This window comes from Amblyomma americanum, chromosome 2, assembly GCF_052857255.1.
Source record: "Amblyomma americanum isolate KBUSLIRL-KWMA chromosome 2, ASM5285725v1, whole genome shotgun sequence".
NCBI lineage: Eukaryota > Metazoa > Arthropoda > Arachnida > Ixodida > Ixodidae > Amblyomma > Amblyomma americanum.
In genome coordinates, this window is record NC_135498.1 from 81,198,944 (window position 1) to 81,343,122 (window position 144,179).

The window sequence follows — 144,179 nt, forward strand, 5'->3', positions numbered from 1 at the left end:
AGTGGCGCAATTTTCGTCTCTTCACTGTAGGTGGCGTAGTTTGGAGCAAGAAGTTGTGTTTGTATCAAAATGGCGCAATTGGAGCAAGAGTCCCACACCTGTCCTTGTGAAACATGCCTGGATAATGTCTTGCAGTGGAATTGCATGCAGAACCACTTTGCAGAGCTCATGCCGAAGACCAAATTCACAACACACTGCAATCCAAAATATGAAGACCAGTGAGTCACATAGGTCCAAGATGTTTATTCAAACTTTTTTGCTACAAGTCGATGGTGTGCATTCTTCATTTAAGCAATGGAGGCCACGAACTTAGGATTTCTTAAACTTCTTCAAAAGATTGCTCTGTTCAATGGCTGCCCTCCTCTTGCGCTGCAAAGCACAGACAAAAAATGTGTCAGGAGGCTTTCTGCTTGGTTAAGATTACTCCATTTTCCAGCCTTTAAATCACAGACTTATATAAGCTACACCTCCTCCTGTGTATAGCTTTTATTTTGGCAACTGCATCTAGGCTGTCATTGGAAATAGCAACTGGACGTAGCCTTGAAAAGTGGCTCGATTCTCCTCGAAGCGCAGGTCCCCTCTACCTCAAGAAAATTCCAAAACATGAAAAGATCATGCGCTGTGAGGTCAGAGGCAGCACAAATATGCTGTGCCAGCACAGACAAAATGCAGATGAAAGCTTTTTGCTGCCTGTCAGCAACCATTACAATTAGTACATTTTAATACTGTAATTGTGCCACACTAAACCCCACCAAAAGCTGCTCTAGTTGCATGGCCCAACCACAGCCTCCATTTACGGAAGACTATTCACAGCAAAAGTTTACAGGATGTGGAAGCTGTGAAAAAAAAAAAAAAGCAGTAAATCTCCTAGCAGCCTCTGCTGCAGCTACTGCAGTGTAGTACTTTAAATGCCACGCTGTTCACTCAAGCAACAAGAAAATTTTATCTGGATATGGCTTTTGAGTTCCGCAAACTTTGGCTACCAGCTGTCCTATTGGAAGTCTACAAATTGATGAGCAGGCTTTGTTCAATTCAACGCTAGAGTCAGCAGTGAATCAGCTTTGATGGCACTCACATTGGGAGTTCCAGGCGTCGCACCAACGTCGAGGATCTCCGAGATTCCTCGTGCTGGTATGTCTGCTGTGGAGCCTGGCTCCACTGTGCTGGCACCCAGAGTGCTGGCTATGCCCGCTCCGGTGCTGCCACTGCTGCCGCCGCCGGCCACCGTGCCCCCACCGGGCGGTGGGACACCAGCAGCTGCGGCAGTGGCAGCAGCTCGGTCGGGAGCCAGCACCTCGAACTGGTGCCGCAGGGTCTGCAGCTCATACTCGCAGGTGGCCAGGGCCAGCTTCAGCTCATACAGAAGCACCATGTCACTGCGCAGCTCGTTGAAATGCTGGCATATTTCATCACTTGGCGTTGGATTCAGCTCTGCATGCGCAGATAAGACAAGGAATGAGAGGGACAGCACTTGTGGCAGCTGCTTTGGCCGAGTTAGCTTAACTGAAGCAAGCATTCTCAAACTGGGTTCCACGGAACTCTTGGGTTCCTTGGGTGCTTTCTGGGTCCCCAGAGCACCTGAACACATGCACAGCTCAAACCACATCTTTCTTTCACCTGCCTTATTTTGGGATTGACCATACCCTAATAGCTTTTAGCAGACTGTTTTACGATACAGCCAGTGATTATAAATTGAATTATGACATTTTTGCTTTTTTTTTGCATGCATGCTAGGATGGCAGGAATGGAATTCAGGACATGCAGCGTTCTTTGGCAGCTTCTGCAACCCACTGGGTTTCCCCGAGGCTGCAAAAATTGAGAACCCCAGTTGAGAAGAGGCTTACATTAGCTTTAAAACAGAAGTCTATAAGTCTACGCACCAACTAGTTTAAAAAATGGGAGGCCTGGAGCCTGGTGTGTCACTTGCGGTACTAAAACAGACCAACCAGAACAGCTGAAAAGTCATGGCAGGCTCTTTCTTAAATCTACTCCTGAAACTAGAATGAGGCATGTGCTGCAACAAGCAGAACAAGGCAATGACACAGCTTCCTGCACTCAATGTGCACGTGCGCAACTCTCCCTGTTTCATCACTATGTCTAGGCGTGTGGCAGTCTTGTAGGTACATGCAGCCAATGTGGATTTAGTTTTTTTGGCATCACAGCATAGTAGCAAATATGCAAAAGAGACATCTACAAAGGCGGCCAAGCAGACAGAAAACACTGCACACATTTCTTCTCTATTGAGCCGAACCTCGCTACCAGCTGCTAATCGTGGAGTACAAATGTTTGGCAATTAGCCACTTAGCCTTTTACCCCATGCCAGCAAAAGAAGCCACAATTATGAACGAGAATGCGACACTCACCAACACCCAGTTCCTGGAGCAGCTGTTCAATGGCCTTTGTCTTCTTCTGGCCCACTGACGCTGGCAGCTTCATCTGGTAGGATTGAGAATGACGGAAAAGGTTATTTCACAAAGGTGCAATAAGCAGCTCTTCCAGCAAAAGCATGGAAAAGCCAGTTGTATGTACACAACACTCTTTGTAGTAATTCAGCGTGTAAAACAAAAAATCAAAAGAAAAACAGTCCACAGTACTCTGCAGTTTCCAGAAAGTTACACAGCACCATCACAAGCATCGCCACATTTTACCAACACCAAGAAGCACGAGACATGACATGACAAACAGATAAATGATTATTCTGAACTCACCCTGTGACTTCGTAGGGATACCCCACAGGCCTTGAAGTCTGGGAACCGAATGCCTGCCGATTCCACTGCCTGCCAGCAAAAGGAGCAAGGTAAAAAAAAAAAAAAAGAAGGCATGTAAGAGACCATTATTGTGAATTCTAAGTCATGCACAAGCAAATCATCACCGCCATCATCAGCCAGATTCCATCCATCGCACAACAAATGCCTCTCCAAATGATCTCCAATTAGGCCTACCCAGTTATTAGGAATGTAATGGGCAATGCATGCATAAAAAGCAGAGAGATAGGAAGGGATGAAACCACCATTTTTTTTTCCCGCAGAATCGAACGAGTATACAATAGCAGCGAAAAGAGTACAGCAACACTGTGAAAACAACGGCACTGGCCCGCACAATTGCATGTGTTCAGACAACTTTCACACACTCCACTATACCTTAGTACCAAGTGACCAAGCTCAGCATTTCTTGAAAGCTTCGAATGTCTTAAACCTGTGGATCAAAACCTCCTTTCACTCGGCTCCCTCAGAGCAGCTACAACATGCAGGCCACCTGACAATTCGCTCCATTGTCACCAAACATGCGTCGCCCCTCTCTGCCCTCTTCAAATATAGCTTGTTAAAAAGTGCACATGCCATATGTAAAGAAGCAGAGAAAGGGGACAACACCTGCTGCGCACTTCTTATACTGTGCTACCACACCTCCAAACAAATGCCAGCAAGGAAGGTTACCCAAAAACAGCACTACAACTAAACCCCAAAAGGCAAGGCATGAGTTCCATATAAGCCTTGTGACCCATGAAATGACACCAGTATTTAGCCAAGCACAGATGTTTCACCGCTTTGCACTGCTCCATCTCATGCATATGTGGGCCATCAGTTCTGGTGAACATCTCTTTCAATAACGCTAAATATGGGCAGCATACCTATAAGCAAGAGCAGTCATGCGCCATTGTGCAGTATACCAGAAATCGCATGCGAAACTCTTCTTCTAAAACTTATTCTAACACAAGCCCTGTCAAACAAAACACTTTGCTTTAACGCAAAGTGCTTTGCCAAACTAAAAGCAGATCAAGCGCTGCAATATGGTTTGTTAAAGGTGCACTAAACTCTGACATGCTTCACATTAGCTGCAATCGAGGGTCCTGAGCACAACTGAAGGCTCCTCATAGGCGGCAAATGAGTAGAGGGAGGGAGAACCCACCCCCGGCTCGATGCGGCTACTCTTCTGCACATTGAGCTTCTTCTTGGGGCCCTTGCGCTCAACGCGCCGTGCCTCTGCACTGTTGTCCGCCGCTGTGATCAGCTTCTGCAAATCCTGTGTCTTCTTCTCGCGCTCCTTCTTCCGCAGTTCAATTTTGCGCAGCTCACCCAGGAGTGTCTGCTCTTCTTCCACCTGCATGAGTTCAGACAGGCTTATTAGTTGCTGAGCATGTTTCCTTCACTACTTCTTGGATAATCCCCACGTAAAAATAGGCAAACAAAAACATGAACATTTCATAATTAGCGCACTCATGACTCAAAACTGTGCTGTGGCCCAGAAGAAATGACGGAGCAAAAGATTCCAGCTTGACTTTCCCCCCTCAGGACACTTTTTAGCGTCAAGCGCAATTTTACTTCGTATTTTTTGTATTGTTTCATCCACATTGATCTGCAGATGCAATGGCTGTCACTGAATACTGAATCTCCTGACACAAGCCTAGCAACAGGACACCTTGTCCATGAAACCTGCTGTCAGCGAGTAAAGAAAGAAAATATTCAGAGTTTGCATACCAAATGCGACAAGCACTAACGGCCGTCCCAAAGTAAATCCTGCTCCGGTACACCAAACACGCAACCCAGAGAGAAATGCAAAACCACGGTGTCTTAGAGCCTTAGAGTTGGTGCTGTCACAGACCGGATGTCACTATAGCATAGAATTATGTGTCGTTAACTTTGGCTTCTTCACCCCACTCTCCCATTTTTCCCTCCATCTATCTCTTTCATAAAAAGCCGATGTAACATTTCTGCAAGAAGCACTTGCCAGTCCAAGTCTGCAACAATTTTTTTTTCAATTAAGGACCACAGCATACGAACAAACAACACAGACCCTGCCTCCAGTACACATGCCATGACGATGCTGCAGATGAAAATGTTGCACAAGTTCACTAGCAAAATGAAACAAACAATGGCAACCTATTGTTTCTCGACGCGCTCTGCGAAGGGAGGATTCTAGTTGTACCGCAGAGTTGATTGTGGCTGGAAGTAATTTTGCAAGTTATACCGACTTACATGGGAGAAATGTACCATGAAAATATCTCTGCACGCTCAACAAGTGTTCTCCAGTAATCACCTATGTTTTATGCTGCAAAATGGTTTTGTGTAAAGCCTTCGTTAGCCTCACATATGGTGCTGCCATTGTTTGTCTGAGCATCTGAATGTTGCTGACAGTAGCAGCCTGGGGTTGCAACAAAAGCGAAAAAAACATTCTAAAGCATGAGAGATACAGATCTGACCTCTAACAGTTTGTTACCAGAGCATGCGTAGCATGGCTCAATCACGCACGGTGTGGTTAGCTAAGTACAGCGTAGGCATAGCAAAACCATCACGTGGGTATCCCAAAAGTTGCTCTTCCACTTGATTGGCTGCATGTTACGATATTTGAGTCAATGTGGAAAAGCTCTCCTGGTAGCTTTTAAAACACACCAAGAGGCTCTATCCTCAAGGCTTTCATTTGGGCTAGCTGGTTGTAGCTGTGAAACATATTGACCAGTGCAACCACAGACAGGGACCAGCTAGCGTGTGTACTGTCTCTTACTCTTACTTTGGTCCCTGTCTGTGTATGCGCTAGTCAATATGTTTCAAATCTATCCTCAAGCAACTTTATGATAACCTATAGACAGCACATGCCGGCCTATCTTTGTGCTAGGAAAAATATGAAAAACTGAAATCAGACTGACTGAAGTACAGCCCAGTCAGAGTCACGCTGTCAGTCCAATAGGTACATATACATGTGTGTATCACTGCAGTGTATGTGCCGAGGCATGGGACATGCAAAGTAAACAGTAACACAGCAACTATGGGCCAGTCAAACCCACCTGTTCTGTGGTGCGATCGTACAGCTTCAGCAGCTGCTCCTTGCGACGACGCTCATGGTCAGCATCGAAAGCGCGCCCCTTGGGTTCCTGTCCAGGGGGAGCCCTGACGCGAGCCAAGGTCTTCATTTGCAGGAAAAAAAGAAAAAGTAGGGGGAACCACGCCCAATCAAACAGGAAAACTCGCACAACCATAACGGCAAAAAGTGCTTTGGACACCAAAATGGTGCATTTACAAGTGGAATTCTGAAAGGCACACTCTCCAGGCATCTGGCAGCAGGCATGAGAAGTCTTATGCCCCTCACAATTGGCAGACACACCCATAGCTTCTACATTGAGTCATATGATCAAAACTTTGCTTAAGAGGTACTTATCATATTTACTTGCATAATTTTTGCGCCCCTAATTTATTACCTGGGTTTATAAAAAGAAGACTTTTACTCGTATATTTTATGCTCCCTGCTGAGCCAGACCACCAGCATGCACGCGGGTGTGCCCAAGGCAGGCTTGGGAAGATCGGTGCAGCTGTGTTGAAGTGTGCGGCTGTGAAAGGTGAGAGTGTTGAGGGGAGAATGAACTGCGCACCGCTTATCCGGCTCGCTTGCACTGGTGGTTCTTTCCTGGATAAGCAGTCACGTGAGCAAACTTCTGCTAACCTCCGGCTCATGATGAAATCCGAAACTACCGAACCGATTGCTGTTCGGTTTGCCACTAGTCAGCCGGGCCGCACGCGAGGGTGCTGTTTGATTGCCTTTTATCTTCATTTGCCTCTGACTGCTCGCTTTGCGATTCTATTGTTGTGCATTTATTGCTATAAGCTCCGCATGCGCCATCATGCCATCCCACAGGAAACTACATAACGTTGGATGAGGCAGGAGGGGGTACACGTGTCTTATATTTGGAGTCAACCTTTTTTTTTTTTGCCAGCAAGGGATGCGAGTTCAGGTGGAGGGGCTGGCATATAGGAGGAAATATAGTGTACATTGCGTGTTATGACCTTTGTAGAGTTTTTTAGGACGCGTCTGCAAAACTTTCGCGTAATGTGAGCACCCCTTTCTTGTAGCTGCAATTTTAAAAAAGTGTGCAAATGACACCAAGTAATTATGGTATTTTAAATTACATGAGCATGCTGAAATGAAAATCATCAAGAGCACAGTTTCTTTTGACGACTGTTAATGCCTTCTTCTTGTACTGGCTTTACAAAAACAGCACTGCTTTGTCCTTTATGAGGTCTCAGAAGCCTGATAAATCTGGAAATAAAATTTTTGCAGTAGCTTATTGGGTTAAAAAGGATAATAGAAACAAGAGCAGGATATGTTCACACGAAGCAGATGCAGACTTCGACTCCCCGTCAGCCTAACTTCGAACCTTAGCGCAGGAGCTAGACAGCTCAATAAAAAGAAAACTGCAGAGCTTTCCCTGTCACAAGGAAGCCAGCTGAACATTTAATACTCTTTAAATTTAATACTCTTTAAATTTAATACTCTTTACTCTTAATATCTTCAACGCCATTTATGCCACAAATCAATATGAATGGAATAGAACTGCTCTACTTAGAACAATGCGCAAACCAGTTTACCTGGCAGATGCCGTAGTACCGCTCCTTGAGGTCTTCCAAGGAGCGTCCCGTGGGGAAGCGTGCGGTGTCCCAGCGATCCCGGACGACAAGGAAGCGCTGGTCAAAACGCCGGCAGAGCTCGAGCAGGTGGTCCGTTTCAGCCCGGCTCCACTGGGAGCTTGCCAGGTGCTGCTGGTACTCCGCTTCCGTGTAGGTTGGCACAGGCACCTGCTGCTCGGTCAGATTTATTTTCACCATGTGAGGATAAGGTGCCATTTTGTGGACGGAGGTGCATGACAAATGTGTGCAAGCATCAGAAACAAACAGTACTGAGACAGACAAAAACCAAAGGCACAAGAACGAAAACAAAATCACCAAACAGTAACTTGGTACACTTAGGACTCAGTACTAGGAACAGTTAAACATTGTGATAACAAAGATGAAGGGACACCAAAACCATTTTGTTACAACCAGTTTTGTTATATCCACAGAGATTTACAGCATGTCATTTATTTAAATTACCTTTGCACAATAATGTGAATCTTTAATAACCCAAGGAGGGGGCAAATTGTGCAATGAGCAAAACAGCAGGACAAAATTATTTGTGTTGCAAAAAAGGAAGAATGCAGCATAATGCGTAGACAGAATTACACTCCATTATGATTTCAACAAATGGTGACAAGTGCTGAGCCTTTCACACCACAGGCAGTGATAGATATGATAGGATCAAAGGATGGTTATGTAGTGAGGAAAGAAGTTCAAGTCTGAGTTTCTCCTTGCTTCTAGCAGGTAAATTTCATTACCTTTGATCAGGTCGATCAGATGACGACTGTTTAAAATAAATAAATCTTACTGCCTTTCTCTGGATTTGTTCAAGACAGTTACTATGATCTTAGTACCCGAACCCAGTCCAACCCAGTACATAATCAAGGTTCAGTTTCAGCTAGTAGCTTAACATTGCTTGCCATTTTTTATAACTTTATGCCTGTGTTATCTGTTATACCCAACACGGACTCATACGGACTCATTTATTACACTGCAGTTCAACTGTGACTGCTACACATTGCACTGGGAACAATTACTGTACACCAAGCTGCAAAAGAACACAGCATATGAGGGCATGAAAAATAAATCTCCCTACAGCTTCCTTATAAAGATATGAAATCTAACAAAGCACTGCACCACTAACAAGTGCAGCCTGCACTGTTCATTTCCTATACACATGCAATGTCCGAGAGGAAATTCAGGTGGTTGTGACTCTGCAGTTTCCGCTTTCGTGGCTAATCAAACAAAAGCGGAAAGTGTGCACATCTCGTAGCTCAATAACACAGAATCCACAAGAACCGATTGCTGGGCCTTTTCAACAGTCAGTTCCAAAATCAACACACACAGCTTGCCTCCCTAACTTCATTTTATTTTCATTTTATTTTTCTGATCACAGAACTGAGGACTGTCTGAAATGAATTTGCTTCCTCTTGCTAGTGGCCCCCCCTTGCAGTGATGATTAGCAGAGACATTTTTCTCACACGCAGCAAGACGGCAAACAACAAGTGTTGAAAGGTCTCACAAATGTAAGTTTACCTCAATCGCATCCATATTACCGGTAAGAAAAAGTTACCACAAATAAGGCGACAACTGGGGCTAGCTGGTTACACGTACTGAAGGTTTCAATGCACTACCAGTGAGAAACTGCACCCTGAAAACAAACGAAGAACACAAGACTGTGTTCATCTGTGTCCTGTGAGCAGCTTCCCAGTGGTAGAGCATTAAAACCTTCATTACCGCAAATGTTTTTGCCAATTCTGCCAGAGCTCAGACTCGCAATGCGAAGTTGCATAGCAGCTTGCTAGCTTGATGTCTAGCAAAACACTAACACAAAAGAGATGAAAATCATTGGACAGCTGAGAAGTCAAAAGGAAGAAAAAGACAATAGTTATAGCAACGCTACTTACCTTGTTGAACTTGGCAAAGGGGTATTCTTTGCCTTCGTCAGCCAATCTTCGCCAGTGGCACAGCATGACTCCATCCTGCACAAAAAGATATGGTTGAAGGTAGAAGCTAACCTTCAGCCATAGTGGAAACAGACCGGGGCAAGAAATCTTGATAAAGCTGACCCATGCAACCTTTCATGCGCAAGGACTAACCACTCCGCTCGAAAAAGGAAATCCTGTTACAGCTGACTATCAATAATTCGAACTTGATGAAGCCTAAAAATTTGTTTGAATTATGCACAACTCAAATTAAGGCAAGCCTTTTAAGTTTGATTTAAGTGAGTCTTGATTAACGAGGTTTCACTGTACAGTGCTTTTAGAGATAACAGCACTTTCTATGTAAAGAAGTTCGAACTTCTCCCTGCACAAGACCAGCATGCACAGCCCAACTAATCTCTGGTAATTTCTTTAGCACTTTATAGTCAGCACTGTAATGATATTGCAGCTTGCTCACGTATAGGATCCTGTTCACAGCTCTTCCTTTTAGCACCTTACCAAACTTGGCTTATGGTCATGCTGTCAGGTTGACTATGGACCAAATAAGTGACAAATAACTAATAGCATGGTCCGGTCCAGTATTGCAACTACAGCATTCCCGATTTTGTCTGAGCACAGGTCTTTGTCACAGTGCTACATCCTGCTAACAATGCTGGCTATATATATGATAATGGACAACCATGAAACATCATCTTCAGAGTGTACATTCAAGGCATCTATGTCTTGTGGCAAGTCACCTCTGAAATTAAAAAGAAAAAAAAGAGCAAAGCAACAAGCCCTAGAACTGAAAAGTTGCAAGCCTAGGGACAGACCACACCATATTAATTACAGTCTGGTACAACTCAAGTTCTGCAGTGCAGCTTCGCCCATATTCATGACTGCCACACAGAATTCCTCCGCGACAAAAAGTAGTCCATTGTTAAAACTTTTTCTTGTAACCCAAACAAGAAGCAAATCACAAGACTAAATTATAACCAAGAATTTTGATGCCTCTTGCTTGTCTGGCATAATCAAACATTAAAAGGCCGGTTTCATTTACCGCTCTGGTTGGTCAGCGGAGTAGTACAGGACATGGCAAGCCGTGGCTCATTGTTACCAAATGCTGTTCAAGTTGTACATTCCTCCACAGTGAGCCTTCCTAAGCAACTTGCAGGCCTCACAAATGAATTCTACGCTGGAGCATGAATGGGTGTGCGCTGGCATGTTTCAGGGCTGGTTGGTGCCCTTCGATTTGGGCAGGCAAGCAGACAGGAGAGCATTGTGCCCTGCCTGCTTCTTTACGTCGTCTGTGTTCTATCGTTCAAGCTGGCCGACACAAATGTGCGCAGAACTTCCAACTCTTTTGTGACTGGATGCATGCCCTCATAAACACTGTCAGCCACAAAATCAAAATAATAATAAAAATACAATGACAGTCCATTGTTACGGCTATGCTTTATGAGGCAGACACTCCTTTGCAAAACCAACATGCTTGCTATAAAAAAAAAAAAGAAGTTTGACAATCATAAAGAGGAACCTGAAGCTTTAAAGGTCTGCACGGATGCTGACTATGCGCAGTCCAGCTACAAATGAAGATGGAAGAAAAAAAGAAAAAGCGAGAAACAGCGGCATGGGTGGACAGGTCAAACAAGGACAGAACAAATATTAGAGGCATATAATACAGTAGAATTTTGTTAATTAGATATAAAAGATATGTGGGGGAAAAGCATATCATCCAAGCACCCAAGATTTTGAGAAGTTTAACTGATGAATGAGGCACAAAGGCATTTATTGACTTTCACTTCATAAATATGTCAATTCGGATATCTTGGCACATCTGAACAGCTCCTTTTCTAGTGCTCGCGTAATTCAGTACGTATCCTCATCACGAAAGAAACTTTGCATCACATCCGGTCTGTCGATGGCAATGTCGAAAATAGCTGGGATCTCTCGTATTTTTTCTTTTTGATGCGTCAACCAAACATCAACGCACCGTGGGGAAGCTGCCACGGCGGCTGAGTGCCATAGCATTTTTGCTCTTCATGCCGCATTGCCTAAGCCCGGCCCACTCATATGTAAGCATGTTGTAGTTTCTGGATGCCTTGCTCCCTTGATCTTAGGCGCTGCAAAGATAGCATCATAGTTTTTTCTCTTCCTGTGGCACACTTGCTTGAGGTTAGAGTGCAGTTTCATTTCTTTTTTTTTTCATGCTTCACGCCATTATGCCTAAGCAACGCAGAGAAGCCATTGCAGTGGGTGACTGCATTCCAGCTCTTCATATTGTGTGCCCCTATGTGGGGCTCGCTTATAAACTGGCACATTTGATGCTGGTTGTTAAAAGTATTATATGACCAGAATTTGCCAAGATTTTGAATGTAGTTGCCAGGAAATCATGCAATGTAGAAATAATGAAAGAACGACAGGGACTTTTTTATTGCTCATGATTTTAAGCCTATATTACCCGGAACATATCAACGAGGTTCTGTTGTATTAACAAGCGATGAACAAAGAATGTGCAAAGATTTGCTAATGAGAGAACAAAGTGCTAATTTCCCAGAATTACACTAAACTCATCAAGCCCTTTGAAAGTGAGCATTATAATGTCTGAAGCAGAAAGATGGAACAGGAATGGCAAGAGAGGGGCATCTGCTCTCTTCTAATAAAATGTCATTTCAACTCGTGTTCCTGGGAACATTCGTTAGTGCTTTTCACAATGTGGTGAAGCAAAATTAACAAATGATTTCTTCTCAATTCCTCGTTATTGACTTTGCAAAAAGTAGGAACCATTTCTCAGTAGAAAGAGTGTGCCTCGTGAGCTGGGCTGGAAAGCGGCATCAACAGCCACAGTCATATGTGGTTCCCTAAACTCTCAGAAAACCAGAGCAAAATAAATGCATGGTCCCCCCCTCTCTTTTTTTTTTTTCCCCCTGCCATCTGCCTAACAAAAACTGCAATGCGCCCCTCATGAAAAGCAAGCAACGTGCCTTGCGGGCTGGATTGGTGAATGGCATCCAGCGCCATGGCCGCACACGTCTGATGCCAAGTTTGGCCTTGTTGCGCTTGTAGCCCTGGCTGCTGTCAGTCGGCAACAGTGGTGGATTGTCGCTGCGCACAGAACCGGCAATAAGCACAACACACGGTTAGACTGCACAAGACACGCAGTTTGTGACAGAGGCATCTTTATCTTGGCTTTCTATAAGCACAAACACTGACGTGAAAACCAGTCAGAGCAATAGCACAGCTGATGCAGCAGCGGAACAGAAAATAAGCTTCGTGTGGCAGCTCGTGTAGAGAGGCTGTTCTAGGCATTCCTCTCATGAATTGAGACAAAATTTGTCTGACGTCCTTCAGTTCCCTCTATGCCGTTCAGACACTACGAACACAAAGCTCATGTGGACAATATTTGGCTCCCTATATTCAGCATATTAAGCACCAGACTATGCACCTGCACAGGAATATACCTGTCAGTAAGCCTGCCATAAGCATATCAGCCATCAGTTTGTTTATAAAGAGGAGGCACCAATGTTTATGAAGAGAAACAATCACACTGGCATTGCACTGACACAGTGACAGTACAAAAGCGGTTCCTGCACCGATTCGTACAAAGAACAGTTGCTTCTAAAATGGATGAAAAATGAAGGAACAATCACTATGTATTACGCTTCTCGCCTAGATTTCTGGTGGTACGCTATGTCTCATGAGCGCTATCTTTTCTCTCACAATATGTCCAGACTAGTCAAAATCCCCGTAAAAACAATGGCACATCCGTACCGAGCATCCGAGAACAGCAAGGCGTAGAGCTCCCGGTGCATCCCCTCAGGTCGCTTGAAGGTGGCCTCTATGAGCTTCCGCTTCTGCATCAGCTTGTTCTGTGAAGACAATGCAAGAGAAGCATTTTTAACACAGACATTCATTATAACGAAAGCTTTCCAGTCAAAGTAAGCATGTATTAAGACCAAACCATTAAGAAAGAATTCAATCATCAACAGCCGAGCTACCTCCACAGCAAATCAAAAGCCTCTCCCACTGATTTCTAATTAATACTGTCTTGCCTTCTATACCGACAAACTTTCTAATCTCGTCTGCCCAAATGACTTTCTGCTGGCCCCTGCTTTGCTTGCATTCTATTGGAAGCACTCCTTTACCCTAAGAAACTACCGGTTACATTTGCCTTCACATTACATGCCCTACCCATGATGAATTCCTCTTCTTGATTTTGACTTAGATATCATGAAATCATGCTTGTTTCCTAACCCACTCTGCTCTCTCCCCGTCTCTTATCATTTTTTTTTTCCATAGCTGACTGCTTTGTTTGCAATTGCTCGTTTGATTTTTTGGCCTCTTTCAAGTCCTTACCAACACCACCATCAAAAAAAAAAAAAAAAGACCACTCCAATGGGTTTCAGAGGATTCCCCAGGTGGAGTAAATTTGTAACAAAGGCATAATTGCTAATTAGCATCCACCCAAGTGCAGCCTTACGGCTACAAAGGAAAGCTATACAGTTTTCGCAGAAGCTTCTCAGTCGAAGAAAAATTCTTCTGGTTAAGGATTTGAACCAGGGACCACTGCTTACACAGGGCAGTTGCTTTACCAACTAAGCTAACTAGGAAGGCTACCAGATGGCAGGGCAAATTCTTCAACAGCAAAGCTTCTGTCAAAGCTGTATAGCTTTCCTCTATATGGCTGTGCATGGGTGAAAACTAATAAATAATTGCTCCCTTATCACAACTGTCCATTGTCTGAAGTAAGAAACCATGAGTCGCACTTACTTTCCGAGCATCTGTGCCCAGGATGGTCTCCTTGCTGACCTCAGGGGTGCTGGGACGTTCCACGTCCAGTATGTCCAGGACGTCACTCATCTTGAAGCCTGGGAAGATGAAATCAGTCACACAAGTTTACGGAGTTACAACACAGGGGATGGGGTCTTGGAATACAAAGAACTATGATACAGGGTAGAAGTTAAAAAACATACAGGTATCACAATTGGAAATTTTGATACTGCCCATTGGTTAACTTCATTCGTGCTGCTTGCCTTTTATCCTTCATATGAGCTCACTTTTTACGCAATGGGCAACATTAAATGTCCTGAACAGAAACAGAAATTCCTCAGCTGAAATGGTAATTCCCGTGTTTTAAGCGCCGTAAATAATACCATTTACGAACATGTCCAGCTTTCACTGAGTCTGGTATTCCTTGGAGCACATAACGACATAACATGTAATCAGAGGGCATGATAACTATTTTTTTAATACTTCCTTTCTAATTGACCCTCTGGTCTCACTCGTGTTTTACAGCGAATATGCAACGGCAAAATCAATAGCTGAAGGCGGGTAGCCTACATAGAATGAGCAGAAAAAGAAAAAAAAATGACCTGATTATAACTTTTTATAACAATGCATGTTCTGAAAAATCAAACGTCTTTTCAAAGTGAGTCCATGGGCGAGACTGGCACAGCCGGTTCGCTGGCGTTGATGTTCGCGATCCCTTTGACAGTTTGCCGTACGCACACAACTCTGCAGCAAGGAAAACATAGTTCCTTTCAAGAATGTGCTACGTTGCAAGGCGAGAAACGAAAACCAACAGAAGAAGTTACATGCGCACTTATTTCTTCGCACTTGGCCTTCCGGCACGGCAAGGCACACAACGTTACCCACGTTCCGATCGCTCGCACCTGTGCGCAATGCGCGACTTCTTGAGTTGTGATGCTCCTGTGCTTTCAGATATGTGCCCATCGTCTACTGCAGAGTAGCCTCCGGGCTACAAACAGGATTAATGCCTTTTTCTTTTCCCAAATTTCAAAATGTGCTTCTGGCACTCGGGCAGTCTCAAGGCAAACAAACAACTCTTAAAGCTTACCCTTCGGTAGTTTACCAGGCGATGTTACGGAAGTAGGGGAGGGGGAGATGGCATTAGGTTGGAGCCACGGTTTTACAGCCACCAAAAATGTAAGAACATATTTCCATAAAAACTAAACCGCACAATTGCAGTCATCCCAGTCCAAAACACTTTTGTCTCTTCCTCCTCCTCCTCTACAGATGAGATGTGTGGCTACTGGCTACGGATGTGGATATTGCACCTGCACCTGAAGCAAAATATCTAACTTCTAAAAATAAAATAATACTCTGATTACTGTTACTTTCTATATATATTTCTCAAATTACGATTGAACTTGGTAGCATATCTAAACCAATGCCTCCTGAAGAACCATGTCTGAAACGTCAGGGGTTTTTCTGCTTGCGGTAGAGCGCGCGTCCGCCGTACGGCGGCGCTGTCAGATGACCCACTTTGGAATTGGGGCATTCATTCATAAAAGTATGAATTTTCAAAGGGTTAGACTGGGATGCAGGGAACATTTATGGCTAAAAGGAACAGTGGCAGGCAAGCTAACACTCCTTGGCTTTGTATACCTGTGGACAGGGGTCAATGCCAGAGAGGAAAACAGGAAAATGTTAGAATGTATTGCAAGCGACATTGATGAGCTAGGAGGACAGGGCGAGATAATTATATTAGGTGACATGAATGCACACATAGAAGACCTGGATGGGTACACGGATTCGACAGGAAGCATGCTGCAGGACATGTGTGACAGGCATGATTTAGTTGTATGCAACAGCACCGAGAAGTGTGAAGGGCTCATAACATGGGAGGCGGGGAGTCTGCACTCGACGATAGATTATGCACTAATGTCACAGAGGATGTATAACAGATTAGGGGTAATGAGCATAGATGAAGATGGTTCCAGAAGTCTAGGTAGTGACCACAAGCGTATCAAGTTGAGCTTCAGAGGAAAAAGCAATGTAGGACTGAAGCAAGATGAACAATCAGGGGGAAATTTTTACTCAGAAAAGCAATTGGAAGTAGCAGCCAAAAGAATCGAGAAAGTAATTTTTGAGGATAGTGAAACAGAATGGACTTATACCAAATTAACTCGATTACTGGAGCTAGAGCTAGCTAAGGTGCGAGTAAAGTTAAAAGGGAAAAGACGCAAACCCAAGAGTTGGTGGGATGAGGAGGTCAAGAGGGCAATAGAAAAGCGCAAGGAAGCATCCAGAGAACACAGATATTCCAAGAAGAGGGGGGAACCAAAACCCGAAGTAGACAGAAAATGGGATACCTTCATAAAGTGTAGAAGGGACGCATCCTATTTGATTAATGAGAAAATTAGAAGAAAGGGTGCCCAATGGATGTCAAAAGTAAATAAAAAGGATAGAAAAGCAGCCCAAAAATTCTGGAAACATCTAAATGCAATGAGTAATAAAACTAGGCTAGAACAAAGGTTTATTGTTACAGATGAGGGTATTCGACTAGAAGGGGATGAAGCAATAAAACACATAGGAACAAGGATGACGGAAAAATTTTCAGCAAAGCACGTGGTACATAGTTTATCGAAGGAGGATAGACCGGTTACAGCAATAGCTTCACTTGAGCAAGGAGAGTGGGAAAGGGCAGAGAAGAAGGTTCCTAGTGGCACATCAACAGGACCAGATGGGATCCCGATTATGTTGATAAAGAAGTTAGGACCAAAATCCAAGCAAACATTAATACAGGTTGTGAACAAAATGATAGTGGATGAGAAAGTCCCCGATGAATGGCGATTAAGTAGAATGAACATGATATATAAGGGAAAGGGGGACAAAGCAGACGTAAGTAACTATCGCCCCATAACAGTGACATCTGTGGTTTACAGGGTGGTGATGCAAATTATAAAGGATAGACTGCAGGCTTGGGTGGAGAACGAGGGGGTGTTAGGGGAACTACAGAATGGGTTCCGGAAACAAAGGAGGTTGGAGGACAATCTATTTTCATTGACACAGTGTATAGAAATTGCGGAAAAGGAACATAGGCCCTTATTGCTAGCATTTCTGGATATTAGGGGAGCCTATGACAACGTTACTCAGGAGCATTTGTGGGACATATTGGGCACATTGGATGTGGAAAATGGAGTAATTAATCTTTTAAAAGATATATATAGAGGTAACAGAGTGCTCATAAAATGGGAAAAAAATGTATCAGGGCCTGTAGAGATACAGCGGGGGCTTAGACAAGGATGTCCTCTGTCCCCTTTGTTGTTCATGTTGTACCTGCAAGGTTTGGAAGCCAAGCTAGAGGGGAGTGGACTAGGCTTCAACCTATCTTTTTTCAAGCAAGGGGAATTGATTAAACAGACATTACCGGGACTAATATACGCGGACGATATAGTGATAATGGCTGACAACAAGGAAGACCTGCAGAAGTTGTTAGACATATGCAGTACAGAGGGAGATAGATTAGGCTTCAAGTATAGTAAGGAAAAATCTGCAGTCATGATATTTAATGAAGAGGGCGGCGAGCATAGAATACAGGAGTTCGTGCTAAAAGTAGTGAATGAGTACAAGTATCTTGGGGTGTGGATAAATAACAGTGCTGAGTATCTGACAGAGCATGAAAAATATGTAATGAATAAAGCTAGTAGGAATGCAGCTGTCATGAAAAATAGGGCACTGTGGAATTACAATAGGTATGAGGTGGTAAGAGGGATCTGGAAAGGGGTGATGGTCCCTAGCCTGACCTTCGGGAATGCGGTCCTGTGTATGAGGCCAGATGTTCAAGCAAGGCTGGAAATTAGGCAACGGGGAGTAGGGAGGTTAGCTTTGGGAGCACATGGCAATACACCAAATCAGGGGGTACAGGGGGATATGGGATGGGCGTCTTTCGAGAGCAGAGAGGCTAGCAGTAAGATAGCATTTGAGGTTCGATTGAGAAGGATGGAGGAAAAGCGGTGGGCTAGGAAAGTTTTCAGATACCTGTATATAAAGAATGTTGACACGAAATGGAGAAAGCGAACTAGAAAATTGACAAGCAAATATCTGGACAGCAGTAAGGGGGCAAATCAGCAATTATCGGTTAAGAAAAAGGTTAAAGGAACAGAGAGAGCGTTGTGGAAAACAGGGATGCTGACGAAATCGGCACTGGAAACATACCGGACCTTTAAACAGGAAATTGTCAAGGAAAATATCTATGATAATTGTAGGGGAAGTTCTTTGCTGTTTGAGGCCAGGACTGGAGTTTTGCGGACTAAGACGTATAGAGTCAGGTACCAGGAGATAGACACTTTGTGCATTGCGTGCGGAGAGGAGGAGGAAACGGCTGAACACTTGATACTTTTCTGTAAAGGGCTTCACCCTACAGTAGAAGGCAGCGGGGCTGACTTACCCAAGGCATTGGGGTTTAGGGATAGTGAGGGGAAAGTGGATTTTAAGAGGTTAGAAGTAACCAAGCGAAGGTTATCTGATTGGTGGCTAAAAGCAAGACAGGAGTAAAATTTCACAAGACATGGCTAGGTGGCTTGAGCCACCGCCCGATGTAAAGGGTTCAGCCGTATCCATCCATCCATCCATCCATCCTAAGTAGAATGAACATGATGACCCACTAAGTAGAATGAACATGATATATAAGGGAAAGGGGGACAAAGCAGACGTAAGTAACTATCGCCCCATAACAGTGACGTCTGTGGTTTACAGGGTGGTGATGCAAATTATAAAGGATAGACTGCAGGCTTGGGTGGAGAACGAGGGGGTGCTAGGGGAACTACAGAATGGGTTCCGGAAACAAAGGAGGTTGGAGGACAATCTATTTTCATTGACACAGTGTATAGAAATTGCGGAAAAGGAACATAGGCCCTTATTGCTAGCATTTCTGGATATTAGGGGAGCCTATGACAACGTTACTCAGGAGCATTTGTGGGACATATTGGGCACATTGGATGTGGAAAATGGAGTAATTAATCTTTTAAAAGATATATATAGAGGTAACAGAGTGCTCATAAAATGGGGAAAAAATGTATCAAGGCCTGTAGAGATACAGCGGGGGCTTAGACAAGGATGTCCTCTGTCCCCTTTGTTGTTCATGTTGTACCTGCAAGGTTTGGAGGCCAAGCTAGAGGGGAGCGGACTAGGTTTCAACCTATCTTTTTTCAAGCAAGGGGAATTGATTAAACAGACATTACCGGGACTAATATATGCGGACGATATAGTGATAATGGCTGACAACAAGGAAGACCTGCAGAAGTTGTTAGACATATGCAGTACAGAGGGAGATAGATTAGGCTTCAAGTATAGTAAGGAAAAATCTGCAGTCATGACATTTAATGAAGAGGGCGGCGAGCATAGAATACAGGAGTTCGTGCTAAAGGTAGTGAATGAGTACAAGTATCTTGGGGTGTGGATAAATAACAGTGTTGAGTATCTGACAGAGCATGAAAAATATGTAATGAATAAAGCTAGTAGGAATGCAGCTGTCATGAAAAATAGGGCACTGTGGAATTACAATAGGTATGAGGTGGTAAGAGGGATCTGGAAAGGGGTGATGGTCCCTAGTCTGACCTTCGGGAATGCGGTCCTGTGTATGAGGCCAGATGTTCAAGCAAGGCTGGAAATTAGGCAACGGGGAGTAGGGGGGTTAGCTTTGGGAGCACATGGCAATACACCAAATCAGGGGGTACAGGGTGATATGGGATGGGCGTCTTTCGAGAGCAGAGAGGCTAGCAGTAAGATAGCATTTGAGGAACGATTGAGAAGGATGGAGGAAAAGCGGTGGGCTAGGAAAGTTTTCAGATACCTGTATATAAAGAATGTTGACACGAAATGGAGAAAGCGAACTAGAAAATTGACAAGCAAATATCTGGACAGCAGTAAGGGGGCAAATCAGCAATTATCGGTTAAGAAAAAGGTTAAAGGAACAGAGAGAGCTTTGTGGAAAACAGGGATGCTGACGAAATCGGCACTAGAAACATACCGGACCTTTAAACAGGAAATTGTCAAAGAAAATATCTATGATAATTGTAGGGGAAGTTCTTTGTTGTTTGAGGCCAGGACTGGAGTTTTGCGGACTAAGAAGTATAGAGTCAGGTACCAGGAGATAGACACTTTGTGCATTGCGTGCGGAGAGGAGGAGGAAACGGCTGAACACTTGATACTTTTCTGTAAAGGGCTTCACCCTACAGTGGAAGGCAGCGGGGCTGACTTACCCAAGGCATTGGGGTTTAGGGATAGTGAAGGGAAAGTGGATTTTAAGAGGTTAGAAGTAACCAAGCGAAGGTTATCTGATTGGTGGCTAAAAGCAAGACAGGAGTAAAATTTCACAAGACATGGCTAGGTGGCTTGAGCCACCGCCCGATGTAAAGGGTTCAGCCGTATCCATCCATCCATCCATCCATCCATCCATCCATCCATCCATCCATCCATCCATCCATCCATCCATCCATCCATCCATCCATCCATCCATCCATCCATCCATCCATCCATCCATCCATCCATCCATCCATCCATCCATCCATCCATCCATCCATCCATCCTAGCAGACGACACGCAGGCAGCACAGAATTTTATTGTGATTGCCATTGCAACAAAAAGTATGCCTTCTGGTGCGCTGTTTCATATATTATTTGTGTGGTGTGTTTAGTGTTACCGTTTGACAAGTAACGCGTCGATGACTGCAGTTGCTGGAGGCAGTAGCGAGCGAAAATGCGTTGCTGTTGCGTTCCGGTTTGCATGTTCAGTCAGCGAAGCAAGAAGCCCGGCGTTTCGTTCCATGAAATTCCTGCTGACTTAGAACTCCGGGAAAGACGGCTCAAGATAATTAGAGGAAAAGACTGGCAGCCAAGCACAACATCAAATTATTCTGCAGTTTGTAGCTTGCAGTTCCAGCCAAGGAAATGCTACGGCATGTAGACTGACTGCCCACCAAGACAGCGGTGGAGCCTTTTACCCGATGTCAGAGCTCCGAAGAGTGTTACATGCCCTCAAGAAGTTCCTCGATATCATGCTCAAAGACCGAACGCATCTTCAAAGGCCACTGGGCGCATGCTTGCTCTACAACTAGTGTGAATAAAATCGCGGCCGGGTTTGCCTGTCCTGACCTGAGGAGACGAGGATAGCGTCCGCAGGGAAGCACTACTGCATATTATATGCAAGAAGTTCATCAAACCGTTGCTAACAAACCATGCACTCGACATAACAGACAAGAACGCAGTTGCGAAGATGTACAAGAAACCTCTTACCCAAAAATTCTTGAAACTGCAGTATAAGAAATGATTTCCGCTGCCTTCATCGCACCGACGCATGTCATTTTTCCTTGTAAGTGCGCTCGTGTATGTGCTCTCAAGCGCAGTTTTTTTTTTAATATTCACAAGTCGCTCGCCATTTGTGATACTCCCCTTGTTCCAGTTGTCATTTCATCAACGCACGTGCTTGTCATTTGGATAAATCCGGTCAGTCAGGCCTGCTGTACGTGTTACTCCCGACGTCACTGTGCGCGTGTGCATCACACAGGAACCTATAGTGAGCTGTGTTTCTAGCCAAAAGTATAGAGAAGAAGGGCATGGGTTTATTTGAAATTTAATTGTCAACGTTATTCAAGGAGGTACGTACCGTTCGGCGAAAGCTCGTCGGAAAAATGCATGACTAGAAACAGCGCAGCTAGGCTGCAAGATCTGCTTCACCCGATCGAAACATCTCTCGCAATGTTCCGCAGCAAGATTATAACAAACGCGCGCTTCGCAAAATTCTAAGAACATTAGATATGAGGGATGTGCGCCCTGCGGGCCTGCGACTCCCCAGGCAGGTTACCGCGATGTCTCCGGCTTTCATTCATTGAGCGCCATATGCAGTCCTCCTTTGCCACGGGTCACCTGGCTACAGTTGAGAGCTCAGGTAATTCCGGACTTCCTCTTGTCCTTATTCTATCTCATGGATTATTTTCCCTTTTTGCTTGTCCGAAGTAGTTTATTTCTTTCTAGTGGCAACAGTACAATATATGCAACCATGCATCATGCAGTGTAAATACTTATTTTGCGGTATTTCTTGCCACTTCAAGCACTTGCTGCAATATGGGTGTTTCGAACATGCTCCTTTTGTTGTAAACCGTCGAAAAGTTACTGGTCATGCAGCAGACAAACGGTCCTAACGGCATGTTAGAACGGGGTGCACAGCACGCTCTTAGATTTTGAAATCGAAACTGATGATCATCTTTCAGTAATATGTGGAAGTCAGCTAGACTTTTTAAGCATTTGCTGCACTTCGAGACATCCAAAACATGTTTTTTGTCGTTAGCGAGCTAAAAGTTGTTGCTCAAAGCCCGAAAAAAGAATGAAACAGAATAATCGGGCGCCGCGCATCACAGTCTCCCAGCCATTGAAAACGAAATTGGATGGATGGATGGATGGATGGATACGGCTGAACCCTTTACATCGGGCGGTGGCTCAAGCCACCTAGCCATGTCTTGTGAAATTTTACTCCTGTCTTGCTTTTAGCCACCAATCAGATAACCTTCGCTTGGTTACTTCTAACCTCTTAAAATCCACTTTCCCTTCACTATCCCTAAACCCCAATGCCTTGGGTAAGTCAGCCCCGCTGCCTTCCACTGTAGGGTGAAGCCCTTTACAGAAAAGTATCAAGTGTTCAGCCGTTTCCTCCTCCTCTCCGCACGCAATGCACAAAGTGTCTATCTCCTGGTACCTGACTCTATACGTCTTAGTCCGCAAAACTCCAGTCCTGGCCTCAAACAACAAAGAACTTCCCCTACAATTATCATAGATATTTTCTTTGACAATTTCCTGTTTAAAGGTCCGGTATGTTTCTAGTGCCGATTTCGTCAGCATCCCTGTTTTCCACAAAGCTCTCTCTGTTCCTTTAACCTTTTTCTTAACCGATAATTGCTGATTTGCCCCCTTACTGCTGTCCAGATATTTGCTTGTCAATTTTCTAGTTCGCTTTCTCCATTTCGTGTCAACATTCTTTATATACAGGTATCTGAAAACTTTCCTAGCCCACCGCTTTTCCTCCATCCTTCTCAATCGTTCCTCAAATGCTATCTTACTGCTAGCCTCTCTGCTCTCGAAAGACGCCCATCCCATATCACCCTGTACCCCCTGATTTGGTGTATTGCCATGTGCTCCCAAAGCTAACCTCCCTACTCCCCGTTGCCTAATTTCCAGCCTTGCTTGAACATCTGGCCTCATACACAGGACCGCATTCCCGAAGGTCAGGCTAGGGACCATCACCCCTTTCCAGATCCCTCTTACCACCTCATACCTATTGTAATTCCACAGTGCCCTATTTTTCATGACAGCTGCATTCCTACTAGCTTTATTCATTACATATTTTTCATGCTCTGTCAGATACTCAACACTGTTATTTATCCACACCCCAAGATACTTGTACTCATTCACTACCTTTAGCACGAACTCCTGTATTCTATGCTCGCCGCCCTCTTCATTAAATGTCATGACTGCAGATTTTTCCTTACTATACTTGAAGCCTAATCTATCTCCCTCTGTACTGCATATGTCTAACAACTTCTGCAGGTCTTCCTTGTTGTCAGCCATTATCACTATATCGTCCGCATATATTAGTCCCGGTAATGTCTGTTTAATCAATTCCCCTTGCTTGAAAAAAGATAGGTTGAAACCTAGTCCGCTCCCCTCTAGCTTGGCCTCCAAACCTTGCAGGTACATCATGAACAACAAAGGGGACAGAGGACATCCTTGTCTAAGCCCCCGCTGTATCTCTACAGGCCCTGATACATTTTTTTCCCATTTTATGAGCACTCTGTTACCTCTATATATATCTTTTAAAAGATTAATTACTCCATTTTCCACATCCAATGTGCCCAATATGTCCCACAAATGCTCCTGAGTAACGTTGTCATAGGCTCCCCTAATATCCAGAAATGCTAGCAATAAGGGCCTATGTTCCTTTTCCGCAATTTCTATACACTGTGTCAATGAAAATAGATTGTCCTCCAACCTCCTTTGTTTCCGGAACCCATTCTGTAGTTCCCCTAGCACCCCCTCGTTCTCCACCCAAGCCTGCAGTCTATCCTTTATAATTTGCATCACCACCCTGTAAACCACAGACGTCACTGTTATGGGGCGATAGTTACTTACGTCTGCTTTGTCCCCCTTTCCCTTATATATCATGTTCATTCTACTTAATCGCCATTCATCGGGGACTTTCTCATCCACTATCATTTTGTTCACTACCTGTATTAATGTTTGCTTGGATTTTGGTCCTAACTTCTTTATCAACATAATCGGGATACCATCTGGTCCTGTTGATGTGCCACTAGGAACCTTCTTCTCTGCCCTTTCCCACTCTCCTTGCTCAAGTGAAGCTATTGCTGTAACCGGTCTATCCTCCTTCGATAAATTATGTACCACGTGCTTTGCTGAAAATTTTTCCGTCATCCTTGTTCCTATGTGTTTTATTGCTTCATCCCCTTCTAGTCGAATACCCTCATCTGTAACAATAAACCTTTGTTCTAGCCTAGTTTTATTACTCATTGCATTTAGATGTTTCCAGAATTTTTGGGCTGCTTTTCTATCCTTTTTATTTACTTTTGACATCCATTGGGCACCCTTTCTTCTAATTTTCTCATTAATCAAATAGGATGCGTCCCTTCTACACTTTATGAAGGTATCCCATTTTCTGTCTACTTCGGGTTTTGGTTCCCCCCTCTTCTTGGAATATCTGTGTTCCCTGGATGCTTCCTTGCGCTTTTCTATTGCCCTCTTGACCTCCTCATCCCACCAACTCTTGGGTTTGCATCTTTTCCCTTTTAGCTTTACTCCCACCTTAGCTAGCTCTAGCTCCAGTAATCGAGTTAATTTGGTATAAGTCCATTCTGTTTCACTATCCTCAAAAATTACTTTCTCGATTTGTTTGGCTGCTACTTCCAATTGCTTTTCTGAGTAAAAATTTCCCCCTGATTGTTTATCTAGATTCAGTCCTACATTGCTTTTTCTTCTGAAGCTCAACTTGATACGCTTGTGGTCACTACCTAGACTTCTGGAACCATTTTCATCTATGCTCATTACCCCTAATCTGTTATACATCTTCTGTGACATTAGTGCATAATCTATCGTCGAGTGCAGACTCCCCGCCTCCCATGTTATGAGCCCTTCACACTTCTCGGTGCTGTTGCATACAACTAAATCATGCCTGTCACACATGTCCTGCAGCATGCTTCCTGTCGAATCCGTGTACCCATCCAGGTCTTCTATGTGTGCATTCATTTCGCCTAATATAATTATCTCGCCCTGTCCTCCTAGCTCATCAATGTCGCTTGCAATACATTCTAACATTTTCCTGTTTTCCTCTTTGGCATTAACCCCTGTCCACAGGTATACAAAGCCAAGGAGTGTTTGCTTGCCTGCCACTGTTCCTTTTAGCCATAAATGTTCCCTGCATCCCAGTCTAACCCTTTGAAAATTCATACTTTTATGAATGAATGCCCCAATTCCACCTCCCTTTCTGCTGCCCTCTGTTCTATTGCAATATTCCCATGCGTAGTCTGGGTTACAGGGTGGTTGCTCCATGTCTCTAAGATGTGTTTCCGCTAAACCATATACCATTAATTCCTCCTGTCTTAACTGTTCTTCTATTTCCTCCCATTTCAGTCTATTCCTGCCACCTTGCATGTTAATGAAACCTATATCTGAATTAACTTGGCCCTGGCGCTTGCGTCTCTTTCTTCCCCTATGGTTCCATTGTCCGTTTGATCTTAATTCTTCCTTCTCTACACTGGTTCCTTCAGAGCTCTGGGTCCCCCCAAAAAAGCTGTTGCCTGGCGACCTATCCTACTACCCACCTTCTTGCCAGTGGCACCACCGTAGTGGATGCCATCCTGTGCAAAAGGGTGGGGCCTAACCTCGTACACTTCCCTGTTGACCTCCATCACCTCGTATCTTAGTCGTCGACTCAATAGCCTAATTACCCGATTAGTCTCCACGACCCTCCTTTCCGTTTCGCGAGCCTGCCTCTGGACCTCTGGGATTGTGCATATGGTCACATGCACACTCTCAGAGGCCTCTCTAAGCCTACGCATCCCCACCTCCAACTGCGTCTCAAGATTCTGGCTCCTCCCCTGCAGTACATCATTGAGGCCAGCATGGATGACCACAAGGTGTTCGCCATCCATGCTACCCACCACCACCTCCCGGGCTCTGGCCATTGCATCCACCATGCACTTTCCCGACTGAGCCTCCACCTGCACCCGCCTGTCTGCCTTCACTGCCGTCAGAACGCCTCCCTCAACCCTCGCTACATTCGAGTCCCCGACCACCAGAACTCTCCTGTGCCCCAAACGTTCGCTTCCTAATTCCATCTGTTGGCCTCCGGATCGCTCTAGCTGACTCTCCTGCCGCTGTACGCTATTGTCGCGAGTTTCCATGCCCGCTTTAACCTTTTTCATTTCGTTCGCATTTTTCTCACTCAATGCTCGCTGCACTACAGCACTGTACGATCGACGAGCCTCGTCCTCCACCTGACACTTCTCCGAACTGGGGTGCCCAGCCGGCCGCGACCTGAGCGCTTCAACCTGTTTTTCTAGCTGGGTCCGCTTTTCCCGCTCTTCTTTAATCTCGCCCACCATTCGCTTCAACAGGGCGGCATTATTCTCCTTTTTAATCAAATCGGCGACCTGAGCTTCCAGCTTAATCCGATCCTCTCGTTCGACCTGCCGGTCCGCATTAAGTGCATTAAACCCAGCTTCCCATTCCCCTTTTAACGCATGAACGGCGTCCCCAAACCGCTTGCACATCTTAAAGGGTCATCTTTTAACGCCGTCTGGCGGCCAGTCTGCGCAATGTCGAGGCGATCTCGAGGCCCATTGAAATCGAGGAGACGCTTCAGGCATGCTCTTCAGGAGAGCAGTGCGACCGACAGCGAGGTGAACGAACAAGAAGCCATTTCCAAGGCCTGGGCTGTACCAGGGCGGTCGAAAAATAAAATACCGCGTTGAAAATTGGAATAGGCTCAAACGTAGGTGGTAGAGTCATTTTATTTAGTGACTCTAGTAGGTGGTGGTGGCGACACGGCGGGACAGACTCCGCCCTAGCGTCTCAAAGTTGGCTAGGCTATAAAGGGATAAGCTCCAAATCCAATCCAATCCAAGCCCGGCAGTTGCAACTTTTTGTCTCGACGCTTTAGTGGTAAACAATGCATGCTGAGTCTGAGGCTCATTTGTTTCGTTCCGTGGAATTTTGAGTGACAGCCTGTCCAAACGGTTAGACTTCTTCTTGAGCCGCCATTATGAGGTACGCTCAGCTTGTGATGGGTCCCGCGGGAAGTGGGAAGAGCACCTACTGCAGCACCATAGCGAAGCACTGCGAAGCCATCGGCCGCGTGGTTCACATTGTGAATTTAGATCCGGCCGCAGAGTACTTCGACTACAACGTTTCGTTCGACATCCGGACTCTCATCAGCGTCGACGACGTCATGCAAGACGAGGAACTTCGGTTCGGGCCTAACGGAGCGCTTGTTTTCTGCTTCGAATATCTGGCCGACAACGCCGAGTGGCTGCAAGAGCAAGTCGGCGAGGACGTCGATGACTACTACTTGTTTGACTGCCCGGGGCAGATCGAACTTTACACCCACCTCGATGTAATGAAGCGGCTTGTCCAGACGCTGGAGTCCTGGGACTTCCGAATCTGTGGTGTGTTTCTCATCGACTCGCAGTTTCTGGTAGACACGTCCAAGTTTTTCTCAGGCGTCTTGTCCGCGCTGGCTACTATGGTGAACTTCGAAATTCCGCACGTCAACGTCATTACCAAGATGGACCTGCTGAATAAGGCAGGCCGCAGAAAAATAAGTCGCTTCCTCGAACCCGACGCCAGCTTGTTGCTTGAAGACTCCAGGCTGGACGAAAGGCACGCGAGGCTGTCAGAAGCCATCGCCAGGGTCGTCGAAGAGTTCAGCTTAGTCAAGTTCATGCCTTTGAACATCAAGGTGGAAGAAAGTATTGGCGACCTGCTCCTCGTCATAGACAACGCTATCCAATACGGGGAAGATTTAGACGTCAAAACGCACGATTTCGATGTGGACCGAGATGTAGATGAAGATGTGCGCTACGGTCTGGACGATTAACGCGCAGCCCTACAAGGTGTGGAAGTAAAATTTTTAACTGGAGCCTAAAAACAGGGTGATGGTTCGGGCTAGTGGGTATGCGTTATGATCATAGCGCAGCAACAAAACAGGGGACAAACACAAGCGCTAACTTCCACTACAGCTTTATTTGGTGCACACAGAATTTATACAAGAAGTAAAGAATGATACCAGTCAGATTAGACAAGATACTTTGTGAACAAAGCTTAAAAACAGAGGTGACGAAACTTAACCCTGAAATGTACAAAGGATAAGTAGAAAGGCGAGGCTCTGAAGATCAGTCAACCCCGAACGTTGCGCAAACATGGATATGAATGTTCATTTTCTAGGCAGAGGCAGAAGTTTGTTTATTAAGTAGAAAATATTTCCTCGCATATGTATTTTCCGAGACTATTCAAATGATGAACATAAGCAGTACTTTATGCATTCTTTAATTGCCAACTTGCATACAGACTATTCAAATGATGAACATAAGCAGTACTTTATGCATTCTTTAATTGCCAACTTGCAATGGCACTTGCATTCATTTTACATAGTTTTAAAAACCAGAGCGTAATTTTGCTCTTCAGGTTGATGCCCAAGTTAGCTTGGAAATTCATTTTTAGGTCATTATACTGAATGGACGTTCAGTTCACAGTGAGTGTTTTATCACAATGCTTGACGCAGCAGTCTGAAAGGTGAAGTTACAATGGCGTTTGTGAAATTCCATTGTGTGTGTGTGCATGTGCTGTTTGTGAAGTTACATCAACAAAATTTCATGACTTCAACATCGTGTGTGTGTGCATATACTGTTGATGAAATTACATCAATGTGGTGACATCGTGTGTGTGCATGTGTTGTTTGCGAAGTCACACCAACAAAACTTCGTGAAATCAGCATCATTCCGTATATGGATTTGATGCTTCCCATTGCCTGTGCTTGTGATAGCAAATAAAAGCGCACATTGCTTTGCTTTAATGCTGGATTTATTTTGACTCTGAAAGGACACTGAAGGCAATGACTCGAGCATGTTTTCCAGGAAACATCGGCCCATGCACATGCTTACCGCTGAAATTCACATTCTTAGCCAAGTGAGTAAGGGATGCACATGTGGCTTCAGTGCACTGCCGAAACAAGAATGAAACAGCGTACAGCTACTTTCTTCCTTCATCTCCTGTGCCATACACAAAGTTGGACACAGTCATCACAGATGCTGTAACATGAACAGGAAAGCCGCTAAAGCAGGTGACCATCACTAATACGTTACAAAACTGAACTTACAAAAGTGGTCAACCTTGGGAAGCCATTACGCAACTTCTTCCAGCATGTAGGCAACACTTGCGACTAGATTAGCATGAACAATGCTCTAAAATGCAGCACCCAAAATATTCAGTTCACACGGCTTTTTGTGCGGTTCGAGTGATAAGCAGTGGCAAAGTGCATAATGCCACATCTTCACTTGCACATGCTTTCAATTATGTACATAAACAATGCTTCGGCCGGAGAAGACGCTGTTGTCACATGGCAAAAAGGCGACGTAGCTCTACGCCAGCGCCATCAATTTCTCATAGCAAGTTCAAGCACGGTACATCCAACAAACGCCCTACACGATTTCAGCAGTCTAATTACTGAGGCTGTTGTGGGTTCACCATGTTGCAGCTTTCAGCACTTGTAATAGACAAAAATAGAAGGCTGAGGCCGCATCTGTCTTGGTACTGCTGAAATTTCGTTCACTGGGCTAGTTCTTTATATTTTTTTTTGCGTCAGGTTATACTTTCACCTTGGTAATGTTGAAATTTCACTCACCGGGCCAGTTTATTATTTTTTTGCTGGGAAAATGTTGAGAATCAGGCTTTGTGAGCCTCTGCACTTTTCCTTATTTTAATTAAGGCAGCTTTTAAGCACTGTGCTTATGATCTGGGAAAGGCTTGTAGCACTTGACAACCAATTTTTTTTCTGAATATATTCCTTCAACTTTGTTTCTGTCAACTCTGTGCTGCTTGCGATGCTAGAATATTGAATTCGGTTTATGGTTACTGGCATGCTCCTGAGAAACTGGGCTTCCTGTAACCCATTAAAAAAAGAATCAACACCTTACTATAAACCCGAGCACTGTTTGCAAATGAGCTTGTCACTTTCGGTGATATGGTTTGAACACGCCTTTTCTCTCTTCTCTGTAGAAACGAAAGAAAGTTGTGAAACAATAAAAAATAGTTTTCTAACAATAGCGCAAGAAGACTGAATTTTTCCTTCTTAGGCCTCCCAAATATGACTATTAAACGTGCAATATACACTGTACAGAGTGCACCACCAAGTAAAATAAACACAGAAGATTCCAACACTGATACACACAATACATTTTTTTTTTCCAGCATGTGTATGTACAAAATATGTTACATGAAGTGCACAATGCTCCTGCAAGCCATAAGGAAAGGGATCATCAGTGAGGTGTATTTCCTATATGCATTTTGCTGCATTGCTCGGGCATTTTCTTTTTAATGCGATGTTGAAAACAATGGCTAGCATGTCTTTTACACAATGCCAAAATCTTACAAAAATACCGGGAACCCTGAATGTGGTTTCCCCTGTCAAATTCGTGACAAAGGCTTCAAATCATGAGCAATGACACAGCAGGCGGGTGTCGCAAAAACTGGAAAGGCTCTTGTGCTGCGGGAGCAAGGTGACAGCAAGAAAAGCACACACTGTATTGCATGCCTGCTACCATATGCAAGCTGCCACCACAGCGAACACTCAGTTACATGCGCATGTCTCTAGACACAAGCAGTCGATACAGAAAACCAAGGAATGTCAGCTAATAAGGCTGCTTAGTCACATAAAATTTTTTTTTTCTCTTTACGTGGGCTCTGCGGGGAAAATCAGCAGCTTTTAAACCTTTAGCTTGCATTCCACAATGAAATATATTTGCACAAACTATGGAGACAATTGAAATCTTCAAATGAGCCATTGCATTATGCATACAAAACTAGCCACAAGGGAATGAAATAGAAATAAACTGCTCCACGGCAAGTCTAAATGCATCACTACTCAAAGCACAGAGACTTTATAGGTTTGGGTCTTGTAGCTCAATAACGTATGCACGGGTTTGAATCCTCTAGTCTACAAAGAATCGGTCATGCTTCCCAGATACTGACACAGCAGGCTCACTGCACATTACAGGAAAGTGCATTAGTCTACCAGGACGGTCTGATTTGCTCAAATGAAGTGTTACTCCAACACAATTTTCATGAGCTTATACAACCATTATTTCTGGCTTGGTGCTGTTTTAACACACTATCTGGATCTCAACTTTAGCACTCATTCAATCAGAGCTCCCTTGCCTGCCGGTGCTACACACTGCAAATTCACCGGTCACTTGCGCTTCTGGTCGGAACTAGCACCAACCATAAGAAGCGCAGTTCATTCTGAGTCATGGTATGCCAGGGATCAGGAATCACAAGGGAAAGGACAAGAAACTGCTTCTCACAAGTGGACAAGAAAGACCGGCACGTGCTATGACAAAACAGGAGAGGTTCACATTTCTAGTGCACATTCTGACAACAATTAGCAATTACATGAAGCGAGTAATGAAACTTGAACAAAAACCAGCACTTGGTGCCAATACATTTACACTGTCGCGGTTCAACGGCAAAGATGCAGCATTCACACAGGGGCCCTTCACGTTCAAAATAGAATTCAGAATGAGCTGATTCTGTAACCTTCAAATTGTTTCAAAGACACACATACGTTTAGTGTACAACCGAGCTAATGTCGTACGCATGCTGCCTGGGACATTACACATATCACATTGGTAATAGCAGCAACCCCCTGTATGTCACTCGTCTTGCTAAGACGACACACTTTGTATAGCGCATTACAACTTCTTCCGCGAACAAGACAAGTGAGCCGTCTTGTGACGTCAAGGTGCTTAACAACGCACAGTTCAAAGCTTCTGGTTTTCCTGGACAGCCTTCTTTGGTTACACACAAGCACCGCTTAGGCAAGTGGACTTGTTGAACATCAAAAGTCTAAGCCAACTACTAAAGATGCCAGGCTTTAACACAGGCACCTTGGACAGCATCAAGGTTTAAGAACCCGCCGACATGGATATCACTTTTTCCGTATGCACAATAACTTGGAGGACACCATATTAGCATTAGCTATGACAGTGCGATAGCATAAGAACCTCACTGTGAGCTGCCACGCATGACTACATATACCATATAAGAGGAGAGGAGGATTCCCCTTTCCATTTTGTCACCTGTGAACCGTGGCAAGTGTGGCACTGCTGTCTTTTCATCCCAATAAAAGGGCTCTTATAAGAACTAAAAGGACACAGCTGTACTGCTCTTTAAAAGAAGCCCTGAATCACTTGTTATCAGCACATTTCGATGCCTGTTTCGACTCCTCGCCATCGTTAATGGCTTCTGTTTTGTGAAGACAGCTTTTGTGGCAGCACTACAAAAAAAATTTCACCGTTAGCCACTTTCTTGATATAGACGGAGTGCACACCGGTCCACAAGTAAACTGTTCTGTCTATGCCAGTTTGTGGTCACTTAGCTTATTAAACTGCTATCCTAAAGGTTGCATTGGGACATTGCCAAAATCTAATGGGTTGTTCCACGGACTTGACGAGAACAAGCAAGCGAGCAAAAATAACAGCGATAAGATGAGACAAAGATAGTGTTTATGACAGAGTAGGCAGACTAGAGCTGGAAAAACAAAAACAGAAAGTGCTTTGTTAATTTTTCCTTTCACCTTTCGGAAGTCTGTCAGACATTCTTTGAAACTGCCCCATCTAGATCTCTTCAATGAGTTTTGGAATATGGATGCTGCAGGGTGTGACAAATGACAATATGTGATAATTTTTTTTTCCGTCTCTTCCTAATTATCTCCAGCCCTAAAATCTTCAAAAGGACGGTGCCACGGCAGTCAAAAATACATTTTTCTTATCTGTTCACACGAAAAGCAATGAGCCATGCTATGAGCTATCACAATCACTGCCCAAGAACTGTTTAAATTAAAAAAATGATTTTGGGACAACCATGATATCTACGGCATATGTCATGCCACACGTAAACTCGTCTTATGCAAGAAATGAAGTTCGCTAATGAGGACACCGAGGTCTCTCTTTTGAAGCTAAGGCTTCTGCGATAAAGTACAGAGTTGCCGAAATGCTTTCAGCAGAAAATAAAGTGTACCAGTCGGAAAAGTGTCTAGGTGCTGGTAGTCAAAGGAACACATTTGGCAACTATGATAACAGCACAAGAACAAGAATGTTTTTGGCCGTGTGCCACACACTTCTTGAACTGCGTACACTGCAGCTTGGGTTTCAGTGTGACGGCATCAACATAAGAACACTTTTCTATCACAACAGGGGAACATGACATCACTAGGTACGACACTGACAAGCCCTATTTGAGGGATGCTATACTACACAAACCGAACAAGTGGCACAGCCACACGAGGAAAGTCCGAGAGAAAAACAAAAGGTTGCAACAACAATGCCTGCTACATGGACAGCAAAAACAACAAGAGCTCTCTGCCTGTAGTACACCGAGCGACTCAATGCTTATGTACACATCATGAAGTTAGCACAGAAAAACACAAACAAGGTGCAATACAGGAGCAAGGCGTTATTAAATGTTCATCGATGCCAGTGACGATGACAGCAGTGCGGGGTGCAGATGAAAACTACTCAACGACAATTGCACAATAGCCCGAAATGCTCTGCGGTGCAGCCGTAGGCAGGATGGGGAGGCAGCAGCAATTGATGCTTATGCTCCGTCTCACTAAGGTTGTGCGTAGTTGCTGAAGCTAGAGCTGGTGTCGCTTAACCAAGGGCCCATTTCGCAAGGCTGTTTGACAGTAAGAATGATTTGCGAGTGGCTGGCACCTTGAGCACTGCCTTGCAGGGGCGACCGCCACTAGCCACTGAGGTATACCCGCAAATAGGAGTAACACTGCAAGGATTTAGTGAGACGGAGCATGCCAAAAAATAACGAGAAACGGCTAGCGTTAAAAAAGAAAGAGACACCGATAAACAAGCCAGAGTTCCTAGAGTGGCAGTCTATCAGGAAGGCGGGAACTCGAGGCGGACGAGTAACGCATGCAGGATGGTGGCCCCCCTCTCCTTAGTCCTCCACTCCAGCTCCGAGGCACCCAGAAATGCCTCCATTGGATCTCTCGCCACGGCACCACCGCCGCCGCTGCTGCTGCCGGTTGGGCTTGTGGCACCCACGCATCCCGGGTGCGTAGTGTAAGAACCCGGCTGGACCAACACTTGAAAGGCAGCCCTCGCCCACAGCTGACGGCCACTCTTTGGGTCCACAAATCTGTTGGAAATTGCCAGGGCTCAGACTGATGCACGCACGTGGTGACTAGCTTTAAAGCTGACCGGCCATGCTCAATGCCGCCTTTCGGTGGCACTGAACACCGGTCTTTCTAACCTGTAACTTGCACTAGCTTTCTTGCGACCTGTCTAGACTTCCAGCAACTTAATGGCTCTAGAAAGAGATAACTTTTTCTTCCCTTATGCAAGTGATGTACTGAATAAGAGAAGCTGTACGAATTTCAATAATTCCTCGAAAGTTACCTCAGTCCCTATTCTCAAGGGCTCTACTGGTCATGAGCTTCTTTTTTGCTACACAGTTATTTTGCAAATTATTTTTCAACTGTTAGCTTATACTTGCATAACGATGATGCCAAGTGTCATATTGCATTATCCACTGTACAACAAGACCATTTCCAGTTGTTCTATCATGATGACTGCCCCACCTCTTCTTCCCATGCAATAAGTTACTAATGGCCCTCTTTAAGAGAACAGGATAGGCAATTTTGCGACAAATCTACTTGTACCAGGAAGCCCAGAGGCTGAAGGTAGCCAAGCCAAGACAAACAGGCACAAAAAGTGCACCACTGTAACCTTAGTGCAACTTAAATCTTACACTTAAACCTGAGCCTAGTTCCACAGTAGTGGCTGAAACAGACTATACTCGGTACTCACTCGTGCTTTGGACACAAGGCACTACAGCCAGCATAGCGCAGTGTTGGAGACAGGCAGACCGAGTGGCTTTCAAAGTTCTCCGATTTGCTTCTTTGGCCAGACTTGGGAATTTGACAGAGTGACACCTTGTCTGTACAGGAAGAGCAAAGTCAGAAATCAGAGGATGGCAGTACTCACTTATGCTTGACTTCACATGCGTAACATTATGTACAACAGCCTCCGAGGGATGGCAACGCTGCAAAAGCGAACTGCCGTTGCCCAGAATGCCATTCAATGAGTCCGGGCTGTACGCGAACAGCAGGTACAGAAGACAAGCGAATATGTACAGGTGCACAGAGCAGTTTTTGGAATAATACACAAAAAAGTTGATTCTCCTTGCCACTGTAAGAGAGCAGAAAGCACCATTCATATCGTGGATTCATTCTTACACTGACATGCTATTAAAGTATTTCATGATTTGGACATTCTGAAAAACTTTTTCAGGCACCTGTCAATACAAGTATATACATCAGGTTTGGGCGTCGCAAGGTAATACCAAGCATACAACACTATTTGAATATGCATTAAAACGAACACGTTTGAGATCACCACTTTGTTGGCTTGATTACTCAGGGCAAACTGAACAGTAGGATTTCAGGTAACTGCAACGTGTCCCATTATCCGTCAGCACTAAACTGCAGGCTTGAGCTGCAGCCGCTGGTCACAAGCATGATTACGCCTAACCAGTGTATCCCTTCGCAGCGTGCCCCTCCACAGCAGAGCATTCTCAACCACCAAAACCAATTACCCTGGTTAATAAAGACACCGATATTGTGTGCGTATAAGTGGCCCAGTAACGAAAAGCCAAGAGAGTTCCAAATCCAAACTACTTTCCTTGCGCACAGATTTGAATGCCTGAAGATGTCTCGTAGCTCCCGCTCTAGTACCAGCAAGTTGACAGATAGAGTATTGGAGTGGTGTAAGCACTAGAGTGGACTTTCAGTAATTTGAATTTGGAGGGGACCAGAGGTTTCAATAAGGCAAAGTTCAAATTGAGAGTAGCTTTTATGATTATACACTTGACACTGACAGCACAAAGGTGCCAGTTCGAATAAACTAGATGTTCGAATTTCGCGAGTTAAAATTATACCAGGAGTCCACTGCATACGCATGCGACAGGAGTACACCTGCCTGGTGACAGCAGTTGTCCGTGGTCCAAGGTCTTTCTCACAGCAGCGACAGGCACTCCGTGGTACGCCACATGCCACTTCTGCTGAACTGCATTGCTGTCGGGCCTTGGTGGCAACCTGCCAGCAGCAGTCATTAATCAGACACCTCACAATTTACTACACCAGACACTAGCTAGGTATGTGACTTCTGGCACAGGCTGTGCTTATCTGTCCCACCTCCAATATTTTCATCGGAGGACGGGAAATGCACAGCACCACACAAGCCACAAGCGAACTCACATTGGCCTTGCGAACAAAGCGAAAAGAATGACCACCGCACCATACCACACCAGTCACATGCCCAAGCAGCATCGACATGACAGCCAAAATGGCCAAAACATTGGTGACAGCTAGCGGAAGTCGCTTGTTTTGGCTACGCCAGCGGAGTCGGCCAACTGGCATGCAGAAACCGGGTGCCTGGGGCCAACACGGTTTCCCTCTTCCCTCTTCCCAGCCCCTTAATTATTTATTTATTTATTTATTTATTTATTAGTACCTCAAAGGCACCATTGAAGGGGTATTACATCAAGGGTTGGAATATTTAGCAGGACATTTCTTCGATGGACGATTTGAATGACGATGAGTCGATCTAATCCACGATGGCGTTTGGCAGGTCATTCCAGTCCCTTGCTGTATGAATGAAAAATGATGACAGGTGCACAGAAGTGTGTGCGGGGGAAGGGTAGACGGCCTTCCCGTCGTTTGTGCGATTGGAGATGCGATGTGCTGGGCTGATAATGGAGTTAAGAAATCGATGATAATAGAACTTATGGAACAAACACACCCCTATGGACGTTCCCATTTCCCTTCACACACCACAAAATTCTCATCACGCAACTCTTGTGCAGCTCCGCACGAAGGTGTCCAAGGCCAGCGCCGTACGAGATGAGATTTCAGGAAGATCGTGAACTCCATTAGGAGAAGCTTATTTGCAGGGGTGCGCAGTGATGGGATAAACCCGCTTCCAGGGTAGGTAGTACTGGGAGAAGCGCGCTTGCGGGGGCGCGGCATGGCACAGAGTTCGATATATCAAATATGGTGTGCACGGGCGGTTGATAAACACAAACAAATTTTAAATACTTTTGCATGCATGGGATTCACAAGGGGTTTTACAACTGTTCGATATAGGCAATAATTCGATATATCCGGGATTGACTGTATATTTTATGTCATGACCTTTGTAGAGATTTTTTTTAGGATGTGCTTGCGAAATCTGCACGTAATTTGCACAGATTACGTGAGTAAATACAGTATTCACCTGTGCGTGGCCTACCACAGTGTCCGCACACCTCAACCTCTATGTAACTTACCCAAAGGCATAAATTATTTACGGTTTTTTGAGAAAAACAATGTTCATGTATGGTAAGGCTTACTCAACAGTGCAAGTTATAGACCAGAAAATAGGATAACTGTTCCGAAATCTAAGGTTCAAAAGGCAGCACCCTATTTTCACGACTAACGCAGTGTTGGAAACACTGAAATGCAGTTAACAAACATGCAAAACAAGTGCAGATGCATTATTAAAGAAGGCTGGAGCATGCCATTCACCTGAGAGGGAAACGGCACCAGCCAAAGGGCACAGCATAATCCCGAGGCGGTTCACCAACTTTGAGGTAGGGCTCGTCACCACGAATCTTATGGCAGGTCTCACAGTAGCAGACGTTCATGTCAGGGATGAAGTAGCTTTCTGCATGCAGACAGGCGAACACAACGCAAAGTTACGACTCAAGGTACAACTCGGTGGCAGCCAAGCACCAAACAAACTCCCAGATGAGCCCAAAAGGAATTAGAAAATTCCTGTTCTTTGCGTTGTCCCTTTTGTGTTTGTGCTGCAGAAACATTACGGACAATCAAATAGCACATAGCCAAACCTGAGAAAATAACTGCCATTCGTGTAAGCACATGTTGCATTGCTTTTTTCCCTAACAGCGCAAGGTGCCAATGCAGGCTGGCACTCTGCTGCATCTGCGAACACAGTGTGGAGAGGTGGCTTGCCCCTTAGCCACAGAGAATACACATTCCTTTCCTCCCCTCGTAAGGGGAGACACTGACTGGTCTTTGGGAGCAAAAAACGACCCAAAAATCAATTTTTTTAAAATGACATTTTTGGAGCCTATAGCTATTATTCTTCAACTCTACCAGTTTTCTCCTCGAGGAAATCGGTATTTTGACCATAATATTAAATTTAGATCACTGTGTGGGCTCAATTTGTTCAGGAGCAGGCGATTTAACACCGTGAAAATTTTGGACACCTGGTTGTCTTAGTATATCAATATCTCAACGTCTAGGAGAGACAGACATGTCATATCGTTTGCTAAGGGAAGCTGAAGGCACAGTGCATGCAATAATCGAAGCACAACTGTTCAATCGTGCTTCAAGAATTTATAATTTTTCAAAGCTTATCAATGCACGATATTTACACTTTGAATGCTGCTATTCTAAGTGCTGTAAAATTACTGATGAGGGTAAAATGAAAAAGCTGCTTTGAATATTGCACTCTTTACTCACCATACTAGGTAGCCATGGGTTAAAAATTATTTTGTATTGAGCCATTTTTTTTTGTACCGAGGTACTAATAAATTACTAATTAACATTAATTATCTTAGGAACTGGTGGATTAATTAAGAAACAGTTTCATATTTAATATAAAAAACTGAGCAAGGTGATACAGTTTAATTAGGATTGGACTAAAAATAAGGAAAATAGACCAGTGTCCCCCCTTAAGCCCCACACCAAATATCCCGGTTCCTTGCTAGCTGCGCCCACTTTATTTTAGCAAACTTCCTGATACCATCCGTCCACCTATCTTTTGTCTGTCGCTTGCTGTTCTTTCTTTTACTTGGAGCCCACCTTTTCAACCTAACAGAGCATCAGCTGGACACCCAGCATTTCCCACCAATGTCCATTTTTTGTCCCTCGAGACTGCCACTAGCATTTTCCTTTGCGCTTTGTCCACTGGACTATTTAGCTGCGGATAACAGGAAATGGGACGTGAAACAACGACGAGCACTTGCCAGGGATTCCCAGCATAGCCTTGAACCTCAGGCACAGGTTTTGGTACTCGCAGTTCTTGATGGCATGGATGTCATTGTGCAGGTTTTTCACCTTCTTCTCTTTCACACCTGGAAGCGCAGGAACAGTCAATGGCAACAAACAACAAGAACCAGAAGCCTCGCCTCAATTTGCGACAGCCACTCATCAGGAAACAGTTCACATAGCAATTATACAAAGGGGTCTCTGAAATAAACATGATTTTAAAAAAATAATCTGTCTCCTTCAAAATGATTTTCTGATTGCCTACAGCATTAATCCTGCACTTTGCAATCTCTGACATCTTGTGGATTGATACTTTGGCAATAATATAAAGATGTTCTATCTAAGTAAGCCAGTTTTTTCTCTCGAATTCCAGACTTTTTAAAATTTGTGGGAATGATATCTGCTCTTCAGATCATACAATGCCACAGTTTTTGTTTTCAAGCACACGCTAAAGGCTTAAAAAACAAATGTTAGGAGCAGACACATAAAATCACCCTTTAAATAGTTTTCATTTTGCTTTAAATAATGTCATAAGATGGCTGCATTGTGAATAGGTAACTTAAAGGAATAAGAACAAAAAAACTATTCTGTGAAGAGAATGTTCCTAATGTGCTCTTTACGCCTTATACCAGTGGTGCCCAGTGGGAGGCCTTGGACCCTTTGGTGTCTTTGATGGCATTTTTGACTTCATTGGAGGCCTTGCTCTCCGATGAAACCTCCACATTGCTTAACTCGAAGACAACACCCATGAAAACAATGTGCACTTATTCAAATAAATTACATTTATTAAGGGACCTGTACACGCCAAGAGCTAATGTTTGGAAGTCCAATGTTGCAATACTACATCTATACACTGCACGGATAAACTAGCAAAACAAACAGGTATAATTCCAATTTTGGACTGTTGTTACATCAACATGCATACAACAAAACCCGAAGCCATGGTCACAATTAGTAGCATAGACTATCCTCTGTCGCATAGTGATTTTAGCGCTGCCCTCTTCAGTTATTTGTTATCTTTTCTAAGCCTCGACAGCTTCCTTGCACATTATTGGCCAAAGAACAATTACAACAAAAGGTGATGTATCCATGGTGGCATACAGAAAGGGAGTGAAATGACAAGCTTGAAGACACTGACTTGGAAAAGTGACACAAGTTACAACAATGCATGCCTGACCTATATTTTAGCACGGTCAAGCCACAGCACTGGTGATGTCAAACTGTCCCAAATTGACTGCAGGCCAATACCACATACCGTTGTCAATGTCTGCCTTTTCCCTTGAATCCACCTCCGGTTCACTGTCCTGGTCATGAGACTCCACTATGGTCACCTGGTTGAGATTAAAATTAAGAATTAAAACTTGTGCCATCACAAAAGACAGGTTTGTTGCGGTTGAAAATATGTTCTCATGCACGCCTCCTAGCCACAGAAGTGCTTATACGGGATGCTCACTGTATGCACTATTGGCAGCAAAAGTTTGTGGGATGAGAATGCAAAAAAAAATTATTTCGGCACAGTCACGCGATTCAGTCTGCTGAAATGCGTCAAGGTATGAGGGAGACGGGCATTCTCTATCCATTGGCATTAATACCACGCAACTGGGTCAGAAGGCAGAGCTACAATAAATTTATGGTGCATGCATTATGACTTGCTGCTAGTCTAGTTAACACAACTCATCGTTGAAAGTTCCTACTGTCAAAGAAGCACACGCATGAACGAGCTACACCACAATGCAAATTCTGCAGGGCAGTCAACATCATGTCTTCCCATGCATGTGCTTTTTTTTCTGTGAGTGCTGTGTTTGCACATTTCATGCCTGTAAACAGTGTCTGCGTTCTGAAAGCAACTTTTAGTGACATTTCCACTTCTGTTTACATCAACGTCACGCAAGTGGTCCAGATCTCCAGTTCTCAGCGCCGCATATCATTGTAGATGCGAACAAAGGACTTCAGAAAACAGTGGTAGAAGTGGGGCTCACATGACACATGAAGTTTATGTTTTGAACAGGTTGGGCGAGTGGCACTACCTGCTCACACTGGCCGTACAGGTCGACCAGGGCATAGCAGACAGGCGGCAAATCTCGGGCCGCCACGCCTTGGTCCATCCCGTTGACGTAGAGATGCAGGCCGCCCTCCAGGTCCACCATCACGCCCACCGTGTGGCCCTGCTGCAGGTGGTCCAGGTTGGGGCCGTAGCCAAGCTTCACCTGCGCACATCACCATTCAGTGGGGAAAAAAATACCAAAAACAAAAGTGCCAGGGAGCTTTATATTGTCTCCCGATAAGAGTGTTCACAAACTTTGTTAGTTCTTTCACTTGTGAGGAAACTGGAATGAAAAAAAAAAAACAGAAAGAGGGTAAGAGAGGCACAAAATAAGGTGCCAAAAGTTCAGTAATAAGGGGCAAAAAAAAAATTTTAACACATGCCTTGTTTGCTGAACCTTTTCAAAGTGTGCATAGAAGTGCAAAATAAAGTAAAAAATATCATTGCAATTTTTTAAATATGCAGCAAGAGATAGATTAAAAATGAAAATAAAATGCTGCAAGTACTATATTTACTCCCACAATGAACACTTTTTTCTCAGAAAATCTTTGAAAATTTGTGGGGTGCATACATTATGCGGGGTCAAATCGTCACAAAAAATTTGGGTAAAAGAGGAACAAAGAGTAGGCTGGTGAAATAAATACTCCATCTGGTACGACTTACCTTCAATACAAAATGAAATGAGCTCTTAAACATGATTTCTGGGCTCGAGAGCACAAACTACAGTTCACTTCAGCATAACTCGCAGCATTCAGAATGAAGCACATCCACAACAAGTTGCTACAGTCATTATTATTGCAGATAAAACAAAGAAACCCTTTTAGACCAGGCGTGGTTTTTACTGCTTCTCGGATTCTGCGTGGAACATTCTAAATGGCTGCTGGTTGCCTAGGAAGCAGCGCAGCAGTCCTGATATTCGACAGATAGGGCTTTATAGCATTGCATAGCTGTTCTGAAGTTCAAAAAAATGTGCCTTCAAAAATTCCCTATCATTATCAGCAGACTTCACGCCAAAATAAAGGGGTTAGTCTATTACGTGAGAGGGAAAAAATTGTACTTTTTGGCAGAAAAAGTAGGAGGTGTGTTCATTATGCGAGTTAATACGATATGTATCACATACGGCTAACCAGAAATGATAAATGAATGTACTGCTGTTAACCCAAGCCTTAAAGCATTCAAACATACAGCAGCGATGACCTGCAAGTTGATCAAGGCCAGCCTGAGGTCCTTGAACAGTCACCAAAATTCCTCAAGCTCAAATTTTCTGTTGAGCCCAATTGAAACAAACGAAACTGATAAGTGGTGCACAGAACTGGCAGAGTTGCAAGATGCACGAGAGGTGCAAGTTATGCAATCTATTGGTAGTGCTTGCCTTGGTTCCGTTGTGGTAGACTGAGTCACCGGAGATCACCCAGGCTAGCCTCCGCAGGCCGAGGGCACTCAGTGGGAACTGAAGTTTCTCGGGGTTTTCCCCGACAACGCCCACTTGCAGAGAGGAACACCACTTGCTGTTCAGTCGGTCGATCCGAACCTGAGAACGAGAAGTAAGTGCATACAGCACCACACAAAAGAAATGCCTTTCCCAGTTTCCCTTGCTTCCAGGTTGGGTTACAGTGCACAAAGCCGACTTGAATTTTCCTTATTTATCAGTGTGACGGACGATGGACTACTGCTACTACTTCTAAGCAAAGTAGTTCTCTCTTCACTAGCTCAACACAGGTATGAGACATGATTTCTGCAAAACCAGCATTGATTTTCACATTAAAATTGAAGAACAAACTTTCCAGCTGAAATGTCCTGCATTCACTGTGGCAGAGTAGGCATTACGCAGTAATGTTAGCCAAATCTGGTACAAAAGGGGCAGAGAAACACAGGGAAGTAAGGAATTGTTCTTTGTCTATGAAATCGGATTCTCGAGTCTGATCTGACAATTCTGCACCACATGGTATCTTAAGCACAAGGATAAAAAAGAAAAAGCATGGCCACTATAAAAACGTCGAAGTAAAGGGCAATGGGGTGACAACTGCATGGCACTCAGGCTCCAAGCATGCCCACCTGGAAGAGCTGACACCGTGGAAGAGGCTTCGTGGAGAGAAGCAGGCCGTGGCCGTAGCCGGTCGTGCGGCAAGCACCCAAACTGCCCGCACGCAGACGCACGTTGCGACCATGTTGCTCGTGGAACTCCTGTCCCACCCTCTCTTTGCTCGGCGTGCCCTGGCTCGGCTGCCATGTGCAATTGCAACAAGAAACAAACTAATGAGAGGAAACCAGTAGAGAAACAGCAACAAGCAGCAAGCTAGGATGCAACTCAACAGCTCAGTTAAAGGAATGACTGTACCGAGCACTGTGAACTCTACTGAATTTAAGTGCATCCAGCATAGGATGAAAAGATGAAAAGAACAAACTGCTGAATGTGCCGCTGTCAACCGATCCATTCCATCAATGAGCTTGGCCTTCTCAGCCTGTTCTGCGACACTGGAATGTGCAGCTAAAGCCTAATTCACTACCCACACATAAAATTTCACATTAAAAAGCCGTCACAATATTTCTATCCTGCATGAATCTGTTGGAACAAGCTTCTGCAAATATGTTTAACATAGCATTCTAACTTGAACTAAAACGTGCTGGTATTTATTGAAAACAGTTTTTTTTTTTAAACACACACTACAAGAGATACTGGTTCCTGTGCCAAATGAGAAGCATTTTGCCCACAGTTGGCCACATGTTATTATACAGGAAAGCATGTGTGAGCAACTTCTGCACATATCACACTGCATGAAGCATATACTTCTGCTTACACGAAATGATGAATGCAAAAAGGATAAACTTCCAGCGGAGCAAGCGTGTCACACTGCTCGGAGCAGAAATTCCTGGCATTGCTGTCATTAGGGGACCTTACTGGCTCTGGAGATGTGCCGAAGAACCTTCATGTCCTTATATCCAGGATACGCATGCAATGAAATCATGTCTGCATGCACAAACATTTCACAGGTTACCCCACACATATTCTGCTAAATGGTTAAACGAGGTCTGTTGCACAAATAAAACTGTAAATAGCACATCTATGAATATTATCACGAAGATTCATAATGCAAAAATGTTATAGCATTGCAGTGGTGAAGAAAATACATGGTGGAAAGAGAGAGAGAGAGAAAGCTGCATGGATTGAACCTGGATACTTGCAAGTACCAAAAATGGAACTTGTGACATACTAGGATTTAACAGAACCCAGTCTGTGTTGTCTTTGTTCTGACCCTTGCGCCCGTCACAATGTTTTGTTAAGTTCAAGCACTGTTCAATATCCCACCTCGGCACAGTCGAAGTAGTTGGTGGCCGCCGAGTGCGTGGCGGGGACTATGCTGCTACTGCAGAGGGACACAGACTCCAGCATCCCGTACAGGTCAAGTACAGCATACAGCACCTGTTAGTAACACAATGGGTGCAGCAAGGAACTGTGAAACCAAGTTAACAGGAAGCATTTAGCGCTGATGGTCAAGTTAAGTGCATCAACAAGACACAAACGCTTTTTCCTCCCTCCAAGTGCAAAGATAGTGAGGAAAGTAAGCCACATGTGTTTGCTTCCCACAAACTTAACCTTTGTGACAGGCAACACAGCTATCATTTGTAACAAGACAGCACTGGGGTGCTGCTATCACCAGTGCACTATCAAGAGAGCACAATGGTGTTATCTTAACTGCTAGCCAGATAGCACATATGAGTTCAACTACTTCAACTTTTTGCTTTAAACAAGTTCTGACAGTGCTGGGGAGAACATCATTGCAGCATAAAAAGATAATGTAAGCAGCGGGGGGGGGGGGGGGGGTGGGGGGGGGGGGGGGGGGAGGCAACTGATAGCACAGCGGAGGGCTGCCTGCATCAATTAGAAATACAACTCAATATTATATTACATGCGAGATATGTGCTGTGTTTATTGCGCTGTACTAAGGAGTGAAACAATATAGACCTTTGGCAAATTGGAGGCCGCCGGACCAAGGTCTTCTCCATTGAGATGAACACGGAGGGTGCCATCGAAGCAGTGCTGCACTCCAATTCGCTCGCCAGCCTTGAAGACGGAAAGAATACTATTAGTGGCCATGCTTACAGAATGAGCAAAACTTAACATCCTCTATGAATATACCTGCATGCCACAGCAATATACGGAGAAAGTTAGAAAACACCATGTTTACGCCAGTTACACATCTTGGCGCACAGCCTATTCATGCAGAAGTCGGAAGCAAATCGGGTGAGGAAAGGAACCTCAAGCTCAAATGCATACAGTGAGGCACATTTGATTTCTGCTAAGTGATCAGGTTTTACATTCAGCTAAATTAAAATGCAGTAAATGAGCGCAAGCACAATGGCATGCGCACCTGCAAGCAAAAACAAACATGACCTGCCATCCTGGCAGGTCCCAATTCTGTACGTCTACGTATTCACAGCAACTGAAAGCCACAAACAAAGCGATCTTGTGACTGTGTCACAACACAGCAAGGTTTCCATTTTCGCTATATGCCATCTCAAAAGACTATGACAGTGATGTAAAAGCTTTGCCTGTCTCTGACCAAAGGGAAACAAGTGGGCTGGCTGAAATGCGCTTGTTTGAACCTCGTCATTTGCTTATGCACTGCTCATGCCATCTGTGGACAGACTGATAGGTGGTGATTATGCCTGAGACATATCGTTGTTAATGTTAAGTGAAAAAAATCTTGATGGTACGGACCCTAAGGATCGCGAAAACTATATGTCATCCTAAAATTCGTATCATCCAAAGTCAACAAAATCAGACCGCAGAAGCACAGGAAATGCATTCACGCAGATCTGTTTGCAGCTGACGGCATTTATTTATGGCCTTCTTGCTGCTCATTACATACAGCACGACTGGTGATAGCCCAGGAATTTTATGAATTTGCATCATCCTGAAATTTGTGTCAACCATGATAACATCACTGAGATTAAACTGCAGAAGAAAAACAACACTTCTTATCAATAGCAATTCACAGATAGATGCATCTGGAGGGTATGATACTTCGCTGCACTACCACAGTGGTGGCCTAGTGGTCTGAGCATCCGCCTCGCATGCGGGAGGTGCGGGGTTCGATTCCCAGTGCCGCCGGGTGCCCACCGGTGATACAATGGGTACATGCTTTCCCCTGGTCTGGTGCTCGGCTTATTTAGGGTGAAATGCTTGGGAAATGGGTCTCTGACCCCACCTTGAGAAAATGCAAAATACCTTGTGTCATGGCGCTCTTTGGCCTCAGATGCCCTCGTGCCATAAAAATCCATCGTCATCACCCTGCACTGTGACACAGCTAAGCCTCATATCTGTCGGAGCTGCGACGTATGCGGTGTGTGTTGTGTGTGCGCATATGTGTGCAGTAAGAATTAACGGTATGCGTTACAGGTCAAGTGCAAGTGCACAGTCAAAAACGCAGCATCATGTTCAGCTGCCATTACTTTTCTCCATGATGGAACATGGTGCAGTAGCAGCGCAGTTCGACAGGTCAGAGCTCACCGAAAGCCGATGTAGGGACGGCCCGTAGTTGTCTTTGAGGAGGATCCCATTGTGGAAGACACGTGAGCCGACCACTAGCCACGACTGGTGGCCTGGAAGACGAAGTGCCGTTGGAGGCAGCGGTACACCGGGCTCGGGCGCAAATGTCGTCAGGCCTAGGACCAGTGCTCCTGCCCAGACTGAGCTCACTTGCTCCACTTGTACCTAGTAAAAGACAGAAAATGCGGGGCTAAAATTAGCAGCAAAGGTAAAATACGCTGCAATGGCTAGCTCAAAGTCACCTGGAATTGAACAGAGAAATCCAGCTGTTTTATGTCTGAAATTATTAACATACTCTTACTGTAACACCTGTAACTGCATTTTTCTGTGGTATAACAGCCTTCCATGTCGAGTTTCTAGTCCACAAGTAACATGTTCAACTTTGCTACTTCTAACCTTCCTCAGTGCCGCTCTAACAGCTTTGATGATAAAAAGATCTACAGTTTGGACATTTTTGTACCACGACGTCCTGCTCCTTATCAGTTGAGAAGTGCATCCTCTAAACCCCTCTCGCTTAAAAGGAGCACTAGAAGCTTGGTAATTTGAAATTTTTTTTTAGTCATCAACTATAATTTACTAGAGGTGAACTTTGTTGCACACCTCAAAGAGTTCCTCCAGTTCCAACGGGGCAGCGCTGAACACAAGCGCATGATTGAAGCCAGCAGAGCGGCAGGCCACCTTGTTGTTATTCCGAAGAAGCACATTCTTCCCACAGCATGCGTTGAACTGGTGGTTTACAGCTGCGATAAAAAGAGAAAAGGGGCAGGCATATGAAAATTACTGTAAATCAATACAAGCACTGTCAATGGCACAAATATTTTGCAAAAAAACTTGTGTTGCAAAAAAAGCACACGTGCAAATGTGCCAAATGTGCCTCAGACTGATTAGTGGCATTGCGTTTCTACGTGATCAAAATCAGTGCAAATTTTAGGTTTCGTTTTTAAATGGCAGACTGGCACACTGTATAACAAAGGTGAAGAATTCATGCCACAGGTTATGAGGACAAAAAAGATTTAGTAACTGTACCACACTCAGTAGCCACAAAAGCTGCATCATTAGAGAAGGGATGGAATGAAGATGGCCTGTTCATTACTCCATGCAATACATATGTGTCTTTCACAAAATTTGTGTCTTTCATATTATAGGAGGTATTCACCCAAGCCATAGCAGTCGCGATTTTGGGGTCCATGCAGCACGGCGAAAGACTGTGTCTAATTGGGCTTATCCACCCCTCCGGCCTACACTGCTGAAGCTGGTCGTTGAACATCAAAATGGCCCTCACAACCATGGAGGTTAGGCGCGCGTTTTTTTTTTTTCGCAAGGTTAAAAAACACACAGGATGGTGACGAGTGTGTAATGCATAATGCGAATGTTTAAACCTTAGCTTACAGCACACAACGTCTTGGCGCTCTGCCAATTTCGCCTTACCCCTCTGGCAGGAGCTGTCCTCAAAATATAAACAAACAAGTGGTGATCTTATAAGTAGTGGGGGGGGGGCAGCATCTTGGGGCACTGCCATGGCCTGCACTGTAAATGGTGAAAACTGAGGAACCCGCTACAAATAGATAAAGGCTGAAAAAAGAAAAAGTAAATTCTGGAGGACAAAAGTGGGGGGCGGGTTCATTACGCCAGCATATACGGTACCTCCTAGATTGTGTTATTTTGTTGTGCAGCAACAATTTTGCATTGTTCAGAAGTCCTGCTTGAACCACCTTGCAAGGGTTGCCTGGGCCTCGTCAAGCTGTTTGATTTCAGCTTTTAGCCCCGATAACCAGCCAGAATGTCTGGTAAATAAAGTTCAATGTCAAAGAAAGAAGAGAGAAAGACTTGCGATAGTGTAAGACTTTGAATTTTGAACCCCTGGAATTAAACAAGCACTGACATTGCAGAGCAAGTGGCCATCTTTTGTGCTCACATCCATCACAATAACATCCATGATAGCAGCAGCATCATTCACAAGAATTCTTAGTTGGGTGCACAAAAAGTAAAAAATTATGGGAGCACTTAATCATCATTATGTGATGACAATGCATTAGCATTGCGTCTTCATCTTGCTTGAAGAGCTAAGGTTGGCAGCTTAGCACAATAATCAGTGAAAGCTGATAGGCAGTGGCTGATTGGCTCTCCTCCTTCCACAGAAGATGCCTGGCAGGTTGTTTCCGTGGCGACCACCCTCAGGTTGTGCATTCCTCTGCTTGTGTCAGAACCTTCTCCATCCACAGTAGCCACCCTATTGGGTTCTTCCTGTGTACCTTTCAGCCTCTCCCCCTTTCTGCTACAGTGGAGAGAGGGTTTTCTCTCCTTCCACCTTGCCACCTGCCAGCCGTAGCCAATGGTTGGCAGGTGGTGTACCCAACAATACAATGTCGGACGCCGCTTCTTCTTCAGGGTGTGGCTTCTAAGGGCAATGCTTTTAAAAAAGAATGCTCAGGAAGTTTGTCCGAACTATCTCCCTTCTTGTTGCGCTACACAAAGGGTCACAAGAAGCAGCCAAGCAATCCAGGTACGTACAGACACTGTGGGCAGGTGTGATGCTTGCTCTGGTGGCCTCTGGACTGGCGACCTTGGCAGGCAGGGCTGCCGGTGGCGAGATTCGCTGCTGTGGAACAATGGAGACCTGGGCGCACTGGCCGTACAGGTCTACCACAGCCCACACGCCTAGAATTCAGTCACACAGGTCAACCAGAGGCATGCAAAAGCACTGCATGCCCTGTCTATGTACAGCTCTACCACTTCCCTCAAAGTATCTGCACCCTTTTTCTACGCTCTCCTACAACATAAAACGTGCAATTTTCAGCTCTTATACTACTTCCGATTTACTACGATGAGTACTTTAATAAGACCTCGCCAAACTACCATTTACGCACTTGTAAAGCAATTGCATGTCTTCAAAACATATGAAACAGTGCTTCTTGGGTTCCTCAAGTTTAACCAGGGATGAGTAAGTAAGAACATTTCTTTTCTTTGCAATGTATTTTTTTCTGGCATCCAACACAAACTACATATCAAGACAGTAAGCATCCAAAAGAGCAGCTCACGTGATGGAATGTTTCTGCATGCAATTCCCTGGTCCTCGCCGTTGACAAAGTAGTGCAGGCAGCCATCAGAGTCGCGCATCATCCCCACACGACTTCCGACACCCAGCTGGTCCAGGTCACACTTGTAGCCATTTCGGACGGTGTTGCCATTGCGCATAATGGCCGAACCACTGCACAAATTGCACAATTCACATAACATCAGTGGCAGGCTTTGTTTCTAAAACGTGAAGTGGAACTCTGCACAAGGCATTAGTAGCCGTCATACCATCATACAGAAATGGAGAAAAGACAATACACAGTAGCCGAACAATTTTTTTTGGAGTCCGGTAATTCAGACTTGCATTATATTGGACTTTACTGAAGAACCGTCATGCGCTTCACTGGAACATGTACATATTCAAGATCACTATTTCGGACTCTACAGACTTAAAAGTTCAATTTTTTGGACTGAAATAGATGCCAGTAATACCCTTCAGGGTCCAAAGGTTACAGATTTCTTATCTGACATAGGTGCGAGTGAACAGTGTTGCCATAAAGAGCAGAGTCTGTCACCATCATCATTGCCATGGAAGGCATTATCCTTGATTCACATGGATTCAATCCCATATATGTTAATGGCAGACTCTTCGTTCCTATTGAGGTGGTTTACAAAGAAGATGAGCAATACTGGGTGTGCAATCACGTCGATAACAAAACAGTGGTCATGTCTGCGTGACTGAGATGACGCTGCCACCTCTGGTGTTGGGATGTGGTGTTAGGTAAGTGGGGCCAGACGCTCGCTTCCTCCCACGAGTTACTTTTCAGCATGCGCAATTGTTGCTGCACCGAAAACAGACTCTGCCCTTGCCCAGCGCATTGAGGAGCGTATGTTGCGGTGCGCTAGCGTGGAATTGGTTCGTGGCATGATATGCGACTGCGCCACGCAGTTTGCTATTACTGACATAAGATATGCTGCAGATAAGCACAGTGTGAACCTGGAAAAACCATGGCTCTGACTCAGATACGGGATAATATCGCAAGCACTGACATTGGAAATGGCAAAATTCTCATATAAAGTGAATTTAAGGGGGGACACTGCTCTTTGGGATGAAAAAAATTGTGAAAAAAAATAGATTGAAAATTACATTTTCGAAATCTACAGCTAATATTCCTTAAATTCACCAGGTTTCCAGTGCTGTGGTTCAGTATTTTCGGCACTGGATAAATTTATAACATCCCTGCGAGCTCAATTCCACGCGAAAACAACGCTTTCTGTCGCGGCGCACAGCTCTTCTTCCATGCGTGCGATCGCAGCCATCTTGATGTCGTTGGAAAGAGCGGCTTTTCTTCTTCAATTTCCCACCACAAATGCCTCCGCCGGTTTACTGGTGATATCTAAATCCCTGCACAAAGAAAAGTCCCAACGCGCGGCCCTATTCGTCGAGTAAGCACACATGACCAAAAAGTGCGCTGTTATTGGCTGTGCAAGTCTCTCGTCGTCTACTCCACTCTGCAAGCAACGCAACAACGCATCTCTTAGTTCTTTGTGACAAGTGTGCGACAATGTCCGATCCAACAGGGAAGTTCGCCATGAGGCACAAGTTCAGCAAAAGAAAGAAGCGATTTGTTTATAACTTCTAGAAGCGCGCCATCCCTTCGGAGGGCATCGAGAACAGTCCGCCGCCAATGACAAGCGATGCCGAAGCTGCCAACAGTGCTGGAGTAGGCCTAGCCAGCTTGACAAGTCAAAAGGTCTCTTCGATTTGGCTGCACTTTCTGCACTAGTTCAAGAAGTGCAGCATTTTCGCATTCGTTTTGCCAGTGCAGCATGCGCCCGCTGCAATTCTGTCTTTGTTTTGCAAAAGAGCCACACTAGTGCAGCACGAGTTCTTGGCTGGCTTGCACTCTCCCAAGTGGAAGTGCAGCTATAGTGCAGCAATATGGCGGCGCCCATGTGTAGATCGGTGAAGCGAAGAAGATATGACAGTATTCTCTAAATGAAATAATGACAGTTCTCTAAGTTCTCTCCTGAGAGGAGGAGGTGAGGAACTGTTCATGGCGTCTTAATTGTAAATCGAAGCGGTAAAGTCCAACGTCATGGGCAGCATTTCAGCGCATATTCGTAACTTGTCTGCATGTTACAGGCAACGACTGTTTTTCCTTCTTGGAACGACTATTTCTTGGGGCTGGTTCACGGCAACACTTCCTTGGGATTTCCTGCTTGAAAAATTCTTAACGTGATTGGGGATTTTGGCGCCCATTGATATCGGCGGCATGCAGTTGGCTGTAATTTGGTAGAGTCGCCAAGGCTAGCAGACGACCAGGCCTGCACTCGACCATTATTTTTTGGAAGCAGCCACTGCCAAGCTGCACTTGAACTGATGCTGCACACTGGCGGCACCACGGAACTCCACGGAACTACTGCAGTGAGTGCAGCCAAATCGAAGAGACCTTTCGACTCGTCAATGAGCTGGCTAGGCCTACTTCAGCACTGTCGGCAGCTTCCGCATCACTTGCTGTTGGCGGCAGACTGTTCTCGATGCCCTCCGAAGGAATGGCACGATTCTGGAAGTTATAAACAAATCGCTTCTTTCTTTTGCTGAACTAAAGTGTTGCGAACAGCGGCCGCGTTCAACATGACACTGCAATGTTGCAGAGTGCGGATTTGGTGGAGAGGGAAGTTTAAACTCAAGAAAAACTTCAAGTTCTTACTTCAACTCCTGCAACAACGTGAAAGCTGGATTTTCTCACTAGCACTGACGACGATGCGGCCGCGCCAGCCGACATCGAGATGAGCTTCGTTGTCATAAACTTGGGCTCCGTGAACGCGATGATGTCGTGCGTGAAGTCCAAAGTGTGCGGCGGTAGCGTCACCATAGGCAGAGGTGAACGAGAATATGGCCTCACCATAAAGATTGTTACCAGGTGCGTCACCTGCGGTGATGTGGCGTTGGCGTCGAGATCGTCCCGCGTGAACGGCTACCAGAAGGCCAAACCATTTGCTGTGAGCAATCTTGCTGCGCGTGCGATGCAAGCCACTGGGAATTGGCAAACGGCGCTAAATGATGTTTTTGCCACGATTAACATTTCCTTCCGCGACCTTCACACCAAAATATAGCAGAGGTACATGAAGACGAAGTTTGCGCTCTTGGTGGCTCTTGCTGCCGAGAAGCAGATGACTCTGTGAGCGCAATTGGTTCGGGAACCTATAACGACTTGAAGCTTGGGAAAGCATCATTTGAGTGGCCATAGTCAGACTGGCTACATTGCTGGTGTGGCTTTTAGCTACATAGGATGCAAAGTATGGCACTATTTTTTCTGCATTTTTGATTAAAAGTAGGTTTATTTCTTTTTCTCATTTTCTCAAAACACATATTTCTGACTTGCTCATTTGCAGAAGCGATATCTCGGCCTTCAAGGCAGGTAGGACCATAATTTTTGTTGTGGCATGTAGCTAGGAGTGCAAAACACACAATGTTAGGAACAGATTTTGCAATTTAGGTTTTAAAAATTAGCAGCTCTGCTCTAGGCCAGACAACAGAGTACCACATTTGGAACAGTGAACTTCGGATTGCTGCAGCATCGCCAAGGACCCCGGAACGGGGAGGGCAAAGGGCGGTTGCCCCCCTAACATTTTTCCAGGGGGGCAGCGCCCCCTCGTTAGTGGGCGCGAGTCAGCCGCTTAAACAGTTTCTTTTGGAAGCCTTCTCATTGTCTTCCTGACTGCTGGAGTGTCGTCACCACAACATGACAGTTTGCATCAACCTTTGAACATTGCAAAACACACACACACGCGCGTACACGCACACACACACACACACAATTTATTATGTAAATAAGCGTTAAATAAATAAATAACAAAACAGCTCGAAGTCGCCCCCCCCCCCACTCAAAAGAAAGTTCTGGAGTGCCTGAGCATCGCTAATACTTGTTACATCAAAAAAGTACTGCTAACATTGTATTCCTTATGGTTTCTATAGTACCTAACCCAATGTTAATAACAATTTCTGTAGTGCAGTTATTTTTAGATTGTTTCTGCAAATTACGAACCAGTAATGTCATTTATCTTCGTAACTAAATTGGTCGATTGAAAAAAAATCTAGATATTTGAAACCGGTGCAAGAAACTGAATAAGAATAGTGAATTTCATCAAATTTGGTCAGAAAATGAAAAAAATAGCCTTAAGACCGCCTTAAGCAAAGTGGTTCTTTTTAAGTGCACAGATTCGTCAGACTATTAGATTATTCAGAACATTTTTCAGCAGCCACCAAGTCTGAAAAATTGGTCACTGAGTGTACATATCTTAAGTGTACATATCCTGCAGTGATGTTAGTGTGCTTACCTCAACATCCATGTATCATGAGTGATGTCAGTCATTGTGCTGGGGAATTCGAGTTCCTCAGGTCTAATGGATGTAACACCTGCACAGTTATGAACAAGCAAGAGTTAAATAAAAGTGAAATTATACTGCCACTTCAATGTTTTCACAAATGTGCTAAAGGTGAAAGAGTTTTGTCTGAGCAGTCAAGAAGGGGCTGTTAGACTAGAGCCAGATGACAGACAGCAAAAGGTCATTGCAGCACAACTAATGTAAGCCTGTACAATGTTTACTCTATTTTAAAGTGCTGCTACCGAAAAAAAGCATTGTTTATGAATATTTGCCCATAAGGCAATGAGTGTCACATGAAAAGAATTGCAAACTCACGAAGTAATAATAATAAGCATTTATAAACACTCTCCATACACTTTTTGCCGTAGCGATACACATCAGTCTAGTTAGCAGTCCATCGCATCTACATTCACTGATGGCCGCTGAGGTGGAAAAAATGCGGCTCCAAAGATGATCCAATGTTTCTGGTTAGACTTGTACATACAAGCAGTTTTTATTGCATGCTTTATCAGATGCAATAGCTGTTTGGATACGCATTCTACGACCAAAGGAGGCAGACTAAACATTTCAGATATAAAACTTCGAAAATTTACAGTGCTCATCATGACGTGCTCAAAGTGAAATGTCTTACAATATATACAGTGCTTTGAAACCTGAAAGGGGTCCTAGAAACTGTGGATATCCATTTCTTTCAAGTGGGTTCACAGAACCTGCTCTAACGTTATCCACCGCATTCAACTCACCAGCTTCGATGGATCCTGACCAGCGGTCGACCATCTGGTCAATGACCACCTCAAAGAGCTGGTTGTCGGTGAGGGGCTGGTTGCTGACCACAATGGCAAAGTTGAACTCGCCGTGGGCGTTTGGCCGCACCGCCGTAAGACCATTGTTGAGGACACGCGCATTGCGCCCATGCCTCTTGCTGAAACGGACCTCTGCGACCAGCGGTTCGCCAGCCGACAAGGCCAGAGACGGAGAGGGTACTGCTGACAAGAGCTCTGGTATGGGTGCAGCCTCTGATCCTGCAGGATATGAACGAGATATTGTGCCAGCTGCCTGCTATTCACACACTTTCACAGGTTTCGTCCTTGAGTCATGCAAAGGCATCTGAGAGGGGCAGGAGATGACGCTGTCAAGCCTCTACAAAACAGTAGGCTACTTTGATATGAGGAAAATTAGGAGCAAAAGGAATCAACAAAAGTTAAAAGATCGTGTTTTGCATATATACAAAAAAAAAAAAAGGTTTCATACCATGGCGCAATAAATTCCTTAAACACACCGATCACATGACTGTGGCTGCACTCACCTGAGTGGTCAACCACAGAGGCCTGAGCGGCTTGCCCGTAGAGGTCGATGACACCATACACACGGGCTGGTACGTTGCGGGCAGCCACACCCTGGTCCACTCCGTTGATGTAGAAGTGCAGGTTGCCCTCTGAAGTTCGCTTTACACCCACTTTGTCACCAACCTGAGAACAAAGGTTGATTGATGCATGACCTCCATCTTTGCTTTGCCTGCTCAACAGCCACAAGCCTCTTGTAGGTGAGCCATGCACGTGACTAGCCAACACCAGCATGCAATAGCTACGGAAGCTCCAGCACAACCTGACCTGTCTCTGGATACCTATCTCAAGCTTGTTTTTGCAAGTTTCCCTCTCTTTTTCAACCTGACTTTTCAACAAGATCACAACCATATTAAAACAAGACAGCTGGTAAATGGCATGGTAGATGACATGTTGGCTTACAAACCATACACATGTTCTCAGTTTTGAGGAATAGTAATTTAGCAATATTTAAGCAATTAAGCACATGGCGTAATTCACACCTGATTTCACAGATGATTTCACGAGCACCCTTGCACAAAGCTTGGTCCAAGCTGGTGCAAAGGACTGCCAAGTGCTATCCCATTTAAAATATCAGCATTTTAGTCTAAGATGCCATAGCTAGCACTTCCATACCTGCAGGGTGTCCAGGTTTTGGCAGTAGTCCTTGATGACTTCTGTGCCATTGTGCATGACACCACATCCAGTCATGACCCAGGTGCCCGACCGGACGTTGGTCATGGTGGTGGGGAACTCGAGGAGGTGCGGTGGGAACATGGTCACCCCAATGTCGATGGAGCCGGTCCACTTCGACACCTGCTGCTCCAAGACCACCTCGAACAGCTCGTCTGGCCGCAGCGCACGGTTGGTCAGAACAACAGCATTGTTGAAGCCGTCCAGGGCACTGAAAGAAGGCAAGAGGGATGGAAAGACAGAGAGAGAAACATTAAGACGGGATATTTGCACCAGAAACCTGCTAGCAAGGAACAGCACGGACTAGCCATTCAGACAGTATTGTTATATTTTTGTGCACATGCATTGGTGAGAAACTGTTCTGAGAAACTGTGCTGCTACTGCAGAGAGCAAGGTTTGCTTCTTCTGTCATGCTTTACTGCCATCCTGCCCTGTGCTGCCATCATTTTTTTCATTTTTTCAACCTGTGAATGCCCATATTGCATGCGAGAATAACATGGAACAACATATCATATGGGAATGCAATACATGGAAGGGGAATTTTAGTGAAACCGGGATCCTGCAGCGTAACGCCTGGAAATATGAATCAACTGGGGATCACGTCGCTGGGATTCCACTAAATTTACACATAGAACACTACCTTTGTCTGAAAAATGCCATCAATTCACATGTGATCTCTTGGGAGTGCAAAAAAGCCTGCTGATTCAACAAACTAACCTGGGTCTTCTAGCGGTGCGACCATCGTTGATAACCACCGCTCGTCCACCACAGCGTGGGTGAAACAGCAACCTCTCAGTCTCCCGGTCGTTTGTGTCATCTGTAAAACACAGTGCCAATGAAGCTAAAAATGTCCCCAGACTTGTCCTAACGCACCAGATAAGGCTTCTTGACTCAAACTTCTTCAGAAAAAAATAAATAAGTTTTGAAGCATTCTCAATGCTATGACTCTCGTAACAAGTTCCATGACACAGACATACTTACAAAAGCACATTTTTACGCAAAAAAAAAATTGTCGGTTCCAACTGAGACAATCTCACTGTTATGCCAAGCAACACTAATTAATTATTGTTACAGGAGTGCAATGAGGATCTTTATAATGGCACCTTACTTCAACCACAGAGGAAATAAACAAGATCTCCGAAGTGTTCATAAAAATGTCAGTTGTTTCAGATGCACAACAGAGGCATTTTTTCAACTTCATCTGTGCAGGGTTTCAAGAAAAACATTAAAAAATTTTTTGTTACCAAAGTTTGGAGAGAACTCTGAGCTTATTTCTTGACAAATGTCTTAAAATGCATTTATTTCTGTGAGTGCATGCATACATGTAGCATAAAAAAAAAAAAGAAGTCTGAGGCATGTTCACAGCCTTTCAGTGCTTTTATCAAAAGTCGGACCACTCCGTAAATGTCTAGAACAGTCTTCAAACACTCTAGTGGATTTTCTACAATAGTTGTTGCACTGTGAAGAAGCACAGAGTAATGAGGGTGGTCTTTCTAAAGCCACAAAGCACCGGAACGTTGCAGACACTTCACTATCCACCTCACTCACTGGCCTAGTCAAGCATGAAGTGGCCATGACACTTCTCACAAACACTCCCGATGATAATACACCAAGTCTAGGAAAGTGACTAAACTGACCTTTGATGGCTTTGCTCTCATCACTGGGAGATGCCACCTGCCGGTGGCAACTATCCGTGTGGTCAAGCAGGGTGACTTTGACAGTCATACCGTAGAGGTCAACCACTCCATACACGACAGGTGGCACATTCCCCGATGCCACACCCTGGTCCATGCCGTTGATGTAGTAGTGCAGGTTGCCATTCGACTTCCGCACAACTCCTATCCTGTCTCCTTCCTGCAGCGATCCCATGAGAAACCAGGGGCAGCTCACTGTTATCCCACACTTGGTCTCGCAAAAGCATGCCATACAAACACCCGGCTAAATGCAATTATCAGTGGATTACTTACAAGAACACTGAAGGAATAGCTAGGTGCAAATTACGAATCTGTATCATGGGCTTTCTGTTCAACAAGAAGTACAAGGCAACAGACATTTTCAAGACGACCTCACATAGCCATACTGATCACTGGACAGTTAGTGGTTGCCCGGGCAAGAAAGTGTAATGTGAATGGCAGTGTCAGCTATGTATGTTTTCAGCATCCCAGCGAACGAGTCTTCTACTCTGCAATGCAACCGAAGAATAGGTAGACGCAGCCACATTGCAATTCCAGTGCTGTGTGCACCTCATCAGCGCGCTTCTGGTGAATGCTTCCTGCTTGAATCACAGCTTACACACAGCCACCAAATCCCTTACTCCCAACAACTGAAAACATAAGCAGGCAAACAAGCAAAAAGACTGCTGGCAGATTCCCTGCAGCATCAAAGAAAAATGTATCAGTGGCAGTAAAATACTAGAATCAGTCAGTGCAAGTGCCAGGCAGTGACCACTCACATGGAGTTCATCCAGGTTGTAGTTGCCGTACTCCCTTCGGCTGCCTTTGCCGTTTGTGAGAATCCCTGAGCCACTCATCATTATTGTACCTGGCGTAGGAACCAAAAAGTAATTTTAAACCACAGGCAATAGCACTATAAAGGCAAACCCATTATATTACTTGTCTTTTTCTTCTTGTTTTAAAATTTGGTGGGTAAAACGAAGCACTGCTTACCGAATTGAAGATAAGAAACTAAATTTTTTCTGAAAACATTTACAAAGATAGGGCTTTGTTTTCTTTCAGTTATTTTTATGGATGAAAGGAATCAACTACAAGCAATTGTTTTATCATCTCAAATTTCTTTGTCATTTAATTTTCATTTCTAGTAATTTTTTTTTTGCACTCATCAAGTACAGCATTCAAAGCATTTCTCTGACACTTTTAGACCTCCCCCACACTTCCACATGCTCGAACAATGAACAACTTCTTTCTACATCACCACTGTCATTTGCAATAAGCAAACACCATTAAAGAGCATTCACTGTAGACTAGGGTGGTACTCGGCATAATTAACTACACCAAGACATGTTAACACTAATGCTCTAGGGGCTCTGTTCTAAAAACACTGCTCAGGCTCATCCATGCCTTGGGTGATAAGAGGGCTTTACAATCACCAACACTCAAGCCAATCTCTGTGAAATGGGCTTAACATAGCAGTTAGCTTCTCCCTTTGGTCTGGCAACTGATGTGAGCAAGATGGCTTATTGGTTACAATTCAGCTTTTATCCAATTTGTACAAAGCTTACAGAAGGTGGAAAAAGGTGGAAAAGAAAAATCATGTTGCACTCAAAAAACAAGGGACCCCATATTATACTGATACCCGAAAATAATTTTGACTACACACAGGCCGTCAAAAAGTTCTTTGTCGTTGTTATCAGGGGAAAAGGCAAGTGTTCCAACCAACACGAGACTACAAAAAAATATCGACTCCAGCATCATCCCAGAATGCCTGCCTCTCCCCATAAAGACATATAAACTATGCCGCTAAAAACCAAAACTGAAACACACCTGCATGCACAACTGTCTGACAAAGCTCTGAATGAAACAACAATCATGCTGCACACCAGACAGAGAGTCTGGTTTATCAGCAACTCCTTGAGTTTCAAAGCACAGCACCTCCACAGTGACAGACTCATTACTTATCAGTATGTACTAAATTCTCTTGGGAGATTCAAGGAGAAGTTCTAGAACTGTTGCCACTGACCTGAGCGCATGTTTGTCATGGTTGCAGGAAACTCAAGAGTGTCGGGACTGTGGGTGGTGACGCCGAGCTCGATAGAGCCTGACCATTTGTTCACCAGCTCGTCGATTCGTAGCTGCACAGAAGAGAGCAACTGCTTGAAGTGGAAAACGTTTCAATGCAGGGCAGAACGAACTAAAGAACGCCTTCAAGAGAAATCAGAGAAATAAAAGAGCACTGTTACACATAGCTGACAGAGACCACATGATGAAAGCACGAAATACCTACAGATCAGTTCAGCCACAGTTTAAATCAAAGCAGGCGTCACATTTAAAGCATGAAATTATTTTTCCATTTCAAAAATGATTTTGGATAACCTTTCAATATGTGTCAAAATAACAGGAAGAAAACCTCCAATTTTTATATGAAAATACGAAGAGAAAGAAACATCTAGAGACTCTCCCTTCCAGCTCCTTTAATGAATGATGCATCTTTCAAGCCCGTGAGCACGACTACCAGACTAAGTCACATACCATATTAACCTCTGTTTTTTTCTATTATATGAAAAGTATCTTTTCTTCCAAAAACTGCAGACTTACTGAAAATAAAAAGAACACAGAAAATACCAGTTTTCTTTTTTCTTGTTTTCCTGTTTTCTGTTCCTCAAAAAATAATGCCCACCTTCCATTCTTCGCATATTAGGTTCAATTTATGCGACGGGCTGCTGCACAGCCCTTTTAGTTTACCCACCAACCACAGCGTGGTCCATTAGCAGGAAACCATTCCATTCACAGCTAATCTATATGCAATATGATTTGATGATAATTGTGTTTTATCTCATCCCCTCCCCCAGTGCAGAGGGGCAGGCCAAATAAGCATCACTCAGGGCCATTTCTGTTTTTCTCTACAAATAAACTTCTCTGTCTTGTTGATGGTGAGTGGCACGATGTTTGGTCCACAATTAAAAACTGTGATTCAATGAAATGTGCAAAGTGGCCTTTGAGATTGCCGAGATAAAAAGGTGCTCAAGCCCACCTCAAACCACTCGTCATCCCTTAGCGACCTGTGAGTCATGACGACCCCATTGTTAAATTCATCAGCAGGTCGCCGCCGTTCTGCTGTTCGGTTGTCATTGGAAAGCTGAACCAACGTCCCGCATCGTGTGTGAAACGGAGAGGATCATCCATTGGAGGTGGGCGGGCAACTGCTCCCAGACTGGCTACGTTTTCACAACTGATATTATCGCTGGCTGACTCGGCTGTAAGAAAATAAAAAGAAAAGCAATGTTCTTGACAAAATAGGCGCAACATAATCAAACACCTGAGTGGCAATGTCACAGAAAATGCTTCGATATTCAATGCTCTCGCATCTTTCTCCAGCGTGGGTGCGAGCAATAGAAAATTCCAAACATTGTGCACCCCGGAAAAGCTCTCGGAAATGTTGCCTATAAGCAATCGGTGAATCGTGTCACCACACTTTTGTAAATTCAAGCTCTTCACTTCACAGCCAACCTAGTTTCTCTGCATTTACTTTTTCGCTCATGACAGAGTTGACTGCTGACAGGTGCTCACTGCTCAGCACTGGCTCAGCGTTGACTCCTGATACTATGACTGTTGACCAACTGCTGCTTTACACTGCCCCACAAAAAGTAAACGCTGCAGCAAAAACCAAAATGAAATGATTCTCTAGAAACAGGTCCTCCTAAGCCACAATGCAAGGTCTGGAATGTAGCTCTCTCAAATGGGAAATGGACAAGCTGCTGACGCCTTCACCATACTATCAAGCTGAATTCAAACACTGCTATCTGCTAATCCTTCGGTGTGTGGCATGAGATGACAGTTATTTCATTGGCACATGAATATAAAACTCTCAAGAACAATGAAGCATGAATCACTCCAGTTCCTCACTACAGCTGAACACAGAGGAAAAAAATTGTATTGTGTTCACAGGTAAAGCTCACATTTCATTCCAGCCTGATAGCAGCCTGATAGCAGAAGTATGGTGTAGCAGTAGCATTACATTTGTGTCGTATGTTTCTAATGAGCGCATGCTAATAGGAACAATACGAATGTCAACCGAAAAGAAGCTGGTGAAACACACGGCTTGCCAGCCAACTCACGTGATTCCAAGCTGTCCACGACAGATACCTGGGCACACTTCCCATACAGGTCAACCACTGCGTACACTTGTGGAGGGATTTGGCTCGCAGCCACACCTTGGCTGCGGCCATTGACAAAAAACTTGAGCTCGCCACTTGAGGTACGCATGACACCGACACGGTCACCCTCGCCCAGCTGGTCAAGGTCGGTGCCGTACTCTTCGACCAGCGTCTTGCCATCCTGGAGAACGCCCGTGCCAGACATGACCCAGGAGCCCTCACGGAGGTTGGTGGCACTCGACGGAAAGGTTAGCGTGCCGGGGTCCAGAGCTGTCACACCAATCTCGATGGAACCACTCCATGTTGACACCTGCACCGTGAATACCAGATTACAGAGCAAGGGCCCTCAATCTCTTTAGCTTTGGGGGAACCCAGACTGCTTTCGGAAGGCGCTCAGGAAACCCCTGTATCTCAGCTTCTGTCCCTTCCCCCCAAAATACATGCAAAAACGAGCATGCAGAACTTACAGGCCTTAAAGAATGCCTAAATCCAATAATGATGACTCGCTGTACAGTGACACCGTCTGCTATTAACAACTGCAATGGGTGCAAATAAGAGTGGGCAAAAGCAAAAATGGGTGAGGCAGGGTGGTTAAGGCACGCATTAAATCAGGTGCTCAGGGAACCCAAAGGTTTCACTGAACCAGTTTGAGAATCGCTGTTATAGGTTAATGTAACCACTGGAGCAAGGTTCAGCAGTGTACCTGTCATTTTTTATACAACCCAGATGCAGAGAAATACAAATAAGTGTATTCAGAGCTACAAATGGCAGCACATATTCACGACGCCCTGATGATCAAGAGCGGTGGATTGTGGGTGCACACTATCACATCATTCTCAGCTACACCCATGGTGCTGCCCTGTACGGTTACTGCAACTACCATTTCCCCTCTTGTTTTTTCATTTACGTCCTGTTGCCCTATGACCCCGTTACCACCTTCTTTTTTTCCAATTAAAGCTCCGCCACACCCATCCACAATGCTCCTTGGGCTCCTTTTTCTGCCAGCATTCAACATGTAAGCATACATGAGAGAAGGTCTCCACATGTAAACGCTGAATGGGTGAGGTCTTGGATGTGCCGAGATCAGTAAATGCCTGCTTAACCAACCCAAGTTACTGAACTGCACTATAACTGATCACCTGTCTTAATTTCAGTGCTGACCAGAATAGGTGAGTAGGGTGCATGTTAAACATTGCAAAGTCTAGGAATGGTATGACAGCAAAGAAGTACAATAGTTAATAGGAGACATATACTTACATGCGATCCCTGAGTAATAATAATAATTGGTTTTTGGGGAAAAGAAATGGCGCAGTATCTGTCTCATATAACCTTGGACACCTGAACCACTGAACCACGCCATAAGAGAAGGGATAAAGGAGGGAGTGAAAGAAAGAGGTGCCGTTGTGGAGGGCTCCGGAATAATTTCGACCATATGGGGATCTTTAACGTGCACTGACATCGCACAGCACAGGGGCGCCTTAGCGTTTTGCCTCCATAAAAACGTAGCCGCCGCGGTCCGGTTCGAACCTGGGAACTCTGGAACAGTTGCCGAGCGCCCTAACCACTGAGCCACTGCGGCGGGTGCGATCCCTGAGACAAATACATTTTACCTGAGTTCTCACTTTTTTTTTTGTAGAATGCGTATTATTCACACTTCTGTCCCTCTTTATACCACATTCAAATAACAATAAAGACAATAAGACTTTTAACTGCCATTGCCAGAGCTAATAGTTCAGTAGCTACAGCTATTCCACAGCGGAATACACTTACAATCACATGTTATTTTAGACAAAGCTCAACCTGTACCAGAGTGGTTGACTTCAGTTTTATTTGTTTTTCAAAGGAAACAGTAAATATGGCGAAAACGAAGTTATGTTTCATTCAGGGAGAGAAACATGAAACTGGACAGTAATTTCTTCCTTACATTTGAAGGTGCTCGTCTCCACTAAAGAAAATTCAATAAAATTATTAGGTTATATGTTCGAAGAACATCTTTGGACCACAAAGATTACAGTTGTCCAAAGATCGTTTGCTGTCTCTGGTTGATTTAACAAATTTAGGACACTTAACAGAGCAGTTAAAATTGCAAATTTATTACTCGCTTCTACATTCTTGCTTGTGCTTACATAATATAGCATATGCTAACATATGATAAAACAACCACCACAAACCAACAAATCAGAAAAAAAAAACATATTGTAGAGGAGGGCCGTTCATACTGTAGGAAGCCTGCCTGTTACTAAGTGCATGTCCAACATTTTCTTAATATAAATTGTTAACAATTGAAAAGTTACAAAAATATTCATGACATTCAGGAACAGTCCCTCATTTGTACAGCTTACAATTTCTTATGCCAGAAACACTAAGTTTGTAAGCTCCTTACTGATTATGGCTTTCAAAAGCTCAGATATCAAGCGCCAAATTTATCAGACCCTTACTGCGGAATTCTAGAATAAGAGCTTGAAAAGAACAGACAAAGCAAGCTTGCTAGACTTACTTCCCTGAACTCCAGCTCAACAATGTCCTACATATAAACTGACTTTCCCTTTCTTCGATTTCCTATTTATGTTTAAAGTTTATATCTTGCAGATTTAGGGCAAAACAAAAAAGAAAATCTGCAACATGCATGCTAACCAGAACAGAAAACTGGGCGAGTTGGAATGTATTCATATTTAAGCAGCGCGAAACACAGGACAAGAGGAAGAAACACGAGACGAGACGACACGAGCGCTATTGTCTAGAGTGCTCGTGTCGTCTCGCGTTTCTTCCTCTTGTCCTGTGTTTCGCGCTGCTTAAAGATGAATGCTAACTAACTAGCCAATATGACAGAGTGTTGAGTTTACTTGTTCATCCTAGTACACCATAATTTTTCTTTTAATGTTGTACACTTTTGTTCAGTTACGTGGTCTACAAACCTACTGTTTCTTTCGTATTATGCTGCATATATATGTGCACCTTTATATTCTTCAAACTTTCATGTTTTGAGCTGTGTTCAGTGTTCTTTGTTGCTTTGTTTTTTTCTACTGTAAAGGGCTTGTTACAGTATTCTATTGGAGCACATTCTGATGCCTTCCTTCTTTCCCTTCCAATAAATCATGATGCAAAGGTTACAGACGACAGCCACCATACTCATCAGACATGTTAATTTTTGGTCACTACATATTTGACCACGGTCAAATTAATGCAGCTGGGCTAGGTATGCAGTACATTAAGCATTATGTTAGTAATTGCTGCATGTTTGAGAAAGCTCTACAGGAGCTCTGATAGTCCCACATCTGAAATTTTTTATACGAGCACCTTCACACCTGCGGATATCTGAATAACGCTCCTTCGACACCAGTTCAGCAAATAAACTACTCTGGTGGTTCAGTGGCTAAGGTGCTCCTTTGTGGGGCACCGGGTTATAGTTGCAATTGCTAAAATGGTAGGCTTACTTCATCTCAGTACAATCTAAAAAATCTGCTTGATCAGAGAGATTTGTTGACATTTGATGGTCATGCCACATAATCCATGTGTTGCGACGGAACGTGATCCAGCGCTTCTAAATTTTTAGAATGAAAACAGCATTGCCAGGCCCTTAAACAAACACTTATAAACGTTTCTAAACTGTGCTAGCAGAACGAAGCACGGATATGCCGATGTGGATGTGCTACAACTTATTCCCTTCCAGGAAACACTTTTACACAAAAGCGATTTGAGCTCTACTAAACAAGCAAATTAAGCATCTCAAGGAACGCACGCGGCGCTGTCCCGAATAAAACAAAAAGAAAGAAATGCAGCACGGCTGTTAGCGCTAGCAGAAAGCGGCAAGCGATTGTCGCCGCTGGCGATGCTACCGGGCTGGTTTCCCCACAACTGCGTCCACAAGCAATCTGCGGAAAGCGATCGTAATCACGCCACACGCAGCTTACATCTAGACGTTCGCCTAATCACACTTCCGATATGTTTCTACGGTATCAACGTAAACTGCGCAACGTAACAACGTAATACAACTTGGCGCGATCGAAACCGGTACCACCATCAACGCTTTTAGTTTCGAAAAGCAAGGTCTCACTGGTCGGTGCGCAGCAAGATGGGTGACGTCGTAGAACATGTGTCAAAAAATTGGACCAAAAACAAAGAATGTCGGTGCAATAAATCATCAGGAAGTGTCCAAGAAAGTGTGAAGTTATCGAACCAACTTCGCTACTCAAGTCAGGGGAACAGAGAAGCGGCAAACAGTTTCAAACGGCAGTAGTTTAATCGCCTCGGCTCGTCAAGGCTGTTGTAAGCGGCTAGGAGAAGCAGGGCTTAAGCCAACATAATTGACAGGCTGTTTGATCTCTACTTCACAGGCAATCGCCGCGGAAAGACCGCTGCTGCCGCAGAGCAAAACTCCCAGGGACGCTTACCTTCCTGTCGATCCTGACTTCGAACAGCTGATTATCCCGGAGGGGTTGGGCGCTCATAACAATGCCATTATTGAATTCTTGGTGCGGATGGATCCGCTGTGCTGTGCGGTTTTCGTTGCTGGTCACTACTAAATAGCCTTTTTTCGGGTGAAATGAATTGGGTGCCATAATGTTGCTGCCATCGGCGTCCCTTTTCCTCCCAAGATGGCGCACGCCTGCGTAACGTCGGTAACGTCGGTGCTGCCATCACAACATTGATGACGCGTGCTGCAACTAAGAGCAAAAGCGCGGCAACGTCAAACCACTCAGCGTCGTTCGAGGAAGTTGCCGATCACAAGATCACCGATCCGTCAAAATGATTGATGCCTGCTTTGTTTTTGAGCAAAAAACCCTCCCGGCTTTGGCTCTGAGTAGCGTCAGCGTCCAACTTTCGAACACACATGAGCACAACACTTGTTTTTCCCGCGCAGCAAGTTTGGGCTTACATTTTGACCTACTAGTCTTTAGATTGTTTTCTAATGATTTCCGCGGCTCATGTCACTAAGTGCCTGTGTGCTTCGTGATTGAGAGAACGACATTTGATGAGCTCTGCTTCGCTGTAAACGACGCAACGAGTGGCAGGCACGTGACTAATTCTTTGCCTTTAGGCAACCGCGAGCTGGCCGGATCATTGGACTCTTGATCTCTTCAGTCCTACGAGAATTAGACTATTTTGATCAGGAAGATGGGGTTCATTATGGTTTTCCTATGTAAAATATCCGTTTGGCGGGGGGGGGGGGGGGGGGGGGGGATACTTTCCTCGGCATCGCTATCTGACGCACTTTTAGGCGACATATCGAACTCGCGCAATTTCCCGGCGGCTGCGCGCAAAATGACATTCAGGAGGCATGACTCGTTGCTCGATTGAGCTATTGGGAGAGGTTTCGCTTTTACGGCGAGGAGTCTAAAGCGCACGATAGACGTGGTGACGGCGCGGCGGGACTTCGTACGTATCGGTCTTGCCTGATAAACTTTTCTGCGGCTCTCTTGAAACAGAAGGAGCTTGTGAAAGCCGTTTGTTGAGGCACTTTTGTTCCCAATTTTCTACTCATCTTTCCTTATACTGCGGCATCGTTCCTCACGCTACACTCCTGTTCTTTCATATTTTTTTTTTACTTTGCGCGCCCACAAATTCGATCCTCACGTTAAAATTGTGGTCGCATTACATTCGGGCAAATATGATATGATGATTTTCGCCCTTTCCGTGGCGAATAAATAACAGCGACTCGACAGCTAATCACTTGTCTATCGAACGGCGTCTACGATAGTGCACGCAGCTTTTCAAACTTTGTTTCGAAGAGTCTACGGCTCTTTTCACGAAGTCAGTGATGCCGCTTACGTTTGAAATCCCTGGTGCTGTAATTTTTTCTTTCCTCCCGCGGTGGAATGTTCTGCTAAATGACACTGTAGCTGAACTTTCGTTGCTGAACGAGCGTCAGATGATAAAGAAAAAAAAATAATTTGGCATAAATATATATTATTTGAAGAATATGGCTGCAAGTCCAAGAGCGTGGATGCGTGTGGCGTGCGTGAATTCATACATTTTTTGAGCCATTCATGTTATTGCTGTCGAATAGGAGGTTCCAAATATACCCAGACAAAATTTCTGAACTTTCTCGATAGTACAAAACATAACACGTCTTGAAAGAGCTAAAATAGCTCCCTTCAGAGCCGGAAAACTTTGCCCCATGAGCACGGCCACCAGGAACTCACTCAAGCTTCCTGCACGTTGCCTGTGAAAGATACTTCGCGCGTCGCGCTCAGCCACCGACAGTGACGTTACCAGATCCTCCAGCTTGTATCACTGCCGCTGCCATGGCTTGGACACGTGCTTCCTTACACTGCATCGTATCGGCTTGCTTCCGTTGCCCGTGCACATCCTGTTTACCTTGTCCTGGCCGTCGCTATATTTTTCCCAGTGGAGGGCTCTCGCGCCGTCAAGTTCTTCTGTTCAGGGTTCTCCAGCTTTGCATTCAGATATTTTGAACGTAAATGTCACATATAATGTTGCTCACCAATTGTATGTCCCACGCATAATTGGCTAATGCACTGAGGACCCCGACCCTTGTTCGCTTCCTGTTGTCGAACATCTCTTCTGTCGCTCTATACCATGCAAAATATTATAAGCAAACATTTGAGGGGACACTGCAGCTCCGCCTTAAGGGCATATATGACGTGATAGCTTTAATGTGTTAACGCCCATACATGCGGAATTGGTCATTATTGGCTTTGCATTCAGAGGTCCTTGGAAGTCCACTCCTTGCGCTATGGTGTAGCGGTTAAGGAATGCACCAGTGCCCTGCGATAGCAGGTGCTGCCACCGGTGGGCCTTGTACGACCCATGTTGCTGTCCACGAGCAACTTCTCGCGACCAATCATTAATTTAACCGCCACCGGTGACGGTGGTCAGTTTGCCCACAATCCGGTGGGCAGATTGTGATGACGCCACAATTAGTGTCACGTTGTAGGTGGCAGGCTTCTCCGGGGATTTTTTGCTCACGACGCCGACGACGCCGAATTTTGTGCACAAACGGAGCTTTGACACTGTCGCGTTAAAGGGGCTCTGAAACGCCTTCCGAGGAGAGCACATTAACTCACTTAATCACTGCACTGCGTTGCCATGAAAACCAGAGCCAAATAATACTCTTCTACACACAGCAGACGACCCACAATCACGCGTCAAAGTTGGCGAGCCCTTTCCGGCGACTTTTTCATGCTCGCACCCTCCTCCGTCCCCCGCTTCTACGTAGAAATGGTGAGAGGTGGCCATTGGTTAGATTCTTGCTGACGTCAGGCAGCAACCGCGGCCGCGGCCAATAAACCGCTTAGCTCCGGCGGGTCGGGAAGCTCCGCTCCCAGAGGGGGGTCGGCGAAGGAGCGCCTACCTTCCAGCGTGCAAAAAGTGACGAGAGGAGAGGGAAAGGCGCGAAGACGCTGAAATTCAAATTTTAACTACACATAACTCAGCTTCTAAAAAGCGCATTTAAAAAATCCTTGCTGGACACTATTCGTGAAGCGGCATGCTTCAATATCCCAGGCATGCCGCAACTGTACTAAAGCCTCCTTCACAGCCCCTTTAATATATGTAACGAAGGAGATCGGCACTCACCCCAGCCGCATTGTCATCGCGAGACCCTGCTCGGACTTGCTGACATCGGACTGCCTTCACCGCCGCTCCCGTTGACCTCGCCTTTTCTAAATGCCCCCCCCCCATCCCCTTCTACATATACTATAAAGGTAGCATAAATGTTTAAACAAGTGACCGGGTATCCCCCCGAGCCCACTGAGCGGCTGACATGATGAGCGCTCGAAGGCCAGACCGAACTGGTCCTGCATGCTGGCCTGGGCAGTTCGCCGCAGCCACTGGGGCACCGGACAAAGCGCACTATCCTCGACTATGACAGCACCTTTTTGACCAATAAAGTTTCTCTCTCTTTCTCTCAACGATTCGCCGAAGAAGGTTATAAAAATCTGCTCTATAAAAAAGAATTAGACCGCGAATTAAACATGACTGGCTAGCCAGCGAGCTACAGTAAGAAGTAAGGACAATGCAGGAGAAACATAAATTAAGTAAATCAAATATATTCAGAAATGAAAAACCAAGTAATTGCAGAGAAAACGCAAAAGACGGACAGTAAGAAGAATTGTAGGCCGGGTGCCGTTTTCGAGACGCGTATAGTGAGGTCACCAGCCGTGTGAATACGCCAGTTAATTGAGAATAAGAGAGAAATTGCTTCCAAGTATCGACCCAATCGCAGTACGTCATACCAAAGGGAAGGAAAGTGTGGCTGCGCTTTGGTGAATGCTAATGAGTGATTACTGCCCCTTATTTCAAACCAAAGCCACGTTGGGAGATTCCTCAAAAAAGTAACCGGATGGTTACCATTATGCAACGAAAGATTAAGCGACAGCTGTTAAATTGAAATCACCGTTGAGTCTTATAACAGATACAGCTACAACTGGGGAAGCAGCGGTTCGCTGTTCCCCACGATTGCTCATTGAATATTTGCACAAAGTAGCGAATATTCGTCAAAATGTTCGATTCGTATTCGATTCCGTTTTAAGCTCAACTATCCGTATTCTATTCGGTTGGGAAAATTAATATTCGCTCACCCCTAATACTAACGATTAAAAATATGCGTATTAAGGTGGCGTTTAAGTGACGACAGAGGCGACACTTGTTTGACATCACGCGGTATAGAATTCCAGAGTTTGATGAAAGAAAACCCAACTGTTTGAATGGCAAAGTTAGCGCGAAGTTTGGAAAGTAGAAAGTTTTCATGAAGCGCAAAGCGTGTAACATTAGTGTTAGTAATGTCTTTCATGTGAATAAATAGCAGGAGCTTGCGGCCAATCATGACGTGATATCCAAATTCTGCATTGTTGAATTCGATTATACACCATGAATGTGAAGTGCATCAGGACTGGTACAACATGAATGCAGGAGAATGCCGACTATTTCCCGTCATTATTCTGATGGCTTGATTCTGAATGTGTTAAAGCGATGAAAGATGAGAAATATGTCAGACCCCATGAAGTTATGCATTAGTTTAAATGACTATGATTAAATGGGCAGTACAACGTAACCTATGTGCGCAGGTGAAAAAGCAGCGAGCCTTAAAGGGGCTCTGAAAGGGGCTCTCAGTAACGTTGAGGTACGCCTTGCATGTTAAAGGACGCCGCATCACAAATATCATCCAGCAAGAATAATAATAATAATTGGTTTTTGGGGAAAGGAAATGGCGCAGTATCTGTCTCATATATCGTTGGACACCTGAACCACGCCGTAGGGGAAGGGATAAAGGAGGGAGTGAAAGAAGAAAGGAAGAAGAGGTGCCGTAGTGGAGGGCTCCGGAATAATTTCGACCACCTGGGGATCTTTAACGTGCACTGACATCGCACAGCACACGGGCGCCTTAGCGTTTTTCCTCCATAAAAACGCAGCCGCCGCGGTCGGGTTTGAACCCGGGAACTCCGGATCAGTAGTCGAGCGCCCTAACCACTGAGCCACCGCGGCGGGTCCGCAGCAAGAATGCAAGAATTTTTTAAATGCGTTTTTTGGAAGTTGATCTGTCTGTAGATAAAGTTTGAATTTCCGCGCTTTCGCGCCTTTCTCTCTCCTCGTCACTCTTGCACACTGAAATGCCGGCGCTCTCCCGCCGGCTCCACCCACTCGGCCCCTCCGCCGGCTGCCGAAGCACGTGGCAGTTCCCCGGGGGGCGGAGCTTCCGGCCGCGGCCATGGCCAGATTGTAATGGGAAGTTACAGATTGTAATGGGAAGTTGATGCTAGACTTCTGTGAGCGACACAACCTAGTTATTGGAAATAGAGAAACTAAGTGTGAGGGACAAATCACGTGGGAATCCCGTAACAGGCCAACGACCATTGAATGCTGCTTAATGTCGCAGGGGATGTATAGAAAGCTCGCAATAATGGAAATAGACGAATAGGGGAAGTACAGCCTCGTTAGTGATCATAAGCGTATTAGTCTACAGTTGGGAGCCCTGCTCAAAAGAGAAATGCAGGGAAGTCAAAAAGAGTACGCAAAATTAAATGACGAACAAATAGCGCTAATAGCGGCCGGCATAGAGGAAGCAATAGAAGAACATAACATGGAAAAGTGGGATTATAACCAGAACTATTGATTAGAGCAAAAATAAAAGAAGTAAAAGGAGTAAACTGCTGGAGAGGAAACAGGAAGCCATGAAGTTGGTGGAATAAGGAAATTAGGGAGGCGCCATCGAACAACGACGGTTGACATCACGGGAACACAGAGAAGCAAAGAGGACGCAGTTATCTGAAGAGGAAATAGGTCGAAAATGGGAATCTTATCGACAAAAGAAACAGCAAGTGTAGGTCCTCGTCCAGGCTAAAATAAAGCAGTCCCCTGATCGCAGGCTGCCTGAAGTTCGCGATGCAACTAAAGGGGGGCCAAGAAAATTCTGGAACGATATAAGCTGGCTGGGCAAAGCGAATCACAGAAAGCAGGAACAGATTCACGATGCCGAGGGAAAATGTTTAGAGGGAGATGGCGCTCTGAACTACAGTTCATCAGTTATAGCTGAGTCATTTAAGAAAGACTTTAGGGTAATCGCCCCAAATGAGGGAGCAACATAGGACGGCACAATAGAAAACAGCTTAGAACTGACCAATCTTAACTGGAAAAAGGCGGAAGCAAATATTCCAAGATGTACGTCAGCAGGGATCGACGAAATCCCAATCAAGCTAATTAATGAACTTGGCCCAAGAGGCAAGGAACCGCTGATAAAAGCATTGGAGGCAGTCATAACAAATCAGCAAATTCTGCACAGCTGGAAACAGAGTAAAATAAATTTGATTTATAAAGGGAAAGGCAATAAGACGAACATAAAATCCTTCCGACCGATTACGATAACATCAGTTACATACAGGCTGGTGATACAGGCGGTGAAATTAAAAATGCAGTCATGGGTAGAAAGTAATACAATACTCGAAGAACTTCCGAACGGGTTCAGAAGTGGTATAGGCGCCTAGATGATAGCCTGTTCGTGCTTATTCGGTGCATAGAAATAGCTAAGGCGGAAAACAAACCTCTGTATTTAGCCTTCCTGAACATAAGCGGTGCATACGACAACGTGAACAGGAAACTCCTGTGGAACATATTTAAAGATGAAGGTATCGGTCATGAGGTAATTGATTTTCTACAGGAAATATATCGAGAAAATAAAGTTGAAAAAGCATGGAAAGGAATTAAGAGTACATATGTCGATGTACACAAAGGATTAAGGCAAGGTCGTCCTCTATCACCTCTGCTGTTCATGCTTTATATGATAAGTATGGAAAGAAGGCTACAAGGAAGCAATCTAGGTTATGATCTGTCGTACATATTAGGCGGAAAGGTTGTTGAGCAACGACTACCGGGTTTAAGGTATGCGGACGATATTGTACTGTTAACAGATAGCCAGGAAGATTTGCAGACTCTGGTTAATTGATGTGGAGACGAAGGAGACAGTTTAAGTTTCAGTTTTAGCGCAACTAAGTCAGGTGTGACGATTTTCAAAGATGCAACTGATCAGGAGCTTACAATACAAGACCATGAAATGCCCCGAATGCCCGAATACAAATATCTCGGGGTATGGGTAAACAACGGGCATATGTACACGGAAAAGCACGAACAGTCTCTCATAGCAAAAGGGAGAAGAGAGGCCGGAATAAAGAAACATAGGGGATTGTGGGGATATACAACAGGTATGAAGTACTGAGAGGTATTTGGAAAGGAATAATGGTGCCGGAGCTTACTTCCGGGAATCCGGTTCTGTGCTTAAGGGCAGAAGTTCAGTCGAGATTAGAAGTAAATCAGAGAGCTGTTGGAAGATTAGCGCTAGGTGCCCACGGGAAAACCACAAACGAAACAGTACAGAGGGATATGGGCTGGGCAGTTTTCGAAGCACGGGAAGCTCAGAGTAAAGTACTATACGAAGAATGCCTGAGGAAATTGGATGATAACAGGTGGGCAGCTAAGGTATTTAAACACCTGTACAGAAAGAGCGTTGACTCACAGTGGCGGAAACGAACTAGGAAGGTAACCAGTAAACATGCCAGACACGAGGACGGATAAAGAAAGAGCATTAAACGACAGGTTAAAAACGCGGAATGTAAAAATTGTATAGATTCAATGGAAAAGAAGCATAGTGTAGAACTATATTGATGCTGCAAAAGGCAGATCAGGAAGGAAGCGTTTTATGGTAACTCAAGAGGCAGTGCCCTACTCTTTGAAGCTATAGATCAGGCTGTCTTAGAACGCGCAGCTACAAAAAGAGATTTAACGAAGAAGATGACGTGCACATGTGCTGTATGTGGTAAATCTGTTCAATCCCTAAAATACCTAGGGGTCATTTATGACAACAAACTCACCTGGCGACCTCACATTGACCATGTCGCGGCGAAAGAGGCTCGTGCCGTGGGCATGTTACGGAGATTATGTCATCACCGGTACGGCATGTGCAGAGATGCGCTATTAATGATCTACATAATGTATGTCAGGCCAATTTTAGAATTTGGATAAGTGTTGTTTTCAGGCTCGGCTACATATAAGCTTCGCCCTCTCGTCCTTTTAGAGAGGGAAGCCCTTCGCATGTACCTCGGCCTTCCAAAATTTGTGGCCATCAATGTGCTGTACCTTGAAGCCCGCATTCCGTCTCTCTTATCACGACTGTGCAAACTTACCTCAGGATCTATGAATCCCATTTCCACCGTTCCCAAAGCATTTTCTGTTCTCAGCCGACCTCCTTTTTTGGTGACCCCTGGTCTCGTTTCAATTCCCCTCAGGTAGTGTTTGTGCAAAGATTACTTCAGCCTTTAGATGTAAACATTTATGATATCCTTGCTGCGCTTCGCAATGGGCCCGCTATCCACATTGTTTTCGACGACATATTCCCAAAAAATGCAAAACTTTTGCCACCGAGTATTCTAAATGGTCTTCTAGAAGATCATCTGAGGACCCTACCTACAGATATAGCAATAGCCACTGATGCATCGCAATGCAATGAAAAAGCAGGTGTGGGAATATTTTGCCCGCATTTAGACTGGTCCTTTTCACTGCGCCTTCCAGATTTCACCCCTATTTTTCAAGCAGAGTTTCTAGCAGTTGTACTTGCTCTACGCAAGCTAGGCCCCTCTATTACAGCAGTTGCAGTAATTACTGATTCTTTATCTTTGTGTTCGTCCCTCGCTGCACATGTTGACGGTCTCATTTTAACAACTTTCTTATCCGTACTTCCTCGGCATTTGAGCCTTGTTAATTTAGTATGGGTTCCCGGTCACAGCAGTGTGACAGTAAATGAGATTGCTTATAATCTCGCAAAGGCTTCCCTCAGCGGCCCCGTGTTGCCAATCATCCCGGCTACAGCCTATATTACAGCATCTAAGCACTCAAGACACATCACTTTTAACATCGGCGGATTATGAGCACCTTAAATATTATTGGAACAGGAAAATTTGTTGCTCTCGGCAGCTTGAAGTATCCCTGACGAGGCTGCGCTGCCGCATCCCCCCTCTAAATTTACACAAGTCGGGTTTGGCGCTCTCTCCCCTTTGTGCATTTTGTCGTGGGCCTGAATCTATTGAACATTTTTGGCTGTATTGTCGCCGATTCAACTATCTGAGAAAAAGGTTGCTGGAGGAGCCCTTGCAGCATCTTGGCCTTAGTTTGAGCAGCTTGCTCTTGCTATCATTTGGCGCCACCACATTTGTGTTCAGCCATAGATCTGTTTGTACCGCTGTTCTAAATTTCCTGATAGAATCTCACCGACTGCCTTGCTAAGTGTTCCAAACTTTCTTTTCTATCAATTATTACATTTTGACTAAATGATTAATATTTAATCTCTCTCTTTATTATTATTCTTAAAATTTTAAAATCAAAACACTCATCCCTTTTCTGTTCATGAGGAAGAATTCACCGGTGTTGCGCTCCCACGTGCTTTTCCTTTTTGTTAACTGCGTTCAGGTGAACAGCCACCCGATTCTTGGCCGATCCCCCAGTGTGGGTATGTGCCATCTTTTGATAGGCTAACAACAACAACAACTGTACGAAGACGAGGCGGCGGTGAACGGCAGCAGAGTCCGGTTCGAGCAGTAGGAGGGATTGCCTAAGTATTGGGCAGCTGGTCCTGTTTTCCTTTTCGTCTGTGCCTTTGCACCTTTTTTCTTGTGTGGATAACGCACGCGGTGAGTTTCTAAATCACAGGTAATTTCTACGCAGTCTCCCGGCCTGGGAAGGTCCCCTTGGTCGCCTTCCTTACCACCTCATCAAATGCCTCTGGAAGCTTTTCAACGCTCCGGCGTCCGCAGCATTCCTGTGGCGCTGGTGCCAAAGGATGGTGGTTCTATCAAAATTATCAATCCAGGGCCTGTTCGAGCTGCTCTTTAGACGGCCGCTTCCCTTTATGAGGCATTCACTGAGGTAAGGCAGTTTGGACTTGGCGGTATTCTGTGCCGTTAGCCAGACCTGCCGTGCGTAGAGGATCTTCTAAACTGCTCATCTTTTGTGCCTCTTTCGGTAAACAGCTTCATTCCGTCTCATCTGGCCTGTACAAAACGTTTGGTTCACGGTGTGGACTCTTGCTTGTCTCCAGTTGAGACCCTCGACCTTCTCTCTGCAGCGGGTGTTGTTGCTGTGTATCGCTGTAGCCGGGAGGTGAACAATGAGCGGGTGCCAACGGAGACGGTTATTGCCTCTTATGCGGGTACTGCCTGCCCCTCAGAAATAAAAGCATGGCCATAATCTTCCGTGTAGATCCCCTTCCGTCTAAGCCACTGCTGTGCAGAAACTTCTGGCGATAAGGCCATAGTGCTCGTGGCTGCAATTCCACCTTGTGCTGTTGCAAATGCGGCAATGACCATCCAGAAAGTTTATGCTCTGATCAAAACGAGAGGTGTTGCCTTTGTGGTGGATCTCACGCTGCAAATTCCATGGATTGTCCTTCTCGGGATCATGCATTGCAAATTCTAGACAGAACCGACCGCAAACGCTGTTCGCGGCGCGAGGCAATATCAGAAATTAAGAGAGAGCTCACGGCTATGCAGGTGTCAGCCAGTTCAGGAGTGACACTAGATTCGTCTATCTCTCAGGCAATAGTGACTGCTGTGGAAACCTCTATGGCTAAGATGGTCGACAGGATAGTACCCACTGTCACAGAGTGCATATCTAATGCTCTGGCAACGCAGATTACCCAGGCCATGCAAATTGGAATGACTTCTGCCATGTCAGCCATGCCTTCGTTAATGACCCAACACTCCTTGCCTGAGCAGTCTCAGCCCCAAGAACAAGCTACTGCTGTTTCTCCACCTCCTCGGTCCACTATTTCAGATGATGCTCAAATTATTCATGATGCAGAGATGGTGGATCCGGATACGCGAATCCTCAAACGCAGCAGATCCCCCATATCTAACCCTTCTTCTTCACATTCTCAGCGGAAATCAAAGAAGCAACAGATTGGCTCTAAGCCGAAAGAAACTATTTTAGGGCAGGCAGTTGCTGCTGCCCGGATTTCTCAACCATAGGGGTGTTAATCTACCGTGGAACTGTCGGTCACTTCTTTAAGCTTCAACAGACTTGCTGTACCTTATATCCCAACATAATCCAGACATAATTAATTTACAAGAAACGTGGCTTGCATCTGAAAAACACTTTCATTTGCAAAATTATTCTTCATTTCGACAAGATCGTCAGTCAAGAAAAGGGGGGGGGGCGCTGCGAGCGCGAGCGACAACGGACGAACTCCACGTGAGCTCCGCTGATTTCGTGTTTTTACCCTAGACAGTGAGACCCTACAATACTTCCGTTGATATCACCGGTTTCCTGAAGACGAGCGGAATCCAGGGACACCAACCAGAAGTACGTACAACAAGTTTTGACCATTTTAGGTCAACTTTTCCCCGTGACCAAGCCAAATGCCTCGCTAGGCCTACTGCGCCGCGCCGAAGAATACGGAGCTCTGCGTCGCAGTGGCGTTCGCTACCTGCGTCGCAGCAGCGTTCGCCAGCTGGGCTGCGCCGTGGACCGTGCCCGCGCGCCGTAGTTCGCCATGAGGGTCACCGTAGAAGGCATCCCAATTTCTCGAGAAGAATTAGCAGCCAGTGATTGGTTGACTAAAGTTAACAAGCTCCGGGAAGCGCGAACAACATCAGGGCCTGCCGTGCCAGATTTCCCTGGAGACAAAGCGGGACCGAACCAAGCGTCCCAAATCGACAATGGGCTACGTGCGAAGACGGAAGCTGAACTCACGCCTCGGCAACGAGGACGCAAAAAATCTGTAGCATCGAACCAGCCTCGCTTACCCAGCAACGCTCTCAAGCTAATTGTGCGCCCACGGGGCGGACTGCTACTCTCCAAGATTACAACCTACCAACTACTGGAAGCAATTTGCACTGCTGCTCGCTTCACCAGGGACGCTGTTCGTCACGAAGACCTAATACAAGCTAACCTGATCCAGAATACTTTCGCGTACTGCACCCCAGTCGTCGAAAGAGCTGAACGGATGATGCAACTCAAAGAGATCACCGTTGACAACAAGGCGTATGAGATATCCGTCTACTGCGCTCCAGATGATAGCTCGAGCCGTGGTGTGATTCGCGGCGTCGACCTCCGACTGGATCGAAATACAATCCAAGCAGAGTTACAAGACAACCGTAACCCACCCATTCTGGACTTTCGGCGGCTCGGGAACACCACCGCAGTACTCATCACATTCGCTCAGCGCCAAGTGCCTACCTGGGTCTACTTTTGCAATAGTCGCCACAGATGCAACTTATTCAAGAAGAAGTACGAGGTGTGCTATCGCTGTGGCGAGCTCGGTCATCGAGCCGATGTTTGTGCAAGCACAACTACTAAGTGTAGAGGTTGCGGACTATCCAATCCTACCACCGACCACACGTGCAAACCAATCTGCCGCCTGTGCGGCAAAGAACATTTCACGGGCGATAGTCGCTGCAGGGAAATCTTCAGGATTCCTTACGAAGTCAAGCGCAGGAAGTGGGAGAAAATTCGAAATGCTGAGGCAGAGAAACTCAAGACCCAAGAGACCGCCAAGCGGATCACACTCCAGCGCACCAGCCGATGGGACCGGCAACGCTCCGATAGCCAGCAGCGGCAGCTCCGAGACCGCTCGAGCTCTTTTCCACCGCTCAAGTCTCCCGCTCCACGGATGGGTTCTCAGGGGACCTCCCGGACCAATCCCGGGCCACCTGCAGTCGTCCAGCAGACAGGGGACTCTCCTCATCCTTTGCAGCAGCCACCTGGGCCACTACCATCTCTACCCGATCTACGAGAACGTCAAGAACCGGTGAGTACGCAGGAAGGGACTCCCACTACTCTAGACACACACAAAGCGATTATGGAACTGACAGCAGTCATCCAACTACTTATACTCAGAGTAGAGGCTCTCGAAAAGCCAATGGCCACACTCCCTTCGTCTCCCCCGCATCCGCAGGGATCATATGAATCAGTACCTATGGATATCGCTCCTCCCAACCGATCCGCACAAAAACGCAAAGCAACGTCCGACACCGACTCACCCGCGGAGGGTTGGCAGGCGCGTTTTGCCAAAGTTGAGGAAAGCTGCAACCTCAGTCAAACTCGCATCAAGGCTTTAGAAGCACACATCGAACGCTCACTCCACACAATCGGCTCACAAGTCACGCAACAATTTGACATGCTGAACAAAGCTATAGAAGCACAGGGCAAACTCCTCGCTGCCGTGGTACCCGCGGCCCCTGCGCCGACACCCGTTCAAACCCCACAACTATCCCCGCCTAATCATGGCGAGCAGCTCGGGTAACACCACCATCTGGCAGTGGAACTGTCGTGGGTTCGCGCGTAAGCGTCCGGTCCTCCAGCAGTTCCTCGCCGCGAGTGATCGCCCCGAACTAATAGCTCTCCAGGAATGCGACAAGAACACGAAACTTGCCGGTTACAGTACATACCTATCGGAACGAGTAAAACCTCGAATAGCTACTCTCGTCAAACGTAACCTCACTGTCCTCCAACACAATTTAGATCCAACTTTCCCCGAATACGTTTTCTTAGAAATATTACCCCGACCCTCGCGTAAACGTTGCACTAGTCTGTTTATAATTAATGTCTACAGCCCTCCCCGAGCTCATAAGGATATTTTCGGTCCGCTTTTCCTCAAAGCCCAGCAGCTGGCGCAGGGGCAACCCCTCCTCATTCTCGGTGACTTTAATGCGCATCACCGCGCTTGGGGCTACCACTATGACTCCGCTAAAGGTCGACGCCTTTGGAATGACTGGAATATGAACCAGCTGACTCTTATCACGGACGTGTCCTACCCCACTAGACACGGTACGGGCCTACATCGTGATACAACGCCGGATCTGGCCTTTACGACCTCCGGAGTTAAAGCGACTTGGTGTCACACTCACGAAAACTTTGGGAGTGATCACTTCCTACTCGAAATCGTAATACACGAGCCCACCAGGCAATGTACGCGGCCAGCTCAGGTGATTGATTGGGACTCCTTCCGGAAGCACAGGAAACAGCAGGACAAACCTCCCGCTATAACTGATATCAAGGTGTGGACAACCGAAATTGTCAAACAAGTGGCCGACGCCACTCAAACCGTCGAGTTAGAGGACAGTATCCCACACTGCGACCGCTACTACGCCCATCTGTGGGAGCGCAAGAAGTCGCTCGAAGCTCTACTTGCCACTCGGAAATGGGACCGCAATATCCGACGTAGACTGGCGCGCGCACATACGAATATCGAGAAATATGCAATAGAACTCACTCGACAGAGCTGGCACAACATATGTGACCAGATGAACAACACTCCAAACGCTCGTAAGACGTGGAACCTCCTTCGACATTTACTCGACCCAGAAGGAGGCAAGCTCCAAACACGCCAACAGCTCGAGCGAATCTTCCACCAGTATCCTGGCACGTCTGACGAGCTAAACAAGAGCTTATAAATACTTACATCCGCCCTGAACCAACAACCAACCTCCCTTTCTATCAGGGTGCGGAAAATCTCTGTCTAGACGCTCCGATCACTTTAGCGGAGGTCCGAGCAGAACTCAATCGCCTCAAGACGACTTCGGCGGCCGGTCCTGACCGCATTTCAAATAAAATGCTTAGGAATCTAGACGACGCATCCATTCATGCTCTTACCGACTATTTTCAAGAATGTTGGGCCAGCGGTACCATCCCTCAAGAGTGGAAATGCGCCAATCTAGTCCTCATCCCCAAGCCATCAACCTTGGCCAACCTCCGTCCCATCTCTCTCACGTCCTGCGTTGGGAAGCTGATGGAACACGTTATCCAGACCAGACTCTCACGATACCTTGAAGACAACCATCTTCTACCAGACACTATGTTCGGCTTCCGCCCTCATTTAGCAGCCCCGGACATTATGCTTCTTCTCCATCATCAGGTAGTCATGAGACGTACACTAGACACGAAACTCATCGTCGGCCTCGATGTTGCCAAGGCATTCGACAACGTCCTCCATGAAGCGATTCTTCAACAACTTCAAGCTCTCGGTGTCGGACATCGCATGTATGCGTACATCCGAAACTTTCTCACCGACCGCACAGTGCAACTTAAAGCCGGCACGGGAGATCCTTCCATCATCTCTCCGGAAAACCGTGGCACGCCGCAAGGCGCCGTACTTTCGCCGATGCTTTTTAACGTCGCACTGATAGGCCTGCCGAAGCTACTGGCCGACATCCCCCACCTGCATCACAGCATTTATGCTGACGACCTCACACTTTGGATCACGCGCGGCAGTGACGGCCAGATTGAAGAGACTTTACAGACCGCGATCGAACGGATCGGAGATTATCTAAGTACAGTTGGCCTCACGTGCTCGGCGACAAAGTCCGAGTATATCATCATTCCTTCCCCGGGACGGCGCCCTTCAAAGATACTTCCGGACATCAACCTCCAGGTGCAAGGAAACCCGATTCCTCGAACAGACAACATCAGGATCCTGGGCTTGCATCTACAGGCCAACGGCAGCAACAACATCACGATCCAACGCATCGACCAGTCGGTTGTGCAGATCGGACGCCTCCTTAAGCGAATCTCCAACAAGCATCATTGCATGCGAGAGTCCAACCTCCTGCGCCTCGTTCAAGCTTTCGTCTGCTCCCGCATCACCTACTCTGGACCCTACTTACGTCTCACTCGTGCCGAAAGCGAACGGCTAGACGCGTCACTTCGAAAAGCATGCAAGACGGCCCTAGGTCTTCCCATGTCCACAGCTACCCATAAGCTCATGGCTCTCGGAATCTCCAATACCGTGAGCGAACTGATCGAAGCAACCCTCACCGCCCAGTATGAGCGGCTCTCACTCACACACGCTGGCCCAGCGGTACTGCAGCAAGTTGGGATCTCCCCGCCGAGATCGGCCCCAAGTTACGCTGAACTTACATCGGAATATCGCCTAAATCTCCGCATTCCTCCCATTCCCAAACGGATGCACCCGGAACACCACGCCGAGAGACGGGCCGACCGGGCTCGTCAGTTCGAGAAACGCTTCAGCGGACGTCCGGACGTCACGTATACGGACGCCTCTTACCATCCATCGAGGCCAGCGATGGTGGCGGTAGCTCTCGCCCCTCACCGCAGCTGGTACACAGCCTGCAGCATTCGCAATGCAGAAACAGTCACCGCAGCTGAGGAGGTTGCCATTGCGCTCGCGCTAGCCGACCCTAATACCAAAGTCGTCATCAGTGACTCTCAACAGGCTATTCGCAATTACGATGCTGGCCGTATCTCTTGCCAGGCGTTACACATTCTACGTTCTACAGCACCCTCTTCCACATCTCGCTTACTTTGGGCTCCAGCCCACGAGTCGCTCAGCGGAAACGCCCAGGCACACACTCTCGCTCGAGATCTCAGCTGCCGAGCCGAGAGTTGGATCAGCCACCCTGCTTCCGCTGACACTAATATCCCACGCGCTTCACTATCTCTACTCACCACTTACACGGACATACTCTAGCACTACAGACTCCAAAGGTGCACATATCCTCCCGCACACCGCGATCTAACAAGACGCGAGGCCGTCCAATGGCGCAAACTACAAACTGGCAGCTTCCCACACCCCCTCTTATACAGCAGGATCTTTCCGGAACAGATAGCCCCCATGTGTAAACACTGCTCAACTCCGGCCACACTCATACACATGGTGTGGACTTGTACACATTACAACACAGACAACGCAAACACCCCAGAGACGTGGGAGTCTCTCCTGTGTACTTCCAAGCCAGCAGACCAACGCTGGCTTATCCAGCGCGCGGTGGAGGCCGCGGCATCCCAAAGGATCCCCGCCGACCTCCTCTAAGTCAGTGCAACCGGTCCTTTGACTGGTCCCCTGTTTTTGGGCGCAATAAAAGAGTTTACCTACCTACAGTCAAGAGGAGTGGGCTTGCTCATACTAGTTTCTTCTAAATTTTGTCACAGGGATAAGATTACTTTTCAGTCCTCTACTATAGACTGTGAGTTAATGGCTTTAGACTTTGAAATTCCATGGTGCTATTCGTTTTGATTAGTAAATGTTTATTTTCCTTGCGGTGTGCAGGATACCAGGCTGCTAGATCTCCAGCTCCTTAATTGTCAGAAGTCAATTCTCTTGGCCGGTGACTATAATTCTCATCATGTGTCGTGGGGCTTTAGGACAGATTTCTGTGGTAAGCGCTTTGGGATTGGGTTACTGATAACGACCTTTCGTGTATGAATTCAGCTCGGCCACATTTCTCCGCGCACAAATTCCATCTGTGTTATATTTAACTTTCACCAGCCCTAGTGTCCCTGTGCTCAATTGGTCGACTGTGGATTGTGGAACATCTAGCGATCACATACCTATCGTTTATGATGTTAATTTCCGCTTAACTCCGGCGTGCTCTCGGCTGAGGTCATATATAAACTATGACCAGTTTCAGTCCTCTTTGCGCTCCACTCTCACTTCAGCGGTTAATTCTGCTGAAGAACATACAGCAAAAGGCATATGCTTGGCCACTGAGGAATGCCGAAAGAAGTCCGAATTTTCGGTACGTACATCAAGAGGGAACACTTCAGCTAGATGGTGGAATGCAGATTACTCTCGGGATTACAGACGCAGAAAGGCTGCATGGAAGAAGCTCCTACACAATCAGTGCCCAAAAAATTGTCACGATTATAAGTTCATTGCGGCTACTTTAAAACGCGCAGCCTCACAAGCGAAAGAAAATTATAAATCCGAGCATTTTGTTTTCCTATCAAAATCAGGAAATCGTCGTGCACTTTTCGGTTTCTTAAAATCGCGGAAAAGATTCCGGTTTCATAAAATTCACCCTCATGTGTTTTGACCCCGAAAGAAGCAATAGAAACAGTTGAGACAATTGCCAAATGATTAGAGCAGCGTTTCGCCTCTGTACTTCCTTTGCGCTCCGCGTTTGTGGCGTCAGTGGACCAGTTTCGGCATGTCCCCCCTATTACCCTTCCCGATCTTTCTCCGATAGTGTTGAGGTTACCAACTGCTGGTCCTGGCCCTGATAGGGTAACATCAAAATTTTAAGGATCCTATTTGAGGAGTCCCCTACATCCTTAATGCAGCTGGTTAATTTTTCAATCAAACATGCATGGATTCCTCCTGAGTGGAAAACCGCAAAAGTGATCCCTGTACCTAAAAAAATCTTGGTGGCTATATTCACTGGATAATACTAGACCCATTTCATTGACATCAAACGTGGTTAAGTTAACTGAAAGGGTCATACCCCTACGTGTTTCGGAGTTTGTGGATCGTAATGATAACCTTAGTCCCTGTCAAATTCGTTTCCGTCAAAAATGTTCCACATGGAATGCTCACACCGATCTTGAGAGTCGCCTTCGTCATGCGCGGCACCAAAAAATGCATGCTGCGTTGGTGACTGTTAAGTGGAAGCCCACGGGGCCGATGACCCCCCCCCCCCCTCCCCCCGCACCTGTTACCAGGAGCGATCATGCCCGGGGAGGGGGGGGGGGGGGGGGGAATCGAGGAATGTACGTCGAGGCGTGACGCCCGCTTAGGGTGAGAGCTGCGCATTCCACTGGGCTCGCGACAGCCCACGGGGACAATGCCCCCTCATCCCCCCCACCGCACCTGCTACCAGGAGCGATCATGCCCGGGGCGGGCCCTGGGCTCCGCCCACTAGTACATACGATGCAATTGCTTTGCTATTGGTCTAAATTGGGCGAGAGCTAGATTACTCAAGCTCCGCCCAATTATCGAAGGGGTTAAAACCCGCGGAAAACGACGACTTGGGACGAGCGCGCCGAGTCTCAAGCTCGGCCGTTTTTAACAGCCTTTTTTAAACAGCCTTTTTTTAAACTGCCTTTTACTCACCTGCCTTTTTATGTCAGTGCCGTCTTTAATAAATAAGTTTTGCTTTGAGAAGTTGGAACTGCTGCCCCAACCGGCAACGTGTCGCCGGACGAAGACCTGAAGTACTCTTCGTACTGCTAACTGCCGTTCCCATCAGTAGGAGGGCAAGAAAGGTTAACTGGTGCCGTGACCAGGATCGTCTGAGCGGCTTCCTGCAGAGCGGTTGGAGGTAGTACCTTCCGGAAGATTGACGGAGCACAAAATCTTGGGGAGAAGCCCCGGGGACCAAAGTCCAGGCGAGGTCTCGGAGTCAAGGCTCCACGTCAGCGCTGACAGCGAGGAAGCGGACCGACGGAGCAGAGCGCGGCGACTTCGGCGGCATCTGTGGCTGGCGACTTCATCAGCCTGGAGGACGTGACGGGCACCGCAGTGAACACCGGTGGGACTCCCACCCCTTCCGCCACCAGCTCAACGTGAACAGCGGAAAGACACCGACCCAGCGCAGCACGAACAAGAAGTCTGCAGAACACAGGTGGGCCCTTTCCCGTTTTCTCCGGGAACGCGATGTCAGTCACTACCCGAGCACAAAGGCTGCGCGTGGGAAGTCGAAACGCTAGTGACACGGACTCTGACGGGGAAGACACGGAGAACGTGACGATTATGGATGGGCAGAGTGCTAACACCCCGGCGTGTGACAGTAGCCAGGGTAGCACGCGCTTGAGGGAGCAGGAGCTCGAGATTGAAGCTCTTAAGCTAAAAATTCAGCTGCAGACAATGATTCAGAAAGGTCAGAGCACCTCGGGAAATGGCAGCAGAAAGGAAAAATTGGGTCGGCACGCGGATGATCTAAGGGCAGTCCTCGCGCCAATGCCACAGTTGGAAGACCTCATTCCTGCATGGTTCAAAAGCTCCGAAAATATGATAAGGGCCTGCGAGATCCCGAATGACATCGCGGGGCCAATTATAATGCCCTTCCTGAATGAAAAAACTCGGGCACTCGTGGCTAACCAGTCGGTCGACACGGTAATGAGTTTCGAGGAAATTCGGGAGCTAGTACTCGCGGAGCTCAGATTAACTGCTGAAGAATACAAGCGCAGGTTCTACACTTGTAGGAAAGATGCCGAAAGCTGGGGTCAGTTTGTCACCCAGCTGGACGTAACGCTTGGATACTACTTGCAAAGTAGGAAAGTGAGAACATTAGAGGACGTTCGAGCCTTAATGGTGGCAGACCGCGCTAAGCAGACTATGCCGGACGAAATGCGCGAGTACATTCTCCAACAGGAGACAGATAAGTGGTTGAAACCCAAGGAGCTTGCGCAACTTGCCGAACAATATGAAGACAGAAGGCGTGGGCGCCGCCAAAGGGCTGCAGAGGAGCCGAAAAAGTATGAGGCAAAACCGCGTGAACCACGGAACCAAGGAAGTCGATCCAAGAACGAGCACAGGGAACCGCCAAAATGCTATGGCTGTGGTAAATTCGGTCACGTGCAGTGGAACTGCCCACAGAAGAGGCACAATGTAGTGTCTGGTAATGAGCTAGGTCGTCACCAGCAGGACGCAAATATGACAGCGAGAGCCGCGGTCGAGTCCGTAACGCGAGCTGAGGTGGCAACGAGAGGTTTGGCGCTGGTATCACGGCTGACATGGGTGGATCTCGTATGTGGGGAACAACCGCTCAAAGCGTGCCTCGATTCAGGCGCAGACATCACCGTGTTGAGACGAAAAGTGGTGCCTGAGGAAGTCCGAAAGCAAGGAAGTGGGACGGTACGCTTACGAGGTGCGTTCGGGCACACCGTAACAGCCGAGCTCTTTTATGTTCCGCTGGGCTTACCCACGGAAGATAGCGGCGCAGGCCCGCAACTAGTCACTTTATGCGCGGTTACGGATGAGCTAACTGGAGAGGTTGATGCCCTACTGACCCCGGACGTTTTCGAGGCACTCAAAAGAGAGCAAAGAGAAGCCGCTGATCTCGCGGTGAGGATAATACAAGCAGAAACAGAGATCGCACAGCATGATCAGAACAGGTCACGGGAGTTGGAATTTGAACCAAGCGAGGGCGCAGAAGAAAATGGGACATCAGAAGGTATACAGCTCGCGCCAACGCGGACAGACGAGAGCATGGCGGACCCTACGTTCGCCAGTGAGCAAAGAGGAGATGCTTCCCTGGCAGACTCATGGTCACAGGCGCAGGCCGGAACGCATAAAATGGTAATAGAAGGAGGACTACTCTTTCACCAGGAAGTGTTGGATGGCAGACGGTGTCGACAGCTCGTACTCCCGCAGAGTCGTCGGAAAGAAGTGCTAACTCTTGCGCATGATATGCCTTGCGGAGGACACTTTACTGAAAAGAAAACTAAACAGCGTATCCGCAGTGCATTTTTCTGGCCTAGCCTAGCTGCCGACGTCAGACGGCATTGTCAAACCTGCCATACTTGTCAAACGTTTTCGAGGAGAAAGACGACAGATAGGGTACCGATCCCACCGCTTACTCGGCCAAGGGAACCTTTCGAAGTGATTTATTTGGACTGCATTGGACCTATCGAGCCCGTATCATCGCGGGGACATCGATACGCTTTATGTGTTATCGATCTATGTTCCAGGTGGCCAGAGGTGATACCGCTGCGCTCACTAACAGCTAAGGCCACGTGTCAAGCGCTTCTCGACATTTTCACGCGGTTCGGTGTCCCTCAGCTGATTTGCTGCGACCAGGGAACAAACTTCACCTCAGCACTGACTCGGGAACTCGTACAGCGCTTGGGGATAAACATGAGGTTTTCGACGCCGGAGCATCCGCAAAGCAATGGCATCATTGAGCGCTGGAACGGCACGTTCAAGGCGATGCTCAGACACATAATAGGTGACCACGCGCGCGGGTGGGACCGGTTTATTCCATGCATGCTATGGGCATACCGAGAAGTTCCACACGAGATCACGGGAGCGTCCCCGTTTGAGGTTATGTATGGGCGCGTCCCTCAAGGCCCATTAAGCATCCTTCAAAGGACATGGACAGGGAACTGGACCCCACCTACGGGCCTAAACAAGGCTACGTCAGAGTATCTGATCAAGCTGCGGCAGCAAATGGCTGAAGTAGCTGAGAGGGTAGATCACCAAATCAAGCAGCTGCAGAAAGCGTATGCGGAGAAATACAATCTGAGGGCACGGGCCAAAGGGTTCTGTCAGGGTGAGGAAGTCCTCGTGTTAGATACGAACCAGCAGAACAAGATGCGACCTAAATGGGTGGGCCCAGCAACGATTAAAGAGCATAGACGACCCGATAGCTATGTTGTCAAGTTCAGAGATGGTTCTGAGCGGTGGGTGCACGCCAATAGACTAAGAAAGTATTACGCCAGAGTGAACAACGTAGGCGTAATTTTTGAGTCTGACGGAGAGTTTGGGGATATAAAAGGTGTTCCGGAATTGCATAGTGGGAGTTACACCTTTGAATCCACACTACATGAGTCCACGCATCTGACCCAGGAACAAATCAGGGAGCTCGGTGAAGTGATAGGCCGATACGAAACGGTGTTCTCCGAACGGCCGGGGAAGTGCTTGGTTGGGGAACACAAGATAAACCTGGTACCAGGCGCCAAGCCAACAAGGGCTTACCCATACCGTGTACCGGTCGCACTTCGGCATGAGGTAGACCGACAGATCGGAGAACTTCTTCAAGAGGGTCTAATCTACCCTGTGGAGAGTAGCTATGCACACCCAATAGTCTGTGTTGCGAAGAAAGACGGAAGTGTGAGGCTGTGCATTGATTACCGACAACAGAACGCCATATCAGAAGTAGATAGTTTCCCAATGAGCAACATCACAGAGCTGATTTACGAGGTAGCCAAGGCGAAGTTCATTTCTGTCCTTGACATGACTCGGGGCTATTGGCAAATAGCGGTGGAACACAACTCACAACAATACACCGCGTTTGCGACGCCCAGAGGACTATTTGCGTGGCGCGTGATGCCTTATGGACTGCGCAATTCGGCAGCCACCTTCCAAAGGATAATGAATGGCGTCCTACAAAAGCACATTGGCTACGCGTGCGCATACATCGATGACGTGGCCGTCTACTCCGAAAATTGGCAGGAACACCTAGACCATTTGGGTTATGTGCTGGCAACTATCAGGAGTGTTGGACTCGCAGTTAATCGTACAAAATGCAGGTTTGCGCAGCAAAGCGTCCGGTATTTGGGGCACGTGGTCGGGTCAGGCCATCATTCATCGGACCCGGAACGAGTTCAGGCAATGACACGCCTTAAGCCACCGATTACCAAGAAAGAGCTGCGTAGCGCGCTTGGACTTTTTAACTATTACCGCGATTACGTTCCCTCGTATTCGGAGATAGTCCGCCCATTAACAGATCTCACCAACCGGCGGGTCCCGAATATAATCCCATGGACAAAGGAAGCGGAACGGGCGTTTAACGCCGTCAAAGCCGCCTTGATCGAGTTGCCTATGCTCACGGCCCCTGACCTCAACAAAGAGTTCGTGTTGGCAACAGACGCGTCGGAAAGAGCGGTCGGGGCATGTCTGGCACAAGAGGTTAACGGGCAAGAAAAACCAATTGCCTTTTTGAGCAAGAAACTGACGCCGCAGCAGGCTAAGTGGTCCGCCATAGAAAGAGAAGCTTATGCAGTCATATGGGCATTGGGGCGTCTGGATACATGGCTCTTCGGCGCGAGGATTAAGGTAAACACTGACCATAACCCTTTGACTTACTTAACAAGATCAGCTTCCTCGAGCGCCCGGTTCACCCGTTGGAGCCTGGCTCTCCAGAAGTACAACCTTGAGTTCGCTCATATAAAAGGCTCTCTCAATAAATGCGCCGACGCCCTATCCAGGTTGGACACCGACTCCGACTCTGCCCCACGCGTTCCACAGAGGTGCTAATTTCGAACCGCTGCAAATGCGAGTCAGGGCCAGCGTAGAAAAGAAAAAGAGAGAGATAAAAGGTAAAAAGAAAATAAAGGGGAGCAGAGAAGGGGCACGGCCTGTGCTAGGTAGATGCACCAGACATCGCGGGCCAAGGAACGTACGGGACGGTGGCCCAACCTGAGTGTGTGTGTGTGTGAGTGCTTGTGGACTGACATCTCAAGTGCATTAATGATGGCCTCCTTGTGTGATGAGTGTTTAGACTGTTATTTGCTCGCAAAGAGAAAAATATGTAAATCTGAGTGTAGATGCATGCAACAAGATATCCTTGTGAACCTACTCTTTTCGCTATTGCCATAAGTAGTATGTGAAGTGCCCCTCCTTGGTTTGTGTTTTTTTTGTTGCTGGTACTTGTGCTTTCGCGCGTTTTGTATGTTGTTGAAGGCCGGATGCATTGTGCTATTGTGGGCTTCGGTATGTTGTTTGTACAGCAAGTGTCCCCCCAACATTCTTGGTGGGGAGGTGTTAAGTGGAAGCCCACGGGGCCGATGCCCCCCCCCTCCCCCCGCACCTGTTACCAGGAGCGATCATGCCCGGGGAGGGGGGGGGAATCGAGGAATGTACGTCGAGGCGTGACGCCCGCTTAGGGTGAGAGCTGCGCATTCCATTGGGCTCGCGACAGCCCACGGGGACAATGCCCCCCCCCCCCCCCCCGCACCTGCTACCAGGAGCGATCATGCCCGGGGCGGGCCCTGGGCTCCGCCCACTAGTACATACGATGCAATTGCTTTGCTATTGGTCTAAATTGGGCGAGAGCTAGATTACTCAAGCTCCGCCCAATTATCGAAGGGGTTAAAACCCGCGGAAAACGACGACTTGGGACGAGCGCGCCGAGTCTCAAGCTCGGCCGTTTTTAACAGCCTTTTTTAAACAGCCTTTTTTAAAACTGCCTTTTACTCACCTGCCTTTTTATGTCAGTGCCGTCTTTAATAAATAAGTTTTGCTTTGAGAAGTTGGAACTGCTGCCCCAACCGGCAACGTGTCGCCGGACGAAGACCTGAAGTACTCTTCGTACTGCTAACTGCCGTTCCCATCAGTAGGAGGGCAAGAAAGGTTAACTGTGACATTAGAAGTAGCCAAAGCTTATGACAGTGTAGAACACTACATATTATTGCAAAGATTATATACTCTGCAGTTTCTGAATTACTTACTTGCGTGGATATCTGCGTTCCTTGAAAACAGACAGATTTTTTTGTATACTAAATGGTGTGAATTCTGGAAGATATAAACAATATATAGGTGTTCCACAAGGGGCAGTCTTGTCGCCTGTGCTCTTTAATATTCTAATGAGCTCCATTCCCAGCCATCAGAACATTCGCACGTTCGTCTATGCGGACATTGCATTTTTCACTGCTGCAGCTGACATTCAATCTCTCTATGTGCGCCTGCAATCGTATCTGAATTTGCTTGAAAGTTGGTTGTGTGACTTACGTCTCACCTTAAATATAAACAAGTGCGCTCTACTTGTTTTTAAAATTAAAGATCCTGTTCATCTGTCTCTCAGTTACCAGCGACAAAATATTCCTCAGGTTAAGTCATTAAAATATCTTGGTGTCATTTATGATGACAGCCTCACATGGCGCTCCCACATTGACCATGTCGCAGCGAAATGAGCTCGTGCTGTGGGCAGGTTGCGTAGAATAAGTAATCCCCGGTCTGGAATGCGGAGGGGTGCACTTTTGCTGATATATGTTTCGTATGTCCGACCAATTTTAGAATTTGGATCTGTGCTGTTTTCTGGTACGGCTGCTTACAAAATTCGCCTGCTCGTTCTTTTGGAGCGGGAAGCGCTTCGGTTGTGCCTTGGCCTCCCCAAATGTGTGGCCAATAACGTGCTTTATCTTGAAGCCCGTATTCCTCCTTTATCATCTAGATTTCAATTCCTAACTGTTCAGACGTACCTAAGGATATATGAATCAGATTTACACCGCTCCTTGTCTGTTTTTTGTTGCCAGCCGACTTCCTTTATTGGAGTTTACTAGCCTAGATTTCATACCCCGCAGGTAGTTATGGTACAAAATTTGCTTGAACCTTTAAATGTTCTTTTGTATAACATCCTTCCGACAAAAAACAGTGGGTACTCTGTAGAAATTGTCTGTGATGACATTTTCTCGAAAAACGCTAAGTATTTGTCACCCCGCATTTTAAATGGATTATTAGAAGATCATTTAGAAAGCCTACATATTAGCTTAACGATAGCTACTGACGGCTTCCAATGTGATGAAAAGGCAAGGGCGGGAATATATTGCCCGCTTCAAGATTGGTCTTTTTCTCAGCGGCTTCCCGACTGTACCCCAATTTTCCAAGCGGAGTTTCTGGCGGTGGTGCTTGCTCTTCGCAAACTAGAGCCAGCTTTCTCTTCAGTGGCTGTCATTACAGACTCTCTTTCTTGGTGTTCGTCCCTTGCTTCGGCTGTGGATTCGACAATCGTAAACACCTTCCATTCATTACTCCCTCCGCATTTGAGCCTTGTTCACATGATATGGGTTCCAGGTCATAGCGGTGTGACAGCCAATGAAGTTGCGGACTGCCTAGCAAAGGCGTCCCTCAATGGCCCCGTGCTACCTATCGTTCCGGCTACAGCGTACATAATAGCAGCAAGGTTCCGGCGACAGAATTTGTTAAGAGTGATAACTGGATCTATTTTCAGATCTGATGATTACCGGCACCTGAGGTATTCGTGGAGCAGGCAATCATGCTATTCACGGCAGGTTGAGGTATCTGTATTAAGGCTCCGCTGCCGGATCCCACCCTTAAATTTTTATTTGCACAGGTCTGGGTTGGCGCTTAATCCCGTCTGCGTATTTTGTGGTGAGCGCGAAACCATGTACAATTTTTTGTTGTTTTGTCGCCGGTACACCATGATGCGAAGACGGTTTTTAGAGAAGTCATTACAACAGCTTGGCCTTTGTTTGAACAGCCCAGTCTTATTGTCGTTTGGAGCCACCTTACTTGTGTACAGCCACAAGTCTGTTTTTACTGCCGTGCAAAATTTTCTAATGGAATCAAGACGGCTACCTTGTTAATTTTTTTATTCTTTTTTTAATTTCTTCAATATTATTTTTATTCTTACAATTATCATTATCATTTAACTACTCGGCTATAAACATCAGTCTCGACCTCCTGCGTGCGTTTCTGCATTTCCCGTTTCATTTAGTTGTTCATTTTTGTTTACTTCTTCCGTCCTTACCATTCATTTTAATTTCGTCCAGGAATTATTTACCTCAAAAACTCTCTGTGCCCCCCAATCCTTGGCCAATCCCCCTATGTGGGCATGCGCCATAGTATGTAGACAACAACAACAACATAAATCTGTAGAAACATAGAACACCTCAAACTAAAATGTGATGGTATCCATCCCGATGTCGATTCAGGCACAGTCACTCTTCCTGAGGCCCTAGGGTTTAGATATAACAATGGTCGTGTAAATAAATCTGCGGTGGAAATTAGCAAGAAGCGATAGGAAGATTGGTGTCTCAAAAGCAGAGAGGTGGCATAAGGTTAAAAGTGTAGGAAGACGTATTTAAAGAAAATGGCGAATTTTAATAACTTACGACACAGATAAACAAAAGGGAAAAAAAGCTGGTCATGGTGGCAACTGCCATCAAGGGGGGACGCTCCTACCTTCAATCAAGGAGAACGAATGATAGCCCTCCGCTGCTGACGTAGCGAGCGCTGCATGACGCATTGCGCGCGGATTTGGGCGAAAGCCCGGCACCGCTGGTCGCACCTAAAGTCCCTACAAAGCTTATATAGGGGTTTTAGAAGACCGAATATATATATATATATATATATATATATATATATATATATATATATATATATATATATATATATATATATATATATATATATATATATATATATATACATTGTAAGGGAAGACTTCAATGGAGACGTTTATTCCAGCCCGCTGGCAAAGACGTGCTCCCAGCGAACAGCACCAAGCGATGACGATGGGAATGTACAGTGCATGAAAAGAGGATGAAGTCGCAGCCAGAGAGGCGACGACGACGAAAGCGCATAAAGTGCTCACAATATATATATATATATATATATATATATATATATATATATATATATATATATATATATATATATATATATATATATATATATATATATATATATATATATATATATATATATATATATATATATATATATATATATATATATATATATACGGTAAATGATCGGCTCGCTTTTGAGGCGTTGCACGCGGTATGAAGCGTATTATAGCCAATCTCAAACACCCTTTTCAGGGACCCTTTAGCAATATCATACGATGCTTTTCTTTGTAACTTCTGGATATGCATGTTGAATTTCAGACAACTGCCGAGTAGAACAGCAAGGAATAAGCAGTGATCAGAAGGATATATGGGCTACGAATTGATGTTTAATGAGGGTATATTTGCCAGATATACAGACCGGGAACTAAATATAACGAAATTTGATTTAGAAGGTTTATGAGAAGTCAGTTTTTAGGACACCAGTTAGCAATTTTACTGAGGTCTTCGTTAAGTGTCATGGTAAGGGAGTTCAAACATTTATCCGGCGACAAAAGAGTGTAGTATCATCTGCATACAAAATACGCTCAGAAACCGCGGTTAGACGGTTATGTATACATCGCTGATAAAAATAAAAGAGGGCCTAGTATCGACACCTGAGAAACATCAACGTTGATAACCTTCTTGTCAGAGAGAACACCACACATGTGAACAATTAGTACACGATCAGATAAGTAACAGCGAATGAGATTTAAAAGGTCCTCTTGAATACTATAATACGCAAGTTTGAAAAAAAAAAGAATGTCAAGGTCAGTTTTGTCAAATGCATTAGAAAAATCAAGGTATACCAAGCCAACCTAGTTATCTTTGTCAATTTGTAGTTTGCATTTATCTGTGAAGTAAATAAGAGTGAGGTAAGTATAGAATATCCAGCCCTAAATCGGAACTGTTTCGGGTGAAAGGAACAATACTTCTCGAAGCAATTAGGCAGTGTGCGATGAATTAGCTTTTCAATTATTTTACTGAAGAAAGGAAGTATTTGAAATTGGACGATAATTAAATATCAGACATCACCTTTCTTAAATACACGAATAATTTTACTTCTGTTCAATTCTTGTGGGAAGACACCAGATTGGAAAATTATATTTACCAGGTAAGCTTGTATGCCTGCAATAACATCGATAATTTATTTAATGTGACTGCCATGCGTGTGATCAAGACCTGCACTCGATAGTCTGAGGCTACAAATTTTTTTTACTTCGACTGGTGATGTGGGAAGCACGAAAGATGACTGTGAGCAATGACCGCGCAAATCTGAAGGCGCTGAAGAGAGACGTGGGTGAAAAGGCGGCGAAAAAGGAACTGAAATGTGTTAGCGATGTCGATGGGTGAAGAAAAATTAGTTCCATCATGGGCTATCTCAGAGATGGGGGTACTTGAAGTCTTATTGAGGAAAGAATTAGGGAACCTTTGCTTTTTGCTATTAGACGCATTCGAAAGATTTTCATTTTCATGGCACTTTTTTCTCGCAGTTTTTAACAGAGCGCTCAGGATGTTACAGTATCGCTTGTAGCGGTTTTTAAGTCGAGTGCTGAATGGCTGTTGTTTTGAATAAGTTATTCTGTGGTGGACAGTAGTTTTGCGACATGTAACAGACGTTATTGAAGAAGATAGGCATTTGGAGATAATACTATTAAACTCACTCTACAGGCCAACTGAGCGTCATTTAAAGAAGTGGGACTTGGCCAGTCTGTATTAGAGATTAAGTCGATGAATTTCGTGTAAAAAAAAAGCGCTTTTAACGAAAGAACTATTGGTAACGCGCGGACAGTTATTCAAACGAAGGGCTACTGGGAAGTGATCAATAGTATCAGCCTAAAGAATCAAAGCTGTTGGTGGACAGATAAGATTAGTTAAATCATGATTGATAAGCGTTCCTGAACTATTAGTAGTGCAGCGGATGGGCAGGTTAATTAAAGATGCCAAGCCATATCTTTGGCACGTAGCAGGCAACATATTGATTTTCCAGCGCTGAACTAGGGTCTAATAAATTGATATCCATTCAGACAACAGGTTTTTGTTCATAATAGTAAGAATGTCGAAACTATTAGAGATTTTCACAGAATGCTAAAATTGGGGAGTGCGGGGTCAATAAATGCAGCCAAATATAAAATTTTTGTGGTCAGTGCCGAACGTGGATTGGTCAACTTCAATCCGCACTGACTCACAGACAAGGGTACTCATATCAAGATCAATCCTCCTTTTGTAGTTGATTCCTGGCATAATAAAGACGGCTCATCTACCATGTTGAGATAAGCGCGTTGACAATATTCTGGACTGTACGAAGAATAGCAGCAAATATTTTACCTGCATCACCAAAACAAGTTTCGGAGACCAGCATAATGGAAAATGAATGGATACATGTTGATAACAGCAACTCAAAGTGATGATTATATAAAGCGCACTTAGGACAACAGACAAGGGAGACCAAACAACCTAAGTGCGCTTTATATAATTTTTGAAAATGAAAAACCAACTAGCTCAGATGTCAATTCTGCTTCAAAGTGATGAATATGCTTGCGGAAACTCCGAACGTTAAAATGTATTGCAGAATGATAACTTCTACTAATGAGAGAGCTGACGCTATTAGCGGCAATGTAGGTATATAATGAATGAAAAAGATGTAGACCAGCCTAACCAAATGCGCATAAATCAGCTTCACTTCTAACACGATAAATACTTCCACCAGGGTATTGCCTGGCCTTTATCACACTGTCCTCAGTCTAGAGAAATTTCAACTCCTTTTCCTTCTTTGGTTCCAAGGATTTTCAACAACTGCTTTTTTCCACGAGTTAGGTGATCATTATCATAGAAAGGCTTGCTGTCGATCGGTACTGCCGAAGCTGATGTCCTCTGTGCGCAGCTTAGATTTTCGGGCCTTACGAGTGAATTCACATTTAGGGTTCTGGAATAAAATCGGGGAATCAAATTTTTTTACTTCTGGTCAGATGGAAAACAGGGGACAACCTCGCTATCAGTGATAGGGACAGGGCAATCAGTCTTGGAAGAAATGGACTTAAGGATAGCCGTGAAGCGTTCTCCGCAATTGAAGGGGACCCCATTTATTTCGACGCTGTTCTTGCTTGAATACTGCTCCATGTCAGCCATTCGTTTTTCCTGAGGCCTCGTTACGTGCACTAAGGGTTTCGCTGGTGTTTTCTTAGTCTCGTTTTTTTAAAGCCGTAAATGAATAATTCAGAAACTAAGCCTATCCTTCAGTCCTTCTTTAGTGATTGATTACCACATCAGATTGGGCATTCATCTTCGACACAACACTGTTTATCACTTTATGAATAACACTGTCCAGTTTACTTTGAAAATCTCTCTCAAGAAGGTAGCCACGTTTTGCTACTCCAGCAGCAGTTGGCTTAGTAAAACCAGACGCAGCAGCAGTGACGGCAGCAATAAAAAAAATGAAAAGAAGGCAAGACTAAAGGAAGCTGTGTGCACAAACCTGTAAGGACATGATGATGGTACAGTTAGCAGTGTTGTCGCAGCCGCATTGCCGCCGCCAAGTTAAGCCGTCCAGCCGAGGCAACGCCTTTACAGCCGGGCAGGGCGTGCGCGAAGAGTCGACGTAAACGCCGGCCGCAAATCTCAGAACATGCGGCCAGCAGCACGTTGGTCCAAGCGGCAGATGACGGGGCCGACAGTTAGTCGATGTAGGCGCACACAGAAGTGCCAGCTACTTCGTCCGGTAGGTCCGCCAGTTCCGGTTGTTCTGTAAAGCCAAGATGATGCATGGTACAGTTTGCGGTGTTTTCACAGCCGCACCGACGTCGCCAAGTGAGATGACATGTCTTGTGGGAGCACCAGCTGAGCTAGAAGATAGCTAATAGATGTATCAGGATATGTAAAAGTTTCTTTCAAGCACCCGACAAGATATCTAATCAATACTTTTTATAAGCGCTTTGTAACCCTCTCAGAGGCCAGTTCAGACGTCTGGTTTGGTTTAGGTTTGGTTTGGTTTATGGGGCTTTAACGTCCCAAAGCGACTCAGGCTATGAGAGACGCCGTAGTGAAGGACTCCGGGAATTTCGACCACCTGGGGTTCTTTAGCGTCCACTGACATCGCACAGTACACGGGCCTCTAGAATTTCGCCTCCATCGAAATTCGACCACTGCGGCCGGGATCGAACCCGCGTCTTTTGGGCCAGCAGCCGAGCGCCATAACCACTGAGCCACCGCGGCGGCTTAGTTGAGACGTCTATAAGACGATTCGTTTATCTTGGCGACTACAAAAAGTCTAACTTTTGTGGGTGTCTAGAAATTATCTTTTAAGTCAGCTACGATACGTCCTCTAAAAACATATATGTTTCGAGACAAATTTTCCACTTGAGGCCTGCCAGCACCATATCCGTTACTCGCTGGAACGTCGCTGGTGCGGAACAGAGACCAAATGGCATCGCCTTGAACTCTTCGAGGCCGTCGGGCGTGATGAAGGCGGTGTTCTCACGGTCCCTTTCATCGACCTCGATTTTCCAATACCCGCTCTTGAGGTCCATGGTCAAGAAGTACCTGGTCGCAGAGGCAGTCTAGGGTAACGTCGATGCGAGGTAGGCGGTAGATATCTGTCTTGGTTACGCTGCTCAGTCGGCGGTAATCGACGCAAAATCGGAGACTACCGCCCTTCTTCACGAGGACGACCGGGGCTGCCCAGGGGCTCTTCGATGGCTGATGACTTCATCGCACAGCGTTTATTGTGGGCTTGGCGTTCTCGCGGAGAGTTTGGGAATGCTGGTCATTTACAATGCGATGTTTCGTATTCGGCGTCTGTCGATCTTCGGAAATGTCTTGAAGCAGTCGCTGTAGCTTCGAAGCGGACTGCGTATCTGGACCTGTCTGTTCAAGGGCAGGGCTTTCGAAGACGGGCGTTTGGTCTTTCTCGGATGAATATTCTGGAATTCGATCAGAAAAGGCGAAGGCGTCGCGAACTTTGCTCCTCTGTTGACATGCCGGCATTATCCGCTAAGTTCGTCAACAGTATTTCAGCTTGGCCATTGCGAAAATGGACAATTCCTCTTGCGATGCCGATTCCTCTGTCAAGCAGCAACTCCGTGTTTACTTCGATGATGGCTTCGGTGTTCTTGGCTTCAGTGGCACCTACGGTAACCATGACTTTTGATCGTGGTGAGACGATCACTTGACCATCTACGTGATTCCACGTAGTGGCGACGGCAGTACGGCGGTCAAGAAGACAGCGAAAAGGGCTTTTAAAAAAAAGTGCCTAATGGGCTGGCTTGCGGCCACAAAGAAGTGAATGACTCAGCGGTGGCGTAGCAACAAGCATGCTCGGTGGTCGTCGAACAGAATTCGTGCCGCTCGCGGGCGTGCTCAATTTACAGCCGACAAGGAACCATCGAGATGAGGCGCAAAAGCAACTATAGCAATCAGGAACAATGCGGAACCAGTTGCGCGCGGCTGCAATCATTGAAGATAAGTCTGGTCGGATGCCGTGTCACAAACAAAATGACAAAGCCGATTTAAGCGTGAACGTACAGTTCAGTTTGCTTGCTTGCTTCTCGTAGAAGAAAGTTAAGACTGAAGTTGTACCTAACTAAACAGAATTTTTACGTTTCTAAACGACATGATCATTCTAGTAAAATTCGAGAGTATACTGTGCCAGAGCTTGTCTGGGAAGTTAATTTTTTGTTAAAACTGCGCAATAATGGAACTGGCTTTCGGAAATGCAAGTGTTCTCTGTTACCGTAGACGTTTTTTTTTTTCTGACAGTCTGTAATTTCCCTGCTGTAACGCCTTCGGGCAATACGGGGTAATTATAGAATAAAGAGTAAAAAGAGGTTCGCGATACACTTGTTGACCCGCTCACTGTTTTGCGCACCCGCTCACTAACATACTCACCAGTCACTAACTAGCCCTCTTGCACACTCGCTTACTCACTCCTTCGTCCACTGGCACACTCACTCGCTCACTCACTCGACTGCTAACACTCTCCCTCGCTTAGTCACTCGCTCATTCAGCGAATAACTTTTCCTCTATACATACTCACTCATTCCTTTACTCGCCCACTCACTCGCTGACCTATTCAACCATTGACACATTCACTAAATTACTGACCTTTTTGAACACTTAAGTGTTAAGTGGAGAACTTCTTCGAACTGTCTGAAGATCCCAAACTCTTATGGCCGTCATTCGCATCTATTCTTCAGAGCCTGTACACGGAAAGTAGTCGAGAAGCGCCGGATTTTTTTTTTTTTTCGGGAGATAGTACCACGCTCCGACTGAAGCCTTGGCATTAAAGCAAGGTGCCTTTTGTAAATAAATAAATAAATAAATAAATAAATACTTGCTTTGCGAAAAGCCCGCGCTGCGCCTTGAAATGGTGCGATCGCTAGGTGCGGAAGTATGCGCGATCGAGCAGTATTCTGCATGACTGCGAAAAAACGTGCAGTATTGTGGAAGGTATAGAGGCGGCGCCGACCAATCAGGGACAGAATTCACGTAAAATTACTTCTTGATTGGTACCTGCCGCCTTGGCTCCCATTTGCAATTCACCCTCGCGTTTGGTCAGTATGTTCACTGTACACTGACGTGCGAATGTCCCCTGATTGCCTGACGCATGTTCTATAAGTTCCGCCGCGCTGCACCGTTTTATGGTCGAAAGGTACCCAGGTTACCAGCATATGAACGGAGGTTTTATGCCTTGCAGGCGTGAGCCACGCGTTGCGCATAATCCCTCTGCGCTCTCGCGCGTTGATTTAACGAGGAATCGCGCGTGCGTATTATGCGCGTTCGCACTCGAGGCGTGCGGAACGGCACACTCCTTGCGGAACGATTCGCGCTCCCGCGCATAAAATCTGGACCGCGGAGACCTACACGCTCTGCGCAGTATGATAATCCGCTTTAGGCGAGGGAACCGCTTGGAGCTTGCACTGCCTGGCACCGTGGGGCGTGCGCGACGCATCCGCCTTGGTGCTGTCCACGCTGCTCCCTTGTATACGCGCGAACAGTGCGTCGGTTTTCCAGGCTTCGATTGCATTTGGACCCTTGGAAGCTAGCTGGCTAACCTGCGTGCGTTTTTAAAAATAGGCTTTCTGAATTGGAAGAGCGCTTTTTCGGGCATAGCATTGTGAGCGGTGTGGTACATGGGAGACTACAGCTAAGACCTGCTAACTAGCAGGCTGGCTAACTAATATTGAGTAGTTAATTACAACTTTATAACTATTACTTTTAGGCCCCTTAATTATTTAATGGCGTGTAGCCCACCGCAATTAATATCTATATCAGTTTTGTAGCGATAGTTACACTATACGCCACCTCTTCGACCCTTCAGCGTGGCACCACTTGAGCTCCGTGGCGGCGCCGTTGGTCACATGGGCTGTACACGTGGTGCGGCCGTTGGTCACGTGGTGCGGAGCAGCTGCTGCTGCCGGAGGAGGAGGAAAACTTTATTTATATTTGATATTAATATGTGTTATTAGCATTCGCGGGCTGTCTTCTTCATCTTCCGATGAGTTATTGCAGTCCGTCTTAACAGGGTTGGGGCCCTTGGTCCAGGGCTCCACTGAGGTATGCCGCCAGGTAGGCTCTCCGCACCAATCCGCGCTAGACGGCCGGGTCCTCGCTGGAGAGCATCCCCTCCCACTGTTCCGCACTCGGGTTTTTGTTTATTGCAGCTAGATCCTTGTTTTTCTGAGACACCCACGTTATGTGCATTAACTTGGGTTTTTCTCCACACCACGGACATTTGCTGCTGTATTGCGTGGGGTAGATTTTACTTAAGGTATTTAGATTGGGGAAAGTCCCCGTTTGCAGCAGCCTCCAGCCTACTGCATCTTGTTGGTGTAGGCTGTGATGGGGTGGCGGATATTTGAGTCGCGTTCCCCTGTGATAGTTTAGAATGTCTGAGTAGCTCAGGGGTACCGGATCTGCTGCTGGGTTGTCGAGGTCGGTTTGAGTGGAGGCTCGGTTTGTGTGCTCTCGAGCAATCCTAGCTGCCTCTACGTTCCCGGCGATCCCGGTGTGTCCTGGTATACCACATGATTACGTGTTGCAGTTGTTGTTCCTCGGTTTGCGGCATTTTGGCCGATTTAAGGATATGTAGAGCTTTCCGTCCTATTTTGACATTCATGTAATTTCGGCATGCTGCTTGCGAGTCTGTTAATATTGTTAGAGACCTTCGGATACGGTAGCCCTCCGCCGCCGCCAGGGCGATGGCAGCCTCTTCGGCTTCCTCGGCCGCACAGTCCTTGAATGATGCGCTGGCAATTTCCCTGTGTGCAGAGTTTATTGCCGTTGCTACCATTATGTTTCTGATTTCTCGAGAATCTCTCGGGTATGCAGCCGCGTCTGTGTACAGTGTGTTCTCTTTTTCGGCTAGGATTTGTTGAACAGCTGTGCTCATGTGCCGTGTCAAGTGGGACGAACATGACGAAGGAACGCCCAGGAAAACGGAGCGGCGAAATTGCAATTCGACTGAGCTAGTTCCACCCGGCCAGATGTAGCTATCGCGTCTCCAGGTTCAACCAGCGCTAAACCACAGCCATTTTTTAGAATTTCGAAAACGTGGTTACCAATTTTGGCTATTTCGACGAGTCACGTGCACTGTAAAGGTTGCTTCGCCTGCAAGCTTCACGAAAGCGCATGCATTTTTTGCGCGATGTAACCAAAATTTGTTGGGCCACAGCGCCGAGGGTACCTGCAAGCTATTTCAGGATACGAAATATCTGATTAAGAAACGCCAAAACATGAAAGCGTCTGAACCTACAGACAGAATAGAACTGGCAGAGCTATCAAAATTAATAATTAAGCGCAAGGTAGCAGACATAAGGAAGTTTAATATGGAGAAAATCGAGCATGCTGTAAAGAATGGAGGTGGCCTAAAAGCAGTGAAGAGGAAACAAGGCATAAGTAAAAACCAGATGTATGCGTTAAGAGACAAAGTGGGCAATGCCATTAGCGATATGGATAAGTCAAAGCAGCTGATCAGTTATACATAAAAGTATACAGTAGCCAGTGTAATCATAACGTTAATGAGAGAGACAGTAGCACACAGCAATGGGATATCCCGCCAGTAATGAAAGAGGAAGTAAAGAATTGCCTTAGGAGCAATGCATAGGGGCAAAATAGCTGGTGAGGATCACGTAACAGCAGATCTGTTGAAGGACGTAGGCGAGTTTGTGCCTTATGACCTCGAGCATACCAGAAGCTTGCAAGAACGCTAACTTTATCCTAATTCATAAGAAAGGAGACGTCAAGGATTTGAAAAATTACAGACCGATCAGCTTACTGTCTGTTGCGTGTACAAGGCATTTACTAAGGTAATCGCTAATGAAATCAGGACAGCCTTAGACTTCGCTCGACCAAATAATAAGGCAGGCTTTCGTAAAGGATACTCGACAATAGACCATATTCACACTATCAATCAGGTGGCAGAGAAATGTGCAGAATATAACCAACTCCTTTATATAGCCTTGATTGATTGCGAGAAAGCATACGACTCAGTGGAAACCTCAGCAGTCATACAGGAATTGCGTAATCAGAGGGTAGAAGAGCTTTATGTGAAAATACTGTAAGAGATCTGTAACGACTGCACGGCTACCATAGTCCTCCATAAAGTCTGCAATAAAATTCCAACAAGGTGGGGTGTCAGGCAGGGAGACACGATCTCGCCAATACTATTCATTGCCTGTTTACAGGACGTGTTCCAAGGCCTGGATTGGGAACAGTTGGGGATAAGAGTTAATGAAGAATACCTAAATGATCTGTGATTCGCTAATGACATTGCCTTGCTGAGTCACTCAGGGGGTGAACTGCAAATCATGATCAATGAGTTAGACAGGCAAAATAGAACGGTGGGTCTAAAAATTAACATGCAGAAAACCAAAGTAACGTTCAACAGTCTCGCAAGTGAACAGCAGTTCACAGTTGGCAACGAGGTGCTGGAAGCGGTAAAGGTCTACTTAGGGCAGGTAGTGGCTGCTGATCCGGATCATGAGAGGGAAATAACAAGAAGCTTTAAAAAATAGGGTGGAGCGCATATGACAGGTTCTCTCAGATCATGAACGGCAGTTTACCAATATTTCTCAAGAGATACAACAGCTGTATCTTACCGGTACTCTCCTACGGGGCAGAAACGTGGAGGATAACAAAAAGGGTTCAGCTTAAATTAAGGACAAGTATGGAAAACAAAATGGATGGTGTAACATTAAGAGACAGGAAGAGGGCAGAGTGGGTGAGGAAACAAACGCGGGTTAATGACATCCTAGTCAATATCAAGAGGAAGAAATGAGCTTGGGCAGGGCATATGTGAAGGCAAGATAACCGATGGTGTGGCACGGTGCTAAAGGGTATTGGAGTGGATTCCAAGAGAAGGCAAGCGCTGCAGGGGGCGGCATAAAGTTAAGTGGGCGGAGACTAAGAAGTTTACGGGTATACGCTGGCCGCAGCTGGCAAAAAAACAGGGTTAATTGGAGAGACATGGGAGAGGCCTTTGCCCTGCAGTGGGCGTAGTAACTCTGATGACGATGATAATGAGAAAAAAGAGAGAGGGCAGCCTAATCTCCTGAGTAGTGTTCATCATTTCCACAATCCAGGAAGTCGTAATTAAATGAGACTTCGCTCAACGGACAAGCGCCACTGTATCCTGGAGCAGGTCCATGACTGTGATCAGAGTCCGTCAATACCTTGTGGTGTGGTACATAAGCGCGAAGGAAAACGGTTCAGTCAGTAGACATGTATACTGATTACTTTGGTGTTGTGGCTCGCTTGGAGCTGTCACTTGAGTTAGGCGTCAACAGTATAAGCGTATCAACTGGAAGTCCTTTGTTGGACCACCCAATGGGAATATCTAATTTATTCCAATTGGAGCTACCAATAGGCTCCAAAAACACAGGTGGAATTTTCCGATTGAAAATCGTAATTGGAAGCTAGCGCTTTTACTTAGAGTACATTCCAATTGGGTCCTCCAATTGTTTCTAAAGCGCAGCTGGGAATTTTTCATGTGGAAAGCTGTTGGACCCATTGTTCTTTTTTCGTGTTTCAGTGTACGTGCACACGCATGCAGTATGCGGTTCCCACTCCTGTTCGCTTGCATCCCTTCCTGCTTGGTTGTCTATGTGGCTCTCACCAACCCAGGTTCTCGGGTGCGCGGGCCGCACACAAGTCTGCGGCACGCGTGATTTTGGGTTCCACGAACCTTTCTGAAAGCACCAGGAAGGAAGGGGCGTTGACGAACACGAAAGAAAGAGAGAAAGGTCGTATCTTTCGACCATCGCTTCCACACTGTATTTTTTTTTTTTCAGGGCGGCTTCGTGTATGTACAGTATGGGAATCCCGCTACGCCGCATTATCAGATGGACAGACGTCGCTGAGAACGCGCGAGGTCGAACGCATGCGGCGTACGTTTTGGCCCGGAGGTTCCTTGCCTGCCTTCTTCCGCGGCAGCGTGCCCTCACTAACGGCGTTTCGTGTCGTCCAAACGCGCAGGAGCGCTCTGTTGCTTGCAGGCACAGAACCCAACGCGCACACACAACAGGCACGTACCGTCGCTCTTCTGACGTAAACGAGCATGACCACGCAGTCCTGCTGGTTCGCGGGCCCTGGAGCAACCACCGCGCTTGCAAACAGAGAGAGAAAGAGAGAGAGAGAGAGAAAGAGAGAGAGAACGTATATAGCTCGTCTTGGCCGCTTTGCTTCCAGACGCGTTCTCTCTCTCAACCGGAAGCAGCGGACTTTAGGCGAGGAGGACGAGGGGCAAGCAGCAAGGACGTGTTCCGCGGGCAGAGCCACAGCAGAGCAGGCTGCTCCGTCCGCCGAGCTGAGCGGCTGTGATCGTTGTCGGCCGTGGACGGCGTCTTCGTCAATGCGGGTCAGTCGAGACAGGAACGGTCCCCTCTCTCGGCGACCCACCGACCGAACGAGCACCGCCCCGACAGCTTCCCTCCGCTCGTCTTCTCTCTTTGTGACGACTCGTCTTGCGATTTGTTTTTCCTCCTCGACTCTTTTAGATTCTTGGGCCATTCTTTGCTTTTTTCTGCCCCTCCCTTCGGCGCTTGCGTGTGCGTTGCCTCCTGGGCCGAGGGCTGCTTTCTTCTTCAGGCTGCTTCCTCCGGTTGCGGTGGGGAGAACGTGAGTCGGAATGTAAGTAAAGAAAAGGCGGCACCCGGCGTGTTCCGTTAAGCAGCAGCGGACAGCTACGGCCTTCGGGGCTACTTCGGTCTGATGTTGCCGGGACGAGTGATATAATGTCCGAGGAGCGCGGGAATCGCCGAGCTGCGTCCTCGGGGAATGCGTGACGCCCCCAAGAATGCGCGGAGAGGGCGGACATGTTTTCTGACAGTCTCTGTCCTTATTCGGTATACGGGCTGACCCGATCGTTTTCTTGAGATCGCGCCGAAATGATATCCTGCTTGAGGCTCCGCACCGTCTTCTCCACGCGTTTGCAGTGGAGTCTATATCGATATATGCTGTTGCGTCGTCCATGTATAGATAATGACAGGGCAATGACACTTCTGTGGCTTCCATTCGAGAAACAGTTCCAAATGTTAAAGCGCATGTTGGACTCAATTCTACGGAAACTTATTAGTTGTTGAAAGCTGATTAATGTTTTCTGATATGTAGTTTCTAGTGCTAACTGGCCTCATGTTTTGCGTCATCCTCCTAGACTGCTGAGCAACCGAAGCCAAAAATAAACCAGCCAACTTTACGACAGGAGTGTGCAAACTACGTGGGATTGCCAAAGCACGCAGGCAGCCCCGAAAATCCCGAACCAAATACCGGACCAATGGGAGACCGCGCTGTCTAGCTCATGCCTAGAGGACCACAGACAGCTGGTTCACCGGGCACAGCAAACATCAAAGGTCGTAGGAGCCCCGGACTAAGGGCCGCATTCAGTTCGGGGTACGCAAAGATCTTCACAGAATAAATGTTTATCGTCACTACGTTCATCTCAGCAACATCTTGGCAAGTGCTCAAGGCGGCGGTGATTTCGTCTTGCGAGTTGTGGTGATTGTTGCCAGGGCAACGGCAGCCGCACTTGTTGAGGTTCATTGGACCGTGTCATGAAGCAACGAGCCCGTGACAGCAACGGGACCCATGCTCTCTCAAGCGCAACGGAGGCGGCAAAAAAACCTGTGAAAATGAAATGTTTCGTGCTAAACGGTCTCTCTAACTTGTGTCTAAATGGAGTGCTCAGAAGCCCCATTACATCCTCACGGCTGTTTTGCGTGTCTATGAATTACGTCGTCGCCACCCAGGGAAAGCGCTTACATCCCTGCAGCTGGGGCCGTCTTGCATTCGTATCTTTATTTATTGTTTCTCGTATTATGTTTTCGCCTGTTCAGTTTGATGTGATCGGCCGGCTGCAATGGGTACGGCTACATCCATCACAGGAAATACCCACAAAGGAGCTCGATCACATCCGTTTTGTACGGATTAGCACTATTCATGAAGCGGGAAACAACTACCGTTACGCACGTTGTTTAGCATGCGAGAATATCAGCAGTTGTCGATACCTTTATCGGAACTGACATCACTTACATCCATCCAGCCTATGGGAATGCTCCGGTCTCGTGACGTCACTTCCTTCCAGCCAATGGGCGAATTTTATGACCAGCGATGCATTTCGCCCCTATGGCGCTTCTAATGGCGTTAATAAAGTACCTATTTAACGCTTCTGTCTTTGGACGCGGCTATTGTGTGTCATAAGCTATGTCTTACGATAGTTTCTTCTCGATAATGCACGCTGCCTACGTCACTCTCTCCCAAAAGCGCTCAAGCGCTCACAAAAGGTCTCAAGAGTCGATCGCATTTATTTCTTGTACGCTGTATGAAGCGGCGAACAGTCGACTGCATTATCTGTCAGCGTGCTGCTATATAGATGTACACTTACATTACATAATAGCTAAGCTTAAGAACCCACAGGTCAGAAAAATAAACAGTAACAGAGGAGAAATTTCAAGCCTCTGCTACATTTTCACTGGTATTAATATGCCTTCCTTGCGCGGTTGTAGATCTAAGCTAATCGCTCTGGCGCGTCATATGCCAGTCATGTTTGCAGACGGAAGCGCCCTGCACGTGATCACACTGATCAGATTCAGTGAGCAGCTGGATGTTGCTTGGGATAACTAGGGGCAGATCTTGCAAGGGTTCACCCTCAATCTCCAGCCTGTCGAGTATTCTCCTGCTGGCGGGCGTGCTATAGACAGGCGCCTTATTTGGGCAGTTTGTTGTGCTTCCTTCAGTTCCTCGTAGGTACTGTGGAGTCCGATTTTGAGTAGCTCCTCGTTGGGAGTCGAGCGAGCCAGGCCCATGTCTGTATCACCGTCAAACCTCTCCCCCGAAATATGAACCCTCACGGGCACCAAGGCCGAAGAGAAGCAAGAGCGAAGAGCTTGCACAAGACCCCGAGCCGGCTGCAGGATGTCCTCTACGTCGACGACGACGCAGAAGACGCGGAGAACCAGAACGAAACTCTGTATGCGGCGTAACACACCCCGGCAGTGAACCAGCAAGGCTGGCTATGGCGAAGACGTTTTCCACCTCTAGACCGCTAGTCGTGGAGGAGGCCGCCATCGCCGAGGCCATCGCCTGTACAGACGCTACTACCATAGTAAGCGACGGGAAGTTGGCGATCAGCAACTTCGCTATGGGCAGGGTCTCCAGTCCCGCAGCGCCAATACTCACACAAAGAAGAGACTCTGGTCTCTTGAGCGGTATTGAACTCATATGGAGCCCAGCTCACGCGGGGAATCCGGGAAATGAGGCTGCCGACCAACACGCTCGAGAATTAGCCGGCCGAGCGGTGGCGCAAAGTCAGGAACCGGAACCTTTCGGTGAGCCACTCGTATCATGCCACGAACTCTTAGCTCATTACAAAGCATTAAGGAGAACACTCCCACCGCCCCATAAAACACTGACCAGACAATAACAGGTAATGTGGAGACAACTACAGACGGGGACCCTCCCCAACCCAAACTACATATCTAAATTCGCAAATAAGGATATCAATCTCTCCTGCCGTTTTTATGGTGAGAGGGATAACTGCGACCATATGCGCTAGGCGTGCCAAGTCCGTAAGCCTCCCCCAGTACTCTTGGCTGATCCCTCCAAAGAAGCATGGGGTAAGCCAAGCTCCAGCGATGACCCCGACATTCAGTCCAAGGCCGTCGAATGGACCGGCGTCGCCAAAGCTCTCCACGGCCTGCGGCACGCTAGCTAACTTGCCTTAATCCCCTACGCTTACGCGCAATAAAGTTTTGTCATCCTCAGTGAGCAGCTGGCAGTACGCAGAGATAGTCATAAGCATAATACTACAAAGCAAAGAACCTAACAAGATAGGGTTCTTCGGAATGGAACTTTTAACAGCCCTGAACAGGGGATTGTCGCTGCATGCCTATGTTGTTAGTTTTTAATGCCATGACAACGGTCAGAGCATCATTTTCTTTCACAGCAGACACTTCATTCAGCTGTCAGCTGCCCAAGAACAGAACACTCTTTGCAGAAATGTGGAAATGCCAAGAGTAAGCTATAGCTTACTCTTGGCATTTGGCTCTTGGCATACATGGGAGAATAAGCGGTAACACCTCCAGGCTCCAGTGCTTTGTTTCCGATTATAAAACACGTAAATTCATGCTGTGAAAACAAAAGCACCGTGCAAGAGTGATGTTGACGATCAAGGAGCAACGCACATGCATGCACACAAACTACAAAGCAAGGGGGGTGGGGTGTCGTTTTTTAATGTCTCGCTTTGTTTTCCTTTCACTGGGTCCTCTGCATTTGCCGCGGCTTCCCGGTGACGTAGGCCATGGCGGACGGCACCAATGACAGATGGTCAGAGAGAGGAAAATGAAATGAAACGTTACAAAATACATACCCAACAGAACAGTTGTACGGGCTTTCAGGAACGAAATATGTACAGCCTTATTCAAAAGTCTTCAGCTCACATGGCTTTGCTTTTCAGCCGCATAGTGGAGTCCTTATATACGGCATCTTTGAAATTCTAAAGCTAATGAAAGATGAAGACGAAAGTTCTCCACACCCCACACAGAAATCTAATGCTTCAGGTGTTCCATTACTGCTCCACTGCACGCTAGAAGGTCGAAAATTAAGGTCACGTGGCCAGAACACCGTTGAGCAAGCGTTCTACGCGTCTTAATTCGCAGTCCAACATCGCGGCCTGATCTAACAGGTTTTCTTTCTCTAGTTTCGTCTTAATTTTTTTTTAGTTTGGAATAAGTCTGTTCTGATTTGAGCATCGGGCACAAATTAGACCGGTGTACTCCTGCCTCACTTAATACTCCAATTACGCGCACGAAGCCATTAACAAAATCTGTTCTTGCTCGCAAGAGAGTAGCAATAAAGGCCACCCCCATGCAAAGCACAGAGCAAGTAACGCCTGCAGTTTTGTGTTATATACGTCTTCCCCTTTTCCTCTGCTTTGTAAACTCTAAAAGGCGCATCAGGCCACTCAGGTTTCCACGCCTTATTTCTCGCTCGACCGGGCAAATCCCCGCGCCCCACCACGGCCGCCATAGAGGCGGCGGTGCTTACTGTGTTATTGCCTGCGAGTGACACAAGGCGGCGTGACAGTAGGCGACGACGCGAAGCCACCGCTCCGCCAGCCTCCTTGCGTACACAGACACACACACGCACACACACGGGTCGCGCGCGCGCTGGCGCGAGAGAGATCTGACCGTGACCTTGCCTCCACCACTGCCAACGGCTGCGGCCGGCACACAGCAGCGCGGCACGCTCGGTGACGGCAGATAGCGGGCCGGCCAAACGAGCGAGAGGCGAGAGCAGCCATGGTGCCGACAACGCCGCCCAACGACGTCGCCTGCTTCCGGATGCCTCGGATTCCCGCCCCTGCAGCAGACGACGCCGTTTCCCCGATCGGATGCATATAGTGCCGCCATAGGTTTCCGCACGACTGCGTTGCAAGCCGAAAAACAAGGAAGGAAGGACCTCGCAAGAGGACTTGAGGTCTTTTTTTCGGAAGAACGGTACTTGCTTTCGGTCGCTCCGGTACAGCTCGCGTTGAACTTCGCGCTGCTCTCGTACGGTGCTGTCCACGATCGTGATTCGCGCGGTCGCGTGCGGACTGTTAAATTGAGTTTGTACCTTGCGGTGATGGTGATGAGGGGTAATTTCTGTTTCCCAATGCGGAAGTCGTGAGTATAGCAACCGGTGCGGGCGTTTGTGTTGTGTGTGGAGGGCGGTTCGTGGAGTTCACTTTCAACTGCGCGAAGCCCGAAAGAATCGCCTGACTTGGAGTCTTGACGTTCGAGCGCGGAGACGCGGCGGATCTTGTGTGTGATGCAGCCCTGATTCTTGTGCTCGAGGACGTCGCCGAAGGCTCGCCCGCCTACCTTAAGAAAAAAAAAAAAATATCGTTTCGTGAACGTCGCCTGTAGGATACCGCACAACATCTGGAAATGGTAAGTGCACACCTGGAACATCTCATGCTGTCATCACGATAACGTGTTGCGCTTGCTTCGCACGCTAGTCTTGCAGTTAACTAGCATTACACTTGTTCACTGATATGTTTAAGCAAACGGTAAGAGTATGATCAATTTCAACCTGCATTTTGGCGCAGTGTTCTTTGTTCGAAAGTTTGTGACGTGGTGGAGATTGAGAAGTTATTCTGGCCAGAAAAGTTCCCGGTCTTGATGATTAGAATGCGAAATCAGATCATTTTCTTCCGTACTATGCACATGCATACACCGACCAACACAGCGGAAATTTTTCTTGACAAAATGGGTCAAGCCTGACACATGTAGATCAAGGCTAAGTGTTTCCAGTCTTTGAGACGTAAAGAGCTGAATGGAACAGATAGCCGTATACACCTGCATGCATATAACAGTTCTAGTTGCGAAAATCTTGATGAAACCAAATATCTTCCACAAGAACATTCCAAGTGAAGGTACCGTCTAGATGCCCGCGATGAAGATTTGTCTGAGGACCCCACGGAGTTTGGTTCTGAACAAGAGCTTCGCGCACCATTCTTGGCACATAATATATATGATGCCCAGCTTGTTCACTGAGCTGTACTTTTGGGTTATAGCGGGCGTCTCAGATTATTCGATGCAGATTTTTCTTTTGAAGCCGCGAACGAAACGGCGGCGCTGTCTGTGCAGTTGGATTGCAAAGCAAAGCGGACATTATTTGCCTCACAGTGCGCAAATCAAATATGAATAATTAACAAAAAATAACAAAACCTTTTTTAATTTTTGGTATCAGGGCGCAAGAATGTATTGTGAAATTGAAAGCCCTCAACACCGGAACTGAGCCTACTTCTTAAAATTTCCTAACTGGCAAAACAGTTCGAGATATCGAAGGTTAGAAGTTTGTTTTCGAACGGTCTTTAAGTTAGTTTTTCCATGTTGCCCATACATGAAATGGCGTCGCTGCATGTGGTATCGTAACGAAAACAACTCAACAATCACATACGTAATTAAAAAAAAAGGAGGGGGCACATAAGCTTCGCCTTAAGAATATGACGCGATAGCGTAATGGGTTAATTCCCATATATGCAGAAGGTCATTCTCCATTTTACAGTCATATAACCCTGAGAGTCCTCACACCCCTAATGGCGCAGAGGTGCAGCGGCTAAGCGATACGCCACTGCCCTGCGATGACAGGTGCTCCCAGCGGTGTGCCTTGTGCAGCCCAGGTTACTCTCAGTCCCGAGCGACCTGCCATGGTGGGCAGTTTAATCACTATCCGCGGTGCGCAGGTTATGAAGACGCCACAAGGTCACGTGGCCTGGGTGGCCCATCTACCTCCGAGAGTGCTCTCTGGGCACCGGCTGCCAGATCCATGCTTGAGATTTTTCACTCACAACGTCGACACCGGATTTCCTGGTGAACGGGGCCTTTAATGCTGTCGTGTTAAGCACTCACACCCAAACCGTCAACGATCTTGTCACAGCCAAGCAATCGCTCATCAGTCACCGCCGCGTCCTGTAGATTCTCGACGGCAACACATGGAAGATGACACAAAACCACCACCAAACTCGCCCAACAACGTGCCGTTTTGTAGATTCTGGTCGCCGTTTTCAAACTGGTTCGAGAGCTGTCCCTTGCTTCTCCCGATGACCCGCAGCCGGGACTATAGGCCAACGCTAAATATCAAGTGAAATGTGCGGGTGCGCTACATTTCCGCATGGGTTACACGCATGTGATGTACTCGCCGCTCGGGATTACATACTTTTCTGCCACAGTATCGGCTGAAACACAGCGAATTATGATTTCAAGATCAAATTGCACTCATTCGGAACCGATATAGTCATCTTACAGAAGTCGACTGCAAGGACATCTTGAGATGAAGTATACGTGTCTTTCCGAAAACAACTTCATGTTGGCAGTTGGGCGCACACATACATCTGCTACACGATATACACATTCGACTGTGCCTATCATGAACTTCGCTCAGCGTACACGTTTTCTTGGTATTGCACATACGAGTAAGGGTCCCTTTCGCAAATGTGCAAGCGTAGTTCACGCGTGTTCTTTTCGACCACTTGTACAGAAACTCGACAAGGGCAACCCGCAATGCTGAAGGCGTCCTTGACTCAGCTCACAATGGCACGCCATGTTTGATTCCAGGGTCTATCGCCATGAATGGGTACACCCGGAAACAGAAAGGGGTGACGGTGTCTAATCTGTTACTCCTTTACATCGCGGACTCGACGCACGCCTCTGCGGTGCCCCGCGGGCTGGATAGATGCATAGACGTCGCAGACAGAATGATAAACACCTGTGCCACGTGCCCCGCGATAAGGAGGAGGAGATCCGCGGAATACGGATGCTCGCGACGCGTGCCGCGGCCCCCATGCCGGAGAGGAGTGCATGCCAAGGGAGGGAGTCATTAACCCGATGCACGCACACGCACGGGCGGAGACGCCACGCGCACGCACAGAGCCCCGTTCGAAGACGCCGCGCGCTCGCTCATGGATATGCATGCACGCATGGCGACAGCAGCGGCTGCCGCCTCCTTCGGCAAGGCGTGTCTCCGGCGCGCGCCGCGGGGAGACATGTTCTGGCACCACCAGGATCTGCTCTGTCACGAGCCACGGCACAAGCTGGCCACGCGGACAATGGAGCCTCCTCCTCTCCTGATTCGGGAACTCCTCGCCCGTCTTGCGAACTGCGCCGTGCGTGCGTTACGTACTTACACGTCACAAGAAAGAAAGAAAGAAAGAAAGAAAGAAAGAAAGAAAGAAAGAAAGAAAGAAAGAAAAGAGGAAAGAAAGAGTCCGGGGTCGCGGCCTGGTGGAGCATGCCTGTGTGTGTGTGCTTCCCGAGACAAAAGGCCCGATCAGTGTGGCGGCGGAGAGAGGTCACCTCACGTGGTGGCTCGTGATGGGCTCCTTTGTGTTGCGCACTCGTGGGACGCCATCTATGTACGGGTGCCGTCATTGTTTCCGTGCTTGCTTGCTTGCTCGCGCGCGTTCGCGTTTTGCGATGATGCGCGGCGCCAGTTCCGTCGCCCCGTGCAGTGCAGTGTACTGTGTGGAGTCGGGATACGGCCGAGAATCAAGGTGAAGTGACGACGAAAATGGGAAGTTTGCTAGAATGGCGCGGCTACTCGGCTGGCTCAAGGCCGGGATGATTGGAGGTCGTTTTGGGAGACTCCGTTTTCGTGCAAGGGTTCAACTCTGTAGGTGGCTGCAATCCGAGTGCGTGAAAAATCGCCCGTATGCTGTCGCACACAGAGAACAATGTGCAGCCGCCAATTCAGGGAGCTACTGTAACAGACTCCGTTGCAGTAGCTCCCTGAATGAATGATTGCGCATAGTTCTCCGATGCGCCATCATAGAGGTGATTTTCTACTAACTGTGACCTTCCATTTTAAACGCAGTCCCATTCGGCGTATCACACGGAAAATCGCAACTATTCAAGCGTCACGAAACCGCCTCCGGTCACGGAGTGATTTCCTTGTTGGGAGTTCTCTGAACTACCTTCCTGAATAGAGGGAGTTCATTGGCGCCTGAGTAGTTGTGGTCTTCCGAGTGATATACCGAATGAGACACGGGGCTAAATATTAGAAAAAAGAATACCACAATATTTTTTCCTCTCCCAGGACCAATGATTGAGAGTGACAAAAACTTTGTTCTCTGTTTGCTGTGCAGCCTGTCGCTTCAATTTACGTAATTTACGTATAATATCTGACTGCCGCGAAACTCCTTCCGCTAAGTACCTCCCCCGCTATACCGACGGACGAGTGCGGGACGCGGGGGCCGGATGTAAGCGGCAAGCTCCATGAGCGACGCTAATTCGCTATCGCCGAGGCCTTTGCCGACGGGCATTCCAGTGCCTTGTCGGGTTTCCCCCTAACGTCACTAGCTAAGAGCCTCGCGGTTCACCTTTGTGGAACCTGCGAGAGCTCGGCGAAACCCGCCAAATAACAGCCGCCGCTGACCTGAGACACGCAAGCGGTTCGCACCAGAAGTTTCCCGCCATACCGGCCTTCGCACGCCAACCCTTGTCCGTGTGCGCATGCGCTGCGGCCCACGGTCGGGTTACAGTGGACGCCAGGTGCGCAATGGCTGAGGGAGTGCAATATACGGTGCTTGTGTTTGTGTTGTAGTCCCCCGAGTAATAAATGCGTGCACTATGAATGCTGCTAATTCTCTCGGAGTTAGAGCGCACGAGCTCGGCAAGTGCAGACCGGACCCCTTTCGGCTCGGTGCTCGATCCACGCGGTAGGTCTCTCTCTTCGAACTCCAGCTGGACATGTAAGGAAGCCCACTCCCGCGGACTGCGTATCTGACACCATGCGCGGAGGGATTTCCGTAGAAGACGGCCACACAATGTACTACTTAAAAACTGCCTTCTGTTGTTTCAAAAAATAGTCTCTGGCTGTATGTTTCTTGCAGTTGAAATCGTATTGTTTAAAATCTGCAGTGAGCCCCCCATTTTCTCTTTTCATGTATTTTGTATTTCTTTATAAGTAAGGGGGCCGTCCAATCTTAAGGCGAACACGCGGGGATGTGACCGCGCTTTTTGGGCGCCAATGCATCCGACGCGGCCTCGCGTCGAAGCAAAGTGTCTTACAAAAAGTACCGTTGCTTAATTCCTGTTCCCATTATGGGCTCACCTGTGTACAGGCAGCCTTCTTTGGAGGCGGGTGATGTTACGTAATGGGAGGTGAATGAAATAGCCCTGTACCGTAGTCATAGCAGCGGATACGGTGTAGCTGGCTGCGTACGCCTATTCTTTGGTGGGCAAGCACTAGACGCTATGCTTTCAGCGCACTGCACAGAACTGTTGAGGCTCAGCATATGCCCAATCTCCGCTATAACGACGCGTATATATCAGGCAAGGAGCGTCTTTATGTCCCTTTGTCCTTGCTCAGGCGTTAATCGTTGTCAGAGGTTACACTGCTTCGCCATTTCGAAATTACCTCGGGGGGGGGGGGGGGGGGGGGGGTTAACGTTTAGATGAGCTGTAACGGACACCGTGCTGAACACCCTTGCTCAAAACTCTTCAGGTCACATGGTTTGTTCTTAGGCATTTAGCTGGAGTATTTATGGCACCTTTGTAGTTCAAAATATCTGCCACCGTGACGGAAATATTCGTCCTCGCGTTTTTTATGAGCACAGAGGACAACTCCAACCTGTATTTCTTCTCAGTAAAAACTTTCATGGCTATGCTCACGCTTGTCAGTCAGAAAAAGACGCATTTAATTGTTGAGGAAAATGTGTTCTTTTTCCTAAAACATGGCGCATACCCACATGGGCGGATTGGCCAAGGCGTAGCGGCATAAACAAGGAAATTTCCATAGGCGACTACGACAAAATATTAGCGCCAATCGTGAAATAAAAAAAAAATGTATCGATCGATGAAAAACGACAGAAGAATATTAAAGTAAAATAACAGACAGCATTTTGTTGGAAAAAGAAGAGCTCGAAGAGTTTTAATAGAATTAGCAAATCAACCTACCAGTTGCAATTATGTAATCCTGGAGGATCCCACAAATTGAACTCAATGCAAAACCTTTGGCGCTCTAAAATGAAACTTCTTTTTCCTCGCCACTCGATTCAAGCTCGTGCTTGTACAAAACCACGTATCCCGAGAACTTTAAACTCTGCACACGCGTCGAAATGCGTGCCCGTTTCTCTTTGACGTTACTCTCACAGCGAGAGCTGTATGAGGGACACTTTGTAGGCTTTGGGGCTGTCGTTCCTGGTCGTTCGAGCGTAGCATAGTATTTCAAAGGCCGCCGGAGTCCTGGACTGGGGACCCGAACACTGAAGACGCCGGCAACGACATTTGACTTGAGCAAATAAAGTTCTTTCTCTCCTTGACACTTAAGCAAAAAAAAAAAACGACACCTAAGTCAGGAACCGAACTCGCAGCCGTTGGTTGGACCCGCCGTGGTGGCTCAGTGGTTAGGGCGCTCGACTACTGATCCGGAGTTCCCGGGTTCGAACCCGACCGCGGCGGCTGCGTTTTTATGGAGGAAAAACGCTAAGGCGCCCGTGTGCTGTGCGATGTCAGTGCACGTTAAAGATCCCCAGGTGGTCGAAATTATTCCGGAGCCCTCCACTACGGCACCTCTCTCTTCCTTTCTTCTTTCACTCCCTCCTTTATCCCTTCCCTTACGGCGCGGTTCAGGTGTCCAACGATATATGAGACAGATACTGCGCCATTTCCTTTCCCCAAAAAACAATTATTATTATTATTATTATTATTATTATTATTATTATTATTATTATTATTATTATTATTATTATTATTATTATTATTATTGGTTGGAATCCGCAAGCGCTAAGCACCCCACAAAGACATTTATTGTTGTTTTATTGCTGGATTATACATATAAAGAAAAGTGTAACATCTATTTCCGCTCAGGCTATTTGTGTTTATTGCCTGAGCAGCTGGAATGAACGAGCGCGCAGGAAGAAAATAAAAACTGTTAGCCGGTCACGCCTAACTTGAGGTAACTAAATAACAATTACTGTCCTATCCGCACTTCTATTCCAATTAGCATAGGTTATCGTATGTCTCCAGTCTCCAGCCAATCGCAGCATGACGAACAATCGTTGGTGTTTTCCTATGTGCTGTGTAGGACTAATAACATCACTATTTCGTGTACAGTGCTCCATTACCATATATTTAAAAATGTAATTTCTATTTAGATCGTTCCATTTAGATTGTGTTCTCGGTTATAGGAATGATAATGTTACTGACCAGCTCTTGGTGAATGCCTCGGCTGCCGGGCCAAACATAACGGGATCGTATCCCGGCCACGGCGGCCGCATTTCAGTGGAGGCGAAGTGCAAAACATGCCCGTGTAGTGTACTATGTCAATGCACTTAAAAGAACACCAGATGGTCGAAGCGAATCGGGAAACCACCTGTGTCTCTTAAGGCCCATGTTCAGCTCAGAGGTGTTCCCAGATTCTATACTATACTATACTATACTATACTATACTATACTATACTATACTATACTATACTATACTATACTATACTATACTATACTACTCGAATTTACACGAATGAAACAAATCTTAATTCAAGAACACAATTGAGGGTTTTAGCGTTACATCTGAATATAGCTGTTAGGTTGTAATCAGCACTTTTTTTCTGCCTAAACGTCGCGGCCATCGCAGCAGATCTAAAGCGAAAACCCTCACTCTGGCATCATACCATTCGCAGCGGCGGACGATAAGAACGATCGAGAGTAGAAGGGGAGAGAGAAAGGAAGGATAAGCATGGTTAGACACTCGTTGTGTTAGGTTGGCTACCCTACACGTAGGGAGGGGAATGAAGGAATAGAGACTCTGAGAAGACGAGCGAAAAATTAAACGGCCATTCGCGTAATTCACGCGACGCGATGCGTCAGGGCCAGGTGTGAGGGGTGTCACGGATGTGTTAGTCTGTGGCGGTTACGGTTATATGAAGAGGTTTGAGGGGCTACACGACCGACCCTTAATGTGACAAGCGCGTCACGTGACCCATGACTTAATCGTGGCGCCACTATCGCGACCTCTGCTTAACAAGCCTTTAACGCCTGACACCGTGAAATTGCTACATGATACCGGACCTAAGCGTCTGTGAATTTATTAGCTTAGATATGTTCTACAGTTAGAAACCCGACGCATAACGACTTCCGATATAAAAAGAAAAAAAAAGAAACAAGAGAAGAAACGTGGTAGCAGTCGAAAGTGGTAGCAGTAAAACGACAGCGACAAGTGCAAAAAAAAAAAGAAGACAAGGAGAAGCGGAAGCGTGCCCAGTCGAGCGTGACCATCGTATTAAGAGGGGCCAACGACAACTGCAACAACATCCTGGCGTGTGGAGCGAGCAGGGAAGCGGTGTGAGAATAGGTGCTGGCTTTGGCCTCCTCCACTTCGCCGCTGCTGGTGCTGCCTGAAACAGGCGGAAAATGACATGCAGGGCTTTCTCTGTATATTAGGAATACAAAGAATCGCACGGGTGAAATTCTCACGCTTCGGAGGATCGTTTAGTGCAGCTACCGTGCTAATAATGCATAGACCGTTACAGTATGCGGTGTCTAAAGTCCCGAACCTGCACATGGGCCGTGAGGGACGCCGTAGTGGAGGGCTCCGGATCAATTTTAACCACCCAGGAGCCCGTAGGCGTCTTTTGCGTTTAGACTGTAACCAAAAGCGGCCGCCGGGGCCGGGGTTCTATCCCGCGACCTTGAGTTTAGCAGCCTAATTCCATAGCGACAGGGTCATCGCGGCGTGTGCTGTTAAGTCGATGTATGGGTAGTAAGCGTGAAGAAAAAATGGCTGTCTCTTTGATTTCTGCTTAAAAACCCGCTTCAGATGCCAAGTATTTATAAGTGTTCTGGGAGCTGCATCCATTCAGAATACACCCATCATCATCATCATCATAATTATCAAACTCGGCTGCGTCTCGTGCAGGACAAAGACCTCTCTCCCTTCACTGACCTACAATTAGCTCCGTACATGCGCAAGCTGCAGCTACCATATATGCCCTCAGAGTTCCTAACCTCACCTTCACACCCAACTCTGCCAATCCCCCCCGCCGTAAAGCCTACAGGGGGGTGGGGGGGGGGGCAGGGTCTGCACAAGCAGCTAGTCATAATACAGAGATATGTTGATGTGCAAAGAAGGGCAGAGTGGTCGGCCCAGGTTGTTATTCTCTGGCCGATTTCCCTGCACTAGGAAAGAGGGGGAGAGAAGAGAGAGGCAAGTTGGGCGACAATGTGGACAGAAGAGAGGTGCGCTTGTATGCAAACGCACACCAACGCCCCTGAACTCTACAAGCTTCTGGACTTGTGCCCGATATGTGATGTCTTCCGACGGAGGTCGGGTGTCTAAACGGGCCCACGAAGAGGTCAACGCTCTTCTTTCGCGTATATGCGTGGGGAAGAGATTGCGTGCTTGGCAGCCTCTGTGACATTAGATGCTATAGTGCTTGGAAAGTTGCTACGTCCATATGATTGGGGGCTACGGTGCGTTTAAGCTACGCCGAATCTCAGTCTGTGCAGATGGCTTGCAATGTCATGCTGACTGTCATGCGGAAGTCTGGAAATCACGGTAGGATCAAACCTTTCAAATTTGGTGTGACGAATTCATAGTTGTGCCCAGTGTCACACTCACACTGCGTATAAATAAGAAAATAACGCCAGTGGCACCCGATTTCGAAACTAAACTATACCGGTATGAGGCTTTTAAGTCTTCCCTTACCGCGACAATACAGACAGTTTCAAGGTAGTGTGCGCGAACAGTTCATTCATTCATAAATTTTAAAAGTTAGCTTTTTCACAGCACAGTATGGTGTTACTAATAGATCGCGCCGTTTAGTGAAATAAGAAGAAAAAAAACAGAATGTGAACTCTTTACGATGGACAAATTTTATGCTTGGCTAAAGTCGTGAGACTCGCACAAAAGATCAGAAAAAATATTTAACACATTCAGTCACAAAACCGGAGAAAAACAAATCTATAATATCTATAATAGCTGTTAGTCAGCACCTGTGTCTCGCCTTACCCTTCTGTGTCCTTTGTGTGGTTTAGCCCTGTTTTCTATCCTATAGGTGGAGGGGTACCTACTGCTGAGGCAGCCTAATGCGCCGTCGCTCCGGCGGATGTGGTTGTTGCTACGCGCGTCTTTTCTTTCAATCTGTCCACTCCCATCTCTCTCAAGTCTCATCTATCGGCACGAGGCAGTGGTTGTGGCTCAGCTGGAGCTACTTCGCAAAATCAATAACGGTTGGCGTTATCGATCCGTAGGTATAAACGTGCAGGTAGTTTCGCAACTATGAGCGACTGTAAGCAAGAAAAGGTGCTTGAGTCCAGTAACTGCTATCGTTGATTTTTCAGTATTGCAGGGATCAGCACACACACAAAAGGTTACGCCACCGAGCATGGTGGCTTGCTTGGGATATATGCGGGAGTAAAGCTCGACGCTAGGTATGACTCGTGGGACCTGATCGTGTTTGAACTGCTTTCGGGAAGACGCAGGGCCTGGCTGAGGTGCTGAGTGAGCACTGCAGTTAAAGGGGCTCTGAAACGCCTTCCGAGAAGAGCACATTAACCTCACTTAATCACTGCGCTGCGTTGTCATGAAAATCAGAACCAAATAATACTCTTCTACATGCAGCAGACGACCCACAATCAGGCGTTAAAGTTGGCGAGCCCTTCCCGGCGACTTTTTCATGCTCCCTCCTCCGTCCCCCGCATCTGCGTAGACATGGTGAGAGGTGGCCATTGGTTAGATTCTTTCAGACGTCAGGCAGCAACCGTGGCCGCGACCAATAAGCCGCTTATCTCCGGCGGGTCGGGAAGCTCCGCTCCCAGAGGGGGGTCGGCGAAGCAGCGCCTACCTTCCAGGGAGCAAAAAGTGACGAGAGGAGAGGGAAAGGCGCGAAGACGCCGAAATTCAAATTTTAACTATAGATAACTCAGCTTCTACAAAGCGCATTTAAAAAATCCTTGCTGGACACTATTCGTGAAGCGGCGTGCTTCAATATTCCAGACATGCCGCAACTTTATTAAGAGCCCCCTTCACAGCCCCTTTAAGAATACTCGGTGCAGGTCGTAAACGAGATAAACTGATATCGGCCGGGAACGAACTATACGTAAATTGTGCCTTGGATGGAGGTGCAATCAGAATCGTCCAGTGTAATTACTGGTCATAAGAAAGTAATTACTCATTAGCATCCACCCAAGCACAGCCATCCGGCCACATGTGAATGATATACAGCTTCAACAGAAACTTCGTAGTGAGAAAAAAAATCAGTCCTGGTGCGGCGCCCGAACCCAGGACCACCGCTTCATCGCGCCAGTCGCCGTTCTGAGCTAACCAGGACTTTTCAATAAAGAATAACCAGGACGGCTAGCATGCGGTATGGCGAGAGCGAATTGATCAGTAACTCGAAGTGGGAACAGTGTTGGGCCGATGTTTAGAGAATCCCCCAAGGGGCAGTAGATTTGTAATAATGAACTAATTACTCATTACCCATGAGTAATTAGTTTCTTATTACAAATCTACTACACCCTGGGGGATTCTCTAAACAGCGCGAACCAACAAGGACGAGGGAGACGCACGAGAACACAGGACAAGCGCTTCTTCTATGTTCTCCTGTCGCTAGTTACCCATTACCAATGTGTAAAGTGTAATAGCTCTCTAATTACTAACCTAATCCGCCTTGGTGGATTCCGCTAAATAGTGGACCAAAAATTATTCATCATGAAGCTTCCGCGCAAATACAGGGTCTGAAGCTGCCACTAGGGGCGCCCTTAACCTACATATACTGTTGATAGCATCTTCCGAATCAGATTACGTGCAAGGAATTTGGTTGGAAAAGACATCTAAGCCCTGTTTTGGGGGCAAAACTAAAAATTTAGAGAGCTTAATTCGGGGATAACAAACGGATGCGGTTATGTTTCGTGATATAGTGGTGGCATGAAAATACCTCAGTTCGGGCTTTCTTGAGCACAATGTCAAGATTTCGCCCGCTGGCCCTGATATATGCAGTTCTGGCCGGAGACAGCAGCGCTCACGTTCAAATACAACGTTGAAAAGCTGTATCGCGGCTCTTCCAGTGTACGCCCTTTGTGAAATGAGAATAAAAAGAAACTGGGGGCACGATTTCACTGCGTGCTGAACCCTGGCCAATCCCCCGTCGTGGGTATGCGCCATGTCACGAAGGCAACAACAACAACGTGTTTGAGGCAATAGCATAATTCCACTTGGCGCCTGAGCGCGACGAACTTCCGATCTGATGGCGTCATTTACGGTTTGGTTGTCCTCGTTTTCTGTTTAGTCGACGCCACTTCCGGTCTATGTCATGAGACAGGATGGTCACGACTCATACACGCAGCATGCACAGTTGCCACATACAGCCTCACGGCACTCCACTTCATACTGCCTAGGCTCCGTTGCAACTTCACGGTGTCAGCGCAAAATGGTCCCACAAGCTTCCTACGCTGTTGCATAAAAGAACAAAAATTCTGCTAAAAATTAGGGGGCACTGTGTTACGAAATCTGTGCGTATTAAAGATCCACAGGGCGTTGAAATTACTCCACATCTTCGTCTCTTCCTTCTTTCCTTCTTTCTCTCCAAATCATGCCGTACGAACAAATTAAAATACTGAAGGAGGAGGAAAAGATTCAATAGCTGTTGTATTCGACGCACTCAGAGGGCAGATCCCAGTATCAGGACGCCGTTGGCCGGGGCTTCCCCCGTGGCCCGGTCGACCAGCCGCTTGAGGTGGTCGAGGGGTCAGAGTGGGACAAGGCGGCCTCCCAACAGTCCATGGATGCGTTAGGGATGAGGGGGATATTGGGGTTGATGTGGCAAGCCTATACCACGTGGTATGATGTGGCTGCATCCCCCCGCCCCCCTAGTGAAAGCGTTCTGTTGTGAAGTCAGTGGGGTATACCTCTTGTGGAGGAGTTGTGGCGTGATCAGCGTGTTTGCATTCCACGGATGTGTGTGTTCTTCGTGCTTGGGGATACATTTGGGGGATGAGGGTATTTTGACGCTCTGTGTCATACATTAAGGTGAGTTTGCAGTACGGGAGTTTGGTTAGTACTGGTTCGCTAACGGTAGGGGGCGCGGCTACGCCTGCTTCGGTGAACTCGTTCGGTGGGATGCTCGCTGCTTGAATATCCCGAGCGTATCTTTTTGCAGATCGGGGTCCAGATGAGCGTGTGCTGTTTGAATTTGCGACCTGATGAGTAGAAGGATGCTGGCCTTGCAGATGTGGCCTTGGAGGTAGTGTCGACAGACTTCTTGCGGGTGAATTTTTGTTAAATTGTCATGCTCCTTCGAATCAGCTCATCCATGACATGTGAATTAATTGACTCACTTTAACCAGATATCGATACGATCACATTGTTCAACCGGCAACAATGTGTATTGTCTTTCCTCACCCCACAAAAAGCAACCTTTAAACTGGCACCAGGAAAGAAGCAATTTTTTTTCCAACCTGGTCTTGTGCCTAAGACCTATTAATATACAGGTAAATATTGGTCTTCGAGACATGGCCCGCATCTAACTCTTTGTATTATCCGCGGTAATTGTAATGCACCAATAACGCATCGTTTACAAGCCGGGTTGATGATACCAAATGGAGACAGTACTGCTTAAAAAATGAACACTTGTATTGAGGAAAGGAAATGCGCAGTAACGGCCTCACCACTATGTGGTCATCCCAGCCACGCTGCGAGTGAACGGGAGGGGTGAAAGAAGGCAGACATAAAGAGACGCCGTAGCTTGTAGAGGGGTCCGGATAAATTTAGACCATCCATCCATCCATCCATCCATCCATCCATCCATCCATCCATCCATCCATCCATCCATCCATCCATCCATCCATCCATCCATCCATCCATCCATCCATCCATCCATCCATCCATCCATCCATCTATCCATCCATCCATACATCCATCCATCCATCCATCCATCCATCCATCGCTGCATTTTTGCTGCTGCTTTGCTGATCACACGTTGACCGGAGTACCACCTTTAGCAGGCTGAGGGCGTTCGAAACTGGGGCTTAGCCCGCGAGGGGCACAGCGGGGTTTACGGAGCTTCTCCCAAGCGGACACCCCTAAAGAAAGCCGGGCGCCAGGTCGGGGGCCGCTTGTACCCATTTTTACCGGTGGGTGTCCGGCGGTGGGTTTCGAACCAAGCACCTCCCGCAGCCGAGACGGGCGCCTAACTAACTAGGATGGATGGATGGATGGATGGATGGATGGATGGATGGATGGATGGATGGATGGATGGATGGATGGATGGATGGATGGATGGATGGATGGATGGATGGATGGGTGGATGGGTGGGTGGATGGATGGATGGATGGATGGATGGATGGGTGGGTGGATGGATGGATGGATGGATGGATGGATGGATGGATGGATGGATGGATGGATGGATGGATGGATGGATGGATCGGACGAGAAGTGTGCTCAGCCCTAGGAGACTAGCAGCTATCCTCAAGGATGATAGCGTGTGAAAATGTAAATACTGTAAATCCTCAAAGCAACCGCAATCCGCCCCAAAAGAGCTCATGCGGCTAGCCCCCTCAACAGAAAAGTAGGAGAAGGCATTAATAAGTGTTGACTACGATAAAACCAGCCTAGCGGAATGGTCGGCAAAGGTCGCGACCCTTAGGTCCCGACCTAGCCTCCCCTGACCTCCCCATCCCCTCCCCTCTTCCTACGGCGTTGTTGAGGTGTCCACCGAGCAGTGAGACAGTTATTGTGCCCTTTCCTTTCCTCAAAAATCACTATTTGTGTGCGCGCGTGCGTGTGTGAGCGTGCGTGCGTGTGCATGCGTGTGTGTGTTAACAAAATTTAAAATTGGTTTTGAGGAGAGTAACTGACGCAGTAACTGTAATATCACATATCTCGGGGGACACTCGAACCGCGCCGTAAGGGAAGGGATAAAGAAAGGAGTGAAAGAAGAAGGAAGAAAGAGGCGCTGTAGTGGGCGTCTCCGGTAAAAAAACTAGCTGCGGTTTAACTACTGCTGAACCTGGTTAGAGCGCGAAAGTTGTGGTGTATCGAGCAAGTAGATGCGGTTTGGCGCCTGTAACGTTGAGTGCTTTCCGCACTCTGGATAGGCAGCGCGCCCACCCTGACACCCTGGCAGGTGGCAGTTAATGGTCCATCGCGAGAGGTTGCTCACCCAATGAACGTTGCGGCCTATTCTACCGCCGTCTACCAGCGAATCGAAAGGTCAAGGTCAAATGTCAAAGGTCAAGTGGTGCGACACCATGGTGGGCCACACATAGTAAGGCCTCCACACTTGACCTTTGGCTCACTTGAAGGTCAAGTGGCAACGCACGGCAAAACCGCCTTTACCTATAGCGTAGTGAATCTTTCACTTTAATAATTTCGACCCCCTGGGGATCTTTAACGTGCGCTGACATCGCACAGCACACGGACGCCTTTTGCGTTTAAACATTTGGAAAATTGGTTCTTGGCGAAAGGAAATGCCACAGCATCTGTTTCGCATCTCAGCAATATCTTAACCGCGCCGTAAGGGTATAGGATAAATGAGGGACTGAGAGAAGAAAGGAAGAAATAGGTGCCGAAGTGGAGGGCTCCGGAATAAGTTAGACTACCTTGGTATCTTTAACGTGCACTGACATCGCACATCACACGGGCGCCTTTGCGTTTCGCCTCCATCGAAACGCGGCCACGGCGGTGGGGTTCGACCCCGGGTACTCCGGATCAGTAGCCGGCGCCCTAACCACCGAGCCACCACGGCGGGGTGCAGAAGTTCCTTTGATATGGCTTTTGAACGGTGTATGGAAGCATCTTAATAATAATTGTTTTTTTTGGGGGGGAAAGGAAATGGCGCAGTATCTGTCTCATATATCGGCGGACACCTGAACCGCGCCGTAAGGGACGGGATAAAGGAGGGAGCGAAAGAAGAAAGGAAGAGAGGTGCCGTAGTGGAGGGCTCCGGAATAATTTCGACCACCTGGGGATCTTTAACGTGCACTGACATCGCACAGCACACGGGCTCCTTAGCGTTTTTCCTCCATAAAAACGCAGCCGCCGCTGTCGGGTTCGAGCCCGGGAATTCCGGATCAGTAGCCGAGAGCCCTAACCACTGAGCCACCGTGGAAGCTTCTTGTACTCTGAGTATACCTGACACACAATTTTGTGCTACGGGTTTTCGGAATGACCTTGTTCACTGGCGCATACGTCCTTGCGAGTAGATGTGACACCTACCAATATACAGCACAAGAAATATTGAGCGGTGGCGCTTGAAAACTTACAGAACTTCGTATGGTGATCAAACATTTAGACAGTAAACTACCCCGACTTCTTAACAACCTCGCACAAAACAGTATTGTTCTCCAAAATGCTACACGCCGGAACCTGTTCGAGCACTTTTTGCATTTATTCTAAACCTCTTCTTTTGTGACTTGTTCAACCTACTTTTTTTTAACTCGCAACGATTGTGTGCTTCGTCCAAGTTCCCACTTGTTTTCACTGTGCTCTTGTCGGTGTGATAATTGCTATAAACTGTAAAGAGCCTTATTCTCTGTTGCTTTTGCTTGCGTTGAAATGCAGTACATGTGATGTAGTTTACATTTATGCCGACTAACCAGACTACTGCATTGCTGCCCAAGTTGAGGCCCGTGGCATTGTCAAGCTACCAAACGACAGCTTTTACTCCGGGCCGCCCCCATCACTTGTACCATGATGGCAAATAAATTGAATTGAATTCAATTGAATGCATGCCTGCATAAAATATGTGCATAACTTTACTTCGGCGGAACGACTGTGCAAGCTCTCCAGTTTACACACGTGTCCTTGGCGACCGGAGCGGAGTGAGCTGACCCACGCCGTGTAGACGGGTCGGTTCAACAGTAGACCACTGTACTTGCGAGTCCAGCTCAACACGCTCTGTAGGCCTCACGTATATGTCGTGTCCGTCAGAGTGTCGCTCAAGTTCCTGTCCTGGCAAATGCAGGCACCACGCCACCGCTGGGTTCTGCTGCCACTGCTCGTCGCGCTATCCTCCGGCGTGGCGCTGTGCGCGGATGGTAGCCGTGCCTCTCCATCCTCCCCGGCTACGGCTGCGGCTTCGGGCCAAGGCCGCGAGGAGACGGGCCACCCGCGCGGCTACTACGCTTTCCAGAAGGCCCGGCGGCCCCAGGAGCGGCCCCCGCGGGTGCGCAAGCCGCCCTACCACCGGGCCAACGTGCACTGCCCCGAGCGGGTGGTGTACGGTCGCTTCCCGCCGCGGGACACGTTGTGCGGGGACCTCAACAAGGGCTTCATCCCGCTCAACCCCATGGGACAGAGGCCCGTAGGAGAGCCGTACCCCTTGTGAGTGAGCCGCTCGATCGGGATGAGTTGAGGGGGGAGGTATACCACCCATTTTTGCTTTCTTTTTCTTGATTTACATTTGGACCTCAGATTTTGTTCTGTTTATGCAGCATTATACCTCCCTCTTTTGCTTCGCCCGTATTATTTTGCCATTTTTTCCAGCTGTATGCAGCGTTGTTTTAACTATACCTGTGATGCAGGAAGAGACTATCTTCAAGGTTGCCTTGCGAGTGTCGCGGCCGATCGGTAAATCAATAAATAAATCGATCAATCAATCAATCAATCAACCAGTCAGTCAGTCAGTCAGTCAGTCAGTCAGTCAGTCAGTCAGTCAGTCAGTCAGTCAGTCAATTTCCTGTACACGCATCTACAGACCAACTCTTTGCTACAGGGCCCTTCCTCTTCCCGACCTCCTCCGACTTCACAGGGATCAACCGGCTCGTCAGTCCGGCTCCGCGCAAGGTTACTGGCTTCTGCAACGAGCTGGCATTCGATCCATTTACATTCCTTTACACACACCGGAAAGTCCTTTCCCCACAACCTCCGCTTCGCTCCGCTTCCTGCCCACATCACCCCCGACCTGCATGCTGGCCGTCTCCAAGCCCGGGTCCCGCACCCCAACCCCTACCCTGTCGATGCTCCACGTGTTACGTAGATGCTTTCCATTCACCTCTTTTCGGTGTCACAGCCTGCGTCATCGGGACGTCGTCCGTAACCACCCCCATTGCATCCACTGCTGGCCCCTATCCCAATCCAACTTCACTCGCTCTAGAGATCGCTGCCATCGTGCATGGGACTCAGGAACTCGCTCCCTTCCCCCCTCTGCACGTTACCGTATTTGCAGAGATTAAATGGAAGCCATTCGGGCAACTAGCGCGTGCCGCATTCCCGAGGACTTGCGCGACGACGTCGCTCGCGCTCTCTCTCAAATTTCTCCTGCCTCGGTCGCTGTAGAGTGGGTGCCTGGAAGCTCGGGGATTTACGGTAAACGAGCTGGCTGATCAGCTTGCCCGCGAGACTTATCCGAGCGCCTTTCCCACTTATGGCTGACGAGGCCCCCTTCTACAAGAAGGCCCTGAAGCAGCATTACGCGCAAGTCCAACACTGGCTGCCGACATTACCTCCACCACACCCCCAGCTTACCACCTTGCAGGCTCACACGTTGAGAGCCATACAGCTTTATACATTCATCACCCCGGCTCGGCTGTTCTTATACCTTTTACGACCCGACCCCTCCTGCCCAAATTGCCCCTGTCCTTGCCCCACAGCCATCCCTTCCCCACACCAGCTCAACCCCTCTCGTCTCCAGTGGCGGGCATGGTTGGCCTCGGCAGCTCGCGTCGACCAGTTAACACTTGCCCGCTCGACGGAAGAGCGTATAACTCGGCCGTTGAACTCTTAGTGAAAATGTTTGTAAATCATTTCAAGATACGTAGCATGTACTCAGCTTTACCTATTTACCTCCTTTCTGTCTCTCCCACCCAGCGAGATCATCAAGAAGAAGACGCTGGAGTTCCTTTCCGGTACGCTGCCGCTACTGCGCAAGGACCCCAACCTGCCCAAGGTGGCCAGATTTGCCGGAAGGCCGCCACCTGGATTTGGCGGCCTCTTCTCTGTGCCACCCGGCCACGTGTTCGACTACTACCACAGGTATATACAACACGGAGTGTTGTTTGCGTGAACGCAACAACGAAGCGCTATATGTGTTCTTTCAAGAACCGTCAGCATTTTTTGCCCGTTCCGTGGGGGCTGTAAAGCTGCACTGTCACTGCTCGTAAAATGCTGGGAATAGATGACTGGGAACAGTCATGCTGGGAATAGTCATGGGCATTTCAGTAGAGCGAGAACATGCAGTAATGGTCTGACTGAGACATCAAACGTGAGCCAGGACGGCGCAGCCGATGACTCAACGGCTAAGTAGAGCGTTTTAACACCGTCCTGGTATAAGTGCGTTAACTATATCAACTGCGAATATGTGGCAAATGTTGATAAATGTTGATAGGCAAGCATGGCAATGACAGCAACATCAACACGTTGCCGCATTGGCTGTACGGCTGTATGGCAGTGCTAAAACTCCCTAATACCTGCAGCAAGTCCACTTAGGCGTTAAGGAATAAACCCTTATTGTGAACGAATTAATAATAATTCGCCCATTGCTCGCGGTCGTATGTCAGTTGTATTGCATGCCTCCAGTTTGATATGTGCGTGTGGATTGTTCGGCGTACTGAGCGGCTTTTCAGTCACCTGTATTAGGAGTGAAAATAGTATAAATCCTATAATAATGAGCAAATTTATCATTTGCTCGTGGTTTTCTGTGGACGCCGCGTTAAGTTCTTGTGTTTACTGTGTGCGCCCTGCGTTGTGGCGTACTGGGGATGTTTCAGAAACATTTTTTTTTGCTCTCTCTGAGAACAACGTACAAGAACTTGTGATGTGAGCTCTAGTCTGGACGCGCGAACAGTGTGAACTCGGATGCATATATTCTCTCCAACCACATGTTGATTTCATGCGAAGCGGTGAGCGGTAGACGAATCCCCTGAAAGCTCCATAATTTCCTTTAACGCATGCTCGATTCCGCAACAGCGCATTTCAAACACAGATGGCGGGAAAGTAACAGGTAGAAGTATACTTGTATGCCTGTGCGTGTTGGTGCACATTCAAGATATATGCATATTTAGGATATAGGGACGGGTTGGTGCATATTCTTTCCGAAAGTAAACGGGAGTACGTCTCAACACACTATTATGTAGCCTTTCATTCTATTTTCGTCCATCGCTTTTGTTTCAAGAGCACTTTTCCAGAATCAAGTCTGTGAAAGCATCAACTCCAGAAATCTTTCACGATCCTCTAACACATCAGAATAAGTAAAAAAACATGAGCTCATTTAGTTGCAGTGTATCCATGTCCAACGTTATTGGACAAAAATGTTATGTTGGGAAACTCTAAGGTACTAGCATAGAAATATTGAAGGTAATGGCCCATTCTTCCCATATGTAGCAAAATATTTTTTACAGTGTTTCCTTCCCTCGCATCGAGGAGCGAAGACTGCCCTAGAAAACAAATAGGGGAACGCGTTTGACGGTAGCAAAAACGTTAATAGCAAACAAATTCAAGCCTGCCGATGATAGATCTGTGGATATATTGATTGTTATAGTGAAATCTTGCAAAATATATGAAAAATTGCGCTTACAACCTCTTTCAAGTTCAATAACGCTTCTGTCCAGAATTCCAGGGTATGCTTCGCTTTAAATACACCACGCGTATCAGAGGTCTATGCTACGAAATAAAAAAAAAGGCTGCATTGAGCAAATAGAAGTTTTCAGGCGTTTCAGTAATTGGAAACGTGCATTGGTCACATATATAGTGTTGTGAATGCCACATAGCTTTCTCTGCTGCTTAATTATTTTACCGAAGGCGACGAGGCCGGAGGTCCCTGGCTGCTGCGCCCAACACCACCGTCCAGGTGCTGCAGCCGTTGCAGAGCACGGGGCTCAATGCGCGGGGTGCCAAGTCGTACGAGTCGACCGTGGACGACCTCGCGAGGGGTGTCAACGCCACGCTGAGGCAACTCTGCCAGCACGGCAGCGGAACGTGAGTGTTAGGTGCATGTCGAAGCAGCGAGCTTCTTACGTAACGCTATACCCACTGGCGGCTCTCCAATGCGGACATTATCTTTTATGCAGCATGTCGCTACTGACGTTTAAATTCTCTGTCATTCATGGGATGTACTCACGGGTGGTTTGCTCTGCGTCCGCGGACTCACTGCCGTCATTTAGGCTTACAGCGTCAGCTCACGTAGTCAGAACGCCCCCTCCCCCCTCCCCCTTCCGCGCCCCGAAGGTATTGCGATCGTCGTCAACTTGGAATTACGTCATTACATTACAAGGTCACATGACCTACGGTAATCGATCACATGCCTTACATACTGGTAACATAAATTGTCACCTGAACTTATTGTCACCTGAATTAAGTGCCAATAAGTCATATGACCCATTGGTCTGGCGGTCATGTTACCTATTAATCCCTTAAGAATGTCACAAGAGAACCTGTTCGGTGATTACCTTCTCTTGTCATACTCTTTTTCCACATCCTCGTTACATGTGCAACTAATGGCGAAACTCGCGTAACGTCACGCGCATGCTCTTTCAACTTTTGATGTTTTTATTCTCACAGAATCTGCACTCTGTATTCCGCGCTGTCCACTGCCCGAGTGTCGACTGCTGTGCTGCAGACGATACTGCAGCTGCTCACATCACGCACGCCCGCCATCACGGACAAGGTGCAGGGCGGCTCGTCGTCTGCTTCCGCATCGGGCTCGTCGTCTTCCGGCGCGAGCGGAAGTGGATCACAGAGCAACTTGCTCAACATGCTCACGTACGCGGCTGACATCATCAACGCCATCAGCCCGGACGCCGCCTCCACGACTCCTGCGCCGCCCATAGTGAACAGGTCAGTGGATGGCGTGTGTGTGCAGCAGTCTACGTGGATTCATGCTTCAGAAGTTAGCTGGCGTGATCTTCCAGCGCGTGACTTATAAAAAATGCAGATGTGTGTACCTCACCACCATATTTCAAGGTAAAGATGAAAATTCCAAGAACAGGACCATGAGTGCGGGCTGGTTGATTTGTTGGTGAAAGTGTACCAATCCGATTATTACAGCACACCCGGATTAAAGAACAATGGACAAAAGCAATTCGAAAGGTCACTATTTAATTATGGAGCCCATGGTAAATATTCGAATAGTCAGATTGCTTTCTCACATGCACATCAAGTTATGGTTTCTGCTCTAGATATAACCTGCTTGAGACATAGTTGCTTTGCCCATCAGTGACACCAAAGGTTGCTGATGCAATTCTTTTCTTAAAGACTGATTAGAAGAACAACATTGTGGAGTATGCTTTTCAATAAGCAGTAGATTTCTTAGAAAATATCTTGAAGCTGTCCGGCCGATTGCATTTGCGAGTGGTACTCATCTATGTTTTCAATTACAGAAGAAAAAAATTGGTTACATATCGAGGTTGCAATCTGTTTACATTTGCACTCAGTGCGACCTGTAATCGCCCAACCAAGCTATACTTGGTAGCAGCATGGCAATATGAAGCACAGTATAAGAATTAACTCAGAACACGCTAGCTTCTTCCTAGTGTTTCCACCGACATTCACTAAGTATTACGTAATAGCCTCCTTGCCTCATCCACAGAGCTGAGGCCATGGCTGATGCGCTTTCTAAACAATGTGAATGCGAATGTACCTTCTGCAGCAAATAGCTAAAGGTCACAGACATGCTGCAGCCGAGAAAATGGTGACCTTAAGCTTTACTTTTTTTTTGAGGTAGGCAGAACGCTCATTGGTAGCTTCCGTACATCATAAGCACCGGAGCCAGGGCAGTTACAAGAAAAACAGCACGTTCGAGACTGTCTAAAGAGGCGGCTTATCGTTGCATGCCGCCCTTAGCGCCATCTCAATGTCTTGTAACTGTAATAGCCACACTACCGACAGAAATAATGCCATCGCCCGCAGACAGTGCGAGTTTACGAGAAGCGGGACAGTACATGGTGTGTCACTAATTGTTACCTAAACGCAGGTCACCACTGACGCAAGTGCTCTCGGCGCTAACGGGCGCCACAGGCACGGCCTCTTCAGTGTCCAGCCCTCTGGTCACAGTGTTGGACCTGATGACCAGCGACAGCTCGCCCATAAAGTTGCTGGCCAACGTGTACAGCAGCCGCAAGAAGTCCAAGCCGCCGGACTCGGCGCAGCAGTCGAGTCTGGAGAACGACGTGGAAGGCGGGGGTCTGCCGCCCACCCCGTGTCCATCGCTCGAGGAATACGTGACCCCGACGTTCGCGCGAAACTACCAGGGGGTCTGGAAGTACGTGGTCCAGATCCCCCACGAAGGGTACCTCACCCAGACAGTGCAACAGACCAAGTGCATGTGAGTGCCTTTGTGTCAGCCCCCTTGTTCAGTTTGCTGATAATGTGAATTTTGACGTGAGGCTACACCATAGAATGTTTGGACGGAGTGTTTTGCGTAAGACCGCCATAGTTTGATGTCAGCCTTTAGCGTTGGCGATGGCTCTACGCAGAAGCTTTATCAAAGCCTTGCCCAAATCCTGCTCGAGCTCTTCCTGAAAAACGTCCATTTACTGCTCTAGGAAGCTGAACAGAAACTATTTTAACTTGCGCAGCTGCACATTTTCTTTCTGCATCTCCGCCGGTATGTAGCTCTGAAACAACGGTCTGAGGTGATGTTGATTTCACCGGCTGTGACTGCGAAAAGTAAATTCAATTCGTCGTGAAGACCAACTTGGCTCAGTCACTGAATCAGGCCTGAGTCGAGAAAAAAGTTCTATAATAGCAAGTCCCAAGAATGTATGGTTCTTGTTCCTGCGATAGGAGGCTTCGTAAGATAACCCCCACGCTTTTTGTTTCTTCTCGATGACCAAAGCATCTGCGTCTGTTGTCGCGCGCGCAGGTCGACCAGGTGTGACTTCGTAGACGGCGGCCTGTGTCACGAGTCCCCGCGGTGGGTGAGCCTACTGGTCGCCGAGATATTCTACCCGAATGCTGTATTCCCCACCAGCTCACCGCAGCGACGCAGGGCTCCGCCTCCGCTGCACGCGCCGCCGTCTCCCTACCATTCCTCACATGCGCCGTACAATCCACCTCCCATGCTTCCCCCTCAACCACCTTCGGTGGGAGACTTCCACGCCTTCCAGCAGTACCTCCATCGACGAGTGGGTGCCGACCAGCTTTCGCAGAAGCAGACCCAGAAGCAGCCGCAGCAGCAAACACAGCGACAGCAGATCAAGAGGCGCAGTGACGCTGCGGGACCCAGGACGGCGACGTCATCGGCGAGGTCCCGGGCTTCGACGTCCACGTCGTCCAAGGAGAAGTGCGACGGCTACGACCACGTGGGTTGCTACATCGTGCGCATGTACTACGACTGGTTCCTCATCAATGGCTCGTGCAAGTGCTGGAAGCCCAACGCGAAGCATGCCTTCACTGGCCGTCGCCGATAAACGTTCCCCGGCCGCGGTAACCATGGTTGTAGCGTATACCGTGCAAGCTACAAGGACTGTGCTCAAGAACAGGTGCGACTTTCGTGACTTTCATTATTTATGAGAACGCTTTGCACAGACATTCAGCACTCGATCGTTCCATCCGCCACAAGTCGACGACGTCCTGCTTCCTTGACCTTGTGCGGGTCCATCCAGCCTGTGCAGCAGGATAGTCTTCCATGGCATCATGCTTGCTTGAGATTATTTCGAGCAGAAAATTTTGCGGCAAGCTGTTCGTATACGCGGGGTCGTCATTTTGTATATGATATAGGCGGCATCCGTGGGCAGCGATCGCAGCAAACAGCAGCACGGAACAGGCAAAGCCAACGCTTCAGAAGGTCATACTCGACGCAACAGCTACGGCTTCTGGTGTCCCCATTTTCTGCTGTCTCACTCAAGTACAGCGACCGGAGCATGCATGCTCCCCATTGTACCAGGAGCAGTTATGATGGCCTGATGAGTGTTACAACTCAAGGACAAGTCTCTGCGCGACATTCATTCTTTTTTTCGCTGCCTTTCTTTCACTCGACACGATGAATTCAGCTTGCGTTATACTGGCACATCACAGAAGTGCTGCCAACACACCGTGCGGTCGAAGGAAGATGCTCTATGGTATTTAGCGTGCCTGGCTTCAGCGCGGCTACCGCGCGTGGCTTCAGAAGGATCGGTCGGTGGTGGTCATGCGATCTTACCTTGCGTCTTCTACTCTTCTTCAGATGCAGCCATCTGCGTGAGTCCTAGACAGATGATCTGCGGAGTCACTGCCAGGACTACGCTGCCCATCGCACTTGTACAATGAGATCGATATGAAACGGTACCGATGGATGATATTGATACAAAGTTTCGCTCGTTAGTGCAACTGTTTGTGGGAAAAAATAAGTCATGTAATACTCTTTGAATTTGGACTTGAAATTAAGAACTATAATATCTGTAAGGCACAATCTGTTCCGTTTCATACCGAGCGAGGCTGCACATGTCAGCGCATTTTAGGATGCGCACGCCACGGTCGCTTGAAGGGATTTTATACGTTTTGCGTAGTACATTTCAGCAAATTTGGTCAGCACTTGTGTGTCGACTCAATGCGCAGTTTCGGCACGCATGCACGCCAAATAGCCCAACTTGTTACCTAACTTAAAGGAAGGAGCGCACCTGTATGCATGTACGTTTATCTCGCGATCTATCTGCTTTTGTATATAGGAGGCTTTTTTTTCCACCATTGTGAATGGCTCAGTACAGGTACATGATCTCCCGTGTTGGAAGTACGTCTTCTCAGGCCGTCTCTACCAGACGCCTGGAGGCGTTTAATTAGAACACGCGCAAAAACGTGGAATCATATCGGTTGAAAGCATGCGCCCATTCATCTTATGATTCGCAGAAACGCAAAATAGCATGATACACAAATCTTCGTCTTCATACCTCGTTTCAGCCCTTCCGAAGTCGCCGCGAAAAAAAGCTTCACATTGTGCGTGCATATTTTGGGGCACGGCTACTCACGTGACGTCACGGACATCATTTTGTCTTTCAATGCGTAGCTTCAGCGGTTCAGGTCAGAGAAGATGGCGAAAGGCTACCGTGCGAGTCTATTAAGACACGCACGGTGTCCTTTCGCCACGCTCCATGAGCAACAAAATGGCCTCCGCTGTGATGTCAATGCGTACTCCCCATACAGTATGCTCCCTGAAGCTGTCTATATGTTTATCCATTTTGCATACCGAAAAACCACATTACAAGTTTTAAATCTAAGGTTTTAGTGCTTTTATGAATTGATATTGCAAATTCGGGTAAGACAGAAAATTGTGCATGCTGGTGCTTCTATGCAGCGCGGAGGCTAGAGTACGGAGCCCTGCTGTGTATAGATGGTATGGTGGCTGTGTCATCCAAGATAGCACGCGACGCAGACAACCGCTGAGCTCGAGGAGCAGAGTAACAGTCGCATTTATTGGGCACTTGCGCTCTTTTATCAGCAACCCGGCTGGCCGGATTGCACAGCATGGTTGCCAATCTTGAGGACCCTGGTTGCCAGATCCGATACATTTTTCTCCATCTAAAAACAGAAAAACAAATGAGCAGAATACAACAGCACATCGATTCAAGCAATTTGATGAAAGTCCTCTTGATAGGCGAGGCGGGTGGGCTGTTTCTTTAACCGGGTGCTCCGGCGAAGCCCAGCGTCGTACGGCTCGGAATTCGTGGTCATCGTGGAATTCGCCGTCCGTGCATACTTCAAGCGGGATGCCGTGACGTGCAAATATCATGGCCAGCTTTCTATTACACAGTGACTAGTAGTTTGAGGAAGCTGCTCTACTTCAGGGTAATTGGAGTAGGCATCGTAGACTGCAAGGTAGTTCTTTCCGGCATGCTCGAACAAGTCCACGCCTACCCTAGCCCACGGTAATGCGGGACAATTCCTTTGCATTAGCGGTTGACTTGGCTGCTTGTAAGCGAAACGGCGGCAGGTTGGGCACCTGGAAGCTTTCTCAGTTATTTCTGCCGCCATACCAGGCCAATACATCAATGCTCTGGCCATTGATTTGCATTTTCCGACGCCCAAGTGACCCTCATGTAGGCACTGCAACATTTCTTTTCGCAGGGACTTCGGAATGACAGCTCTAGACCAACGCAACAGTATGCCTTCCACACATGATAGCTCAGCTTCGAAGAGAGCTAGCTGACCTATTACGCTGTGTCCATCTCGTAAAGCTTCAATGACTCGCCTTAGCTCGTCGTCCTCAGTCGTCTCTTTTGCTATCCGCTGGGCTGTTGTGTCGCTGACGAGAGTGGAGAGGACGGCTGTTGCATGGATGGCCACATCTTCTAGTTCGCTTTCAGGTGGCTCATCGCTGTCGCATCGGATTCTTGAGAGAGCATCGGCCAGAGCAAGGTCTCTCCCTGGGACGTACTGCAGGGAAATGTTGAACGGCATGAGGCGCAAGAAGAAACTCTTCTGGGTTCTTCTGGGCAGTGGCTATCAGTGGTCGATGGTCCGTTTCCACAATTACGTCGACGACAGTAATAAAATCCCGAAACCGTTTACATACGAACGTGACCGCCAGGGCCTCTTTCTCGATCTGCGCGTATCTTGTCTCGGCGTCAGCTAGCACACGCGAAGTGTAAGCAACTGGTCGCCAGTGCTCGCCATGCGACTGCAGAAGTGCCGCCCCTAGCGCGAAGTTGGATGCGTCCGCTATTATCTTGGACTGCTTCGACTGGTCAAATATAGCAAGCACTGGTGCTGTCGACAATGCTTCGCACAGACTTTTCCACTCCTTGTCGTGGCCAGCAGACCAATCGAACATGCAATCGCGTTTCAACAGGGCTCGCAGATTCTTAGTCTTCTCGGAGAGGTTTGGAATGAACCTTCCAAAGTATAGTTTACTGCGCCCAGTAGTTTCTGAAGACCTTGTTTTGACGTTGGAGGCGGCAAGTCTACTACACACTTAATTATGCTCTCATCTGGCTGATTCAGTCTTTCGAAATGACGTCGCCTAAGAACTACTTCATGCGTGCCGAAGATACACTTCTCGTGGTTAAGCGTTAATCCTGCTGATTCTGCTGCCAGCAGTACTGCTCGCAGGCGCTTATCATGTTCCTCTTGCTTGGCGCCCCACACAAGTATGTCGTCGATTTAGACTCGAGTACCTTCTAGGCCGTCAAAAATGCTGGCCATCGCTTTCTGGAACACTTCGCTCGCGGTGCATATCTCAAAAGGCAGCCTTAAAAAGCAATACTTTCCGAACGGCGTGGCAAAGGTGCAGATTTTTGAAGTTTTTTCATCCAAGGGGATTTGATGAAATCCGCAGTTAGCATCTAGTTTGCTGAATACCTTTGCATTTGCAAGCTCAGACTCGATCTCGTCTCTGGATGGGAGCTAGTAGTGATCTCTCTTCACGCAACGGTTTACGTGCCTAGGGTCCATACAAATGCGCAAACCGCCATCTTTTTTTCGGACAATGACAAGGGGACTCACCCACTCAGCGGCCTCTTGCATCTTTTGGATGATTCTTTCACGTTCCATGCGGGCTAGTCCTTGGCGGAGTGGCTCACGAAGCGCATGTGGAATTCGGCGCGAGGGCAGCGACACTGGGCTTGCTCCTTCATTCAGCTCGAGGCTGTAGGATTGCTTCACGCACCCAAGACCTTCGAAAAGCTGCGGAAAATCACTGAAGACTTGCTTCTGCAAATCAGCAGGCTTTTGAATCGTTTGGATTCTTGAAGCTAGACCGAAACGTTCGCAAGCCTGAAGGCCCGGTAGCGCTTGCTTTCCTTTTTTGACCACAAAGAACTCCGTCGGTTCTTCGGTTTCGCCGATGCGAAGTGGCAGCCTCACGGTTCCAAAGTGTTTTATCACGGCGCCGTCGTAGCTGGTCAAGAGCGTGGACGACGGTGTAAGGTGCCTTCCCTCGCTCACTTTCAGAAAAAGGGCGTGAGGAAGCAGGTTGGCTTGTGCCCCCGTGTGAAATTTGATGCGCGTGGCGCGATTAGACAGCGTTGTCGTGATTATCCAGTCTTGGCTTCTCAATATATTGCTCATGTTCACGGCCAAAATTTGGAATTCATCGTCGGGTTCCGCTTAGGTCTGCGCTGGACAGTCAACTTCATGAATGCTTTTCGTTCTGCAACACACTGCAGAGTGGTTTCTTTTTCGACATTTGCCGCACGTTTTGCACCACGCTGGGCATTTCCGCTTCTCATGACTTCAGTTGCAGTAGGGGCACTGGCGAATATGTTTCCTTGTGGCGGCTCGTTGCTCTTTTTGCTTTCTCCGTACGGCATTTAGCTTCAGTTCGTCCTTCTCCCATGCTTGACTTTGGCACGCAGTTAGCTCTGCGGCTATGCAGTATTCTATGGCCTTATTCAGGGTGACGTCTTTCTCCCGTAGAAGCCGCGTCCGGAGCTTCTTGTCTGCTGTTCGTTCCACACACCAGCTGGTCTCTAACCATTGATTCATTCAGGTCTCCGAAGTTGCAGCTCTGAGCTTTCATCTGAACATCGCGTAAGAACTGTTCGAACGGCTCATCACCTCGTTGTTGTCGAGTTCTAAAAATGCAGCGCTCGTAGGTCTCGTTACTCTATGCCGAGCAATACTCTTCAAACTTCTTTACGATAGCGTCGTAGTCCTCACGCTCTCCGAATGAGAGTTTAAACGTGTTAAAAACGTGAATTGCTTCCTGACTGCCACATGGAGGAAGACTGCAGCCTTCTGTGCACTCGTGCGCTCTGTCGCAGATGAAGTTGCCTTGAAGTACAAATCCATCCTCTGCCTGAATTGCTTCCAGTTTTCCGCCGGCGCTTCGGAGAGCAGTAGGGGACCAGGGAGCGGTAGTCCTTCCGTTGCGCTGGCTCAGTCTAAGCGGGAATGGGCGTGACAAGAAACTTCTGACTCCATGTGTCCTTCAACATACCGTGCTACGCTAACTGCTGAGCTCGAGGTGCAGAGTAACAGAGGCGTTTATTGGGCGCTTGCGCTCTTATATCAGCAACCCGGCTGGCCGGCTTGCATAGCATGGTTGCCAGTCTTGAGGACCCTGGTTGCCAGATCTGATACAGTGGCTGCTATTACTGAGCTGTTATGGCTCACTGAGGCTGTGCCGTCTGCTGGACCAGTGCCGTACGCTGCGGGGGGAGGGGTTCAGTAGGTGACGCATGATGGCGCAACGACTGCACTTTTATTCAGTTCATGCGGACACGCTCTGTACACAACTTCCGTCCACAACTTCCGTCCACAGCGCCTGTCCGCAGGTTCCGGTGACGCCGCTCATGAGCCAAGAAATGCTTTCGCATTAATAAAGAGGAGAACGCCGTTATTCTGGCAGGACATGGAATGCGGGGCACAGATAAGCGATCACGCAACATAGGACATGCAAATGATAGGGCAATGAACAGTGGGGCTGAGAGAGATTAGGGTGCATAGAGGCGATCAGGAAACTTGCTGGCATAAGTTTGCCGCGGTTGAAGCAGGTCAAGGTTAAATAGATATCACTGCAAGACACCTTCGTCGAAGGACATCACAGGTGATCGCATGACGCGAGAACAATAAAGCAATGCGTTGAGATGTCCGCAGCTGCCAAAGTTCAGGGTTAATTGGGGAGACATGGGGGAGGCCTTTCCATGCAGTGGGTTTAGTCGGGCTGGTGATGATGATGATGATGATGATGAGTGGTAGGAAGGTAAAACATAGTACACTGCTAGTTGTGCCTTGATTGGATGTGGGTGGCGCTGCACTGGAGATCTCGATTTGTACGTACTTGTTGTGGCCTGCCCGCTCAGTGTTTTCGTGTCATTTTGCCGGCTGTTTTTCGTCTTTTCTTCAGTTCCACTTTCCAGTTTCCGGAGGTTTGCGTGTTCAGTCCCATGCGGGCGAGCTTTTGTGGGCGGAGACGAGAAGAAAAAAAAAAGATTTTATTCTTCGAAATAAAGCTTCTTGTTTCCTGAAGACTGATGTGGTCTGTGCGCATTTACACACACACACACACACACACACACACACACACACACACACACACACACACACACACACACACACACACACACACACACACACACACACACACACACACACACACACACACACACACGCACACGCACACGCACACGCACACACACACACGCACGCACGCGCACGCACGCGCGCGCGCGCACACACACACACACACACACACACGCGCGCGCGCGCGCGCGCGCCTAGTGGCCGCGCAGCCCCACCCCCTGACGTCGAAGGTTGTGAGCGGCGTGAGGTACGGGGCTGTGTGCGCGGTGTCAAGGTTGTGAGCCTGTGTGCCGCGCCCGCGCACGGCTGTAAAAGCTCCAACAGGCGCAGAGCATAGAAGCTACGTTAGAAAAGACCCTATTCTTCCCTTTTGTCCAAAGTGAATAACTGAGAATTCACGTACCTCACCTCCCTCTTTGTTTAGGGCCTTTCAAGAAGAAAGAAGAGGCAAAAATTACCGATTCACCTAATTATGGGGTACGGTTTAGTTAAAACGTCCGACAAGATTCGTCACGTTGTAATTGAGCCGTAGCCTTGGTTAGAGACTTTTTTTTCACTTTCCATTTCACTCTCCCTGACAGTGTACCGCCGTATATTAGTTATCCCGTACCACAGACTCACACCCTCCGATCTGAACCACGAAGGTGGTCAAGCACACCCACTTCCAGAATTATGGTTTAGGGCACGCACAATAAATTCAGAGAAGAGGTGGAGGATGACCTCACAAGTCAAAAGGAATGCTTTTACAAAACCACCACGGCGAGCAGAACGCTCCGCCGCCTTAGATACCCCATGACGAATGGACATGACCTCCCACCGCGCCACTTCCATCTCCATTAAACAAAAGACCATGATATGCCTTATAGCGAAGAACGTTCATCCCGAACACCACCCAGGACGACGCTAGGCGCGCTCCGGAGCTATTCGCAAGAATTACGGCAATGACCCGCCCCTTTCCCCCCCCCCCCCCCCACACACACACACGTTGCAAATCGACACTGCGACAGAGCGCTTCCAACGAGTCGCCACTCCTAGTGTAACTGACAGCCACCTAAACATCACCATCGTTTCCTCCATCCCCAAGAATAACTCCCAGTAGTTGGAATAAATTGCCATTGATGTGGCCATCGTGTCCAGCCCACCCGAACGCCAGGCCACAATGGTCACGGACTAGTCCGCTGAAATAACCGCATACGTCACGTATATCCTCCGTGGCAGCCCAAATAAATGAAAACGCTCCGCTCTTGCGGCTTTTACCTTTGTCTGGACTCTAAGACGTGAGTCACTCGCTGATCGTCGGCGCGCCCGTGTCCACACGATCGCATACAGACCGGGTACTGGTACGAAAACTGACGAGGCGGAACCAGTGCCCATGCAGTGCTATCACATACTCCAACATCAACGCCTTCATAGCAGCAAAATCCACCGCCATAGAGGCAGCTTACCAGAGGAGAGGCTGCCACTTGGCGCCGCCAACTTGAAACCAACCGTTTCCCCACCTCAACTTGCTCAATAAGCTCGACCTCACCTACTGTTCGAATACATGCCCATTCTGCTCACAAAACTCAACCATGTACCACGCCACGTGGGCCTCCCCTAACAACAGGGGAGTCCCCCGTTCGGCCACCAATCATCCCAATGGGAAGCCGTGCTGTACAACCCAGCCCCGGAGGACCAGCTGGTGCAAACATCGAAAAAAAAATCTTCGAATAATGGCAAGTGGGTCATTGAGGTCACATATGTGCTTGTGGTGTCATCACAAGCTGTCCATCGGATTGTGAGCAAACTGGCCACCGTGGCAG

At 47.0% G+C, this 144,179-nt stretch overlaps 4 protein-coding genes across 4 annotated transcripts; 2 read left to right on the forward strand and 2 right to left on the reverse strand.

Annotated features, from left to right (window-relative positions):
• Positions 1 to 223: 223 nt before the first annotated feature.
• On the reverse strand, positions 224 to 15,335 carry DMAP1 (DNA methyltransferase 1 associated protein 1). Its single transcript, XM_077654749.1, has 12 exons — positions 15,159 to 15,335; positions 14,072 to 14,169; positions 13,073 to 13,170; positions 12,286 to 12,406; positions 9,287 to 9,361; positions 7,356 to 7,565; positions 5,780 to 5,899; positions 3,907 to 4,098; positions 2,709 to 2,777; positions 2,364 to 2,436; positions 1,076 to 1,431; positions 224 to 369 (listed from the first exon to the last, which is right to left on the reverse strand). Exons 2-12 carry the CDS (start codon positions 14,159 to 14,161, stop codon positions 310 to 312), a joined length of 1,464 nt encoding a protein of 487 aa, XP_077510875.1. The 5' UTR covers positions 14,162 to 14,169; positions 15,159 to 15,335; the 3' UTR covers positions 224 to 309.
• Positions 15,336 to 27,241: 11,906 nt separating this feature from the next.
• LOC144121515 (GPN-loop GTPase 3) lies at positions 27,242 to 28,338 on the forward strand. The gene has a single exon (XM_077654752.1). The coding sequence runs from the start codon at positions 27,371 to 27,373 to the stop codon at positions 28,202 to 28,204; it is 834 nt and encodes a 277-aa protein (XP_077510878.1). The 5' UTR covers positions 27,242 to 27,370; the 3' UTR covers positions 28,205 to 28,338.
• Positions 28,339 to 29,169: 831 nt separating this feature from the next.
• Positions 29,170 to 66,911, reverse strand: Neurl4 (neuralized E3 ubiquitin protein ligase 4). Its single transcript, XM_077654751.1, is given in 27 exon segments — positions 29,170 to 34,533; positions 35,205 to 35,334; positions 36,375 to 36,490; positions 37,961 to 38,099; positions 39,427 to 39,534; positions 40,704 to 40,779; positions 41,476 to 41,655; positions 42,865 to 43,023; positions 43,548 to 43,715; positions 44,800 to 44,913; positions 45,457 to 45,555; positions 47,005 to 47,208; positions 47,644 to 47,783; positions 49,555 to 49,701; positions 50,082 to 50,251; positions 54,403 to 54,481; positions 55,194 to 55,472; positions 55,757 to 55,919; positions 56,409 to 56,676; positions 57,183 to 57,282; positions 58,103 to 58,319; positions 58,918 to 59,006; positions 60,162 to 60,273; positions 61,173 to 61,309; positions 61,312 to 61,395; positions 62,257 to 62,605; positions 66,687 to 66,911. Coding segments are annotated over 27 exon segments (4,257 nt in total). The 5' UTR covers positions 66,855 to 66,911; the 3' UTR covers positions 29,170 to 34,271.
• A 44,497-nt stretch (positions 66,912 to 111,408) lies between these two features.
• spz6 (Spaetzle domain-containing protein 6) lies at positions 111,409 to 142,323 on the forward strand. The gene is made up of 7 exons (XM_077654750.1): positions 111,409 to 111,962; positions 128,471 to 128,829; positions 130,315 to 130,479; positions 132,244 to 132,420; positions 133,003 to 133,278; positions 134,414 to 134,764; positions 135,305 to 142,323. Exons 1-7 carry the CDS (start codon positions 111,960 to 111,962, stop codon positions 135,849 to 135,851), a joined length of 1,878 nt encoding a protein of 625 aa, XP_077510876.1. The 5' UTR covers positions 111,409 to 111,959; the 3' UTR covers positions 135,852 to 142,323.
• Positions 142,324 to 144,179: the final 1,856 nt, after the last annotated feature.

Excerpts from the sequence above, each read along its gene's own strand:
- DMAP1 (XM_077654749.1), bottom strand. The coding sequence starts at position 14,161 with ATGAGTGACGTCCTGGACATACTGGACGTGGAACGTCCCAGCACCCCT. Across the intron at positions 7,566-9,286 it reads CCTTTGCCAAGTTCAACAAG|CAGGTGCCTGTGCCAACCTA; the intron begins GTAAGTAGCGTT and ends CTGACCGAGCAG. Across the intron at positions 2,437-2,708 it reads TATCCCTACGAAGTCACAGG|ATGAAGCTGCCAGCGTCAGT; the intron begins GTGAGTTCAGAA and ends CAATCCTACCAG.
- LOC144121515 (XM_077654752.1), top strand. The coding sequence starts at position 27,371 with ATGAGGTACGCTCAGCTTGTGATGGGTCCCGCGGGAAGTGGGAAGAGC.
- spz6 (XM_077654750.1), top strand. Across the intron at positions 128,830-130,314 it reads GTAGGAGAGCCGTACCCCTT|CGAGATCATCAAGAAGAAGA; the intron begins GTGAGTGAGCCG and ends TCTCCCACCCAG. Across the intron at positions 134,765-135,304 it reads GTGCAACAGACCAAGTGCAT|GTCGACCAGGTGTGACTTCG; the intron begins GTGAGTGCCTTT and ends TCGCGCGCGCAG.